Source organism: Dermacentor variabilis, chromosome 3 (genome assembly GCF_050947875.1).
Source record: "Dermacentor variabilis isolate Ectoservices chromosome 3, ASM5094787v1, whole genome shotgun sequence".
Lineage (NCBI taxonomy): Eukaryota > Metazoa > Arthropoda > Arachnida > Ixodida > Ixodidae > Dermacentor > Dermacentor variabilis.
Genome location: NC_134570.1, coordinates 111145004 through 111289182, shown reverse-complemented (window position 1 = coordinate 111289182; position 144179 = coordinate 111145004). Strand labels below are relative to the sequence as shown.

Genomic DNA, 144179 nt, shown 5'->3' with positions numbered 1-144179 from the left:
GCACTGACCCGCCTCCTGCTTGTCTACGGACCGATGGAGTCCTGTCATGTAAATCCAGCTTAAGAAAGACCTTCTGCATGCAAATTCAAAACTAATTTGCCTCTATGCCTTTAGAACGATGTATTTTCTTCACCCGCCGTGGTGGCTTAGCGGCTATGGTGTTGCGCTGCCAAGCACGAGGTCATGGGATCAAACTCAGGCTTCGTCTGCTTGTTCCCGCGGTCGTGCAGTCACGTGGACAGGTACCGAAACTGTGCCATTATCTAGCGTGTTAGAGCGCGTGATCATGCTCTGCGATCCGCTTGTGTCTACCTCAGTATTCGCTTAGCATTGAAGTATACCGCTGGTCATGTGTCCTTGTGCACAGCGCGCAAGATCGTGCTCTGCGCGAAACGCGACACTAGAGAGTTTTAGTTTAGGGGACGCAACGCGTTGGGGCCCCTAGCGCTTGGGTGCGTTTGCGCTTGCGTACGCAAGCGCAAACGCACCCAAGCAAGCGCAGCCACACGATTACGCCAGTGCCGAAAATTTACACCAGCAGCTAAGTAAATAGACTTGGTTACAGCAATATTAGCTGTTTTTGTCCGTTTGAGCTTTGCACCACCAGGTGGATGCAACATGCAGGACGCTCACGTTTACTTCCCCGCCCCAACCGCCTGCATTTACCCGAATACCGGACACGGTAAACCACTCTGATATATATATATAAACGGTGTCTGTCCACACTTGGCGAAAGATTAATCAGATTATCTACCCGCTAGCTACTCTTAAGTTCTCGTACACCGCGAAGGTCACGAAGGCAACGTGACCGCTTAGGGGCAGCGATGGTTTCGGCCGCACCAACAACCCAAGGATGCAAGTAGACGTATCGGTCTGCGCATGCGCAGTACTGTCGCCCCTAGTTTCGTACGCAAGCCACGTGCGTCCCCTAAACTAAAGCTCTCTAATCACAACAGCTCCCGCGCGACGCCGTCAACGGAAGTGCCCATCGCCAAAAAAAAAAAGAAAAAAAGAAAAAGCGAGGTAAAAAAATATGAAGGCGGGGCCCATGACGTATGCGTCACGCAATCCTCGAGCTCCGGTATGGGAGAGCGCAGGGAAGGAGTTTCACTTGCAGAGGCTAGACGGGGCGAGCGGAGAGAGTCTCGCTTGGCAGTGGAGCTCGCCTGCTGAAATCATGGGTTCACGGCACTGAAATATTTCTCTCTCTACTATTAATGAGCGATTTGAAAAACATTTGCGGCAGAACGCTCCCTAGGGGACACGTACCAACTTCCAGCGTATTCCAGCGTACCAAAATTTGCCAGAAGGCCTGGTGAGGGGCCTTTTAAAGCGACACTAATGAGAAAAGTTTCACCGATGCTTACAATATTGCCTAATGCGAGTCTAGAGCGCAGCTGTTTGGGTTCTTTGAATTCACACTATATTGTGGCAAAAATTTTGATTGTCAACGACAGGGTGCGTTCGGCGGCGGCGGCACTGAGCCTCTGCCCCGACAGCTCATTTAGCAGCAGCGGCAGACGGAGCATTTCCGCCGTTTGCCTCACTCATTGTTCAGAAAGTAAGCATGATGACGGGACCGCGTGGCTCGCTCGGAGCACATTCTCTAGCGGTGGTGGCGCCGCAGGCGAAGAAGTTCATGCACAGTGGGTCTGAAGCCCACGCCAGCGCTTTCTTTCCGCGCTGGCCACAAGCCTGGTCGCCGCCTCCGCTTCACTTTCCTCACCGCCCTTTCGCCATACCCTCCTCCGGTTTCTCCCTCGTGGTTGCGCTGCACGCTCCTCTCCACTTTTCTCCTCGCGGCTCTTGGCTCTCGCCACTTTTCAGAGCGAAGCTTTCTTTGACACTTCCTTTGACTTCCGCACTGCTGCTGCTGTAGCTGATGCTGCCTGGCACACCGCGTCGATGGGTGGTTCAGAGCGCGTGTATACATGACAGGAGCGAGTCAGAGAGGAACGACGACGTGAGAAACACGTTTGGACCTCACCGCATCGAATGTGCACAATGCCCTCTGGAGCTACATTGGCCTTTTGACAGCTGTAATTATCTGTGACCTTACTCAAAATCATTGCAGAAACTGCAGTGCTTCCTTTTCTACGAACGTACGAGTCCAGAGGAGATGTAGATTGAACTGTAGAGAGGAGGGACGAGTAGAGATACTTCTCATACCAGGGGGGTGGGGAGGTGACGTGAGAAGGCAAGGAAACCCTTGCGAAGAATCTGGATAAGTTAAAGGTACCATAGTTCGTTCCTGCTATTTCTGAAAAATAAACACCATGCAAATATGTCAAGAGGACAAATTACGCAGGGCGTGCAGAAGTAGAGCCGCATTAATTAAAGCTCACTGCAGGGTCTAGGCAGCACTAAAGAAGTGGTCGACCGTCACATCAACACTTCTGTGTCCGCCGCGGTACATTTGCGGCTATGGCATTGCTACAGGTCGCGCATTTGATCCCATCGCGGCAGCCGCATTTTAATGGGGGCGAAATAAAAAATGCACGTGCAATTAGGCTATGGGACACCTGAACAAGCATCCCTCTGTCAAAATTAATCCGGAGTCCACCAGTATGGCGTGCCTCGTAATCCTATTGTAGCTTTAGCAGGTACAGCCATATAATGCAATACAAGTTGAATACTTCTGCCGCGATGCGTACTGCCATGTGAGGCAATGACCATGCTCAACCTTCTCAGAGGTTATGAAATATGGTGCAGGAGAACGCCTCAAGCAAACACCCCTCCCTGTGTGTTCTGTGTACTACGCAGGCAAACAGCAGTGGTGAACGTTTAACATCCACTCACCACTCTTGTGTTAGCCTAAACGTTGAAGAAATTATACTTTCGCTGTGAACATCACCGCTAATTATCGCCAAACAAAGTAACCAGCACAGAACGCGTCGTTTACATCGATTCTCACAGTGCGTGAGATCTGCACAATTTTTTCATCCCCCGCTGCGCGCCGCGGTCGCTCTGATCTTTCGCTGTGCTCGTTCGCGCGGTTACAAGTGACGCCGACGCTCGTCGCGGGAAGAGGCGCCTAAGAGCTGCCCTTTAAAGATGATTTCATCTATATTAGCAAATTACAATCACGCAGCACTAGAACAGCCACTATTACCATGAGAAGAGGCTTGGCAAGTCATTAAACCGCGAGAATGACACGCGGGTGGCAACGCTGTCTTGAAACTCCCGCACCTGCTGATCGTGACGACATAGATGGTGACAGCGTCGGCGATCGCCTAGATAAATTATCGGTAAGAATCATACAATACAGTATTCTAAAGGAGAGAACAATTGAACTTGGCAATTTTCCAAGAACATGTACTCAGCCAAACGAGTCCCGCATACGAAACAAATATTTCGAAATTCTTGACGTCACACTTACATAACCGTCACTATAGCTCGGTAGCGAAACTAAAAAAAAAAATCGACGTTGAACTTCATCGTATATCGTTGTAATACATCTGTTATCATCAAATAACGAAAATATACTATTTAAATAATACTTTATTGAACTAAACTGACCTAATTCTTTTGCTATAGTACACCTCTAAAGATCTCTGGTCATCGACAACCCTGCAGAGTGATGAATAGGCAGCGCATGCGGATATAATAAAAGGCGTGTGCTCACCACGCCGCCGAAGGTGAGCAGCGGCGTCAGGTATAAGGGCGCCGCGACACCGATGACGGCTTTGATCTCGCCAGGAGACACGTAGGTCCGCTTTTGCACAATTCGCGAGGCCCCTTCTCTGCGATGTGAAACACCGGCACGAAAAGAAAGCATGACCATATATTTAAAACAAAAAAAAGAAGAAACAAAGTTCCTTTGCTAAAACTGTTATCGGGAGTACAGGTCAGCCACTCATAATGTACATTAGCGCAGGTGGCCGGCGATTGGAGCAAATGACACAAAAATATTTGTGAGTTGGGTTTAATAAGAGCTCTTTCATGGTGCGTCCACGCAGCGTAATCGTCATTCCTCGCCCAAGCACAAATTAAAACTTGCGCACATTGCAACACGACGTGGGTAGCTTTTAATCGATGCGCACTTGTTCGGGTGCTTTCCGAAGCGTTACGTGCACCACCACCAATTTCTCCCTATAGGCTTGAGCAACCACGGTGGCTTAATGCCACGCACACACCTCGTCTTTCTTTTTTCCTTGCAAGGCGGGCACGTCGCTGTCACACCCGTCGTTCTTTCGGAAGACCGCGCAGTGATAGCGGGGGGAGGGTATCCACAGGGGATGTGTTACCACCCTTTTTGGAGCTTTCCATTGCTTTAGCGCAACGACGACTACTCTGTTCAGAAAGTATACGCTTCTCCTCTGACATACAGGAGCACTCGAGAAGTGCATCGCATTCGCTGAGCGCATACGAAGGAACTTCACTTACATCCTCATCTCGACGAGGGAGTCCTTGCGCAGCAGAGTTCGGAAAAAAAGGACGTCGTCCGTGCGAGATTCGAACAGCCGAAGACCACGAGCAGCTTCTTTCCTCGTCCTCTTCTTGCTCTTCTCGATGAATGCGCGTACATTACGTACCTTAAGTTTCTTTTACCTCCGGGCAAGCGTTGAAAGGAGAAGGAAGGAAGGAATCCTACGCATCTAAAAAAAAAAAGAAAAATAATTTTAACTGATGGTTTTAGGCATATTCAGGCCGTGGATAAGGACTAAGGTCGGTGTAGGAATAACGTTGAATGAGCGAAAAAAAAAAAAACCCGATCCGAGGGATTCGATTTTTTCCCCTGCTAGAACCATACGCAGGAAAGAGATAACGATGGTAAAGAAAGTATAGCGTAAACAAGTGTTAGGTGTCTTTAATTGAAATATAGAAAATTTAAAATGAATCTGAACGAATCGACAAATTTGTGCAGGCGATAGCCAAAAACAAATCTTCAGCACTACACGTGAGGGGCTTTTGCAATTAAGCTATAAAGGCGGCTGTCCTACTTTCCAATTTCTTGGACGATAAAATGACCCACTTCTGAGCGTTTGTGGTGCTTACCAATGATATAGCGTGGCATATGGAGAGAGTGACGGAAAAGAAACCGAACACAGAAGAGCGCATACCGCAGTTCGCTAATTGTGAGTGCGATACGTACTTGTCTGCGTGTCAACGCAACCAGTGTCAACCTTTGATTGAAGCAGGGAATGCTTTTCAACAACGTCCTTCCACCATTCTTACGACAACGACTTCCTTGACGTTCTAAGTTAGCGAAGACACTAACGTCGTTAATGATAACACATTACGTTTTAGTAACTTAGTAACGTTCTCATTGCCCTTTCAAAGCTGCCGCGGATAACGCACTTACGCAAGCGCCTTGCAGTAAGGTTATTGGTCACGTTGTTAGTAACTTTTCACGCTTGTTAAGTTAACTTCCGTGGAGGGTTGTGTTGGCAGTGCACACACAGCCTGCAATTGGCCATCCTTACCTGAAGCTATTCTGGTTATTTGGTTATCTGGTAGTCGCTGCAGCGACCGCATTTCGATGGGGTACGAAATGCAGGAACACCCATGTACGGTGCATTGGGTGCGCGTTAAAGAACTCCAGGTGGTCAAAATTAATTCGTGATCCCTCCAATACGGTGTGCCTCATAAACAGATTGTAGTTCTCGCACGTAAAGCACTTGAATTTTACATTAATGTGGGGGCAATGGCGAAAAATGGCGAGAATCATGGGACGTTTCTTCCCTTATCCAACAACTTATTTAAAAACGTGCTCTTATAAGAATGTTCGTATGAACGCACATGGCAACATTTCTTGTTTTTACTACTAATTTCACCATCAGTGAATCCATTCTCTTATTTTTTACATTGTCTTGAAGGCGGACGCGCAGTAGTGATTGTCAAATTTGTTCTCAACAGGAGTGTCTAGGCGTTGTTCAGGCGTCGCTCTTCAAGACTTCATAAATCCAATGCATGACAGCGTTGATCACGTGATCGTCTTCGAATTCAAGTTCCTGGTTGTTGCACAAGTATGCTTGCGTAAAACAACAACTGTTCTTTTGCGATGAGAAATATGCGCAGTAAATACTTTGCCGTATCAGGGCACTCCTCCCTTGGCAATGCAAAAATACGTATTTTGTTCTTGTTCTTTTTTGAGTCCTTTGTTGCTTATGCTCGTGCACGAAATTAGAAGACATGAAACTGTTTTAGGACAATGTTATAAAAAAAATTCAACTCAGCACTAGCAGGTTGACGTTTCCTGCCTGTCTTGCTGTTCATTCCATTGGAATGCGCTGATTGTTTCCGAATTTTTTCTGCAGCGGACACATGCCTCATGCTGTTGCAGATATTTTCTCCAGTATGTTTTATAGCCATTAGCATTCTTAGTACACTTCACGCATTTCCCGGTGATTATATTTCTGCCTGTTGGACAAGATCTCTAATCTCTCGTTTATTTCGGTATCTGGGCATTACATAGTCTAACGGGTAGTGCTTTGGGATGCTGCGATGACAAAACAGGGTTTGACACCGACCGTCGCATCAACCTGGGTCACTGGGTATGTGCCATCGCCTATGTGCTGCTTTTAGATGAACCGATGCACCTTTGAGGCCAACTTGGATTAAAGGATATCTACCACCATGTACGTCCCTCTTTTCAATCACAAAAACAAAGAAATCTGAGGACACCTAAGCACTTTTTATGAGTTGTGAATGCTAAAGCAGTAATGTCCAATTGAACGCCGCTGAGCAGTCTTTCGAGTTATGAACTCCTCGCGGGTGAGCGTGCACGTTCAGACGCTTGAACAACGCTTCCTAGATAGTGCAAGGCCGGTGCACTTCGATCAGCGAGGTCATGCTGCCTTGCCCGACTACCATAGAGTCTAACGGGAACGCTTTCGTCGCATCGGGCTGTCGGTCCAAATAGCATGACATCATAAATCGCAGGACACAGGCCTTCTATCTTAGAGGCGTTTGCTTGGCGCGTGTTCATTTCGCTTTACCCAGGTGCAGTTAGCACCAAGGATAAAGTTATACCAAGGATAGAGGATAGCAGAGGCCTCCGAGAGCCGGAGCGAAGGAAACGTTGTGTCGCGGCAATGCTCTCTCCACACACGCCACACCTGGCGCGCTTTCGCGGCAGCATGTGTTCCCATTCGCCCGCTTTGCTCCATCGAGACGTGCTCTTGACGTGGCGTCGCAGCCAATGGGAACTGCTTCTTGCTTTTCCAGAGGACATATGTCGGCGTCTGGTGCTCCCGGATCAAAAATAATCTAAATTTCGCCTGTGCTGGCTGGAATCGAACCCGCGTCGTATATCTTGGGGCAATCTCGTGGTAAAATGCCTTGTATAAAGCGTTCAACCTGGGCCGCCCTGGGACGGACGGACGGACGTCCGTCCGTCCGTCCGTCTGTCCGTCCGTCTGTCTGTCTGTCTTGTTACGCCAACCCAGTGGCGTTTACCAACTTGGGCTCCTAGGTATGTGCTCCTAATCGAGATGCCGTCGTGGTCGTTCATCATCGTCATTTCAGCTTCGTGATCTGACTCTCGTTATGCTGTCGTCGCCATGCTTTCTGAACCGACCCAATGGTTGAAATAGCTTGGTCACTACGTTTGTATTCGGGATCATAATGCCGTCAAGGTAATCGCATCGTCATTTTAGCTTTGTCATCCGACTATGATCATGCCGTCGTCATCAAGCCATCGTCGTTTCACAGTCGCTGTCTTCGTCACGCTGTCATGTTATCATTATCATCACTTCAGTAGTGTCATCAAGTCATCCTCGACATACCTCCTTCGTGGTTCCGCCAAGTCAATTGGTGATTATGACATCGTCGTCCTGCAATCATCGTCCTTGACTCCCATGCCTCAATTATCCTCCTTTACGTCACGTTATGCCTCCATTATGTCGCGGGGCTTACATGTACGGCTTGGAATAAACGTGACTGGGCGTGATCAGCGTGTTCTTTCATCGCCGATAGCTTGGTGGTTGCAGCAAGCGGCGACACGTCATATTGTCAGGAAGTTAACCTATCCACACATCCGCGTACGGAAACGAGACGTCGCCAAGCAGCAAGTACCACGGTTTATACAGTGCGCAGCCTTCAAGCGCATGCAACACTTGAATAGTAGCAGATTTCAAAGCTAGTGACAAGATAAGTTGGCGCTCGGGGGAGGCTCCTGTCGGTCGTGCGGATGCTGCGAGCGTTCAGGCGTCATTACCTGAAGACCTTGCAAGCGAGATTACATATTTGATGAATAATTGGCAGAGATAACGAAAAATGAACAAATGTTTTGACCTTAGGCAACAAATTTTGAGAGCAGACAAAAATTGGTAAAACCTGTAAAAAGACGTTTATTTCCAACCGTGATAAAACCTCTTCCCGCGCCGGGTCTCAATGTCAACATGCTAAGGACGTTTTCTATTTTCACGCTGACTTGAAGATGGAGACGTCGGAGTCTGTGAAACTGGTTATCCGCTGGAAGCCCTAAACAATTTTCATGCGTCGCTCCTCAAAACTTCATAAATCCAATGCATGACAGCGTTGGTCACGCCAGCGTCTTCGAATTCCAGATCCTTGTCGTTGCAGAAGCATGCCTGCGAACGACAAAAAACGTTTTGACGCACCAAACATAAAAATAATAAAAAAAATAAATGTGCATAACAAGTCGCTTGCCCTATCTCAGCGTTATCAAAAGGAACGTGTGACTTGAGGGAACCTTCGGCTTGCCTGGTTCGGCCATTCGACAGGAAAGGTGAGTTCTCGTGATGGCCGAGTGGACCTGTGCCAACAGGTTCAAGACAGGGATAGCTTGCTCACGCGGACGGCCGCGCGGATATACGGTGGTTGAAATAAGGACGATTTACTGACCTCCCCATTTGAATCGTCGTGTGGCAACATGTAGTCCCCTAACCTGTGTTAGCGGCTCACGTGTTGTCATATCGTGAACCAGAAATTTTCTTTTCTCTGGCTAATCTCGCCCTAAGCTTTAGCACTTCAGAACCGAGTTTCTGATAAGCGGACGCTGCATAGCGCTAGTACTACTAGCGCTATTATGCGCCACATGGGTTTCCTCAGCCGAGTATTTGAGGATAAAAGAATATCACAATGATTTATTATTTCGGGCCGTATTATTGCTGTGCGCTGCCTGCGGCTGCGTCCCCACTCCATGGTGTCGCAAGACAACGCCTTACCAAGTAAGACAGCTGGGATGACGAGCACTTTTTAAAATAAAATTAATCTCCCACTATCTAGATAGCTTTATGCTAAACTGTAAGACAAACACACTTCCGTTTTGTATTTTAAAGATTCCAGACAATCACTTGGCGTAGCACCTCGGTGACTTGGAGACCTGGTGACCTGGTTATCGAGGGGACCTGCAGGTCACCTCGGTAAACTCGGTGACCTGCAGTCAGGGTCTAAATCGATTATGGAATGGGAAGCAAGATCAACAGTGGACCATCTATAGGTCAAATCAGACAAAAGGTATGCTGTCCGAACGTACCTGACCATTGTACTTAGATTAAACGCACTTATGTACATATTACGTGCGAGTTACAGAGCAATGTTCTGTATTCGATAGCGGAAACAAAAAGTAATAAAACAGATCTAAGGTGCAAAGGATATCACTATGCCTGATGCCAATGTATTGTCCTGACGCTGACAAATAACACTACACCCGATGATGATTCAAAACCTTTTGCATTCCAGGAAACTGCAGGATCTTAACTTGCCTCCCAGACATTATTTTAGACAATGTTAACGGGTAGCTACGCTGACCTTATCGCTCTGTCAGAAACTTCAATGTCTTGCCTGCTTGTGGAGCTTCCTCAGCGTACGAAATATGTCATTGCGAGCTTCATAACATAGCCGTATAGCTCCTAATCTTCAATTGCAACAAGGGCGTAAAGTGGAAGACAGACACATGTTAAAGTCGTTGAAACAAAATGAAGATAATATGGGGGTGGGCACACTACGTATATAAAAAAAGTTTTTTTACCCCTTGAATTCCTGGTCTAAATGCTGTGAACTGTGAAACAGTTTTGCTGGCCGGCCAATGAACCTATGCTCATGATGTCGGCTGCCCTAAAAAGAAAGTCAAACCTGCAGAACATCTAGAATACCTTTTAGGTGGCTAATTTCTGGAAAAAGTCGGGCCATGTTCCAATTCCGTGTAAACACGGGTGAAGCCAGAAGGTTGCTTTCTGATAGCGCGAGGCGTAAAAGTATACACTTCGGAAGTGCTTTATTCACATAATGAGCCCGATTTCGTATTGTGACCGTTAGAGTGGTTGTACACCTAGTGCAAGCGCTCCATCCTGGGTGTGATTGCTTGACTCTACAGCGGCTGGATGTTCCCAGTAGGGTGACGAGGGGCATAAACGTTTGTGAGCTTTGATTTGCGTCCGCAATAAAAGGCCTCCAGTAGTTGGGATTAATAAAATGCTCTCTCAACTCTGCGTTTCTCCAAGCCCACTATGATTGCTTTAAACATAAATCAAAATCAGCTAATATTTGGACAATTTATCAGTTAAACGGCCATGTGTGATGGCTTTGGAGTGCTACTGTGCTTTAGAGAATCAATGTACTTGAAAGCATTTCAGTGCACTTCAGATGGTAACTCATAGAATAGATCAAGAATCCCTTGGACAATTACAGGAAATCAGCCTCGACGGCTAGACTACAATTTCTTCCACAAGCATATAGGCCTGATTCACCAAGTACAAAATCGCACCAAATATTGTTATCGTATATGGAGCTGTGTTGCTATTAAGTTGCCCCCCCCCCCCCCCCTAGTATTGCTAATAATTTCTTCTTGTGTAAGTACTTGTTTACATGCGTGAACCAATAAGATAACCAATAATTAGGTGGGCTACCTTAAAAAGAACTTAGCTCTCTTACCATCATTTTCTTGAAGATCCATATTCCCTCCGTGTCTGTCAGAGAATAAAATCCAGGCTGTAAAAAAAGGAGGCAATTCTTTCTGCACTGAAAGAAGTAACAATTTTTTAGTAGTAGATCCAGTAGTGCACAACGTTGGACTAGTCAGTGATGCATGGCTTCAGAAGTGCGAGCCAGCTAAGCCTGAGAAGAGCACACAAGCGCGGTGTCGTCTCCCTGCCTGCCTTTCCTAATCTTGCAGCTCTGTCTCGAGATTCAGGAGCCTCGTTGGGCGATACTGGACTGAGATGACTTTCGTTACTGTGGCACTGTCAGCAAAAGTTGACAGTTGAATTGTTCTATAGTGCAAAACTGCTTCTTGGGTGGCCGAAATCTTAGAGCAGAACAGTCCCACGTTTGTCTAAGCCGTCGAGAAAAATTCTTCGAGGTCGTAAAGACATTTGTGCAGTTGTGACACGGGGACATATACCAGAATTGCAGCTCTATTGTCTTAAGTGTGTGAAAATGTGCTAAGCAGAAGCTTGTTCAACTCTTGTTTCAATGTGGTACTTCTGGTTGCTTTTGTCCTCCCGAATAAGTTTGGACAGTGGTTTGATATTCACAAACTTGGTGGTAGTTTAAAACAATGCCACCAGGTTCGCCACGAACGCAGCCCACCCCCCCCTCCTTATTTTAGGATCATCGTAATTCGGATACTTGGGTAACAGAAGCACGGCTGGTAGCGCTAAAGCGATCTGCTCCTGGAGGAACGCCAACCTAAGCAGGACGCGTTTTTTTTTTCCAGTAACGTAAGCTGAAATTCGCAACCACGCCCGGGCAACCGAATCGTTGAGTGACAGCCACATAGCGCCTTTTTTTTTTCTTCGACATTTTTTCGGCGCGATGCGACACCTGAAATTGGTGCGCCGATGCCACATCGATCGATAACGGGGATTTTATGCAAGTGGAATTCTATATACCACACTGCTGTAGGTTAGCGGCTAAGCAATGCGACCTGGTTATTGTTACAGCGTGGCTCGCTAGAAACTTCATAAAGCCGCACAGACACCAGGCTTCCGCACACTGGTACTACGTCGGAAACATGCTCATTGTAGGGGACAGCAAAGAGTTTTCATTTTCTAACCGTAGGCTGCACACTTCTCTTAGCCACCATCCGAGTTTCTCGTATCGGTGGGGTCAATTTGAAGAGAAAGGCGGTATGCCGTTATTTTTAATCCGGATATCCTACATCTCTCGTGATAAAATTAGTCCTTCCTAGCTTTATTTGGAAAACCAATGAGCGCTGACTTATAGTGGGGGATGAAAATATGAAGCACTCTCGTTTGGAAACAAATAGACCAGGCTTGTAAATTACATTGAAATTTTTAACTAACCAATACGCAAAAAAATATACGTTAAACTTACATAGTGCTGCAGGAAGTTCCTGAGCATGCATTCACCAGCAATACCTCTTCTCGTCTTTCTCTGCATTTTGAAAAGATGTCACAGCGATGATTCAATGACTGGTACTGTTAGCATGGCTACTGGGACAATATCGCCAATATAAGCAAATTAAGAGTAAGAGTTTGCTGAAATCACTGACAGAAGTTGGCAAACGAGTTCGGTAGAAACTCACAAATTGGAGGAACTTTCATGAAAGAATAATTGGTATCTACCCGATAGTAGCACCTTCTAGCTGCTATCGGGTAGATGATATCATATGGAATGATCGATCACATGTGGAAGGATGGAGCTCTACTATAGGAATGAAAGGAAGCATCCATCATCTTCTTACCTACACCATGCGAGGTGCCCGCAATAGCTAATCTCAAACCATTGTCCCTGACCTCGTGTTTGGGTAAAAATATAGAATATATAATCCTTAACAGGCTCGGACTGTGCGGGGAAAAAGTCCACCACCTACTGCACAATTGGCTAGGCTATTGAAGCGATCTATCCACTTAAGATGTGCTGCTACGACTACACGAGCACTATCATAAGAAGCCAACAAACACTGACGCCAAGGACAACATAGGGGAAATTACTTGTACCTAATAAATGAAATAATGAAACGATAAATTAATGTAAATGAAAGTGGAGGAAAAAAAACAACTGACCGCGGGTGGGGAATGATCCCACAACCTTCGCACTTCGCGTGCGATGCTCCACCAACTGAGCTACCGCGACGCCGTTCGTGGTTGCGGTTGTTTATTAATCCACCTTCATTTCCATTAATTTATCGTTTCTTTAGTTCATTTATTAAGTACAAGTAATTTCCCCTATGTTGTCCTTGGTGTCAGTGCTTGTTGGCTTCTTGTAATATGGCTAACAACGGCCCCTTGATTAACCGCCTTTCTTCTCGTAACTACACGAGGACATAACATAAGAGCGGAGCACATATAAAAACCATCCTGGCCATTGATCGCCGAGGGAGCCTTTGACTACGTGTCTCATGATGCCAAGCTGAAGATACTATCCACACGACACTTGCTGTGTGCACGACTACCTTCAAGAGTGTCCCTTGACATTCACAGTTAGAGAGCGAACCTGCCACAATGATCAGTATGCATAGCGGGCAAACCACAGAGCTCCGTGCTTTCACTCACATTATTCAGCCAAGAGATGTGACGCATGCTCAGAGCCCTGCAGCTAAGCCCAAATGTCAAGCATATAATAGACGCAGATGACGTTTACCATGCCAATTAAGAAAAAACAAAAACACCGCCCACGCACCCCGTAAAGATGGTAAACGAGCGAAGCTGAAATGGGCGGCCTCGGTGTTTATAGCTGGGTTAATTCCGATGGTCTATTAAACTCTTTCTACATTATTATTACGTATTTCTTTCTTAATGAGGCTACGCACACGTCTGGCATGGATTCATCACAGTGTTTATTTTGAATGCCGCACATTAGGCTTCGCATGACCACCATCATGGAGGGGTGCAATGAGCGGTTCATTGTGTTAATCCAGCGGGTTCATCAAAGTCTCTCTGAATTATTTTACGCATTGCGTTTCGTAATGCGTTGATCACAGTGTTTATGACTCAGTTATGCACTGTTGTTATCAACTGACACACGGGGGCCGTACATTTCACTTAATTAAAGAAAGTGCAAATTTTTGAACTCCGGTTCCTCGCCTGACGTCACCGCTGGCGTACTAGCTCAGCCGCTGCGTCGTTACGTTGCCGCTTTAGCTCCGCTTCGCGAACTAGCTCGGCCGCTCGAGCCACGGTATAGGCCGGACATTGCGGCATGCGCTCCGCATCGCGGACCCGATGTTCTGGCGAGGCGTTGGAGCGATGCCGACGAGACCTATCCTGTTCCTGGTCTCGGCGCTGTTGCTGGCTCGTAGGCCAGCTGCTTCTCGGTATAACGTACGAAGCGTGGCCGTCCTATTGCGAAGTCGAAGAGACTCCTGCGCGCGCACGCTGCTGCGAGAGACACGACGTCACTATCGGCGAAGCCAATGGCGCGCCGCACCTTCCGCTGGAGGGATTCCCTGGTCGGACCGTGAGCGTTTCGCCTTGGCATATACAGCTTCGCTGTAGAAGCTCTCCAGGGTAAATTCAGAACGCGGTACAACAGGACATAGGCGCACTGCACGCAGCGGCGCATTCCATGAGCATCCCGTCCTCTTCGAAAAGTCTCAATTACTTCTTGTACACAAAAGATGGTGGAAGCCACCCCTGTAACCCTCCATAATGAAAGAAGGTACATCTCTCAACCGCGTGACGTGGGTGCTAGGTCTTAGTGTTAAACCTGACGGTGAAGCAGCCACAACTCAACATTTCTGAAACAAACTACACAAATGCTTCACAATGAAGCGCTTGCCCAATGCATAAAAGAGGTTGTATAAGGCCTATAAGGGTCATTTAAGGGACATATAAAGGTCCCAGAACGCAGTTCTGATGTTCAGGATCAGATATCACGTTCCCTGCATCAACCTGAAACGATGCCAGAAATCAGCTGGGCCCTTACGCCCAAGGGCACCGGTTAACCCGGGGGTAGCTCTCAACGCAAGCACAGGAATGTTCACACAAAACAAGGCACCAAGTCGGCATTAGAGGAACTCGTCAGTGTACACCGAAGGCAACACGAGATCACACTCTTATGAGCGCACCTGGGCAGAGAAATCTTTGACTCACTGGGCTTGGTATTCACGGCAACACCGCCATCGGAACTATGCGCCAGAACACGAAAAACAACAGCACTTCTAAGCACTGCGTTGATTCCCAGTCGCGTGGACCCACAGAAACGTGCCGCATGTCTAGGCAAAGGGTGCAAAACTACCAGAAAACATTGAAAGAAACCGATTCATAGCGCACTTACACAACGGTGCCAGCGCCAATGATAGGGCCTCATCAGAAGTGGTTGTAGACAGCAATAACACCATTCTCTAAACAAAGTGCCATGCCACCGATGGAAACCTACTGGGCCGGCGTCACAAAAATTATTATAGCCATTGAACAGAAGCCTAAAGAAGTCACCGACGCAGTTGTATTTACGCACTTCAAACGCGCGTCCAAGATATTGCAAGCAGGGCAAATTCTGAATAATCTTTCTACGGGTGCCGCCCAATACCTTCAGACAACAACAGACATAATCTGAATGCCTGGCCACGGGGAAACGTAAGGGAATAAATCAGCTCACCAGCTCCCCTGCGATATACTTGCCGAAACGTGACAACTTTACAACTCAAGCGACACTTCTTACGCATTTACCAAGAGGACAGAAATATTTTTCACAATGTCAGCAGCAAATTAAACCGAAGACAGGGTTCAGTCATTCGACAAGAGTAGGCAAACTGCTAACCAACACCGGCTTGACTCCATGTACTATAGCGCCTTACAAGTGAACCCAAGCACAATGCGCATAGTGCGGAGAATATCCCAACATGCTGCACACACTTTGAGACTGCAGTACGTCACCTGAACCCCTCCCACCAAGCTGCCATGACGCTCTGCCCGCAAAATTCCAGGTGGCTCATTAAAGCCACCACACCGTTAGGTCAAGAGTACCTGCCGGTCTTCATTTGAGTCAGCTTTGACGAAATGCGCGAGCGAGGCTCAGGACTTAGTGCCATTGAAAGTCCAACCACTTTATTGAATAGTTTATTCTTTCTCCGTCCTGCGCGCCGAACCTGGCGTCTCGGGGCTATTGAACCACCGTTAAACACAAGACCCGTTCACAAACACACGAACACGTCAATATCATTATATACATCTTTCTCAACTCAACTATATATCTTTCTGGCGGTATTGCCACTGGCAGTCGACCGTGATCCCGTGGGGGCTAGAAACTTGCCGTACGTGTAAGTTCTGATTTCTTCTTTTGAAGCCACAAGTCGACAACGGATTTACTGAGGTTTCAATACAACACGCAAATTATCGTCCATGAGAAAGCGCTGAATGAAAGTCAAGAAAAAGAAAGAGAAAGCGATATCAAAGCCACAGAAAGCCAGGAGGGCTATCGAAGGTAAGTAGTTCCACAGAACGAGTTAACACTGTCACAGAAAGCGTCAGCTAAAGGGCTTACGAAGTGAGCATGGAGCGCTGTATCCGCACTAGTTGTGCAGGCTATATGACTGTCCGCTACTTACGCTCTACTTGCGAACCTGGTGATGTAATCGTCTTGTCCTTACAAGACTCATGGCCTCAGCGTCCACGATGAGCTAGTATGGTTTGGTGTGCAGCAAAAATGAATCACAGAACTGTACAACTGAAACATACATGTCTTGTGAGCCTCGGCGATTTCACCTTTGCTGCTGACTCGACGCGGTCGCGACCCCTTGTCTTCAGTTCAAGTAAACCGCCAAGGATGCAACTACTCAAGATGTCTCAGTACTTAAAATACATATGATTTGTTGAGGCTTCGCAGCTACCCTAATCTATGATGTGCCATCGTGCACACTGCATTGGCCAATGAGACACCCTCAAATACCTGCGATTTCTACGAAGTAGCGCGTCCCTTCAGCTGACCTCAAGCAACTCGCGTTGGTACGTTTGGCTTGCGCTACACTATTTGTCTGTGCAGATAGACAAAGACGGATCCGTGGCTTCGTGAGCATCGACTGCGGCTGTTGTCATCGCTCAGCTGGCCAACTGCTGCCGCTACAAATTGGATTGAAAGTCGTCCTCAACAAATGCAGAACTTCTTGCGATACGAACGGCTGTCTGCTTTGTTGCGTGCCTGACACCGCGAAAATGGGCAACAATTCCTTGTAAAAAATGTGCCCTTCAAACAATTGATTCTTTCTCCAGAAGAGGCTAGTATTATGTGCAAGCATTAAACGTCGTGCAGGTATCCGAACTTGCGCAGAGGCACGGTCATTCAGCTACATTCCAATGTGTGCCTTAACACTGTGTCTTGGCTAAAGAGGAGCTAGCTGATGCGGAAGCAAGAATTGCTTCCGCATCAGTCGACGTGAAGATACCATACTAGCGAAGTAGATTCTTTGTTGGCTTCGTTCATGCGATATTGCACAGCAGATTAATGGGCTCAGCCCACTCATCGGTACCTACAAGAGCTCTTTTGGACTATTTGAAAAGCACTGGACTAGACCTGAGGCTTTACTTAAAGAACTGTACGCTTGGACATTGTATAAATGCATCCCTTCTTGTTCTCATCATCATGTTTCTTTGCTATGTTTTGTTCCTTTTCCTTTTCCCCCTGTGCAAATTAGCCGGCATGAGAAAACTAGCCTCTAGCCCTATGGCCTAATAAATTCTCACTCTCTCTCTAGTTCAGAAATCGAAAGCACTGTCTGAAGAACACCACTGTGCCTAGTTATGTTACAACACAACGTTACCAAGTTTATTTTTTTCTTATGTTGTCCATTCGGCTATCTCGAATACTTTGTACAATTTTTGCTGACTCTTCACTACCCTGCAACGGCTGTGCCTGCTGCTGTTGAAATTAACGACACCAACTAATATCTGAAGTAAAAAATTCGGCGTTTAATGTAGAGTGCTTCATCCGATAAAACTTGTTAAGGGTCTAGAAATATTTTCACGGCAGTGAAGTGGACGCAAGTGGTTGACAGTCTCGGGCTGCGCCGATGCTTATGCGTGTCTTGTGCCTCTTTCAGCGTCTCGTGTGGCAGCGCATCTTGCTATGCAAGCCTTGACGCGAGCACTACGCCGACGACACAGTAATATGTAAAATAGTGCGCATTCTTACATCTTTTATGTCCAGTATTCCATCGTAGCACTGGTCGTGAAACTCGCAAACGGCTTGTACTACCTGTTCAGGAGAGAAATACAAGTGGTGGTAACTATTTTGCTTAATCGAAAGTTATTACAAGAAATGAAGGCTAAATAAAAGGTAGAGTGCTTAAGGCATCGCACGAAAAAGAAAGATGAAACACTTTGGACAGTCTTGGTCCTAGCGCAAGGTTTCTTTATGACTTGTACGTATGTGAAATGATCTACTAAACCATAATAGTTTCAATATTTTTCTGAGTATTTTGGCATTTAACAAATCTTTTACAAATCAGTAAACAGCATTGAACTTGGTTACTTTCTGGTGGCATTTCGAACTCTGTCTTAACGTACTTTAAAATGTTACTCTATCAGAGTGAACTGATTTCACGTGGAGAAATGCATTTCCTGTGTTAAACGCCTACTAAAACGAAATTTTCTACACCATAAAAATTGCGGTTTCCGATAACCTGGACGCACAGTAATCTTTGTGAAAAATTTGCATTTGAACTACAAGTGTATGCTTCACAACACGGTCGCAAAAATCGACGTATTTCATACCGAACATAAGAAGAAAGCTGCCAATACCACTCTCCGGAAGTCACGTATGGCTCAGACAGAATACATACATACATAAATACATATATATATATATATATATATATATATATATATTGCTACGGCATGAGCCGGGCGAGCAGAAGAGGAAGAAGACGTTAGCGTGTGCAGCCTCGGGACGCCATCTTGCCTTCACCATCAATCTCGTCCCTTAAATAAAGCCAGTTTCACATTAACCGTAACAGTTTTGTGGTGGAGGTGCGGGGTACTTCGACCAAGACGACGGAGCTGCTGCAGCAAGCACCACGCCGGAGCCGACGCCTCGCTCGACTGCCCCCAACACCACTTGAGATCCCGATGTCCCACAGCGGTGACCAACAGCCTTCTCTGGCAGCTCCAGTTCGAACAACCGGCGCCTGGATGCATCAGATGGAGCCCCGCCCTTTCTCAGGAAAATTCGGCGAGGACGTGGAGGAATGGCTCACCCACTACAAGCGTGTGAGCAAGTACAACGGCTGGAACGCCACGGCTCAGCTCGACAATGTGGTTCTGTTCCTCACGGACACTGCGCTTGTGTGGTTCGAGAACCATGAAGATATCTGCACAACGTGGGACAGCTTCGTTACTCACCTTACTGAGTGCTTCGGCGATTCCACCACGAAAAGGAAGCGGGCAGAGCAGACATTGCTTCAGCGCGCTCAAGTCCCAGGTGAGACCTGTACTACGTACATTGAGGCAATCCTGAAGCTTTGCAGAACGGTCAATCCTCGAATGTCCGAAGAGGACAAGGTTGGACACCTGCTTAAAGGCATAGCCGAGGATGTGTACAATTATTTAATCGGAAAGGAGAGTCTCGCCTCGGTCGCCGACCTCATCAAGCATTGCCGCACATTTGAGGCCTTGAAGCTGCGCCGTATCACGCCTAAGTTCGGCAGGTTAGCAAATGTGACAACGGTGGCAAGCGTTGAAGACAATGACAACTACAGTTTTCAACTAGACCTTGCGGTAACTATTAGGCAAATTGTTCGCGAAGAACTTGAAAGACACACCAAGGGGGCGGATGTCGACCAGCTTGGGTGGGCTCCCAACCAACCTCAAGAACATGCATCTGCTGTGTCCGCATTGTCTGCCATGCCAGGCGTTGCAGAGTGTCGAGTAGATCAGCTGCGACAGCACCGACGTACCTTTCCCGACGACGTGACGCACGATCAACGAACTCGTCGAGCTACCACCACGAATCGGAATTCGGAAGATCGCATTTATTATTCGCAGCGTCCCAGGATTGACCCCGAGGTTTACAACGTCGGTCGCGCATCGCCTGTGTGTTACTGCTGTGGCGCCTCGGGACACATTGCTCGTTTTTGTCGCCGACGCCGACAGACAAGATATGGCCCACCACCAACTTGGCCTACTTTTGAACGTGACAGTTATGACGACCGTTGGCTGACAGACCCTGATAGTGCAAACACCACAGGCGCGCCACCCCGGAATACCTTCCGTCAATATAGTAGAAGGAGTGGCTCGCCAGCTTCAGACCGTAGCCTGACGCCCCCAACCAGTCGCCAACGCCGTTCACCGTCACCACGGCGACGTGCTGCGTCACCACCACCGTCGGAAAACTAGCCGGCGCGACCGATGGAGGTAAGGTCGCCGGACAGTCTGCGTCTCTGCGAAATACTCCTCTGCCTATTATGATGGTGAAGAACAAAGTGCGTGTGTTAATTGATAGTATACCTGCAACAGCATTAGTGGATACTGGTGCTACCGTTTCCGTCATGAGTGTGACATTCAAAGAGAGGCTGGGTCGGAAAGTTATGTTCCCGTGGAATGGTGGTGTGACGTTTCGTGGTGTCAGTGGAGAGTGCCTAGTTCCCCTTGGTATTTGTGTTGCAAGTGTTTTGTTCGGAGGAGAAGATCTTATAACAGAATTTCTCGTACTACCGCGGTGCACTCACGACGTGATTCTCGGGATTGACTTTCTTCAGGATTGTGGTGCATCCGTTAACTGTGGCACAGGCGAAATTACTCTGAATAGCGCGCTTCTCGCCACCCTTGCCGACACATCCTTACCAGTGAAAAACTATTGTGTTGTTTCGAAAGATTTGCTGGTACCGCCTTGGTCGCTGTCACGTATCCCTGTCAACTTCACTGCTGCCGACCTTTCATCGTTTGACGCGCAAGTCCAGCCCCTTCCGTCGAGCTGCGCAAAGAAAGATGTACTCGTACCACGCTCTGTCGTGAGAGTAGTGAATGGCGTCTCAAATTTGTGGGCTTTCAATTGTTCTTGCGTCCCTGCTGTTCTTCCGCGTGATATGAAGCTCGCTGAATTTGACGAGATTACTTACAGCTCCATTACAGTTCTAAGCGAGGAGGAGCAGTCTCGTACTAGCGATCCTCACCAAAGCACTTCTGAAGAGCAGATCCTATGGATGATCAACAAGGCGCTGCCCTCACATGAGCGCCACGTTCTCGCAGAAGTTTTGTGGGCACATCTTTCTGTATTCGATTTCGCACAAGGCGACAAGCAGGCTTCACTCGCTCGTTCTCGTGCTCGCCACAGAATTGACACCGGATCTGCGCATCCCATTCGGCAAAAGCCTTACCGCGTTTCTGCAACAGAGAGGACAGTTATTGCTGAACAGGTGAAAGACATGCTGCGGAAAAGTGTTGTTCAAGAGTCCTCTAGTCCGTGGGCAGCACCAGTAATCTTAGTAAAGAAGAAGGATGGATCGTGGCGGTTTTGCGTTGATTACAGGAAACTGAATGCAGTCACCAAAAAGGATGTGTATCCACTTCCTAGAATTGATGATGTCATCGATTGTTTACATTCCGCTGCCTACTTTTCATCACTGGATTTGCGATCAGGGTATTGGCAGATACCCATGCACCCAGACGATAAGGAGAAAACGGCCTTCGTGACACCAGATGGTCTTTATGAATTTAACGTTATGCCGTTCGGCCTTTGTAACGCACCAGCAACATTCGAACGATTCATGGATACTATCCTCCGAGGACTTAAATGGGAAATTTGTTTGTGCTACCTCGATGATGTGGTGATTTTTGGCAGCACATTGAGTGAGCATAACAGCCGTCTCAGTCTTGTTCTGGATTGTGTCAAACAAGCCGGCTTGATCCTAAATTCCAAGAAATGTCGTTTCGGGGAAACGGAGACGTTAGTACTTGGGCATCTGGTCGACAAAAACGGTGTGAGGCCAGATCCACGGAAGATTGAGGCAGTCAGCTCCTTCGAAGCACCGAAGTCAGTGCGGGAGTTGAGGAGTTTCTTGGGCCTGTGCTCGTATTTTCGGCGCTTCATCCCAAGGTTCGCTGACGTGGTGTACCCCCTAACATGTCTTCTCCAAAAAGCCGTCCCCTTCAACTGGACATCGGCTTGCGACGACGCGTTCCGCCAGCTAAAATTTCTACTAACATCAGGGCCCGTATTGCGTCACTTCGATGCATCCGCACCTACGGAAGTGCACGCTGATGCCAGTGGCATCGGCATCGGTGCCGTACTAGTGCAACGTCATGACGGAGCTGAACACGTTGTGGCTTATGCTAGTCGCTCTTTGACTAAGGCGGAACGCAATTACACTGTGACCGAGCAAGAATGCTTGGCAGCTGTTTTCGCTGTCCACAAATTTCGGCCCTATATCTTCGGACGCCCGTTCACTATCGTTACTGACCACCACGCGTTATGCTGGTTGGTGAATCTCCGTGACCCGAGTGGACGACTGGCACGTTGGGCTCTTCGACTGCAGGAGTACGACTTCGTTATTTCCTACAAGTCCGGGCGTCGCCACGCAGATGCGGACTGTCTCTCCCGCCTTCCTCTGACGACGACGGAGTGTGATGCAGACAATTTTGATAACTGTTTTGCTCCCATTTCTTCTACATTCCCAGACTCGACGACTTTCAAAGCAGAGCAGGAAAATGATATTAGTTTGGAACCTCTATTTGTAGGCGCATCGCGTCCTGGAGCCACTGGCCGATTTTGTGTCCGCGACGGCCTGCTTTACAAGACCAATTATTCAGCTAAAGGCGCACGCTTCCTTCTGGTGGTGCCGCAGAGTCTGCGAACGGACATACTAAGAGCCATGCACGACGATGTGACCTCTGGCCATCTAGGATTCATCAGAACTTTGAACCGGACACAGGAGCGTTTTTACTGGCCCAAAATGCGGGACACAGTCAAGCACTACGTCGCCAGTTGCGACCAATGTCAACGCTACAAACGCCCTACGACCGCTCCGCCAGGTCTTCTCCAACCTCTGCCGCCGCCTCGCCTGCCATTTGAACAAGTGGGTATCGATCTTCTGGGCCCATTTCCGCGATCATCTAACGACAACCGATGGGTGATCGTATGTGTCGACCATCTGACCCGTTACGCGGAAACGGCGGCCGTACCATCTTCAACAGCTGTGTCCGTCGCAACGTTTTTGCTTCGATTCATTATTCTTCGACATGGTCCCCCCCGTGTAATTATTAGCGATCGCGGTCGTCAGTTTGTTGCGGACGCCGTAGAAGAACTGCTTCGTCTCTGCAGTTCACAGTTCCGTCATTCAACGCCTTATCACCCTCAGACAAATGGGCTTGTAGAACGTACGAACAGAACTCTAACTAACATGCTGGCCATGTACGTATCTTCCGATCACAAGGACTGGGATGACGTACTCCCCTTCATCACCTATGCTTATAATACTGCAAAGCATGAGACGACCGATTACAGTCCTTTTTATCTCCTTTACGCACGTTCACCGCTAAGCCGCATTGACACTATACTACCGTTTGACTTTCACAGCGAGTACTCTGTTGCCAAGACGCTTTGTCTTGCCGAAGAAGCCCGGCGTATCGCTCGCCTTCGTACTGTGGCATCGCAACACCGATCGAAAGAGCGCTATGACAGCCGACACCAGTCTGTCTCGTACGCTAAAGGAGACTTTGTGTGGTTGTGGACTCCGGAACGTAAACGTGGCTTATGCGAAAAGTTTTTACCCCAGTACACGGGCCCATTCGTCATTGTAGATCGCTTGAGTGACTTGACGTACGTGGTGGCACGCTTGACGTCCGCTGGTCGTCGGTCTAGCCGGACCCAGTTAGTACATGTTGCCCGTCTTAAGCGGTTTCACCCTGCGCTTTCCGAGTGATTTGGACTTGCCCAGCGGGCTTCGTCTGGCAACCGGGGACTGCTACGGCATGAGCCGGGCGAGCAGAAGAGGAAGAAGACGTTAGCGTGTGCAGCCTCGGGACGCCATCTTGACTTCACCATCAATCTCGTCCCTTAAATAAAGCCAGTTTCACATTAACCGTAACAATATATATATATATATATATATATATATATATATATATATATATATATATATATAACATTTCTTTCAACCATCGAGGTCGTTGCGCTTTAGGTCGAGTGGGTGGTGTCCTCGTTCTAGGACTCGACTGGCCTTGGCAGCTCGACCCACTTGCTGGACGAGCGCTTCTTTGCCCGCTAGGGTGTCGCCAGTGAGCTGTACCTCCCACCGCTCAAATGACGCGCTAGCCGTCTTGTTGATCTTGTTGATCTTTGCCTGAGCGCCCCCCCCCCCTCCCGAACAAAAAAGGCAGAAATGTGGAAGGGTGTAGGGCGTGTATCGCCGCACCAGGAGCAGATGCCGCGATATGTCAGTGGGTGTATTTCGCTTTATCTGTGTAGGTTTGGTAATGTGTTTGTTTGGATAAGCCTGAGAGCTAGTGCCTCTTCAGTGCTGAGCGTTTTGTGAGGGGGAGGATGAATGCTGTGGTTGAGCCGCTGGATCTCGAGGCGTTCGCCGTAATTGGATGGCAGGGGCACGAAGGTAAAGGGTGGGGATTGATGAGACGATTGGTTTTGCCCCGCTCGGTTGGTTAGCGCTCGAGCTAGGGCGTTCGCCCTTTGGTTTCCCTCCTGTCCCCACGTGGCCCATCGTCCAGAACCAGGGCGCGTGTTGATCTGCTTCCCTTCCTTGTACCGTTGACGTGCGTCAGCGAACGCTTGTCCCTTCGCCTTCTAATACGAAGCATTCTTCTCCTAGTCAAGCTCGTTTTCTATATCTGGCTGCCCGCGTCCAACGAGAAAAGCCTCGCGTGTTCCGTCACCGTTCAGAGACGAGGAGCGCATAGAAGTGGCTAAGCTAAGAGACCTCGGCTACCTTAGGCAAGGTGGAAACTACCACGTTCTGCAGCAAAGGATAGGAAATAGCTGGAGCTCATCGCAAAACGGGCGTAAACCTTTGCCTGTGTGGTGGCCATGCAATCCTGCATCGTTTATAGGGGCCGTGAACTACTTAATATTGAAGTGGAGACAAGCATCTGAAGTGAAAATCGACTATTTAAGAAAGGCTTTGCGGCACAAATTGCTTCAATGCGATCTGCAGAAGCGGGGTTATTGGCAATAAAACACGGCCTCCTGCTGTGCCCCCGTTCTTTCTCCGATGCCTTGTACTGCGATGGCTACGGCCGAGTGCGGAGTGCCCACAGCCTTCTAAATGCCACCGCGTCGTGCCGTTAAACTTTTATTTTGGATGGTAACGTAGACGACAGGACTTTCGATTTTGGTGCTTAGGAAGCGCTAAATGTAAGCCAACGCGGTTGTCCCTAGCGAGCCGCAGTGCGTTTATAGCCGGTGGACTCGTGGTGGCGCCCCGCGGCAACCGCAGTATCCACGACACGTAGCAGACCGCTGTTACCAACAGCAACCGCGTATGGGAATCCACTTTGTCATGAAATAAAGCGTGCAGCAGAGAATGAGGAGCACGCTCCTGTTGAAAAGAGAGCGCTTGAGGGAAAGGTGACTTCGCGCTCCGCTTGCGAGCTGCACTTACCGCTTCGACAGCAAAACTCGTCTGAGATGTTCACAACAGCGTATGCTACCCGCGGACTGTGTTATCTAACCCAGCCCTAGGGGTGCTTAAGGGCCCTTTTCACAAGCAGATCTTACACGGCTAAGGGATTGTGCTCGCGAAATGAGCCTGTGCGGCTTCATCAAGTACTGTTTACATAGTTTGTGCGCATTAGCTGGTCCGCGTTGCACCTTCAGAGGTGAACGCTTGCACCTTCAAAGCTGGGACTTCCGGAAAGCCATGTTCTGCCTTCCTCTGCGCAGTGTTCTGTATTGCACAGCCATCGCTCGTGTCCTAGCGCGTCTGCAAACACCTGCCTGCCACAGAACGAGTCAGCATTCTTGCAACAGCTTAAACCAAGTGGGGAACGAGAATGTACGCCGGGAGAGACGCCCATAGACCCACAAATGTTGAGCGAACGGGGCGCTTGACGTGGAAGCTTAGGCGCGATTGAGAGATGTGCATCTGCAGTCGAGTACGGTTCTGAGACTTTCCCAATATCGGCATCACTACCGCTCACGGTCGGGTGCTCACGTCGTCTGCTTGGGCACAATTTAAAGGCTGACAATAAGAAAATTAGACAAGAGCACTTCTTTGCCAAGATTACTGTGATTGAATATTCTATGCATGTATAACCAATTTAGCCCAAGTGAAATTTTGTTGCAGTTGGCCTTGAAGTAGTTCACTCATGACGTCTGCTGGCATTCTATCATTACCATGACATCAGAACGTGCCAATTTTGTGATATCTGCAAGAGAATTGGTACACAATAGCAGACGCTTTTCATCTTCACGGTGGCAGTGTGCTACCATATTGGCACGACCGCGTTGGAAGAGGCAATGAATCTGCCTCTGCAACCGAGTTGCTCTGCGCTGAATGAAACGGGGAAACGAGAGCAATAACATTCATTAGCCCTGTAATAAAGAGCGCACTGACACAGTCAGTCAGTTCGTCCCTTAGTGGGTACGAGCCATGACAGAGGTTTACCATCACTCAGCCAGCCGGATAACCAGTGCTTGGCGCGATTGTGAGCTGCTCGGGCTTGCAGCTGTTCCTCCTCTGTGTCGCTTGACTGACAGCTTACGCTTGACATTGCCTGCTGAAGTATTGAATACACCCCTCTACAGCTGGTGGAGGTATTGGGACTTTAGGAACATATCCACTTTGCAACTCCGGTGTCATACTCTGCTTCCTGCCATGCCTGGCTCTATTCAGCAGATGTCGTCGACACCGCCCGTGGCCTTCTCTGACGTTCTTCGCCACAGAGGTATCCCGGTGTTCAGTGATACGGATGAGCATAACGTCAACGACTGGCTGTATTCATAGGAACGGGTGACTATGAACAATCGATAGGACGATACCTTCAAGTTGAATAGCGTCATCTTCTACCTTCTGGGCGTGGCTCATCTGTGTTACATAAACATGAAGCCTGCTTTCAGTCTTGGTCGGTGTCAAGATCAGTTTCGTTGAAGTTTTTGGTCGCCCCGCCGTCAACAAGTTGGGCCTCATAATCACGATGTTCTAGCCCTTTGATACACGAAAAAACAGACACACACATGTACACTGTGGTTTCTTTTACATTTCTATGAATTCGCGTCGAGAGAAAGCCATGAAAATTATTTTCTGTGCTTTCAAGTGTTCGGTTCATATGATACAAAATGTCCACTACAGCGGACAACGTGCACACCAGCTTAGGTGAGTGTACGCAGCGACAGCTTTCTTTTTGTCCAACAGGCAAACTTTCTACCACGACATTAACAAATGTGGTTAAAGGAAAATGTCTAGACACGACGCACGTTACACTGCGTTATGGAATAGGAGAAAAAGAATTCAATTTCGCCGGTAATGTGCAACTATACCTTACAGTGACGCCGCCTGCAATTTGTATTTTGGGGCGAGGGGGTGACTGGACAGGCCAGTGTTGTCGCACGTTGCATTAGGTCACATAGCCTGATTCGCAGAAATTCCGGAGTGGGGAGGAGAGGGGCACACGAGCCCCCGCCGGCCCCCCTGGCTACGCATGTGATACTTTGCATCGCCACTATATGTCGCTTTGTACTTGTCGACCGAAAGTTTACATATTTGTGCAGTACCTTATTTTTGACAGGAGAAACGACTGGTGTTGCAATGACGCACGCGAAGGCAAATAAACTTTCTCGGGCAGGTGGCCTTCGTTTTGTTGCGAAAGGATCTGCGGGTAAGTAATTAAACTGTTTCTTCATATTAGCTCGCTAGATAATATGATGCACAAAGTGTTACTGCATGAAAATATGAGGCACCTAACAAAAGCGATTCAGTTGAAAGTGAAAAGAGCCAGGACTACATTGCGCAGAAAATGCTCCCACGCGAGTTTTGTTGTGCCGCTCATGCAAGCTGTCCAGTACAGTGTACATTTTAGAAAACGTCTTCCGCAGAAAGAACTTGGCTTCACTCTGCCATAATATTTACAGGTCTAGCCTCCGAAGTTCCCTTCTATCCCGTGTAGGGAATTATATATGCTAAAGCGCAATGTTGCAAGGGTTGCAAGTCAAAGTATGGTGACGTGCGTGGCTTACCCGCCGGAACAAACACGACACAATCTTTGAAGCAGAGTTGGGTAAAAACGGCGATTGGTGGCGCCTTTTAGGGCAGCTGTAGAAAACGTCTCTTCACTAAAGTTGGCACTATGCACAAGAGCCTCTCGGAAGCACTAAGCTGGCTCTAAAAATCGCTGAAATCTGTCCAGTGTAGTGGGCAGTATGCAACAAAGGGCTATACCTCTGCAAACGTGTGGGTGTCTGTATGCTCGAAAATGACAAGGTGAAACACATATCGAAGGACAGCGCCGATCACATTTTGCAAAGATTGGACGTCAAAAGTCCGCGTACCGTAGCAGAGCTCATAAACTTGTGCCGAAGGTGCGACGAGTTGAGGAGGAAGCGAGATTAGACCAGGCGCCCCTCAGTGGCTAACGAGGCCCCCTCCGCCATGACCGTCCTTTTTGCTCACTCCCCCTTGCTCACACAAATCCAAGCATTCGTTTGAGATGAAGTTGCACTTCAGGTTTCTCTATCTTTCACCGGACAGCCGTAACAACAGCCGCTACCGCCTCCTAGACACATCGCTATAGGACGCGCCGGCTAGTTCTTGAAGAGGTCCAGGCAGCACAACCAGGTTGTCTCCAGTTCAACCACGCAAGAACAAACACAGGCACAAACATAGGTCCGAAACCGGCAGCGCTACCCTAAAATGGAGCACGTGTTTATGCGACCTCGACGACATCGCTGTGTTCGCCACCGATTTTAACACGCACCTTCTCCGCCTTAGGCATGTGTTTACGTGCTTGACCAACGCAGGCCTGAAACTGAAGCTCAAAAAGTTTGCTGCCATACCACTCTGTGAAGGCGGATGACCAGCGATGGTCATCCGCCTTCACAGTCATCCGGCCTCTCAATGGCAAACAATTTATTGCCGTGCGTCCAACACCGTATGCGCATAAATGCAAGGCGAGGCGTGACTAGTCGCATCTCCGCGATGCCGAGCATAGGAGGAGGAGGAGGCATCGGGGATATACATGCCCATGTATTGTTGCAAAACGCGGCACACTTTTTACTAACGAATCCCCGCACGTAGAAAAGACACGCACTTTACCGCACTCCGAGGGCGCACACTCCTTCACCGTAGCCAAGGCGATCGTGCGTTGGTCGACGTCCCGCAGAGCAGTAATGGTAGTGAGGCCGCTCGAAAACCACAAGCGGTTACACACAACACAGGCCACATAAAAGTGATTCCCCAAAGATTTCCTCTGAAACCTGGCCGTTGCAGCGGTGAAACGTTCCAAGTTTGCGAGATCGGGGCCACAGGGAGGGTTCGCATTTCTTTCTGTCTCGCGGTCCTGGCGTGCACGCTTACTGGACCGCCACCACGGGAGAGCGGAAGGAAACGAAAGCAAGCGCTGGGAACACAAAGAGAGGGCGGTGCTAACGTACGCATGGGCGACGCGGCTCAAAGTGTACTATCTGTTCTCACCAGCTTAATATGTGACACGAGTTGTATTTGAGCCTAAGATATTAAATTTATTTTGGAAATGCCTAAAGCCTGCTTCACCTCCACGGCGGGTCGGCCCGGTATTGCAGTATGTTCGGGATCGGCCCACGATTTTTGGTCTACGGACATCGATTCACTGGAAACTAGCCATACACAGCTTCACTGTAAAAAAAAAAGAAAAAGAAGAAAAGAACGAGGACAGTGCTCATTCTTAAGCATAACGCGGTGTACAATACACAAAAGTGGAAATTTTCCTGTCGGATACCACACTAGAATTTGTGCTGTCTTGGGCTCGTGTTTCATTTGTTGGTGCCCGTAAAGGGACAACCGAGTGAAACTTGCACAGGAAGGCCGGTACTGCCCATAACTAGTGGAAATTTACCAAGAAAGAAGCAAAGATGCTCTCTCCCCAGTGTTGTTCGCAATTTGTGGGGAGGATATAGAAAAACGACAAGTGAACAGTAAATCACGTCATGATTTATCTTCCGTCAGTAGTGGGCAGAGGTGCAACAGAGGGCCTTTGAGTTAATGCATGCTGATGACATAGTGCTACTAGCGGACAATGCAATGCATTTACAGGGGCTTGCAAATACGTGTGGCAATGAAATGAAATATGCAGGCTTTTCTGGAACTGGAAAACTGGAATTATTATCTTTATTTCATACATGAGTAATGTCATGCTGTATATTCAACAGCAAGTAAAACTTGCATTCCAGCAATATAATTACCATGCCGTGTACATGAACGAAGGAAATACCTACGGAAACACCTACTAAGAAAACATAAGGTTTATCTGAAGCACAAGTAAGGCACACATAGGGAGGCGATTATAGCAGATTGAACAATAAAACTGACATTCTTATGACTTCACCGCTGACTCTGACACCGACACTGCACTACTTCCAGTTTTTCAGGCTTCTGTATGCTAAGTGATTGTTTCTTTCTATTTTGTTCTATCGAAAGAACGTCAATAAGCTCAGCCACTTATCTACTCTTGAATATCTGCTCATGCGGCTCGTTTATTACTGTGGAATGTCCGTCGCTGCCAAGAGGAAAGGCGCTTTGCCTATTAGGAAAGCGGATGTGGGTAATCAAGGGTTAGAGATAGGCACTCACCTTTGTGAGAAAGCTGGCGTTTACCCTGTTAGAGATGATGACATCTGCCGCGCACTCTACCAGAACTTTGGACGTCGGCCTTAGCACCTTCAGCATCATCGACATCGCTGCGCAAGAGTATGCCTCACATTGTTCATTTATAGCGTAAAGTTAAATAATATACCTTACGCAGCGCGAGACTAAAGCACCAATGTTGAAGCCACTTGCGAAATTAAAAACAAATCAGATCAATGAATATTGTAAGGCCATCTTCACTGTGTTATGGAAGCACCAGTGTGATGGTGGCGGTGGCGATGGTGTGGAATTTGTGTTATCAATTGAATGCGTGGTGGCTGAGATGGTGGTCATAATGTTAACATGTCTGTTCAAGGAGATTTCGCCTGGTAATTTTAGGCCGACAATTACTCCGCCTGAGCATTGTTTTTCTCTCATATACTGGTTCATGCCGCCGAACCTAGAAAAAACTGGTATCATGTTATAAAATAGTGAATATAGGTATCAGAGTTCCTCCTGAACGCCGATGAGCCACACTTGTGTTGCAGGCAGGTACGTAGCAGGCATGTTTTTTTCAGCATTTAAGCGTTGTCCATGTGCCTTACAATAATTTGCAATTTTGTTAACTAATTACCAACTACAGCTAGGGAAATGGTGCGCCAGCACATTTAAAAATATATTGTTGTGCAGTATAAGTGTAGCAGAATTGCGACGGTAGATTTGACAGAGTTGTGCACCAGATCAGATGTCTTCTCCGAACAGATCGGCAGTGAAAAGCCTGCTAACAATATAGCTGCGATTGTAATTGGACGCGTTTGGCATGTTGTTACTTCTTTTGATTTCCCTTCGGTCGTTGGCAAGAACATTGCCTTTGTCCAATAGATGTTCTGTTGGTTTCTTAGAAAATATTCGTTCTCTGCACATTTTCTAAGCGTGTGATATTTCCACTGGCACGGTGTTCGATAAGCTTTCCACATCCACACCAAGACATCCGCTAAACCCGGCTCTTGTGGTGGCGAACCCGTTTTCAAATTTTTTTGAATAGGTCTCCTAAGACGAGGCGAACAACGCTTTGGGAGCGCTGCAGCACGAAGTCCTGTCATTGTAAGGAGTACTCCGGACGTCTTGAACCATGCATTGATCACAGCCATTGTAGTTCAGCACCTTAAAAAGGAGTTGCATTGTGTTGTGACCATACATTTACTAAACTATGCCTCCCACTCTCATTCCTCATTTGGCAAGACGCCTACCAATTTTCTGAGAATTGTAGTCCAACACAAAGCAAAGCTCACGCTTCTGCAGATGAAGGAACATTTTAACGCGAGAACGTTAAGGGCTCCGTGTCGCAGAAAATCCGGTTTCGGTGGTGGCGTTGGCGGGGTTGTCCGTGGGCGAAAATTGCCGTATATATTTAACTATATATAAGCCACGCTTTGCTATATGGCAAGCATACGGTATATGCGGGTGATATTACCACACCATTTTATCACTAAAGTTGCTTCTAGCTTTTACTACATTCATGAAAAATTTATTCCTCCGAACTTTGAGAATGACAGCCTGCAAACGAACGTTATGAAACAAAACACCGACAGTGCACGCCTTTTATGTTAAATATTTCAGACTTAAATAAGTGCGAAACAGCAACAGTAGCCTGAAAATAATGTAATTCTTTTGGTGCGGCTGTGCTCTACCTCCATAATCGGCCCACGCAAGAGATGGTTTCCACCAGAAAGCTCGCCTTCGTAGATAGCGTTCGCCGCCAGCGTTTCCCGGTAAACATCATGCTTACATAAGCTGCAGTTGCCGGGAACCGTGAGAAGTAGTCAAGGATCTTTGAATGCTATCGCGTTCCACTCTTAAAGGCGAAGCTTAAGCGCCCTCCAATTTTCATCAAAGCCGATGTATCTGGATCACAAATAAGCTCATGTCCCCAATGTTTCTCAGTTTGTGCGTTCAGTGCTTCAAAGAGGGTCTGCGCCGAATTTATTTTCGGCCTGCTCGTTCAGCAGGAACGGCAGCGTCTGTGAGTTACTTTGCCTTCAAGATAATTCAGCAGTGATGGCGTTAGAAAAAAAGAACTTTACCTGGAGGCTTCGAGCAAACATTCCGAGAAGACGTAACGGGAAAGGTCAGCATCACGAAGACTGCGGGCAAACATAGCACCAACTTCATGATAGTGCACCGAGAAACACCCGTAACCTAGCTATCGGTCTGCTGCGCTCGGAGGATCGTCACGTGGTCGAGCGCTGACCTCCACGGCTGTTGACTCAACTGCCACCGAGTGCTCAGAATGAAATTCATGGGATGACATCCTTCTTGTCAGCTGCGAAGCGCAAAGATGAGGATTGAGGCATGGCGTTTGCTTGAAACAGTGTTGGTTTTCTCTGTCACTGCGTGCAGGGCGAAGTTCTCTCAAAATTGATGACCCTTTATTGGGGCTACGCCATTGTTAGCAGGCTTCTTTTTGAACTCATGCATCGCAGGAAATATTCTGGAATCACATACACGTACCGTACGTAGTACTGATTTATTAATGACGTCTGTTCTTTGCCAACTATGCCCTTTTCACTTCAGCTGCGTTGTTTTTAGAATGGTAAGCAGAGAAAGGAGCCTGATACGTAAATTACTGCCCAAAAATTATGCACGTGAGGGCCGGGAGCCCACACAGGCTATATAATGAATTCAGGAAGCAGCAGATAAAATAGTGTATAAATCTTTACCACACATAAAAGTGCTTTATGTACTTGAGAGCCTTTAACGATAAAATATTGCGGGATCACTTAAGATCTACCTTACGAGGTGAACAGCAAGAGCCTGGTCTTGCTCCTTTTATCATTCGCCTATTTCTCTTCGCCTCGTCTCTTTCTCTTCTTTCTTGTAGTAATTACCGCTCACTACTAGGCTTTCTTAGTCATTTGTCGCTAACTGTGGTCATAACAAGCCTTCGTTAGACATGTCGGTCATATTCTAGTCATTAGTAGTCATTAAAATTAAGTCCTTCCCGTCATTATTTGTCACTATGGGTATTACTAAGCATATTTAGTCATTTCTAATCAATTGTAGTCGTTACATTTAGTCCTTAGACAGATTGGTCATTTCGGAGTCATTAGAAGTCATCTCAGTCATTATTACTCATTACTGCTCATTACTAAGCATTTTTATTCCTTTCTAATCAATTCTAGCCGTTACAAGTTGTCGTTAGATATATCGGTCATTTCATAGTCATTACAAGTCCTTTCAGTCATTACTAGTCACTACTACTCAGCGTTTTGAGTCATTTGTAGTCAATTGTGGTCAGTACGAACCGTCGTTGGACATATTGACCATTCCGTAGTCATTTAGTTCGTTACTGCTTATTACTAGACATTTCTAGTCATTTCTAATCAATTGTGCTCAGTACAAGCCATCGTTAGACGTATTGGTCATTTCAGAGTCATCAGCAGTCATTTGACGTAGTAGTTCTGCGGAAACCCGCAAGGTGGTGAGAAATAATGAATAAAGAGAAAATCAGACATCCACCCGTTCGTAGCAATTGCTACAAAGGAAACCCGTACGGTTTCCTCGAAAGAAAAGCTTCATAGTTGAAGAAAAATTCGTCCTGGTCCGCGACTCGAACCCGGGACCACCGCCTTTCCGGGGCAGCCGCTCTACCATCTGAGCTAACCAGGCGGCTAGCAGATGGCAGGGGGAAGTCGAATTTGTTCACAACACGAAGCAAAGGCAAATGTTTGACGTAGTAGTTCTGCGGAAACCCGCAAGGTGTAGAGAAGTAATGAATAAAGAGAAATAAAAAGAAAATTTGTAGTCAAGACGCTTCGTGTTGTCGACAAATTCGACTTCGCCCTGCCATCTGCTAGCCGCCTGGTTAGCTCAGGTGGTAGAGCGGCTGCCACGGAAAGGGCGGGGGTCCCGGGTTCGAGTCCCGGACCAGGACGAATTTTTCTTCAACTATGAAGCTTTTCTTCCGAGGAACCCTTACGGGTTTCCTTTGTAACAATTGCTACGAACGGGTGGATGTCTGATTTTCTCTTTATTTATTACTTCTCTCCACCTTGCGGGTTTCCGCAGAACTACTACGTCAAACACTTGCCTTTGCTTCGTGCTGTGGACAAATTCGACTTCGCCCTGCCATCTGCTAGCCGCCTGGTTAGCGCTCAGATGGTAGAGCGGCTACGCCGGAAAGGCGGTGTTCCCGGGTCCGAGTACCGGACCAGGACGAATTTTTCTTCAACTATGAGACTTTTCTTTCGAGGAACCCGTATGGGTGTCCTTTGTAGCAATTGCTACGAACGGGTGGATGTCTGATTTTCTCTGTATTTATCGGTAGTCCTTACAAGCCATTAGTAGTCATTGTTAGTCATTATTAACCACTACAAACCTCCATTATAACGTTGCCATTCACTGTCACTATAAATAATTTTTATTTCTTAAATCTGTCTTTAATTTGTCTTTATATGTCGGGATAACGCTTCGGTGGATCTTCCGGCAGTCAGGTCTGCTGACACAAACTTCACCATGAGCATAGAAAGGCTTTCGCCTTAATATGTAAACGATTCTTATATTTGTAGAAACATTTGAAGGAGCTCGAACATTAGTCTCCTATTTGCGCTATTGAGTATGGAATATTGTGTCAGAATAAAAGAGTCATCACGATCTTTAAAACTATATTCTAATATATTCCGTACAAACACGTGTGTAAGGTGACTGATTAGTCCCTGTGCATGTATTTATTACAAGTTCGACGTGACCCCCAGTTTCAACAAACTTGACAAATATTGTCATCGCCGTATTAAACTTCATGCGGTGTACACAAACATTGCAAAACGTTTCCGTTGATTTCCGCCTAAGTTCTGAGAACGCAGAGCTGCGCAAGGCATACGCCATATTTTTGTGTCCACACCTGGTACGCATATGTCCCAGACCGCTCCTGCAGAGTGGACTGTAGTCACGTGGCGATTTGCGCCTAGAGCACCGGGTGTGTTCATCGCTACGCCCGTGCGTATTTCGCGCGATGAAGACATTGCTGGAGTTCTCCAGATCTGCACGTCTCGGGGAGATTTTGGGTTTAACATTGAGTATGTGCTTTTGTGCGTTTCTGGAGTTTCAGCAGCCACGGGCGGGTGTTCAAGGACTGGGTGTCGCTCTACCTTTCAGAGATTTGTCATCGGAAGCAGATCGTCGAAGGTGCGGTCAGATTTGACGTCTCCAGCCTTCACTTGAGCAATGATCACCATGGCCAGGTTTGTAGATGACAGTACGAGGAGTCGGCGGATAATTAAAGCATAAGCACCCCCTTTCTTGGTTTTACACGAGGCGATGACTCTTAGGGGACAAACACGCGTTGACTTAGCCCGCAAGTGTACCATGTTAGAGTGCAACATATGATGTTTTTAATAATTGCGATAGCAATTATGTGGACACTTCAAGTGTCGGCATCACCGTGAGGTTCCGTTTGAAGTCCAAGGGCGATAAAATTGTCACTGCTTGCCGCAAGCCTTATGTTCGACTGAAAGTCCGCTACGGACTGTTTCAGTATAGGGACTGAAAGTCCCTATACGGGGTGTTTTTATTGAGAGAACAATTACACGGGCACTGCAGGCACATTTCTGCCGTCGGGGTCCGCGTGAGGTTCCGTGTAAATACCAAGGGCGATAAAATCATTGCAGTCCGCCGTATGCTGTACGCACGGGTGAAAGCGTGCGAGGTTCAGCCGGCGATCGCGGCTCAATCTCGCGCACGAAAGGGGTGAGAGCGGGGAGGAAGCGTGCCGTCTTCCGTCGTGAGCAGGTCTCCAGGAGTGGAGCAAACAGGGGGGCGCGTTCTACGCCGGGCGGCCGCCCGGCCGCTCTATTTTGAAAGCCATCGGCAACGCGGACAACGTCCAGCGTGGGTAGGTAGGGGAAGTGGGGGAGGGGAGGGGGGTGTACCACCCCGGGTAGCGCGGGCGGGGCGGCTTAGTTCATGTTAATGCGAGACGCAGCACGAAGGTCAGTTTGCTCAAAACAACAGAAAGCTCAGCTAGTTGGTAAGCATTTTTTTATGCAAGAAAAGGTGTCCTGTCTGCACGCCTCACCTTTTCTTGCATAATGAATCAATCTGCTCGCTACTGCTGTCTTGCTTCCTTACTCCTGGGTTTGATGGCGAGTTTCCGTGGTCATCGAGGGAGATGCGTTCACCTGCGCATGTGCGCGCGTGACACCGTGTTTGTTATTTACTTAGCATTCCTATGTTTACAAGTTTATACGCCCGATAAAACTACTGTCCTTTCTTCATATAGCTGTACACTAATTTTCTATCACAATGGATGCTTCGCTTTTCGGACGAAACTGGATCTTTTTTCAAGCCATTATATTCTGGAGTGCTCAACAGGAACTCAACTCGCTGTGATATTGCTCGCAGCCAATGCATATTGCACTGACAAAGTAAAAAGAAAAAAAATTCAGAGCATTGCACTACGTGAAGACGGAAGAGCAACGAAGCTGCAGTGCTCAATAGCTATATTAAATGCTATATGATGGTTATACTATATTGTTTGAATAAAGGCGCAAACGCATAACTTCGTTGTTTGTTTCGTCTTCTGTTATTTTGTTTTGCATTTTATGTTTCTTTTTATATATCTTTATACTATTATTTTTCAATTTAGAAAATTTATTTTATGTTATTTTAAATTATTGTTACTTTTTACTTTTCTTTTTCCTTCACACATATGCACTGACGTTTCGACACGCATCATCATAGACTAGCGAGCCCACAGGGGTTGCGCCATTGAGCTTAGACCCTTTATGCAGAAGCCCATCTGCCTTTATTGAAGCTGTTTCAATCCTTGAGTGCTCACTTGAGTGCTCAGCGCTCAAGTGTTCGGTGGCAGCTTCAGTGCTCAGTGCTCAAGTGTTCGGTGGCCTCTGCCCTGTAAGACGCCGGGTCCTGTGGCTTCACAAGAGAGGAAGGCGGCCGGGCTGTTCTCTGCGGGGAATTGGTGAAGTATCGGGTGGTTTAATTTTCTTTAGTTTTGTTTTGTACTTTCCTCTTATTGTGTCGTCAATCTGATTGTGAGTTCCTAATGTCTCTTTCTTCATCCGGCCAGAGATCTTTCCTCTGGATGGCTTCGCTTCCCACTAATGACATGCCTATAGAGGCTTTCTTGCGCAGTGGCATTCACAGCGTTCCAGTGGCCCTAGTGCCGACCAATGAGGGATTCATCCGCGTGAAGAATCCCAAGGTGATTCAAGAAGAGCTGCGGAAAGCAACCCCGCATTTGCAAAGCATAACCGATATGCGACAATTTGGCAGAGGGGGCATTCTATGCTGTTCGCCAGACCAGACCTGTGTCTCCGACCTTCTGAAGAGCGAAATGTTCCCGAATCACCCGGCGAGGCCTTTTATTCCTGCTCATCTAGCTAGCGTTAAGGGGCTACTACGTGGAGTCGACGCGAGTCTGTGTGCTTCCGAGGTCCTGCAGATTCTCCCCGGCAGGTGCCGTCTCCGTCTACCGATGTTCGCGCGTTTGTAAGAATCAAAGAGCCCCCAAAGAGTCGGTTATTGTCACCTTTGCAGGCACAAATAGGCCATCAGATATCAAGGCGTGGCCATTAATATACAGGGTGGAAGAAATTTCTCCCCGCCCAGTACAATGCGTTCAGTGTTGGCGATATGGTCACAGTATTAAGGGATGTCGTTCAGAGCTTCGGTGCCGCAATAGCGGAGAAGGCCACGATGGAAAAACGTGTTGCCTTCAGAGCGAACGATGCTGTTTGTGTGAAGGTTCCCACTCTGCGGACTGTGTGCAATGCCCTGCGAGAGACGAAGAGCTCGAAATTCTACAAATTATAGAACGGAAACGGCGTTCGCGTCGTGAAGCTCGTGCACTCTCATTAGAGAAATGATGTGGCTATCCTGAAGCTGCTGCTCGTCACTCCAAAGCAATGAATGCATCTCTTGGTGAAGTTGTAGCTGCTGCCGTAGAGAAAGCCATGGCAAAAGCCCTTGACAGTTCATTTACGAACCTTTCAGAGACCGTTGGACAAGTTCTCACCTCTCAGTTGTCGCAACGTTTGTATCTTACTGCGCGTCCAAGTGTCGCTTCTGAAATCACAGTCTCTGATGAGAACATAGAGAAACACGTATCGACAGAGGCCTCGCCTCGCAGTACTGATGCCTCCGAAGCTCCCGCAACTCATGTAGAACATGATGGCTTTCACAGTCACGAATCCGGTTCAGATACCATGAAGAAGATGGATTTGGATGCTAGAACTTGTAAACGTCGTGCTTCTCCATACTCCCCGAGAGCTACTACCCTCCATAAACTAAAAGCTAAAAAGAGTGAAAATAAGAGCTTATTAAAGGATGACTTCCTAAAGGATAACACTCTGCAGACGGCAGTTAATACTGCCGGAATATCGTCAACATAGGAAGCTTGAAAGTGTTGCAGTGGAACTGTCGTTCCATTTTTGCTGCAGCCGCTGATCTCTTATATCTCTGTGAAGATCTTTCTCCTGATTTGATTATTCTGCAAGAAACTTGGTTATCCACAGAAAAGAGTTATCATTTAAAGAATTATCGCAGTTTTCGTCTACATCGTCCTTCTCGTAGAGGGGGATTAGCATTTTTCATCTCCACAAAAATTTGTCATACAGCTAAAATTTGTCACCAGTCATTCTCCACTGAAAGTGAGATTCTAGCATTGGATGTAACGCTTCCTGGATGCGCCCCATTTTCGATAATCAATGTTTATTTTCCTACAGGAGTCCGAAATACTGGTTCTCTTGATGCCGCGGCTGCAGCATGCAGAAAGGATATAATCATAGCTGGTGATTTTAATTCTCACCACGTATAATGGGGTTATCGGTCCGACTCTTGTGGTAAACGATTGTTAGATTGGGTTTCGTCAAATAACCTTAATCGTGTAAATTCGAGAACCCCAACTTATGTATCCGGCAAATCGCGTTCCGTGTTAGACCTAACTTTTTCCAGTTCGGGCTGTTTAATTTCCTCTTGGTCTGCTATTACCTCGGCCACAAATAGCGAACATCTTCCAATAACTTTTGAAATAACGCGCCCAATTAATTTGGTTGAAAAGCATGTCCGCACCTATGTTAACTATAGTAAATTTCAAGTTTCACTGCGATCAGCTTTATAGAAACAGGTTGGCCTAAATGATGAAGTTAAGGCAGTTAATTTGTGTCAAGTGCTAAGTGACAGTTATAAAAAATCCAAGTTCAGTATATGCAGTCAACTAAAGGTGGTACTTATTCACCATGGTGTAATCCGGACGGTGCACGCGAATATAGAAGGAGAAAGGCAGCCTGGAGAAAGTTACTGTATTATCAATGTGAACGTAATTAGATTGACTATAAGTTTGCTGCAGCTACATTCAGGCAAACAGTTGACAAAGTGAAATAAAATTATAGCATCAAACATTACAGTTACCTATCGCAGTCTAGTAATAAAAAAGCCCTATTTCGATTTCTTTGGTCTAAAAAGATTGTTTCAGCCCCAATAAAAGCAAAGTCTGTTAGCTTAACTTCTACTGAATTAGTGCAGTCTCTGGAGGATATTGCAAAAAGGCTTAGAGGGTCGATTCACATCACTTCGCCCCTATCATATACCGGTACCTGAACCAGCTAATGAGTACATAACAGTCACCTTAGAGGAATTAATGAGAGTGGTAAAGACGCTGCCAGCTTCAGCCCCAGGTCCTGATGGCATAACTACTGCAATGATAAAATTATTATTCGAATTATCTCCCCAGGATTTGCTTAATTTTATAAGTTACTAGATTAAAAATGCATGCATTCATCCAGATTGGAAGGTTGCCAAAATAATTCTACTGCTCAAAAAGCCAGGCGATGGATATACAATAAACAACAATAGGCCTACTTCGCTGACCTCAAATCTTGCAAAGGTAATCGAGAGAGTTCTGTATGGTCACCTCGATAGGTGTATTGGCGAGAACCAAATATTAAGTGATTCTCAAATAGGATTCAGGCCCGGCTGCTCAATTTGGTGTGCTCATGTTGACTTGGAGAGTAGAACTCTCTCGCCGCAACAACCAGTACGCGACCTTAGTGACATTAGACATTACGAAGGCGTATGACAGTGTCGACCACAATACTTTAATCAACAGACTCAATAGTGTGAATCTTCCACAGTATATCATTTCATGGATTCAAAATTTTCTAAGCGGACGAACATTTTATTGCTATCAAAACGGTGTTTCTTCTCAATGTTATAAACAGAGAAAGGGCGTTTCTCAAGGTGCAGTACTTTCCCCAGTATTATTTAATATTTTACTAAATCACATCCCGACACATGATGACGTACAGGTATACGTATACGCTGATGATATCGCATTTTTTACGGTATCGAATGATATACATTGCCTATATAAAACTTTGCAGTCGTATTTGAATCAGATTGAAGGTTGGCTAAAAGTAATACAAATGTCGTTAAATGTCAACAAAAGTGCGATCATTGTCTTTCCCTTAACTTTTCCTATCCGAATAACACTGTCGTATGGCGAGGAGATTATTCCGCAGGTACATTCTTTAAAATATCTGGGAATGATTCACACCGAAAAGCTTAATTGGCAGACACACATAGAATAAATCGCATCTAAAGGAGCACGCGCTGTTGGTTTATTACGAAGAGTCTGCAGCAGTCGTTTTTGAATGCGCAGGGAGACCTTGCTGATGATTTATTGTACGTATGTCCGCCCCATTCTAGAGTTTGGATGCGTGTTATATTCAGGAGGTCATACGTATAAGTTACGTGCTCAGGTTCTTTTAGAACGCGAATCACTACGTCTGTGTCTCGGCCTTTCAAAATTTGTAGCCAATAATATTTTATATCATGAAACTCCCCTGCCTTCTCTTCAAACTCGATTTCGTGTACTGACAGTCCAAACATATCTAAACGTCTATGCTTCTCCCCAGAGACGCTCCTACTATATTTTTATTCGAGAACCAACTGCATTCTTTGAGAATCGATGGTCTAGACTGCATTGTTCCCAGGTAGTTTTTGTGCAGGAGCTATTAGAGCCATTACAAATATCAATCCGTGGTGTGGCTTTTCAACATTTACCTACTTTGACAGCAAGTGTTGAATTTGGCTATTTATTTCCCAATAACGCTAAGCTCCTACCTATTCGATACCTAAAAGGTTTATTAGATTATCACCTTGAAAACCTCCAAATAAATGCAGTAATAGCCACAGATGATTCTGTCAGTGAAGAGAAGGCCGGAGTGGGCATTTTTTCGACATCATTAAATTGGTCTTTCTCTCTTCGACTACCCGACTTTACGCCAATATTTCAAGCAGAGTTATTGGCGATCATCCTAGCTCTACGGAAACTTCCCACATCTATTTTTCAACCGTAATCTTAACCAACTCCTTGTCTGTTTGCTCCGCTTTATCTGTGCACAATTCAAGTATCATTCTCCGAGAATTTCATTCATTCATTCCCCAACATTTACGCCTCATCCATCTGGTATGGTTGCCAGGGCACGTGGGGCTCACTTTAAACCAGTCAGCAGACGCACTAGCAGCGGGAGCTCTTAAAGGCCCGGTACTGAGGATCCTAAAACCTTCGGCATACGTCACTTCTGCAAGATTAAAAAAAAATTCCATTCAAGAAGAACATGCCAAATCATGTGTATTAGATAACGCCGATTTTCAGCACCTTAGATTCCCTTGGCACAGCGGATGGTGTGCAACAAGAAAATTTGAAGTTTCGTTTATGCTTATGCGTTGCCGAATACCAAGGCTTAATTTCTATTCCTATAGGTCTGGTTTGGCACCTTCTCCTAAATGTTTCTACTGCAATGAACCCAAAACTATGGATCATTTCTTTATAGAGTGTCGTAGGTTCAACATGCATAGAAAACAACTTCTAGAAGGTCCCTTCCGCCAACTTGGATTAGCGATTACGCTACCTATCATTCTGTCTCTGGGGGCGTCGGCACTAGGACAGGGTAATGGGAGCGTATGTGATGCCATATATAATTGTGTAATGGAAACAAGGAGACTTCCATGCTAATTTTACTGTTTTATTTTCCACAACAAGAAACCAAAAATATTAACTTCTAATTTTAAGAAACAATAGCATGAAAATTATTATTAACGATTAGAATTCATTTAATATCTCATTTTCAGTAGGCATTTATTCTTTTTCTACCCACTGCCGCCCGATTCATGGCCAATCCCCCGTAGTGGGTTGTGCTATATCTACAGGCACCAAACCAAACCAAACCAAACTGAGTTCTTGGCCAATCCTCCACTGTGGGTATGTGCCACGACCACTCAGGAGAACAACAACAACAACGACTGAGTAATGTCTCCATTGCTATCGTACTGAGTAATATGCACGATATAACATAATTGGCGACGATGATTTAACAACCCATGTGCTACTGGCTTGCCCTTCATCTGTGCCTTTGATTGCTGCGCATCATCCTCTAGCATGAGTATTTAGGGGGTACAACCACCACCCCGTTGCAGTCGTCACCTGGACACCCGGTCATCCCATGGGAGCAATGTATTCAAGCGTTCAAGAACTACATGGTGGCGTCGGGTGCCTCCGGCCTACCTGTAATGCGTCGGAAGGCGATTCTGCTCAACTGCTTGGGCTTGCAAGGAGAACGAATCTTCCAGGCTCTTACGTTGGGCGACGACCCGCACTTTCGGGCTTCGAGCGCCACAGGAGGGACGTTGACGACTCCTGCCCCAGATGAGTTCGACTGTGCTATTTCGACGTTTGAAGGTCACTACAAGAGCTCTGTCAATGTCACCGCACCGCGTCACCGTTTCCGTCGACGTGCACAAGCCCCAGGTGAGACGGCGGTCGATTACGTCACCGCGCTACTAGGTCTCGTAGGAACGTGCAACTTCGGTGACTTGGCGGACGACTGGATGCGCGACCAGCTTATAGCAAAAACTACTAGCGAATACTTGAGTGAACATATTTTACTGGAAGAGTCTCTTACACTTTCTCGGGCCCTTACCATTACGAGACAGCATGATCAGGTGACTAGATAAGCGAGAGCTTGCACGACACGAAACACAAGTGCATCACGTTAAAAACACAAACACTACAAATATGAGAGGAAAGCACTGTGGCCCGTGCGCATGCCATAAGACGCCAACTGAAAGTCGCCGAACTCTGAACGAGCAAGAATGTTATCGTTGCGGTTCTTTAGACCATCTGGCGAATAGCCCTCAATGCAAAGTTAAGACACATAAGTGTCGCACATGTTGAAAGACTGGCCATCTCGAGAAGGTGTGCAAGTACTTCCGTAAGTCTGAAAAAAAATTCAGCATGTCAAGGAAGACGACGCAGATACAGCTGACAAGCAATATCACATAAGTGTTTGTCACATCTCGAGCCGTAAGAAGGGAAATTATGCAGTGTTGGAAATTGAACGAATTTCCGTGTCGTTCCTGATTGATACAGGATCATCGGTTTCAATCCAAGCCGAAGAACTTTACCGACGTCATTTCGATACAGTATTTTCTCTGACGTCAACATCCGTCCAGCTCCTCGATTATTCTAAATCAGCAATTCCTATAAAAGGATGTTTCATTGATCCAGTTTCGTTTCATGGCCGATGCACTTCTGTCCTTCTGCATGTTGTGTCGACAGGAACAACCATTCTTGGTTTAGATGGTATCGCGGCTCTGGATATGAAGATTCAAGCGTCACCTCTCAGGTGTCTGCTAATGACGCAAGAAAATCCTGTACTAACTCCTGAATTACGTTCCGAGTTCGAGCACTTGTTTGAAAAGCAGCTAGGGACTGTGAAAGGTTTCACTCTCAAGGTTTGAGTTCGCGCATCTGTTCAACCAGTTGCCAGCAAACTGAGACGGCTACCACTTGTCATTCGCGAGCAAGACACGGCCGAAGTACAAAAATTAGAAGCTCAGGACATCATTGAGCGCGTCGGTTCTTCAGAGTGGGTCTCACGAATTGTCGTAGCCAGAAAAAAGGATGGCTCAATTCGCATGTGCGTAAACCGACGAGAGCCAAACAAAGCTATAGTAGTGGACAGTTTTCCCCTGCCAGAAACTCAGGAACTTTTGAACAGCTTGGCTGGTGCACAGCGATTCTCCAAGCTAGATTTAGCCTCTGCGTACCATCAGTTACAACTAAGTCCACAGAGTCGTGATCTTACGCCGTTTAAAACGCACGACGGACTATTTCGCTTGAACAGGGTTTGCTTCGGACTGGCATCGGCACCGTCAGCGTTTCAGAAGATGATGCATATGATCCTCAAAGGATGCAAATGCGTCTTGTTTACGTTGACGACATAATCGTGTATGGACGCTCCCGAGAGGATCACTTGGTCAATTTGCCCACTGTTTTGAAACGGCTCTCTGTTGCTCTCCTGAGGCTGAACCATAAATGTGTTTTTGACTTCGCAGAGTCACCTTTCCTAGGCCATGTTGTCAGCGCCGAAAGGTTATTCCCACTGATGTCATCTATCGAGGTGATAACCAAAGCACCATCACCTACAAATAGCAATGAACTTCGCTCGCTGCTGGGACTCGCAGGCTGGGACTCGCTGATCCCGCGTTTTAACGCGACAGCGTTAAGGAGCTCGTGTCGCAGAAAAGCCGGTGTCGTCGGCGTCGGCGGCGTTGGCCATGAGCGAAAAATCCCGGAAGGCAACTCATAAATAAAAACAACTTGCAAGATGGGCTGGGCGGGAATCGAACCAGGGTTTCCGGAGTATGAGACCGAGACGCTACCACTCAGCCATGAGTTCGATGGTTCAAAGCGCGACAAAAGCGCCTCTAGTGAATAGAGTGTTGCCTTAGAAACGAGCCGTAGAAAGTTATGCTGCGGTGTATATCGGTAATTATGAGCACGTAAATTACAGAAGTCGCAGTTAAACGAGTAGCGGAGTACGCTGCCGCTAGATTTCTCCTGCGCTTGGCGCACACGCACAGCCATCTTGCGGCAAACACAGAAGACCTCCTCCTCGCAATGTGCGGCGCTGCCCCGACAGGTGGTGCGTCACTCGCCGGCGTCTCCCTTTCGTCTCGTTTGAGCGCATTGGGGCCGTGCGGGGACTGTTGCGAGGATGCCACAATACCCTTGCGTTTAACAAGTTTTCTCGCTCTCTGCCCTGCCAACTTCCAGCGTGTGCCACTCTAACCCTCGTGTTTAGGCGACGCGGCTCCTCTTTCCGCTCACAGCGCGATTCCTAGGTGCAGCGTCCGATGCGGGACGCCTCTGACGTGATCGCTGCGCCGTAGCGCGTCTGGTGGGAAAGCGTCCCCTGCGATGTGTGCCATGCTGCTGTCGAGGAGTCATGCGTCTGCGTGGTGCTCCTGGAACAAATTATTAGAAAAAAGTGGTGCTGTGGACTTAGAATTGTTGTATATGAAAACTATGTCTTTGTGTGACTCAAGAGCATGCCGAGCGAATGAGGGGCGGTGCGAACGGGGTGCGATAACGCTATCGCGTTCCACTCTTGAAGGCGAAGCTTAAGCGTCCTTCAATTTTTTCTGGTGTTGTGGAGCGAATGCATGCTTTGCTTCGAGGAAACGCGCCTTTCGCTTGGACTGCGGAAGCCCGAAGCGACTTGTAGCAGCTGAAAACGTTGATAACATCTTGCGAAGTTCTTCACTTTTTTATCCTCAGTTACCTGTGTACGTTACAACTGATGCCTCGGGATATGGATTAGGTGCTGTGCTGCAACATGATAACGGAACATCATTGCGAACTGTCCCGTTCACCTTCACGTACTAACGGAAGTACTCCGTCGGAGAACGTGAGGCACTTGCCTGCGTGTGGGCCTGCGAGAACTGGCACGTTTACCTGTGGGGCCGACCTTTCATCTTGCCGACAGACCACGCTGCCTTGGTTACGCTTCTCTAAACGGAAGGCACAGGTAACCGTCCGTTAAGGATTGCGCGCTAGTCATCACGGTTGCTGTGCGACAACTACATCAAGGAATACAGGAAGGGTGATGCAACCGAAGAAGAAGAAGGGTGATACGTGATGCAACCGAAGAAGAATTTATATGCCTCTTGTCCCCAGTAGCTACCATGTAAGCTATCTGTCAAGTTAAGCAAGTTAACACTACTTTTTGGCCTGACAAGAAATCATTGTCAAATGAGCTGCTACCTTACTTTCCCGTCCGATCTGAACTCTCTGTCTGTTTTTAGCGACATATTTTGCCGGGGTGACAGGGTTGTCGTGCCTTCAACTTTGAACCACCGTCTTATGAATCTGGCTCTTGAGTTACACCCAGGAATTAGTCACCCCAAAGCTCGTCTTAGAGACTCACATTGGTGGCCATGCATGGATAATCACATTGAAGAACTTGTACGCACATGTGTAACCTGCCAGTCATGTGACAAATCAGCACGTACATCTGCAGCTCCAATGCAACCCGTCACTCTTCCCGAGAAAGCCTGGGAAAAAGTTGCTATCGACATTGTGGGACCTTTCACGCAAGCTTCAGCTGACTGCCGATTTGCAGTTACACTTATTGGTTATTACAGTAAGTGGCCAGAGGTGGCTTTCGAACGAGATGCGACCACGTCTACAGTGAGAAAATTCTTACTTGAACTTTTCGCCAGAGAAGGATATTCATGTGGTATCGTATCCGATCATGGACCACAATTTTCTTCAGGGAAATTTGAAGATTTTCTCACAGAGCGCGGAATCATGCATTACAACTCTTCTGTGTTTACCCGCAAGCTAATGATTCGGTTGAAAGGTTTAACAGGGTATTAAAGCCATATATTCAATTAGCCCTGTTAGAACGTCGTGATATAGGAACAGCGTTGTTTGATTACCTGCAAACATATTGCTGTACGCCTCGTGCTACTACTGGTGTTGCACACGCTGTTCTTCTTCATGGGCGTCAACTTCGGACCAGACTTGACATTGTGGAATTGCCTGACAAATGTTTCAGCACGGACCCTTCAAAGGTACTGCAACAGTTGAGAGAGCGCATTAAGAGCAAGCAAATAAAGTCGAAGAGCTACACCGATGAACAACGCGGTGCCAAGGAACCCAACTTTGTCATTGGTGACTACGTGCAGGTTAAATTACCTGCAGTTCACGGGAAGCTATCTTCACAGTCATCTGCACCCAAGAAAATTATTGGAAAGCTCGGACCCACCTCTTACCTCTTGGAAGATGGGCGTGTGTGAAATGCTTCCAAATTAGCGGCCGTTCACCGTGAAGCTATCAGCAGAATGAAATTCGGTACCACTGCTGTCATGAACACGTCACCGGCATCCGATCATTCAACTATTGCAGCTGTAAATCATCCATGACAACCTGACGCATTAAGCGCAGATAATGCACCCCTGAACCCGGAACCGCCTGCTGCAGGGCGCACGCAACAAGCTTTATTTAATTTGCCAGGATGCGAAGATCGCCTTGGAGAAGCGCCCGCAGCAAGAAGACACCGAAGAAGCTGCAGGACTTCGTTAGGAAGTAACGGACAGCCGTTCTTTTTTGCAAGAGGGGATATGTTATATAACGCGTCGCTGGCTACCGCAGCGCCACTAGAAGGCGCGTGCTTGGAGCCGCCTAAAAGGATGAGAAAGAGGATGAATAAACGGAGACTAAACAATGTCTTCATTGCTATCGTACTGAGTAATACGCACGATATAACAGAATTGGATTTGTGGTCAGGCCTTAGCGAACAGCTAGCACTCCAGGTGAAAGAATATATGACACGCGCGCGCTTCGCTCCGCAGAATTCGGAGCTTTCGATTTCAACTCCCTCACTAGGCTTCGCGTGAGAAAGATTAGGGGGTGATATTTATTTTATTAAGAAATGCCACTATCTCGTTGTGGCAGATTACCTGTTACGTTTTCCGGAGATCGCATAGCTTTCTTCAACCAAGACGGGTGCGTAATAGAAAGATTTAAAAGCATCTTTGCACGTCACAGCATCCTGGAAAAGGTAATCACATGTGATGGCCCGCAGCTTCAATGTCCGTAATCACCGTCAGGCTACGGCATCCGCAAGATAACGAACGGATTGAAAGAATGGTGCAGACAGTTAAGAGCCTTGCGCTCAAATCAAAGGACCAATACTTGGCTGTCCTCGCCTACAGAGCTACACTTGGCGTTGTTGGCATCAGCACTGTTGAAATTCTGATGGGCCGGCGTCTTCTAACCCGTGTTCCAATGGCAGCAGCGTTGTAGGGACAGGCCGCATTACGTCTCACGGACGTCATAGCTAAGGACTACACTGAAAGGCAGCGGCAAGCGCAGTATTTCAACAAACGCCACCATGTCAGGCCTCTAGAAAAACTAGGTCCTGGCGATACGGTTTAGGTAACGGGCATGTAAACGATAAAGCGCCACTGTCATTGCAGCAGCTGCTGAACCCAGGTCCTACATGGTGGAAACTGATGAGGGTATTACGCTGAGGCATAACAAAAGGATGCTGAACCACCTGGCAAAACTGGAGATGCCCGAAGGTAGCTACGAGTTCCCGAGCGACAATTATCTGTATGAATCGACAGGCGACAAATCCGCCGCCTCATTAACAGACAATCAGGTGCACACGGTAACGCGGTATGTGACCGGAGCAGACTGAGTAGTCAACCTTCTCATCCGGTGGGGTATTGAAGAATGAATTGTCAATTGCGCCGCACGTTTTTTCTCGTGTTCACACAGCATAATGCTGCATATGCCCCCTCAGACAAACACGAAATTGTGTGTTTGTAAAAGTGGGATATGCTGATAAGTATTTGCGCGCTGTTATCGCGCACGATATCGTGCAGGCATCTTCTGTATCTGTGCCCACGAAAGCCATGGGCTGGTGAAGCCACGGGGCTGACATGTACGGCTGGGAGTAAACTTCGAGGACCCTTTTGCGTTGCCTTCGGGAACTGAGCGTGACCTGCGCGTTCTTTTATCACACAGAGCTAGGCCGCTCCATCGCGGCAGCACGAGGCGACACACGTTCATTGTCATTATTCCTTCTCAATTGATCCGGTTGCCGAAAAAACCATCGTCGCGTCGTTTTTATACCATCGTTATAATTAAAGAATCGACATGTAATTATCGTCATGCCTTTGTCCTTATGCGCCTTTGTCGTTTCATCATTCCTTCATTCCAATCCCATCATCACTCTGTCAATGTCGCACATTGCTCGTAATACCTCAATGCTCGTGGGTGAACTTGGCAAGCGAGTTCCAAAGTAAAGTGGAACAATATTGGAGTATGTGGCATCTATCGGAATCAACGAAAGTCTCAGAATCACCAGTACACATGTTGAATAAACAGAACTTCAGGAATATGGCTTGCCAGTACATTGCTCGACTGCTATTCGCATTGCCGTCCACAATAATTATGATATAACTTCTGCGGTAATTATTTTCTTTATTTTTTATCACTTTTACAAATTTTTATTCTCTTTATCCCTTTCCCCAGTACAAGGTAGCCAGGCGGTACTTAGATCGTTAATCCTTTCTCTCCTTTTTTTCCTTCTACTTGAACAGGACGTTCGCCAATTAAGATTTACTGTGGAGTGACACCGAGTTTGATATTGTGGTACTAGGATTTCCAGACCAAGATGTACTCTGAGATCGACATCAGTTGTGACATTGGGATTTGCAGTGAGGTTGCGCCATACAGTGTTTGCTCGTATGCCCATAGCCTTTAGCGTGGTTTGCAGGATCATACGGTGATGGGCAGCAAGTTTGCACAAGAGTGCGAGTGCGCATCTTCTGTGATTGTCCTCGATTCAGTGCTCAAAGACAGGCGCTATGCACCACACACGACACTCGACAAGGGTGACTACCGCTGCCTTACAAAAAAGATAATCCTTATACCCTGGTTACAGGTGGCATGTCACGAGCCGGAGCTGTGCTGAAAGTACCATTTCTTTTTAAGCACCGCGACTGAATGGGAGTCAGAGGCAATATCAGTTCCTTTCCTGGTGCCTCTGCAGACAAATTCTCTTCCTATTCTTTCTCCTAAGCTTCTTTAGTGTTTCCTCTTCCCCAAGTGCAGTGTAAAACCTCGCAGCCTTTCATATTTTTTTCTCGCTCTCTCTATCGCTGATTTTGAGAACCATACAGGGGTTTCTACCACAACTTCTTTTTGGTTGCCGCAGACATTAGTTGCAAAACAAACGACCATGTCATGGCAGTTAGTGGGACTTGGAAACGATTGTGTACAAACTTTCTGAGTCGTTAGGGTAGGTCCTTCTGATCACTGCATGGCACATTTAAGCGCTCCGCGTAAATCGTATAATTTATTAGTTTCTAAACAATGTGCATCGCCACCGATCGCAGCTGTGCCGCGTCCTTGAGTTTTTAGATACAAAGTTACCATCTACCTAGCGGGCACGCGCGACCTAAATCGGATCAGCTGTTCGATTAGCTGCTCCGGTTGCGTGATCGCTCACTTTTACACCTTTATGGTGAGCAAATGTTGTTCGCAATAGCTGGAATGCTGGTTAATTTGTCTCGATTAAGCAAAATGTAAGAGCAAAAGACTACCGGACGAAAATTTAATCCCTACACTCCAGCATTTCCAGCAAACTGTATGCGTTGTCTGCTTGTGTTACAACAGGCTCCGTGGTGAAGCGAGCTGCGCAGTAAGCGTTGGTCACGAGCTTTCTTTTCGCAACGACCACGTATCGCCCTTGTTGCGCTGTGGGCTGCAAATCTAGCGATTGGCGGAATGTGAAGCTGCGACATCGTGTCCTTCTCCAAGGCAACTGGCGAGCGGAGTGGCTACAGCGAATCTGGCTGTCGGTATCCGGTCAGCGCCAGGATCTAGTTCTGCGGCCGTCAGTTCACGCCGGCGGAACACTACAGCGGCATATACTTTTAGTGTTCCCAATACACGCAGGTGTACTGGTCGTTTTGACAGATGGCCAGCCGCACAAACATGAGCGGCCTGCAAAGTGCAGCCACCTGTTGGCGCCGAACTCGAAACAAATGGAGATATAGCAGTAATCCAACATTGCTGCTGGCGGAACTCGAACTCACCGGATACAATTCTCAGATCGGAATATTTGCCGTAACATAATTGCATTAAAAAGCTGGTTAGCGTAAATACGCTAATTATTCCATTTAGCGTTTCGTTATCTCGTAGAAGCAATGACTGCCTCATTGAGTTATTTAGATCAAGGGTTAGAATTGCGCTAACTGCCAAAGGCTGCTTTTGAAAATTTGGCGCAGCTGCAAGAAAAACGCCCTGTATATTGAGTAGGGAACAAAAGCTTCTTTCAGTGCATGCAACTTTTGCATAGTAGCACATTTCAAAGCTAGTGACAACTTAAATTGGCTATCATAGGAGAATATATCATAGGAGACAAAAATGGGCAAACCCTGTAAGAATGTGTTTATTACCAATCGTGACAAAACCTTGTCCCGCTCCGGATCTTAATTTCGACATACCCAACGCGTTGTCTATAATTACACTAACTTGAAGACGGGGTCGCCGGGGCCTGTGAAACTTGTTATCCGCTGGAAGCCCTAAGCAATCTTCATGAGTCGCTCCTCAAAACTTCATAAATCCAATGCATGGCAGCGTTGGTCACGTCAGCGTCTTCGAATTCCAGCTCCTTGTTATTGCGGAAGCATGCCTGCGAACAGCCAAGAGCGCGTTCACGCACAAACATTAAAATAAAATGTGCATAATAAGACCTTTGCCATATCTCAGCAGCATTAAAAGGAACGTGTGACTTGCGGAAAACTTCGTATTTCATTGTTCGATCATTCGATCAGAAAGGTGAATCCTCGTGATTGGCGAGCGGGTTTGCGCCCACAGGTTCAAGACAGAAGGATGGCTTCCTCTCGTTTATGGCCACGTTCACACACGATGAGTGAAATAATTATGATTTGTACTGACCGCCTCTTTGAATCGAGGTGTGGGAACGTGTAGTCACCTAACCTGCCTGCCTGGGGTCCTACAGCGTAAAACTATTCCAACGTGTTTTTGTTCCAATTTCCTGACGTCAAATTTGCGTAACCACCGATGTAAGCATGGGGCGGTGACCCGCAGCGTTGCCTGAACAGCCACAGCAAACGCCCTCTTACTTTGTAGGAGTTCACTTTGCTTTCAAAACGAATAACATTGCCTAGATTGAGCAGTTTTTTGTTTGTAAATGGTTGCCATGAGGCGAGGAGTACGATCAAGCGGAAATGGTTTCGATGGGGCCGATCCAGCGCGCTCAAAATAGATAACCGGATGAAGAGGGTGGTGCCGCCGTGTACAATTGGTCCGCTTTCACTTACTCAGCTTGCCGTGGCTGGTCGAAAATCGCGGTGGCGTGCAATGGAAGGTTAAGAAAGCCGCCAAAACGGATCCTCAGAAGAGAAAAAATGGCAGAGCGAGGTCGTAAACGTGTCGGAAGTGCTCAAAACGTTACAGGTCCGCACATAAAGTTTTATTATACGCAAATAAGCCCGTGCTCTCCGGCAGGCGCGAGTAACCAGTGCCTGAGCGATCGGCGGCAGCCATTTCTCATTCCTTTCGGAACGAGGCAGACTTTGGCTATTCAGAAAAAAAAATCACTTTTGTTCGGCATATTAATGCATCTTTAACGCGTAGACGTCACTTTGACGCGGTGAGATTTCAAGGTTTTGTGACGTCGCGTGACATGCAGGTGAGTTTGGTTGGGGCCCGAAAGCTTTTGACGAATAGCCGAGGGCTAAGGGTGAAAAGGCGTCGAATGAGAAATAACTTTCTTTTGTTTGGTCCAGTCATGCATAATCCATGTGTACACGTCATATCAGATGGAGAGCTATCGTGGTTTTCGTGACGTGGCGTGATAGACAAGCGAAATAGGGATGGTCCAAAAACGTTTTTGACCAATCGTGGAGGGCTGATTGCAGAATTAGAATAGAAGAGTTTTGAATAGCTTTACATTATAGAGCCCCTGTGTTAGCTATTCATGCGTTCTCATATCGTGAGCTAGAAATTTGCCTTTCTCTGGCCAATCTCGCCACGTTGTGTGCGCCTGCGAGTATCCCGTACCAATCTGTTCCCTGTTTTTTTCCCACTATATCTCCATACGTCTTTTGCTTATTTTGACTGCTGACCAGTTAACAGTTGCATAACCTTTAGCACTTGAGAAGCGAGAGTTTCTGATAAGTGGAGGTTCCATAGCGCAAGTGCTGCTAGCGCTATTATGCTCCACGTGGGCGACCTCAGCCGGGTAATTTAGGATATGAGAATACCACAATGACTCAATATTTCAGGTCGTATTATTGCTGTGTACTTGCGGCGGCTGCTTCCCAACTCCATTGTACCGCATGACAACGGCTTACCCCCCATGACAGCTGGTATGAAAAGCAGACTATACAACAAAATTAATCTGCCCCTCACTGGATAGTTTTATGCTAAACTGTGGGATAAGCAGGCTTTCGTTCTTTATTTTAAGGATTCCTGAGATTCTGCTGGAGTAGGACTGTCTTCTCAGTGACCTGCCGTCATGGTCTAAATCGATTACGAAGTGAGAAGCAAGATCAGCAGTGGATGGTTTGAATCGTCAAATCATACTAAAGGTATCCTGTCTTAAAGCACCTGGCCACTGTACTTGGATTAAACGCACTCCTGTACATATTACGTCCGAGTTTCAGAGCAATGTTCTGTATCCAATAACAGAAACAGAAAGTAATAAAACAGATATTAGCTATAAAGGCTATCTCTCTATCTTTCGGCTATCTATAAAGGTCTATATATGTCTATAAAGGCTATCTCTCGGCATCAGGCATAGGCCTGATGCCGAGATCATGGCATAGGCCTGATGCCGAGAGATTGTCCTGACGCTGACCTACGCTTGATGATGATAAAAAATTTGTTACATTCTAGGAAGTCGGACAATTTTAGCATATCTGACGCAAATAATTTTCCTGTATTAAAGACAAAGTTGACAGGCGGCTACGCTGTTATGTCGGTCTGTAAGACATTGGAATGTTTTACGTGCCTGTGGAGCTTGCTCAGCGCCTAAATATGCCATAGCGAGCTTTATAACAGAACTGTATAAATCCTAATCTTCGCTTTCAACAAGAGCGGGAAGTGGAAGACAGAGACGTGGTAAAGTTGTTGAAACAAGGTAATATAATGCGGAGGTGCGCAGGCTACGTATTTTAAAGAAGTTTTTTTTTTTGCCTCATAAACCCAGGTGTCAGTGCTATGAACTGAGAAATCGTTTTGCTGGCCGTCCAATGAACCTATGCTCATGACGTCAGCTGTCATACAAAGTTCCGATCTACAGGACATGTGCAGGACCTTTATAGGCTATTCCTGTAAAAATTCCGGCCATGTTTCTGCTCCCTATTAATACACGGGTGCCGCAGGAAGGTTGTTTTTCGATAGCGCGGGGCCTCAGCAATACATACTTTGGGAGTGATTTACTCAAATAATGAGCCCGATAGCGTATTTTGACAGCTCGTAATAGTTATACACCTGCTGCAAGGGCTCGATAGGTGTTGGGTTCTTTGCCGCTGCAGCGACTACATGTTCCGATCGGGGGGAGGAGGGGCATAAACGTTTGTGAACTTTGTTGGGCGACCGCAATAAAACACCTCCAGTAGTTGAGATTAATAGAATGCTCTCCCCCTCTGCGTTTCTCCCAGCCAACTATGAAGACTTTAAACAACTATCATAATCAGTGGATAATTGGGCAATGTAGCAATTACCAGTCCTGTGTATTTATTTTGGTGTGCTGCTGTGCTTCAGGAAAGCAATGTATTTGAGAGAATCTCAGTGCACTTCAGATGGTAACTCATAGAATTGCCGAAGAATCACTTAGACAATGACTTGAAACCAGCGTGAACCACTGGACTACAATGGCTTCCGTAAGCATGTGGGCTTGATTCAAAAAGCACAAGATGGCATGAAATATTGTTATCCTGTGTTAAGCTGTTATTTGCTCTTAAGTTGGATTAGTAGTGCTTTTAGTTTTTTTTGGTGTGCGCAATCGTTTACGTACATGAAAAAATAGAAACAGAAGACAACCTATAGAGGTGGGCTATCTTAAAAGAAGAACTTCGCTTTCTTACCATCATTTGCGTGAAGATCCGCATTCCCTCAGTGCCCCCTACTGAATAAAATCCAGGCTGAAAAAAAGGAGGCAATCCTTCCTTCACTGACTGAAGTAACCTGTTTTTAAGGTGATGCAGTAGTGCGCAGGCTTTGACTAGTCAGTGATGCACGGCTTCAGAAGTGCGAGGCAGCTAAGCAAGATGAGAGCACACATGCGCGTTGTTGTCTGCCTGTCTGTCTGTCCCAATCTTGCAGCGCTGGCTCGAAATCCAGAAGCGTTGCTGGGGGATACTGGACAGAGGTGACTTTCGTTACAGTGGAACTGTCAGCAAAAGTTGATGGTTGAGTTGTTCTACAGAGCAAAACTGCTTCTTGGGTCACTGAGATCTTACAGCAGAACAGTGCGACATTTCTCTAACCCGTCGACAAAAATTTTTCGAAGTCGTAAAGGTTTCTATACTATCGTGATACGGCGACATTTACCAGAAATGTAGCGCTTTTGGCTAGACCGTGCGAAAATGTGCTAAGCAGAAGCTTGTGCAACTCTTGTTTCATTGTGTGACTGCGGGTTGCTTTTGTCCTGCCGGATAAGTTTGAGCAACAGTTTAATATTCACGAACTCGGTGGTAGTTGAAAACAACTAGGTTCACTGGGTCACTAGGTCTCTAAGTTCGCCACGAGCACTGCCCATTTTAGGATCATCATATTTCGGCTTTTCATTTGCTTTTATTTCCATAAACATAAATTTATGGGGGATTTAAGGAAAAGGTTGCTCGCAGCAACTTGACGGGCCTCAAACCCGGTCTGAGGGCCGCAGCCGCAGGCACAGGCACTGATTCAGGACCAAAACAATAGGTAAGCAACCTAATGACAAGTTGGCCTTGACATTATGCCAGCAAACATAAATGCAATGTAGAAAACATTACAAACCAAAAAGAAAAGAACTGCGCAATCCACAGTGTACACTAGAGCAACAAAAGCAGTGATAGAACCATTAACCAAGTAAACATTGTAAGGGAAGAATAAGAGATGATTCAGCCGTTGACAAAGGATAATATCAAACGGAGATGTGTAGCGACAGTCTACCTCAGAAACAGTCACAAACAACGAATTAAGTCGTGTTCAAAAATCATTGAAATACTCATATAAACGCGACATAGGACGACAAACTATGTTATTATGTTTAAGCGTGTTTAACAGGCATGGTAAGCGATGGTGTAACATTTGCAGAGCATAGTTAGTGCGAGGATGCGGCACATACCAGTGTTCAGATGGACATGTGCTGTATTCTGCTATGTTTTTAATTAATTGCGCCATAGACGTGATGTATGACTGCCTTTGTTTTGCTTCTTTGCGATAGGCTAGTAACAGCCTGAACTCTAACAAAGAATGCAGTGCAATTTCAGCTGTTTGAATAGAGGCGCAATGTGAGCGTCTACTGGAGCATTGCAGATGCTAGGTATTACCTTTCTTGAAGCAAGAATAACCGGTTTATGTTTGTAGGAGACGTCGTACTCCACACGAGACAGCAGTAGTGTACGTGACTCAGGAAGAGAGCGTTCTACAAAATAAGTTTGACCTTAAGTGGCAGCGGTCTTAAACTGAAGAGCGCACCAGCGACTTGCGCAATTTTGCTTCCAAGGAAGTCGAGGTGTTGAGTCCATAACATGTGGCTGTCAAAAAACACACCTAGCGTCTTTGCGGACCGAACAAGCTCAATTCTTGAAGAACTTATTATAATGTCGGTCTGTAAGTGCACACCTTTATTTTTTGGTGGAAATAAAATAGCTTTTGTTTTGTCAGTGTCAATTTTTAAGCTATTATCCTGTGACCATCTCTGTATTGTTGCAAGAACAGAGAATGCAGTTGAAACCGGGCTTGCAGTGTTGTTCGTTGCAAAAAGCACTGTAATGTTACCTGCATAGATTATGTATTTAGGTTCACTATCGACAAGAACAAGGTCATTTACGTGTATATGGAAAATAAGGGGGCCCAACATGCTCCCTTGGGGAACAACTGTTACTTGCTTGAAGTGGGAGCAGATGCCATTAATTTCAACGAGATGATCCCGCTGATTTATATAAGATTTCACTACATCCAAAGCAATACCAGGAATACTGTAGTACTGAAGCTTCTTTACCAAAAGTTCATGGTTAATAGAGTCAAGCGCCTTACTGAAGTCGATAAGAACCCCGAGCGTGAGCGGCTTGTTTTCAAAATTTCGCAATATTAGTTCCTTTTGTGCTAGTAACGTGAGCTGGGTTGACCGTCCATTTCGGAAAGCATATTGACAGTCAGTGAACAGGTTTTGTTTTTCAAGGAAATGTGAAATACGCCGAAATATTATTTTTTCAGGTCCTTTTGAATATACTGGAAGTATGGAAATGGGTCTGTAATTAGATATCACAGTTTTATTGTCTTTTTTATACAGTGCAAATACTTTACCTGTCTGCATATTGGCAGGAAATACCCAAGATGTCAGGTAGAGGTTGTAAATGTATGCTAAACCAGGCGACATAATATCTAAGACGTGCTTTACAGGTGTAATCTCTATACCATCAATGTCACACGACGTGGTACTACGTAACTCAGAAAATAAATGAACTAGTTCAGATTCAGTAGTAGGATATAAAAAAATGCTAACGGGGCACCTGACTTGAACATAGCGGACAGCATTTCTATTTACACGTAAACCAGCTACATTAACAAAAAAATATGAAAACAATGAGGAAGCACTTCATCCGGGATGCTAATGACATCTTTAAAAATCTCAATATTTGCATGCGACGGCGACGCTCGATTTAGTATAACTTAGAGCGGACATTTTCTGTTACAAATGTCGTCTGCTAGAATCGTCCGCTCGAGCGGGGGATTACCCGCGCCGCCCTCATTTCGGCTACACCCCTGTAACGTGATATTAACGTTACTACACACGGCGCTCCGCCATTGGTTGCCGCTCTCGCCGCTTGCGAATTTTTCCAAATGTCAGCTGAAGGAGCGGCTCCACGGGAGCTCCATTTTCGGCAGCATGCACCGCAAGGTCTACGCGGCAAAGTCTCTTCACGTCGTTTTCACGAGAACGATCTCAACTGTCTGTCCAGCGTCGACGGCGAGCTGCGGCTCGTCCTGGTCTCTGCACAGTGGTCTGCTGAGCCTGATGTTGCCTGGTTGCAGCCGCTCGCGGAGGTCTACGATTCGTTTCTTCAGCAGAGGTTCGTACTTTGCGAGGAGGCACCATAACGCGTGCCGAACAGTAGACACAGATATCCGGACGGCGTGGAGCACGTGTCACATACCTTGACCCGTGGCACAGTAGGTTGCTGTTGTTGATGATGACGAAAATGATGGTTTGTTGGCATCCGCTTCGAAACGGGATGATGACGGTTACCTAGTCTGCTTGAGTTTACCAGGTTCAGCTACATGCAGCATGCAAGTGCTATATGCAACTGCTCAGGCACGTAGCCAGGGGGGGGGGAGGTCCCGACCCCCTCCCCCCGAATTTAAGCGGCATAATTCACCCCCCTCCCCGCCCACACCACCACTCCTTACACACATTCCTAAAGAGCTGACAAGTCGATCTATTCGGCAGTAAACATTTTGCTGCCTTTCACAGCGAGGGCTGTATATGACTAACACATTTTTTTTCATCCGTCACCAGAAAAAATCGCATGGGCCGATCCTGGTGATAGTGCAAAAAGGGTCCAAGCTCAATGGCACATGCGCCTGTGGGCTCGGGAACCTGTAACGCGCCCTTCGAAATTTTCGGGACGGGCCTGTACGGCAAGTTCTTAACTCCTGCTTCACCTCCGCCGCGGCCCGGCCCGGCATTGCACTACCTTTGGATGGAGCCACGTAAGCGGAGCGCTCAACGCCTGCTTCACCTCCGCCGCGGGTGAGCCCGGTATTGTACTATTTTCGGGATCGGCCCACATATGGGGAGGGCTTGATGCATGCTTCATTTATGCCGGGCCGCGGGTCGGCCCGGCATTTACTACTGTCGGGCCGACCCACGGTGGAGGTGAAGCACTTTGCTCTTCGTTTGATAGCTTTGACTGTAGTCAGCTGTCGCTGCCATTCGATCTTCACAGAGTGGAACGGTTGTCAATTTTTTCACTCCTTTTGGATGGCGGTAGCTTTCGGCGTCTCCTGGGGTGTGAAGGCCAGTTTTCGCATCGATTCGGTGCGCACGCAATGAACTCTAGATGCGTTCAGTTGTCACCATCTATTCAACAATCGCGCGCATCGCTGTTGCTTGGTTAGTTCAACCTTCTTTGTTCAGGCTGATCCAGGGACCAGGGAAGGGATTCGGTTCGTAGTCAGCTGGTCTGTATGCTCGTCAAACGAGTTGCGGCCGGAGAAAATTCCAGTTGCGTTAAACTTGTCCTTTTGCTTCATTATTTCCTCGAGTGACGGCTCGTCGCGACGCTGGCAGATCTTCGGAAGCATATACCCGCGATATGGGTTAGATAAGCTGGAAAATAAGATAACGCGAAACAGCGTCCATCATCAGACCCTGCAATAACCGTCAAAACCATAAACAGTATAATTGTCATCCGTTGCCTCGCCTGGTTTTCCCTAATTGTACAGCACTTTTCGTGCAAAATTGGCAACTGGAAAGAAGTGTCGAAAGAGTTGAAAAATCAAGCGATCTACTAAGGGAGAGAGCCAAGGCAACAGTCAAACAGGAAGGGAACGCGAAAATTAATAAATCTAACCGTTGTTTGTGAAAATATTTATGGATCAATATCTCTTTATTTAAAAAGGAAGTTGAGAAAACGCCGCCGGAAGTGGAGAATGATTCCGTGTGTTTTGATTCACGCTTCTACAGTTATCAGTGGAGCCACCTCACGTAGCCACTTCTCTGCTGTACTAATGTGAGTACTTTTCTAACCTTCCGCGGTGGGCGCAGCACGCCTATAGCTATAGAACAGCAGCGTCTTGCACTCTACGCGGTTGTACGCGACTGGCGACCACGCATCGTTACGCAACTTCCCAAATAGCAACATGGGTTGGTTTTGGCACTTAAATTGGTAGAGCAGTAAACGAGGGACCCAAAAAACTGTGATTGTTCCGGAAACTTATATATTTCTGAATAATTCTTCCAGGGCTAAATCAAAAACGCTACTAGAAATCTTAATTTTTGCTTTCACTTGCTGACTTTTTCTTGACAGCGTTGTTCTTGCAGTTCTGTCATGCGCGAGTTCATTTGATGTGGTTACTTGTTTGCCAAGTAAAAGAGAGGCGTACCTCACAGGCGCACCTGTGGGGTACACCTTATTTAAATTCTCTTTTGCGGGTTTACGCGTCTTTAAGGCGAATGGGGCATTATTCGCATTTGTACTAGCAAAGCTACCTCCCCCCCTTTCATTTGCATAAAAATAGTTACCTTGGGTTGGGCCCTACCCGAAAGAAAATCATGGGTACGCGCCTGCAACTGCTACATGTCGGGACACTTGATGAAATATAACGGAACTGCAATGCAAAGTTTGTATGCATTGACGTTACGCAGCGCGCAAGTCAAACGGCATGATACGATGGTAATGATGATGATGATGCTGATGTGCTGATGCTGATGATTTAGTGACATTCCCTTTGAATCGGGACGGTGAAAAAGAGCCACCGAGCCATACACGTTTTTCATTAAATTAGGATTTATACATGTCTATAATCTCCTTTTTCGTCCTCAAACTTTATTTAACTGCCGTGTATCGCTACCTGTGCATTTGCTCCAGGGCGTTCTACTTGGTATAAGAATATGCAAGTGCAATGTGAAGCGTAAACGTATCGATGCTACGCGGCGCGCGTGTCAGTCCTTTGCGTGCCTTCTCGCGTGCTAGGGCGCGCTTATAGGGAATTTTCCCGCTGCATGCTAGCAAGCGCTATCATGGCTCAGCTTAAATAAAAAAAACTACACACTAATGCCTTATCAGGTAAAAAAACATGGATGCATGGCACAGGTATTTTAGTCCTGTGGTCAATTAACTGCTTCTTACGCAAGACACCCGAAACGAAGAACAATCGTTTCTAGACTGCTTGGATCCCACTTTTTTCTGGGATGTGCTACAAAGGACGTCTAAGAAAGAGTTACCTTTAGGTCCACATGGAACAAGATTCCTACCGGTAGAAACAGTGGGCTTTCCATGCGACGCTATAATGCTCCTGAGCCTCCACAGTTTGTGGAAAGCTAGAACGCAGTTCAACAATGCTGATGTCAATTTGCGGCCTACACGCGATCACTTCATTGGAGGTGTAGTACGGTTCAGGGATATCGATTGGGCCCTCCCTGAGCAGCCTCAGTGGACTGACATGCTAAATAAATTGGCAGCATTGAATAACTTTATATTAATGCGACGTTCTTCAGAGGGTGCTAAACCAATTAAATAACAGACCATCTTCAGAGACTAAGGTTCTCGGACCATGGCCCCATGCGTCGCAGCCTTACAAAGCGACGCTGACATTGCTACGTTTCATGAAAGCGACTGGCCGCAGTTACTGTTTATGGGCGTAAAATTATGGACATCCGCATGTACTCACACCGATAGTACCTTCTTCCCTCCCTCTCCTTTCTTTTATTCCCTTAAACCTCTTCCCCTGTGTAGGGTAGCAAACCAGACGTGCGTCTCGTTGACCTCCCTACCTTTCCTTCCTTCCTTTTTATCCTCCTCCCCTTAATATGTCGTTCCGGCAAAATCATTGCGGACACGTTTTATCTTTTGTGTATTGTTTGTGTATAATGTCAAAGTTGGCAATAAAGAAAGAAAAAGAAAAGCTGGCATGGCTGAGTGATAGCGTAGCTGATTCCCACCCAGCGGACCCAGGTTAGAGCGCAGCGGGAAGTATTTTTTCCCTCATTCCGCTGATAGCTGCTACGGACACCGGCGGCCGTGGCGATGGCGGAAACGGCTTTTGAATGAGTCCATAACAGCTTGCGCTCTAATATCAACGTGGACTAGGCTAGCCGCTAAACAATGCGACCTAGTTATTGTCACAGGATGATCCACTACAAACTTCATAAGGCCGCAATTCCACCTGGCAATCGCGCACCAGTACTACGTCGGAAACATGGTCATTGTAGGAGCAGCAAAAAGTTTTCATGTTGCAACTGCAGGCTACACACTTCTGTTGGCCACCATCCGAGTTTATCGTGTTATTGGTGGGACTAATGTGAACACTCAGGCTGTATGCCTTCATTATTTTAATCCACATCTAATACATCACTTGTGGTGGAGGTATTCCTTCCTAGCTTTATTTCAATAACAAATGAGTGCTGGCATAGAAAGGAGGATGAAAATATGAAGCACTCGTACTTTGAAACAAACAGGCCAGGCTGGTAAATGACATTGAAGGTTTTCTACTAACCAATACGCAAGAAAAAAAAAACAGTACACTTACATAGAGATGTAGGAAGTTCTTGAGCATGCAATCACCAGCAATACCTTTTCTCGTCTTTCTCTACATTTTGAAAAAAAGGAAGTCACGGTTATGATTCAAAGTCTCGTACTGTTAGCAGCGTATTCAGCGGTTCAGCTTGTTTAGCTCTTTGTGGCTGACAAAGTGACGACATCTAGCGAAACAGCGTGTACTTACTGGAACTGTGCAAAAAGATTAGAGCATCTCAACTAATTTTTCCCCTTGATTCTCTGAAATATAATCTTGTACTTTCGCAAATACTGCTGGGAGATATTGCAATTCCAAGTAGGTATCAGCACTGTGCATATATTCAAGAGTATGTATGGCACATTTCGTTAGTATAAGGCAATTCCAAATATACTAGGTTATTTTCAGTTGACTGCGAAACTGACTTTTGAAGTGTCCTAATGTTTTTTTCATAGTTGTAGTAGTTGTAGATGCTGTTTGAACAGATATCGGAACTTGGCTGTCTACAAAGAGGTAAGTAAGCTACCGAACAAAGATATTTAGGAAAATTTATTGCGTAATAAAATGCCCACAAAATCACTCTATTTTGTCATCGTATCGGACATAACTCAAGAATATAGTGGCTACACAGCAACTACTCAGATAGTTTAAATCTGCCTCTAATGCTCTATAAGTGGGCGGATTTTCAAATCTCTAGTAAAAATATTCAGAAAATGTTCTTTCGAAGAACGTCTTCCCTTAATCTAGAGTGCTTCCTCAAACGAAATTTGTAAATGGTCTACAAATATTTGCACTGTAGTAAAGTGAAAGCAAATGATTGGCAGTTTCGGGCTGCGCCAACGCGCATGGGTGTTGTGTGCCTCTCAAGCCTCTGGTTTAGTAGCGCATCTTCTTATACAAGCCCTGTAGTGAGCAGGGCGCCGGCCACAGAGTAATTTGTGAAATGGTCCGTGCTCTTACATCTTTTTTGTCCGCTATTCCATCGTAGCACTCGTCGTGAAACTCGCAAACGGCTTCTACTACCTGTCCAGGAGAGAAAAGCAAGCGGTAATAATTACTTTGTTTAATGGGAAGCTATTAAAAGAAATGAAGGCTCAATAAAAGGTACACTGCTTAAAGCATCCCGTGAAAGAAACGAGATGCATTATTTTAGACAGCCCGAGTCCTCACGCAAGCTTTCTGTCGGACTTGTACGTATATGAGATCTTCTACTAAAATACTATACTTTCAATACTCTCCTTAGTATTTTGGCATCTAACAATACTTTCACAAATCAGTATTCGCTATTGGATCTTGCGTACTTTCTGGTGGTTATTCGAGCTTTATCTTATGATGCTTTTCAGAATTCTACCATAGCAAAATGGTTTCGCGTGGACGAAAAGTACTGCAGGTGGTAAATGCCTACTAAAACGAAATTTTTGACGTAGTTTCAGACAATTACTAGATACGGCAATCTTTGAGCAATACTTTACGTTTGAAACACGAGTGGAGGCGAAACTGTAGGAGCAGTTCGGGCCGAGCTCCAGCTACTTGCTATCTTTTACTAAAGATGGTGGTAGTTGTCCCTTCGCTCTAAGGTAGTTGAGGAAGTTTGAATAGGTGTTCTGTAATTGAGGGTCTCTTAGCTTGGTGAAAGAACACCTATGCTTGGTCACCTCAATGCGCTTCTCGTCTCCGAGCGGAGACGGAACCCGCTGGGCTCTGCTTGTTGAACGCAGACAGCTAGATACAGAAAACCGGCTCTACTCGGAGAAGAATGCGTCACATTAAAAGACCAAGTGGCACCCGTTCGCTGATACACGGGAATGGTACGAGCAAGGCAGGCAGACCAACACGGTCGCTGGTTCTCTGCGGACATCAGCAATGGCTGTCCAGTAACCATAAGCAGACGTGAGTGAGAGATCTGCACCAGTAGTCGCGTACGGTTCGGTGACTTTCGCCATATCCGCATCACTACCGCTCAAGGCCATCGGTTCGCGTCGTCTGCTTGGGCACTATTTCAAGGCTGCTTGTATAAAAATTAGACATTTAACAGCACCACGGTTTTGCCAAGATTACTTTGATTGAATATGCTATGTATTTATATGCAATTTAGCCAAGTGAAATTCCATGGCAGTTGGCCATCAAGTAGGTTACTCATGATATCTACTGGTATTTTACCATCACCGTGACATCATCGCGTGCAAATTTTGTTACATCTGCCAGAAAATTGGTACAGAATAGCAAACGCCTTTTATTTTAATGATGTCTGTATACTACCTTATTGGAACGACCGCGTTGGGTGAGGCCAAGAGTATTGCTCTGCAACCGAGTTGCTCTGTGCTAAACGAAAAAGGGAAACAAGAGAGAGAGAAAGAGATAGAAAAATATTTTAAGGCGAAGGCCTTAGGTGTCTATGTGGCCGGTTGACCTTGGCGAAACGTCGCCGTGGCGAAAAATGCCCGACGCGGCCTCTAGGAGCAAAACACGTCAAAAAATGCTCGCATTCACGTCAGATTTCTCAGATATTCCTGTAAACAAAGTAAATTAGTGCCTTTGAGAAGAAACTCTAGTAAATTTCGGTCTCGGTGGGAATCAAACTCGGGCCCGTGGTGTGAGATGGGTACGCTTCCTTGAAGCCACAGCTGCTCCACGGCTAACTTAAGGTGTGTCTAAAGGTGTGTCTAGTGCGTGCATGATTGCACACGGCATATCGTAGCCATCTTGTTGACTAGTGCGTGCGTCACTGGGTGGCGCACGTGACGGTGCGGAGGTGGTGACACCACGTGATGAGCGTATAAAATGAGCGCGTTGATGACGTTCCGAGTTCTACAATGGTAGAATGCTTTCGCATTGCCTAACATAAGCAGCCTTAAGTGTCTGCCAAATTTTAAGTTTAGTAATTGCTGTTGCGCGAGGTGTTGTCGCGCAGAAAAGCGAGCGCGCGCACTCTGCCCGTTTACGTCTCAGCCGGAGCGGCGGCGGCCAGCGATGGAGGAGCGTGCACGCTCTTGCGGCTCGCGAGGAAGGCTGCGCAACTAGGCCACTGCGGCAGAAGCGCGTGCCGCTGCGTCTGCACGAGCACGATGCTGAAGACAGGGGGATCCCAAATTGCGGAAGCGAGAAGCGGAACAACGACGGGTACGACGAGTGGAAGCAGCGCACCAACTCAAATCGTCAGTTCGGTGCCAGCAGTGCAGCCACTGAGCCGGCTGGATCGCCAGTGCTTGGCGGGATTTGTGAGCCCCTCGGGCTTTCAGCTATTCCTGCTCTATGTCGTTTTATTGCCAGCTTCCTCTTGAAACTACCTACTGAAGTGATGAATACACCCCTTTACACTTGGTGGAAGTGCTCGGATGTCAAGAACCTCTTCACTCTGGAACTTCGGTCTCTGGTTCTGCCTCCAGTCATGCCTATCCAGAAGACGTCGCCGACATCTTCTGTGGGCGTCTCTGTCACGATTCTCCACAGAGATACCGCGATATTCAGCGGTAAGGATGAGCATGACGTCAACGACTGCCGGTATGCCGATGACTTGCGCAATCAATGGCACGAGAACTTCAAGTTAAATAAAGTCACCTTCTACCTTGCGGGCGTGGCTCACCTGTGGTATAAAAATCACGCAGCCGACTTTCAGTCCTGGTCAGCGTTCAAGACCAGTTTCGCTTGAGTTTTCAGTTGCCCCGTCATCGCAAGTTGCGCCTTATATTAACGAGGTGCTAAAACTGTGACAACGTGTGTTTGATAAGGTGAAACACATATTGAAGGACATCGCCGATATCATTTTCGAATGTTTATCGCCAAGAGTCCGCGCATCGTAGCAGAGCTCATAAACTTGTGCCAAAGCTACGACAAGTTGAGAAGGAGGGAGATTTGACCAGGCGCTTCTCAGTCGTTGACGAAGCCCTTTCTGCCATGACCATCTTCACTGCTTGCTCCCCTCTTTTCACACGAATTCAAGCATTCGTGCTGGAGGAAGTAGCACGTCAGCTTCCTCTACTACCCTACGCTGGGTTGACCCAACCGATTCCTACACAGCTCACCATGACACTCTGGTGAGTTATTGAAGAGTTCCAGGCAATACAGCCAGACCGACCCCAGCAAGATCATACCACGGCAAACACCGGTAAAAACATTGGCCCAAGACCGGCAGTGCTACCCCAAAATGGAATATTTTTTTATGCTACTCGAAGACATCGCGGTGTTCACCCTCTATTTCAACATGCATTTTCGCCGCGTGTGGCAAGTGTTGATGTGCTTGAACAACGCAGAACCGCAAGTGAACCTGAAAAAACTGCGAGTTCAGTGCGCGCAAGCTTATCATTCTAGGTCAAGTCGTATACCAAGATGGAATCTTCCCGACCCAGTGAAACTTGGCGCTGAGGCAGAGTTTGCAAAACCTACGATACTGAAATAACTCCGCACATTGATCGGCCTCTTCGCTTACTTCAGCCGCTTCGTTTGCAATTTTTCCTCGATTATATAACCTCTGACACAACTCTTAGATGTCGGCAACGACTTATCCTCATGGTGTTTTGAATTCCACACCAAGTTCGCGACTTTGTGCCGTCTCCTCACGTATCCGCCTGTACTGCGACATTAAGACTCCACAATGTTATCTGAAGTGCATACCATACCCGCCGTGGTTGCTCAGTGGCTATGGTGTTGGGCTGCTGAGCACGAGGTCGCGGGATCGAATCCCGGCCATGGTGGCCGCATTTCGATGGGGGCGAAATGCGAAAACACTCGTGTACTTAGATTTAGGTGCACGTTAAAGAACCCCAGGTGGTCGCAATTTCCGGAGTCCTCCACTACGGCGTGCCTCATAATCAGAAAGTTGTTTTGGCAGGTAAAACGCCATAATTTTTAAGTGCATACCGATGCCAGCGGTATTTGCTTTGGCGCCGTACTTGCGCAGCGCAAGCCTGGCTACTCCGAGTATGGCGTTGCTTACGTCAGTTGTGGACTGGCCAAAGTGGAGCGCAACTATAAAGTTTAAGAAAAAGGACACCTCTCCATCATTTGGGCACTCGGAATGTTTTGCACTTGCTAATACGGCCGGCCTTTCAACGTGGTAACTGACAATTATATACTAAATTAGTTATCCTCTACAAAAGATCTTCTGGACGCCTTGCCCGTTGGGTTTTTGGCATTCAAGACTGCGACACACACGTAGCCTCAGGCTGCAACACTCAGGCTGTAAGCACACTGACGCAGATGCTTTGTAACGCTCTCCACTTACAGCCGGCACTGTGTCCTTTCCACCTTTGTGGCGGTCTCTTCGGTAGACATCGACACTTTCGCGTCAGCACAGCACAGGGATCCTTGGGTCGCATGTCTTTTGTATAACCATTCTTGGCCGGCTGCATCCCCCATTTTCCATTCCCTAAGTCGCCAAGCTGCCAATTTCGCCGTCCGGGATAACCTCTTCTATCGACGCAACTACCAGCTCGATGGTCGCATGTGTCTCATTGTTATCCCGAGGACTTTGCGTTACTATATCTGCACGACTTTCCCCATCGACCCACAGAGTGCGCACACCGGCGCTTTACGTATGAATGCCTGCGGTGCTGTTACTACTTGCGAGCAATGTTTAGATTTGTCCAAAAGTTTGTTTGCTCTCACCAGCAATACGAACTCCACAAATCCCTGCCTCATCCGGCCCACGGTTTATTAAAGCCGCTTCTGTGACCTGTCCGTGCCTTCAACCGTATGAGAACTGACCCGTACAGGACCGACGCCGTCGCTACCACTTGCTTGCAAATTGTGGATCATTTTCGCATTTTGTCATCTTACACGGCATGCTGAGACGATCTCTCTATCTGCAGCCACCGACGATGACGTTACGTCCTTTCTGCTCCATCGTTTCATTCTTCGTCATGGTTCACCTCAGGAACTTCGTTCACCTCGTTCACCTCAGGAAGCCATCATCCTCGGCCCATTCTTGTACGCTTCATGCAGGTTCTAAAAAAAATTCACGGGCCTGTGCGATACATGCAGCACAGTCACAGCATATGGTGGAGGAGTGGTTCCATAGGATGTCCATTTTCGGCACCGCGCACTACAGGGTCTTCGAAACGATATCTCTTCGCGTTGTTTTCCCGAGTAGGATCTGAACTGTCCGCCCGGCGTCCTCAGAAAGCTGCGGCTTGCGCTGCGGCTTGTCCCCCTCTGTGCACAGTGGTTTGCGGAGCATGACGTCGCCTGGTTGCAGCCGCGCGCGTAGCTCTGCGATTCGCTCCTTTAGCTGAGGTTCGTACCTTGCTAGGAGGAGCCATAACGTGTACCGAAGACTAAACATAGCTATTCAGGCTCCGTGGCGCACATTTCACGTCCCTTAACCCGTGGCATGTTACGTTGCTGTTGATTGCGATGGTAATCATGGTTTATAGGCATCCCCTTCGAAACGGGGTGCTGACAAATAGCCACCTAGCCTACTTGAGTTAACCAGGCCCAGCTACGCGCCACTTGCAACTGCTAAATGCAACTGGCACATGTCGGGGTCTTGAACGAATATAACGGCACTGCAATACAAAGTTCGTACGTATCGACAATACGCGGCGCGCATCTCATATCCCGTATCAAGTGGCACGATACGGTGCTAATGATTATCATGATGACCTAACGGCATTCCCTTGGAAACGGGACGATGAAAAACGGTGATCTAGCCTGCTTGAATTAATCAAGTATGCCATACATGTTTTTCATTACATCAATATTTCCTCATATTTTTCTTCCTCAAGGCTTCCCTGTCTACCTTGTACCGCTACCTAGGCAACTGCTACATGAGGTCCCTCCTGGTGTAACAATTTGGAACTGCAATGCAAAGGGCGCACGTATAGACTCTACGCGGCGCGCATTTCACATCGCAAGGCAAATGACACAATAGGATGATAATGATGATGATTTATTGTCATCCCCTTTGAAACGCAGCGGTGACATAGTCACCTAGCCAGGTTGATTTATTTAGCTAAATAATATACAGGTATGTCCAAAAAGTAATGCCATTGAGTCGATTAGAAAAAAAGAAACATCATTGATCAAATGGGCACAACCACATTGAAATGTTTCAATATAAGCTCCTGCTGCGTCGATGCATCGCTTGCAGCGAGATTTCGAGGCATCGACGGCGTCACAGTAGGCCTCCTCCGGAATGTCCTTTAGAGCCTTGGCGTGAGGGATCCCGAAATGATGTTGAAGATGATCCCGAAACAAAAAGAAGACTGTGGTGCCACGTCAGGGCTGTATGGTGGCTGGGGAACCGTTGACACCTTTGAATCGGTCAGGAAGCGGGTCACAAGGCTGGCGGTGTGAGCTTGCGCGCTGTTAGGGTGAAGTTTAATATCGCCCCCAATGTCAGACAGGGCGCGATGAACCCTTTATTTGAATCTCTTGAGAACTTCCACGTGGAATTTAGCGCTCACGGTTGTACCATCCGATACAAAATCGTGGTGCACGAGCCCACTGATATTGAAGAACAGAATTAGCATGGTCTTGACCTTTGACTTGCTCATTCGGACCTTCTGGAAGCGAGGGGACACCGAGCTGTGCCACCCGGTACCTTACCTTTTTGTTTCGGGGTCATATCCAAACACCCAAGACTCGTCACCTGTGATGACATTGTCTAAATACTGGAGGGTACGTTTTACACAAGTCCCAAAGTTCCTGGCACGTTTTCACTCTGCGCGATTTTTGGTCATACGTAAACATTTTGGGCACAATCTTCGCGCACACTTTTCGAATCTACAAGTTATTTGTCATAATCTCCTAAACGGTACTTTTTGAAATGTTTGCTGCTGTGCCACTAAACAAACACTCAAACGACGGTCTGAGTTCAAAGGATCTCTCACACCGTCGCATTTTTGTCCGTGGTCGTCGTTAATAGCTGTCCAGCGAAGGCTTCATCGCTGACCTCTTCACGGCCTTCTAAAAAAGCTTTGTGCCCGCAAGCGGACTTATGGCGAACAATTATCACCAAAGGCCGTCTTTATCACAAGAAAAGGTTCCACTGCGGACTAGCCGAGTTTTATGCCAAACTTGATGGCGGTCGTTTGTTCCAACGAACGCTGCATTACGGCTTGCAAGGGAAATGAAAACAAATTTCACGGAAAAGTCTGTCCTTATTTTCCAGATGGTCGCAGACGACTGAGCGTCCGCGCGTGCGCAAGCTAACTTCTACCTCCACCAATCCCAACCGGTCCTAGCTCGCTGCGATGTAGAGTCGCTTCGCAGTATATATACTGACATTATTTTTCGGACAAACCCTGTACTTTGTAGCACTCCTGTATACATCTCCTTAAATTCTTTTTCTTCCCGAACTGCCTTGTACCGCTACCTGTGCATTTGCTACATGGCATCATATCTGGTGTAATAATATGCAACTGCAATGAAAAATGTGCACGCATTTACACTACGGGGCGCGCATGTGACATCGCATGTCTCCTCGCGCGCTAGGATGCGTTTATAGGGCATTTTTGCACGGAATGCTAGCAAGCGCTGGCAGGGCTCCGTTTTCTCGTAGCTGACGAACGCAGCAGGCCCGGGTTGAATCCCAGCGGGACTTGTTTTTTTTTAATTCCCAGCGGTAACGGTGACGGACACCGGACACCGGCGGCGGAGCCGGCGGTAGACATAATCGCCGACCGAAACGGCTCTTAGAATGAGCCCATGACAGCTTGCACTGGAAAACAGAAATTTTAAACCACCTTAGCACGCGTTCACTCGCAGCCACAGCATACGGCGCGCGTCCACGATTTATCGCACTTGGACTGTATAAGGAACGTGTCAGCGATGACGGTGACGAGGGTGTCGGAAATGGGCCTCGAGTGTCCACTTAACTGCTATCGCAACAATATATTTACATCATTTCGTATACTCTGGCTCAGGAACTTGCACGGTGTATCTTAGGTATACCTCGAAGCTGTACTAATCTGACTTCAAAAATCTCACTTCAAAGCGGTGAGATTTTAAGGACTTACTTTTATGAGATCAGTGACATAACGAGTAAAAGCAAACTAAAACAACCATACGGTACGAAAATTGTATGAAATAAACATTCATAGCTGTCATGCTCAAGATATTGTGTCCGGTATTTCGGTGTGCACAAAGGTGACAAAATTAGTTAACAGTTTCCAACTATAGTTTCTTTCGTTGGAGCTGTTGTGCTAGCTTTGTTTTGCACAGCAAACGATTTTTACAGCCTTAAGGGGCCACTGAAGAGAAACGCGAAATCAATTTAGACTGACAACATATTATTGCAGAGGTTCCTTTTATTTAGTTTCAAGGTAATAGATTGTTTAAAAATAGAACGAAATCACGGTCAAATTTTTACTTCTTGAATTTTGCACCGAAACCTCAATTTAAAAACACCAATCTGACTTCACGGATTTCAAACAACTTTCTTTTGTATTTTTTCCATTGTGGGGCCGTAAAAGCTATTGAATCTTGCCAAGTACAGCTTATAGCTGTTTTATAACAAAACGGTGCCCACCGGCCCCTTGTTCAGAAAAATGAAACTAAAATAAAGGAATAAAATAAAATTAAACCAAGCTGGGTGCCAGTGCGCTTTTCACAGCAGTTCTCAGGTCGATACTGCGTTCTGCAGTGGCTTTGTTGGTTGAATGGTCCACTTTATGCGACTAGCTTGTTTTTTTTTTTTTGCAAAAGACATTAATCATCATGCAGTGCGAATGGGCACTTGCACGGGAAATTAGAAGGGCGATAGTTGTTCTTGACATTGCCACGTTACCACTGTCCGGTTCTCGTCCTCTGAACGTATTTTTGCTGTTGCTTAGTAAACGAAGAACATAGGTAGGCAACTATACAACCATCTCTTTCTGCAAAGTACTATGTTGGGCTAGTCGATGCGCCGCTGTCATTGTTCGAGGGACAAAGGGTAACTGGGAGAAAAAGAGACCGATAGAACGAGGGCTCTTTCTCTCCGTCTCTACATGCAAGCGACATGCAAGCGCTATTTTAGGGTGGTGACAGCCTCTGTAGGGGTGCTTGCCACCAGCAGCTAAATTGGTGGACTAAACATTCCGACAAATTATAACGCGTAGGACACAAATGGCGAAAGACCAGCCGACAAAACCCGGTTCCCCACAACCATTGGGGACGTGGAACTAAATTTTTTATGAACTTTGGCCTCCACAGCCACAGACATTAAGCATGTCTTAGTGCAGTACATGATACGTCTACGTTTTGGTTAAACGGGTTGGCCAGCACAGTCTCTATTACAACACACTTCAAAGATATCCTTTATATATTACGTACAAGTGGGAGGCGATGGCAATGCTTAATGTAGTTCAGAGTCTTTGCGTAACACTCCCATGAGCACGCCACCCTGCCTTACAACTTGTTGCTTTGTGCGTGTCGCACAACATGCAATAGAAGAAAAAAATGTTTGATCTGTTAAAATAAAAGGAAGATGCAGCTAGTATATTAAAAATGCGTGAGGTTTCATGTTCGTCTTGTTATAAAACTAAACTAAGAAATTTCATATATCGCGTCTGAACATGGCTACATCAAAGCATCACAAAAAAAGCAGGAATGCGCCGCGACTTCTAGCTAGATTGGGGACAAAAATGCCTACTCACCAAATTTGGCGGTAAATAGCGGTGAAAAGTTTGTTGTTGTCACCACCCTAGAACAACGCTTGAATGTAGGTTTCCTACGATGCGGTGGAGGCGAGCACCATCTGAACGTGTTGCAAGGAGCCGGGCGCACCGTTTCGTAGCCTCCGAGATTCGAGCGTGCTAGCGTGTCCACATCTCTGACGCTGTGGCCGGTCTATGTTGGTGGAAACGCTGGAAAAGGGGTTTCTGTTTTTGTTTCCGCGTAGCAGCGTTATGTTTTCTCGTATACTGGAATTACAATCTGACGCCATCATGTCTGTAGGTTGTGTGTAACGGCTGTTTCACATGATGCGATTTTCATCGAACCGGAAGTGCGATTTCCGTCGCATGCAACGAAAATCGGAGTCGCCGTGGCGACCCGTCCCCCCTTCTTTTTCCGGCTGCGACCAACCGGTTCGTCGCACGGTCACAGCGATCACTGCGATTTTGCGTCGAAATTGCGCCGACAGCCATTTCGCGGTTTGTTTCGGGAAATGGCGTCTCGCTCAGCAAGTGCAATGCGCGGAGACGTGGATTGCCGAATTCTGTTGGTACGCCAAGGGAGAATAAAAACTTGTACCGCAGATTGCGTTCTTCCATTTCGAGGCGTTCGTCGACATTCTACGCACCAATTGAAGTGCATTTTCACGTTTGCTTCGTACACCTTTGCGAGCTGTGAATACTGCGAGGTGTTCGATCCCAACGTGACGACATAGCCCTTTGGGATCGTCACAAATTTCTTTCGTTAAGTAGTATACAAAAGTCGCGCGTGCGGAGCTCTTTAAATAATTTCAACCTCGGCAAGAGCAAATGAGAAGACAGCAAAGTACCCGAAGCTCCAACTCTGTGCTGAACGCGGTGCCGTTTAGATGCATTCTTGTCGGTTTTCAAGCGTGAATTTCCCTATGTATCTTGAAAGGTTATCTTACCTCACTTACTTATCAAATTTGATATGGCAAACGTGCAGGCTATCGTAATGAATTTTCTACGATAGCATTAACTCCGTGGCTTGAAGAAACACGTCGTGAATTTGTTTTCGATTATTTCTTGCACGTTATGTTCCATTTCGTCGCTGATGGAGAATTTTTTTCCTGCACAGAAACCAATAAACCATAAATATGTAGTGGACTTTGTATCCTTAAGCACTTGTATTATTTGCTTCGAATGGTTATTAACTCTACAGTTAGTAAATCATTGGCTTGCTATAGTGGCACCGCGAGAACGCACCCTCCTGCACCGTCATGTAAAACTCGTGCAACATTGCGAAAAGAAGGCAAACAGCCTGTTAATGTGTAGACGAAACGGTTGAAGACGCGTTTTTAAGGAAAAGTAAATCAACACTTTGCAGTTAAGTCAGCCAGTTGCGTCCTGTCCTATGAATTTCTAATGTTTAAGTATAAACGGTTCTTGCACGTACACAGCTAATCAACTGTGCAGCAACATTGATTCCTTACATGTTTCTAATAACAATTTCTAATAAGTTTGTGATGACATTTATTAGTGTGAAAACCCTGATAACGGTATCCTGTGATTACTACCTTTATAAGTAATAACGTACCATACTACTTGAAAAATCATATCACCCTTGGACTTTAAAAGAATTTCTGCATTTCAACTATACGCAATATGCAGTTTATTCAATGAACGACGACAAACTGCCTTTTTTGCAATGATACACTTATTGCAAGTTTTACCTACATACAGACAAGAAAAAGAATCTGCAGACAACGAAACTGTTGAATTTATTCACCTGCCACTGTGGCTATAGCATTCTGCTGATAACACAAGGCGAGGGGTTGAGTTTCCAGCCATGGAAGTCGCATTTCGATGGGAATTATAGGTAAGAAAAGCTCTTGCACTTAGAGTTAGTTCATCATAATTTATTGAACACTTAAACTTTCAAATACTATTGCATAGGGGGGCATGCTTATGCTGCAAGGCTTGCATGTGCAAACCACGGTTTTCTGAGATTAGGATTCTTGGCAGAAGTAGATTTCAAACAGCACGTGAGCTGATGGAAGCCTACTATATAAAAAAGAAAGGTAGAAATTGCATTAGTGATACATCTGTCGTGCTCTATGAATTGTAAACTAGATTGTTTGACCGCTGGGTTACGTAGATCTGTGAACAGCCAGTGCATGCGTGTATGCATGTATATATATATATATATATATATATATATATATATATATATATATATATATATATATATATATATATATATATATATATATATATATATCTTCTTGGGTCACAGCCCGAAATAAATCAGTTGGAAGTGCCGCCCGTGTTGTCTTTATGTGTCTTCCTTTTGTGAGTGTTCAATTGCGGCAAAAAACATGTCTTTTTGCAAGGACCAACTAGGCCGACACGCAGTTCTGTTGCAACATATTTCTAGTACAGCGGGCCTGTCTTGTTGTGCGCGTTATACGAACTCGTTTCCTAGCGTCGACACAATCGCCAGTTATATCGTCGCAACGACATTCCATGCAAGATACATCGGATTCTGTGTGAAGAAAGGACTGACGCCCTTTGAAGTGAGCGCCCTTTTTGGTCATGTTGCATCGCCCAGAGGACACAGTAACCGCCTGTGCAAAATACTACGTTCTGAACTTTGGAGACAAGTATGTTTGCTTAATGACTGGCTCCGTATAGTTCATTTTAACAAAGATGCGGCTTGGCTAGCAGAGAGGAAGCTGAAGACAACTAGACGCGTCATCCATCATATGACGGAGTACTGGTGGAACCAAGCCTTAGGATAGCTCCGCAAAGCCTATGGTGGAACGTAGACAACAGTAGCAACGGACAACCTGGTGCTGCTGGGAAATGCCAGCATTCCTGAGGATGCCACAAATCTTCTTACGAAAGGACCTAAGTACAGCATTGAGCCCGGCGTTCATGTGCATGAACTTGCAGCGTTTAACAGAAATGTGGCTAAGAAAGCTCCCCAGGAGGAGAAAGAAAGATGTTTGCTTGATGGTGTGGACTGTCTAGAAAAAAGCGTTTCAGGGTGTAGGTCAAGTCGTGATGCTGCTGTTATGCGGAAGACTGTTACGTTTTGCAGAGATCATAACCTAGTTATTTCGGAAGGAGACAAAGAAGGGTGTTTTGTGGTACTTCCTAGAGGAATGTACAATGAGAAAGCCGCAGAGGCGGTACACAAATCTTTGTACAAATTAGGAAATCAGAATAAAACGTAAAGAGCAAAGTTGTCAGGCTATGTAAGGAGTTCAACCTGGACAAGTTGGCCAAAGATATTATCAATCTGAGAGCTCCAGCGCTAAACATATTTTTCAGTGCAAAGACGCACAAGCTCAATGTGCAGTTCAGGAGCATTGTGAGCGAACGTGGCACTTGGCAGTTGTTACTTAGTAGGCACATTCTAAAGGTGCTAAAAACTGTTAAAGTAAAAGATCCTTTGTCGACAGGCAATTCACAAGACATAGTGCAGTTTATACGAAACAAACAATCCATAGGCAATGGGTTTTCTGTGGATGTTGAGGATCTGTTTTATTCAATTCCACATGATGCACTTTTTGTTGCGGGAGAGATGTGCATAGAAGAAAGCGGCATCATAGTCTTTCAAAATGCAGCTGGTGTTGCGCTTGAGGACTTCTTAAGATTATTGGAAGCCTATCTTAATAGTACCTTTATTTTTTTTTTGACAAACAGCTTTTCTTTCAAAAACGCGGCATTTGCATTGGTTCGTGAATTGCGCCGCTGCTGTGCAACGTATTCTTATCTAGTGTTGACCGCCTGTTCGAAGAGGCTCTTAAACGGGACAGCACTTCAAACATTTTAAATGTTTTTAGATACATGGACGACGTTTTAATCCTTTTTAACAGACAAGGCTCATTGAAGCGCTGCGATGATATTTTAAACATATTTAGCGACAATAGTAAAGGGCTTTCGTTTACGCATGAAGTGCCACAGCGTAACGCCTGCAATATTTAGATTTAAAATTAACCTTTCATGCCAAGAAAGGGCCAAGAAAGGGTTGCTGCCGCATAATTCATGCCATTCTGAAATTGTCAAGCGTGGAATTGCTATGCTCTGCCTGGAGTCTGCCCTCGAAAAACCGTGTACACACACGATGTAGACCTCGTTCAATAATCAGATTAAGCTACTGAAAGAAGCGCGGTTTCCTGACCCGTTGGTGACCTCAGTCACCGAAAGCCTTTTACGGAAGGTTAAAGCTACCAGTGCTAGAAGGGAGGAAGATAGAGCCAGAACCCTAAGACCTGCAGTGATTCCTTATGCTCATAAGGTTTCCCATAACCTCAAGAAGGTGGCAGGCCGGCATGGTGTACCCATTGCCTTTTCTGCCCCCATCAAACTGGGTCGACTCTGTTCGAAAACCACACGCGAGGAGACCGGTTCGCGAGGCTGTGGCAAGAAGCATAGCACGTCCTACGGGAGATGCGCTACAGGTGTGGTGTATGAAATTCCCCTTGCGTGCGGCAAGTCCTATATAGGACAGACTGGACGCTGCATAAATGAACGAGCCAGGGAACACGAACTAAATATAATCAAAGATGGCGTGGCACATTTGCCTGCGCACTGCAAGGCCTGCATGTGCAAACCACGGTTTTCTGATATTAGGATTCTTGGCAGAAGTAGATTTCAAATAGCACGTGAGCTGATGGAAGCCTACTTTATAAAAAAGAAAGGTACAAATTGCATTAGTGATACGTCTATCGTGCTCTATAAATCGGAAACTAGATTGTTTGACCGCTGGGTTACGTAGATCCGTGAACAGCCAGCGCATGCGTGAATGCATATATATATATATATATATATATATATATTGTAAGCATTTATGCGGACTTCATCTTCATCTGTACAAAGTCATCATCAATCATCGGCTCGTGTTCGTTTTTGCGTCGGCGCCATTTTTCCTTCTTGGAATAAAGCGTCGTCTCAACCGTGGTATTTCAAGTGGTGGAGGCGCTTTAAGATCCCTTCGACCTCAATACACTTCGAGATCTCTCCTGGAGCTACGTTCGGGACGCCGCTTACGCCAAGAGGCCGCCATGTCGCAAGACCAGACCGCAGCATCCACCATCTCGGTTCAAGTGCCAGCCACCCCCAATCCCAGCCCTGCCAACAACCGGTATCGCGACCCTGAAATCTTCTCTGGCTTGCCTGGTGAGGACGTTGAAGACTGGCTCGACAACTACGATCGTGTCAGTGAATACAACAACTGGAACGAGACGTCGAGGTTAAACAACGTGCCATTTTACGTCTCTCAAGTAGCCAAGACATGGTTCCTGAATCATGAGAGAGACTTCCGTGATTGGTCATCTTTCAGGGAGCAGCTACGGCGGATTTTCGGCACACCCACGGTTCGTTCGGAAGTTGCGAAAAAGAGGCTGTCTGAGCGCGTCCAGCATTATGGCGAATCGTATACCTCGTACATTGAGGACATCCTCGCGCTTTGCCGCCGTGTCGACAGTGCCATGCCAGAACCTGATCGCGTGCGACACCTTCTTAAGGGTATCGGATCTACTGCCTTCAACGCACTCGCCGCTCAAAACCCTTCGACGGTGTCGGACGTCGTCTCCGTCTGTCAGCGCCTCGACGCCCTGCAGTCAATCCGCTTGCAACCGGACTTTTCCGACAACCCCCTGGCAAACAGTATTGAGCTCCGGTCTATCATTCGAGCCATAATTCGTGAGGAATTGCAAGCGCATGGCTCACCCCCTTGCAGCAGCGCTCACGTCCAACCTGCTTCTACTGACCTGCGCGGTATTATTAAGGAGGAATTGGCGTCCCTGCAGAACGCCTAGCATACCAACGCTTCTCCTTGCCCACAACCGGCTTCTTACGCCCAGATTGCTGCAATGCCAGCCGCGCCGTCTCCAATAACACCACCTGCGCCTGTTCACGATCACCTGGCACCTTTAGTCACCCGAGCTCCAAACCCACCTTACTACTCTGCCTGGCGTTCGTCGAGACCTATCTGCTACTACTGCGGCTTTCGAGGACATATCTCCCGGTTTTGCCGACGCCGCCAGCAAGACGAACGTCGGTGTTACGCGGCCTTTGAACGCGATGAGCCACCTCCTCGCGTTTGCCGCACTTATGACGATAATCCTCCCGTTCGCCGATCTCCATCTCCGGCCGACTTCTCCAACACCGCACTCAACACACGTGCCTCGAGACGCCGCTCCCCATCGCCGCTCCGACGGTCTGTTTCGCCACTTCGACCTGTCTCCCAACTTCATGTCCAGCGACCGGAAAACTAACCAGTGCAGTTTTTGGAGGGAAAACTGCATCGCCGCGAAGTGCTCCAAGTCCTCCTGAACGTCCTTCGAACATGTTATTGGTGTCTGTGGAGGGTGTGCCTTTGTTAGCTCTGATTGACACGGGAGCTACTATATCAGTTATGCGCGCGGACCTGTGCTCTCGTCTGCGGAAAGTGAAGACGCCTTATATTGGATCATCCTTGATTGGGGCTAATGGAGCAATCATTCGACCATCAGCCCAATGTACAGCACGCGTCTTCATTGATGGTATCTGTCATCACATTAAGTTCGCGATTTTATTCCCGTGCGCTCTTGAACTAATTTTAGGTTGGGACTTTCTCTCATCAGCGTCCGCTTTAATCTCTTGCCGTCAACGTGTAGTCCATATGAGCGAGACAGTTCATTGCAGCGGGAGTACCGATGAGCCACGACTGCGTTTTCTCACTGCTGCCGATTCTGTACTGCCTCCCGGCCACGAGCAAGTCATAAGTCTCTCTTCTACGGACATCACCAATGGCGACGTGTTCATCACTCCTTACGGTCGCTGTCTTGCCCGTGGGATTGTCTTCGCTTCCTGCCTGGTGCGGTTCAAAGAAAGCTCTGCGTTAATCATCGCTTTAAATGCGACCACTGAGACAATCCTCCTACCTCAAGGCTCCGCAGTGACCTGTTATGTGGATACCCAACCAGTCTCCCTGCTTCCTCTTGCCGCCTCGCAAGCTCTTCCTCAACAAGACAATTCTGCTTCATCTGCCCTTACTTCCGTGATAAGCCCTGACCTTACTGCTGCTCAACATGAAGCGTTGCTAAAATTGCTCACGAAGCACCAGGCCTCCTTCGATATGGATACTTCGTCACTCGGACAGACTTCCGTTGCCTTCCATCGTATCGACACCGATGGCCAGACTATTGTACGCCGTCGTCCCTACCGAGTCTCTTTGGCCGAACGCAAAATCATCGAGGAGAACGTCGCCGATATGCTGAAAAGAAACGTCATACGCCCCTCCGCCAGTGCTTGGTCATCACCCGTCGTTTTGGTGCAGAAGAAGGATGGACCGGTACGATTTTGTGTTGACTACCGTGCGCTAAACAAGATCACCCGTAAGGATGTATATCCGATGCCCCGTATCGATGACGCCCTTGATTCGTTGCAAGGCGCGCAATATTTCTCCAGCCTTGATCTTCGCTCCGGATATTGGCAAATCCCAATGCACGAAGCGGACAAAGAAAAGACCGCCTTTTCTACTCCGGATGGTCTTTATGAATTTAATGTAATGCCTTTCGGTCTATGCAATGCTCCCGCCACATTTGAAAGAATGTTCGACACGGTTCTTCGCGGCCTCAAGTGGAAAACTTGTCTATGTTACCTCGACGACATCGTCGTGTTTTCCTCGACTTTCACGGACCATCTCCAACGCTTAGATGAAGTACTCACATGCCTTTCTAATGCCGGACGTCAACTAAACACGAGGAAGTGCCGTTTCGCTAGCACAACGATTAAAGTCCTGGGTCATCTCGTTAGCAAAGACGGCATCCAGCCCGATCCGGATAAAATTTCCGCGGTGCTCAACTTTCCACGTCCACTTCGTGCAAAAGAACTGCGCAGCTTCATTGGGCTCGCCTCATACTTTCGACATTTTATCCGGAACTTTGCCAGCATTGCCTCGCCCCTCCACAAGCTCCTTGTTAGTTCCAGTTCCTTCGATTGGAACGATCAGTGTGAAGCCGCGTTCCAAGAACTCAAGCGCGCACTAACATCCCCACCTGTTCTTTGTCATTTTGATGACAAGGCGCCCACATTAGTGCATACTGATGCCAGCGGTCACGGAATTGGTGCCGTACTGCTGCAGCGCGACCACGAATTTTGCGAAAAGGTTGTTGCATATGCAAGCCGCACTCTCACTTCCGCGGAAAAGAAGTACTCGATAACCGAACAAGAGGGTTTGGCTGTTGTCTGGTCCATTCAGAAATTTCGTCCATACCTCCACGGTCGACATTTCACGGTTGTGACAGACCACCATGCCCTATGTTGGTTGTCGACGATCAAAAACTTGTCCGGGCGCCTTGGCCGCTGGATACTCCGATTACAAGCATATGATTTCAATGTCATATATAAGTCCGGACGGAAGCACCAAGATGCCGATGCTCTTTCACGATGCCCATTACCACCATCATCGGAGCACATCACATCACCTTGTCAAATTGGCCGCACGGAGGACGCTTCGTCTATTACACCGATTTCTTCCTTGACTTCATCAAACCGCCTTTCAGTGCTTTCCACTCACCAGCGCGCCGATCCCTATTGCCATAGTATCATCAATCGCCTTAGCGGTGTTTCATCTCCACCCAATGCCAGGCTACGGAAGCAACTCAAACTGTTCAAGTTTGAAGACGACCTGCTCTACCAGTACATTTTTCACCCGGAAGGCCATCGATGGGTTCCCGTTCTACCGCGCTCTCTTCGAACTGCAGTTCTGCAGGCCTCACACGATGACCCTACGTCAGGCCACTTGGGTTACAACAAAACACACGAGCGCATACGCAGCCGATTCTATTGGCCAGGCCTTTCCACGAGCATAGCTAGATATGTTGCCTCGTGCACGCTTTGCCAACACCGTAAGCGACCTACTACTGCTCCGGTCGGGACCCTACAACCACTTCCCTGTCCAGCACAACCCTTCTCTGTCGTCGGCATTGACCTTTTCGGGCCACTCCCACCTACTCCAGAGGGCAACCGATGGATCGTCACTGCTGTTGACCATTTGACCCGGTACGCTGAAACAGCCTCAATACGCTCAGGAGCTGCCGCAGAAGTAGCGGCCTTCTTCTTGCAGGCTGTCTACTTACGTCATGGGGCGCCTCACGTTCTTTTGAGCGACCGAGGCAAGACATTTCTTTCAAGCACTCTTAATCAAGTTCTGCAAGCTTCCAACACCGTGCACAAGACAACGTCTAGCTACCACCCTCAAACCAACGGCCTAACAGAGCGATTTCATCGCACGCTGTGTGACATGCTATCCATGTATATTCAACCTGATCATCGTAACTGGGATGCGATTCTCCCATTTGTAACATTTGCGTATAACACGTCTGTTCAACGGACCACCGGATACTCTCCGTTTTTCTTAGTATACGGCCGCCACCCAACCTCATCACTCGACGTTTCTTTCTTCTCTGGCCCCGTCAACGCTTCACCATTCATTTGCGACCAGTTTGTGTCTCGTCTTGCCCAATGTCGTCGTCGCGCCCGTATGAACACTGAAGCCAGCCAAGACGATCGCAAACATCGGTACGATGCATTTCATCGCGTCGTTTCCTACCGCTCTGGTGACGATGTGCTGCTATGGACCCCTGCGCGAACACCCGGTTTATGTGAGAAGCTTGAGTCTCGATATCTTGGCCCCTACAAAGTCATCGAGCAGACCTCGCCGGTGAACTGTCGAGTTACACCTGTTGAGACCCCAACCGACCGACGCTGCCGCGGAACAGAGATCGTGCACGTTTCTCGCCTGAAACCCTTTCATCTCCGTTCCACTGTCTAATGTGCGGCCAGGCTGGCCGCTTCCGTCCACGGGGGAAATTAGTGTAAGCATTTATGCGGACTTCATCTTCATCTGTACAAAGTCATCATCAATCATCGGCTCGTGTTCGTTTTTGTGTCGGCGCCATTTTTCCTTCTTGCAATAAAGCGTCGTCTCAACCGTGGTATTTCAATATATATATATATATATATATATAGATATCCTCGGGTCACAGCCCAAAATAAATCAGTTGGAAGTGCCGCCCGTGTTGTGAGTGTTCAATTGCGGCAAAAAAAAACATGTCTTTGAATGTATGCGCACCATAAACGTTCAATAAATGATGGATTCCACCGATAGCACATGAATGGTCGAAGCTGAATGTTTCCTTACGGTCCACAAGAGTAAGCGAGTTGCTAGCGATGATACAACTTTGCTAAACGGTATTACAATGTACAAAACGGCTACGTTTCAAGCCTTGCACGCAGCAAGAACAAATCTATCGGAAATGTGCACACCCGCGAGCGATTAAGCAGAAATAATCAGACAGTGACAGCACCAAGGATATTTACTGAGTCAGTAAAGTAAGCGACAAGCCGCTGCTTCAAAATTTTTGCCGATTAAGGAAGAAAAAGTAAAACACACTAAACCTGATTGAATTCATGAGTAGAAAGTTTGGAAATACCTCCACCTCCACCTCCACCAGATATGTTACGTAAGAAGACGCAGATGAAAAGCTATGTACAAGTATATTTACAACGTAATACGCCGCACTTGGCCAATAAGCAACAGCCTGCGCTAGCCTCCAATCGTCGTCGTTGTGTTCTCACTGCTCGTCTCTTCGTCATTGGAAATGCTATTCCGTAGCAGTATTTAGCCTCGCTTCTAATACAAGCACCCTATACGCTGCTCAAGCCGTTTCGACATAACTTATTCAGTTTCCAAAGCTGTTTTGAATGTTGTCTGAAGCTGTGGCCAAAGGTTCGTGTCATCCACTCCGTCACCCTATATGATATCTCTCGAAACAGAGGTTTGCTAAGTCGCATTGGCGTCATACACGCCTATTGTTAAAGCGGAGGCAAACGGAGGCGGTTACGGCAAAGAATGTATGCGTCACCACGGGATTAAACGTGGCAGCAACAGCGGTATCGCCATGAAACGGGTCAATAGGGACAACTGAATAAAACTTGCATGGGAAGGCCGGAACTGCCCAGAGATATGGGAAATTTACTGAGGAAGAAAGCAAATATTCCCTCTGTCTCCTGTGTTATTCAATATTTATGGGAAGGACATAGAATGACGAGTGGAAAACAGTGAATAAGGTCATGATTTATCTTGCTTCTGTAATGGGAAAGGGTGCAACAGAGGGCCCATACGCTAATGCATACGGATGACATAATGCTACTAGCAGACAATGCAACGCGATTGTAGAGAATTGCGAATGCATGTGGCAATGAAGTGACATATCTAGGTTTTAATTTAAGCTCAGGAAAAGGGGGAATTCTCATCTTTACTGTAGACACTAGTAATGTCGCGCTATCAATTCAACAACAAGTCAAACTCGCAGTCAAGCAATATAATTACCAGTGTGTATACATGAGCGAAGAAAATACCTACGCAAGCATATACTAAATAACACGACGTTTATTTGACGCACCAGTAAGGCACACATAGTGAGGCGATTATAACAGATATTTACCGATAAAACTGACATTCTTATGCTTTCCCCACGGACTCTGAAACCGACGCTGCAGGACATGCAGTTTTTGAACCTTGTATGCATGTGCCAGGGTATTGTTTCTTTTTGTTTTATTCCTTTGGAAGAACGTCCATAAGCTCGGCCCCTTATCTCCACTTGGACATCGGCTCGTGCGGGTCGTTTAGTACTGTGGAATGTGCATCGCTACCAAAAGGAAAAGCGCTGTGCCCATTAGGAAAGCGGGTGTGGGTAATCATGGGTTATAGAGATGGTCACTCACCTTTGTGAGAAAGCTGGCGTTTAGCCTGTAAGATATGATGATATCTGTGGCGCACTCTACCAGAACTTTGGACGTCGGCCTCAGCACCTTCAGCATCATCGACATCGCTGCAAAAGAGCGTGCCTCACATTGTTCATTCATTGTGGACCGAATAAGTTTGTCTCTCAGTCGCACTCACAGCGGAAAGTTAAATTATATATACCCTACGCAGCGCAAGACCAAAGCACCAATGTTGAAGGCATTCTAGAAATAAAATAAAATAAGATCAATGAATATCGTGAGGAGTTTGCAAGGTTTAGCGATGTGACCAACGCGATAGAGGCGCTTTGTATATATTTGAAAATGAGCGTAAGCTCATGTTTATGGTGTCACGGAAATCCCAGTGTGGTGGAGGCTGCGACGATGTTGTGGAATTTGTGTTATGAATGAAATGAATGGGGGCCGCATTGTTGGGCATGATGTCTTTTCAAGGAGATTTTGACTGGTAATTATAAGCCGACAATTACTCCGCCTGAGCATTGTTTTGCTCTCATATACAGATGCATGCCATCAAACATCGCAAAAAACCGCATCTTGTTATAAAACAGCGAATATAGGTATAAGGCTTCCTACGAAATGCCGATGAACCAAACCTGTGTTGCCGGCACGCATCTAGCAGGCATCTACCTGGTAAGCTCTTAAGACTCTAAACTTTTCAGCATGTACACACTGTCTTTGACGTAATACTTCTGCGGAAACCCGCAAGATTTAGAAAGTAATTAATAAAGCTAAAATGAGACACCTACCCAAAGGTAACAATTTGTAGCAATTTGCTACGCTTGGGTGGATGTCTCATTTCACTTCATTAGAAAACATTGGCTGTGTGCCTTACAATAATTTTCAACTACCAGACGCATTTAGTTAACTGCAAACTACAGCTAGGGAAATAGCGCACGAACACATAAAAACTATTGTTGTGCAGTATAAGTATCGTAGAATTTGGGCGCTAGATTTGACGGCGTTGCGCACCATATCAGATGCCTCCTCCGAACAGTTCTTCAGTGAAAAACGTGCTGGTAATGCAGCTGTGGTTGGAATCGGACACGCTTGGTTGTTGTAAGTTATTTTGATTGCCCTTTGGCCGTTGGAAAAACATCGCCTTTATCAAATAGATATCCCGCTGGCTTATTGCAAAATATTCGTGATCTGCACCTCTTCTACGCATGGGATATTTCCACTAGCATGGTGTTCCATAAGCTTTCCGCATCCAAATCAAAACACCCTCTTAACATTGCTCCTGTCATGGCGAACACGCTTGCAGTTTTTCTTCAAGATGTCACCTCAGACGAGGCAAAGAAATCTTTTCGAGCGCTGTGGGACGAAGTGCTGTCATCGTAAATAGTACTCCGGATGTCATGAAGCAAGCAACCAGCCAATGTATTCTAGCACTTTAAAAAGGACTGGTATTGTATTATGTCAACTAATTTGCTGAACTCTGCCGCTCATTCTCATTCCTCCTCGGGCAAGTCCTCTACGAATCTTGCGACAGTTGTGCCTCAACACAAAGCAAGCCTCACGCTTCTGCAGATGTGGGAACATTTAATGCGATAGGTTTAGGGGACCGTATCGAAGAAACTCAGGTGTCGGCGTCGGCGGAGTGCTCCGTGAGCAAAAAGTACCGCATATATTTAACTATATGTATATGCCACGTATTCTTATATGACAGGTGATATATGCGGGGTATATTGCCACTCCATTATATCAATAAAGCTGCGCATACCTTGTCTTACATCCTTGAGAAAGTTATTCCTCAGGATTTTGAAAATGATAACCCAAAAACAAATGTCATGAAACAAAACACCGACAGCGCATACTTTTAATAGTAAATATTTCAGACATAAGTGCGAAACAACTGAAACATGAAAACGACGCTATTGTTTTGGCGCGGTTGTGCCCTCCTTCCGCAAGTAGCCCACGCAAGGGGACTCTTTTCTACCAGAAAGCCCACCTTCGTGCATAGTGTTCGCCGCGAGCGTTTCGCGGTAAACATTGTGGTTACATAAGCTGCAGTTGCCGGGAAGCAGTCAGGGATCATTAAATGCTATCACGTTCTTGCCTTCAAGGTGAACCTTAAGCGTCCTGCTATTTTGATCAAAGTAAATATATTTAGAGCACAAATAAACATATGTGCACAATGTTTCTGAGTTTGTATGTTCAATGCTTCAAAGAGGGTCGGAGCTGAATTCATCTTTGCCCTGCTCGTTCAGAAGGAACGGCAGCGTCTGTAGGTTCCTTTGCCTTCAAGATAACTCTGCAGTGTTGGTGCTAAGAAAAGAAAACTTTACCTGGCGGCTTCGAGCACACGTTCCCAGAAGTCGTAACAGGAAAATTCTGTATCACGAAGATTGCAGGCAAACATAGCACTAACTTCATTATAGTGCACTGAGAAACAACCGTAACGTTGCTATCGGTCTGTTCTGCTCGGAGGATGGTAGCGTGCTTGAGCGCATACAATCATGGCTGTTGACTCAACTGCCACGGGTGCTCCGAACGACATCCGTAGAATGACATCCTTCTTGTCGGTTGTGTAGCGCAAAGATGAGGACTGAGGCATGGCATTTGCTTGAAGCAGTGTTCATTGTCTCTGTCAATACGTCCGGGGCTAAGTTCCTTAGAAATTGATCAGCTTTAATTGATCGGCTTCGCCATTGTTCGCAGGCTTGATCGCAGAAAATTTCCTGTAATCGCATACACGTGTCGTAGTACTGATTTATTAACGACGCCTGTTCTTCGTCAGCTATGAACTTTCCACTACAACTGCGCTGTTCTTCGGATGGCAAATAGACTGAAGCGTCTATACTTAAGTTACCGCCCCCTCCCAAATTATGCACGTGAAGGCCGGCATCCCACAGAGACAACAAAATTAATTTGCTGAAAAAGTAGATAAAATAGTGCATAAATCATGGACACGCATGGAAAAATCTGCTTTATGGACGTTGAGACCCTTTAACCATAAATATGTAAACGATTTCCATATTTCTAGAAACATTCGAACGAATTCGGATATTAGTCTCCTATTGGCTAGATTCAGTATGGAGCATCGAGTTAGAATATAGGGCCATCGTGGTGTTTAAACGTGTATTCTGATATATCACGCACAAACACGCGTGTAAGGAGACTGGTTAGTCCCCGTGCATGTATTTATTACAAATTCGTCGTGACCCCTAGTATCGACAAACCTGACAAATATTGTCATCGACCTAATGCGGTGTACACCAACATGTTGAAAAACGTTTTAATCCGATTTCCGCCTAAGTTCTCGGAACTCAGAGCTGCGAAAGACATGCACCATGTTTCTGTTCCCGCAGCTGGTACACATGTGTGCCAGGTCGCTCCTGCAGAGTGGAATGTAGTCACGTCGTGATTCGCGCCCAGAGCACAGAACGTGTTCAGCGCTGTGTCCGCGCGTATTTGGCGCGATGAAGACATCGCTGGAGTACTCCAGGGGAGTCATTCTGTAAGAGTCCACCTAGTGGACATGTCCATTTCATCTGCTGTTGAAGTTCTGATTGGCTGGTCTGGGTTGCGCGTCCGCGCGAGTGAGGCGCCACAGCCAATCAGCACTTCAGCTGCAGACCAAATGATCATGTCCACTGGGTGGACTCTTACAGAATACATCCCCTGTTCTGCACGTCTCGCGGAGATTTTGGGTTTACCAGTGATCATGTGTTTTGTACTTTTCAGGAGTTTCAGCAGTTGTGGGCGGGTGTTCAAGAACTGGGTGTCGTTCTACCTTTCAGAGATTTGTCATCGGTAGTAGATCATCAACCGTGCGGTCAGATTTGACGACTCCAGCCTTCATTTGAGCCAAGATCGTCCTGGGAATCCTCCGCTGCGCCCAACAGGGCAACCATGGGCCCTATAACGTAAAGCTATTCCAAAATGTTTCTATTCCACTCTCCTGACGTCAAATTTGCGTAACCACCAACGCAAGCACCAAGCGGTCACCCGCAGGGTTGTCTGAACAGACCAATCAAACGCTCTCCTCGTTCATAGGAGGTCACGTTTGTTTGCTTGAAAAACGAATAACATTGCCTACACTGAGCGGCTTCTCATATCTAATTGGCTGATAAGAGGCGAGGAGAACGCTCAAGTGGAGAGGGATTCGATGGGGCCGAGCCACTGCACTGAAAGTCGATAACCGGATGAAGAGGTTGGTGCCGGCGTCTGCGATTGGTCGGCTTCCCTTACTTAGTTTGGGGTGGCTGGTCGAAAATCACGGCGGCATGCAGCGGAAGCTCAGGAATGACGCTAAAACGGACCATCAGCAAAGAAGAGTTGGCAGAATGAGGGAGTAAACGCGCCGAAAGTGCTCGAAAACGTTACACGGCCACGCAAGAAGCTTTATTATACCCAAATACGCCCATGCTCTACGGCAGGTGCGAGTAGCCAGCGTCTGAGCGATCGGCGGCAGCCATCTTCTATTCCTTTCGGAACGGGGCAGCCTGAGGCTATTCCGAAGAAAATTGAGCTTTGTTCGGCATATTAATGCATCTTTATCGCGTACATGTCAATCTGACGCGGTGAGTTCTTGCGGTTTTGTGACGTCGCGTGACAGGCAGGTGAAGTGGGTGCAGCCCGAAAACTTTTTACCGATAGCCGAGGGCTAATGGCGAAAAGGGGTCGAATCAGAAATAACTGTTTTTCTTTTTTCTGTCAAATCATGCATAAACAGTGTGTACACATCATATCAGATGGGGAGGTATCGCGGTTTTCGTGACGTCGCGTGATAGACAGGTGAAGTGGGGGTGGTCGAAAAAAGTTTTTGACCAATCGTGGAGGGCTGATAGCAGAATTGGAATAGTAAAGTTTGGAATAGTATTACGTTATAGCGCCCCATCACGCTGCTGCGCACGAAACTTGCCAGATTTGTAGATGACAATCCGGGGAGCCGGTGGATAACTAAGGCATAAATGCCCCCTTCCTTGATTTTAAACTAGGTGATCACTCTTATGAGACAAACACGTGCTGACTTATACCACAAGTCTACCATGTTAGAGGGCAGGAGATGATGGTTCTTTTACTGCGATAGCATTTATATATTGGTTCATGGATACTTCAGGCGCATTTTTTTGCCTTCGCCGTCATCGTCACCATCGCCATCGCCGTGAGGTTCCTCATGAGTGAAAGCGTGTGAGCGTGAGCCGGCAAACACGGTTCAATCTTGCATACGCTAGCGAGGAACGCCGCCCAGATGCGTGGCATCCCCTGCGGCGCGCGAGGTAGGGATGTGAGGCGAGGAAGGAGGAGTGTTCTTCAATGGCAGTTGATAAAATTCCTCGATGTCCTCCTCACTCTCATGCCTCAATCTCCTGCTCGCTCTCGTCCGTACAGAGTGGAGACAACCACCGTGTCTACTACGGCATTGGCCTCCCGAATCGCGGATGCCGTAGTAGATGCCTTTGGGCTGTTTAACATGGAACGATTGGGGCGAAAAAAATCGTTCGGTCGCGCACGTCACAGAGCAATTTTCGCGGACAGCTTTCACATGCGTTTGCGGCGGCGCGATTTCCGTCGGAGCGATGCGCAAGGTTGCCTCCTGTTCACGAAGTATCCATGCCTGCATCGCTAAATAAAAACAGCATGAAAACTAGTCAACTAATAAAATTTTTCTTTTATTATTCGATAACAGAATAGGTATACCATTTTTTCACCTTTAATAGCGTTGAGACTTTACGACAGCTTGCAGATATGGTGAATGAAGCGCTGCACAATACCGCAAGTATGAGCATGCGGCTTGTGCGGCGTCAGTGAGGTGGTTCCGTTTAGTATACTCTAGCTTTGTTGTTACTATGGCAGCCACAAAATTTTTTTCCTGAATGAGTATTTGCTTCTGCAGAAGAAAAATCTACTATTCAGTGTGCATGTATAAGCAGCTGGTGTAATTTGTAGTGATGAAGCGGTTGACGACGGGGGCGATCAAGTGGGTGCGTGGCTTATGTTGAAGCGGCGTCCTTCTCCCGACTTGGATAGCGTGCAGCTTCTTTTAAAGGAATTGTATAAGCGGAAGAAAAGAAAAAAAATGTTTATGAAGATCCTAAGCCGCAAACGCTGGTGGGTACGTCCTATTAAAACACAGCTAAAACTGGCGGGCGACATTGTTCCACAGAGTTGCCAACGCGCGGTAAAATCTGAAAGCGCCTATTTTAACAGCGCTTCGTTTCGTCCCACACTGCCCGTCCCACATCGCGCCGATCGCTGCGACTCAGCGACGGTGTGACCAACTTGTTGAAATCCAGTGGCGAAGAGCTCATGAGGTCGCGGCGGTCGCTGAGCGACGGAATTCGCTATGTCGCTGGCTGAAAATCGCGCCATGTGAAACAGTCTTTTCGCGGACTCCGTAGGGACGTGTTGCCGACGCTCGTATGTCTCGGAAGCGATCTGCGACGTGGCCAAAGTGCGCGCCCACGCAGGCCTCATCGTGAAAGCGGTATGCGACCTCTGCAGAGTTCCCGTAGTGTCGGTAGCTTCGTATGCGTTGTGCTTTCGGCATTTCGTTGGCGTTGAAGTGAGAGATGCACGGATGTCAATTGGCTTTCGTGTGCTGCCGCACTTCCTATCTCCGGTGTTTTCTCAGACAGTTTCCGCTGTCATCAAGCCAGATGTGTTCGTGTATACCTGCGCGCACGTGACATCGTGCTGGTTAATTTAGTTAAAACACGTTCACGGGCTAGTTTTTTTGAGTCCATGATAGAATGTGTAAGTGCGGCTGAGCAAGGACGCAGAAAGAAACAGACACAAAGGCAGCGCTGTCCCTGTGTGCCTGTTTCTTTCTACGTCCTCGTTGAGTCAGGCATACACATTCTATTATTGTTAATTTAGTTAGTAAACGAATGTGTACAAATTTATACGGCCGATAAAACTACTATCTTTGCTTCCTGCAGCTATCTACTAATTTGGTATCGTAATCTATCGCAATCGGAGCTTCGCATTCCGCGCGGCAATGCGAATTTTTATTGCGAGGGCAATTATATGGATACTTAAAGTGCATTTCTGTTGTCAATGTCAATGTCGGCGTTGTCGCGATGTTCCGTATAAACTCTAAGGGCCTAGTAACCTAATAAAAACTTTCTCTGGGTGTCGTATGCTGTATGTGCGACTGAAAGCGTGCGAGGGGGAACCAACGATCGCGGCCCAATCTCGCGCACGAAAGGGAGGAAAGCGGCGAGGCAGCGCGCCGTCTTCCGTCGCCTGGAAGGCTCCGAGGCAGGGTAGAGACGGGAGTGCGTTCTACTCTGGGCGCCGCGGGCGTCCGCGCTGGCCCTCGCCACTGTATCTTGAAAGCCATCTGCGACGGAGACACTGTCCACCGCACGCTTTATTTTCGCGACTTAGTTCGCGTTGATGCGAGACGCCGCACGAAGTTCTCTCGCTGCTGCTGCCGCGCTTCCTCACTCCTGCGTTCCTACAGTGAATTTCCGCGGTCATAGAGTGAGATGTGTTCATGTGTGTTAGAGCGGGCGTGAAACAATGCTTATTAATTTAGTTGGTATAGCTATGTTTATAACTTTACACGGCCGATAGAGGGCCTTGTAAATTTCATGTAAATTTTGTGTAAATTTCGTATAAAAGATAGGGCCGTGTAAATTTTCGGGAGAGTCACTTCACGAAAGATGAGCAAGAAGATGTTCCCACGACCACCTGAATAAGGTCAGTTGTCTGCTTCATCGCTCACTTTTGGGAGATGTGCCTTTGGAAGCTCGGACCAGCTCGATTCCTGGGAGAGCTCAACGCCAGAAGCCGTGGACTCTGACGGCGAGTACACCGTAGTCATGGGCCGTCATATGAAGAAGCTGCGCCGTATATCGACTGAGTCTACTTCATCGATTCAGAGAGAGCAGGAATCCTTCATGGTTTTTTACGTGCCCCTCTCGACGTCACACAGCATGAACTGCCTCAGCAGGCAGTTTACAACCGAATATATTTAAAGTGTGGCCCATGGGCAAATCAACGAGATCAGGATCAACGTTCGCAAGGACATCCTGACAATAGAGGTAAAAAATTCCGCAATACTGGAGAAGGTAAAGATAATTCCACAGTTAAGCGCAATCCCTATCCGCTCCTTTATTGCTGACGGGAAGGAGACAACGACTGGTGTGATTTCCTACGTGGAGCTTGACATCAAGCATGCGGACCTCAAGAGTCTTTTGAAGTCATCAGTGCGCATTCTTGAGATACACCGCTTGGGGAACTCCCGATGTATCAAGTTAATATTTGCTTTTTCGGCATTACCAGCGTCTGTCAAAGTGGGCTACGTGATACACCGTGTACGACCATTCGTTCCGAGGCCTGTTCAGTGCCGGAAATGTCTAAAGATAGGACACGTGAGCGTCGTTTGTAGAAGGGAAGCCAACTGCTCGCGTTGCGGTGGGGAGCATAATACCAACGACTGTGATACGTCTTCATTTATATGTCCCAACTGTACTGGCTCTCACGAAGCGACACCGAAGGAATGCCCGAAGATGAAACAAGAAGTTCGTATTCTTCGAAAAATGGCAAGAGACCAATCTTCACGTAAAGAGGCTGCTCAATCTCATCGCCAAAGTGACCAACGCTCGCGAAAGAAGCGCCACAAAGCCATTTCAAGAGAACTACATAGCGAGGCACAGGCGCCACGACCACCTCTGCCTGTGCGTGCATCGACGACGGTAACGGCGCCTACTGCTAATTCATGATCGATGGCAGCGCGCGGCAAACATTAACCTCCACCGGCTGATACGTACACGGAATGGCCTTTGCTGCCCTCTAGGCCCACGGCCATGCCAGCGGGCCCTAGTGGTCCTCTGCGCCATGAAGCCAAGAATGATAGGGCCAATGAAACCGGTGGCAGTACGGGCAAGCAAGCAGATGGACACAATGAGTAGGAGAGCGTACAGGAAATTTTGTAGTACATGGTGGAGTCAATGCACGTGATTCTCGGTGGTCTCCAGAATCCGGCCGCTAAAAGTGCCCTGCAGGTGCTCGCTCTGCTGGAGCCGCTTATCGCAGTTCTTTACTTGCTATAAAGCTTTTGTTTGGCACTTGTCCTGCTCACGTAGGGGAGGCCCACACACCAGCTTCTTTCTAGCGCCTTCAGGCTCACTTGAGTTGGTGGCTACTGACCAGATACCGAACCAGATAGTGGCTTCATGAATGAGCTTTCTCAATGTTTATTATCAGAATGTTGAACTTGCTTTCACCGTTGCGCATCCCTCTTTCTATGCCATCATCCTCCCTCATCACACCTGTATGTCCGTGTTCCCCCTCCCCCTCTGCAGAGTAGCAGGCTAGAGCGCGTTAGCTCAGGCCGACCTCTCTGCTTTCATTCAAATAAATTTTTTCTCTCTCCACAGAGCCGATAAAATTACTATCCTTACTTCGTATAGCTGTCGACTACATTGCTGTGGCAATCGATACTTCGCCTTTCTTGCTAAACTGCACCTCTTTTCAAGCCATTTTATTCTAGAGTGCTCAACAGGAAATCAGCACCTGGCTGCGGTAATGCTCAAAGCCAATGAATATTTCCCTGGAAAAAAAAAGAAAGACATCAGAATAATTGGGGACAAATATTGCGACAGGCAAGCTCGGCAGGGAACTTCTCATCGGTCATATTCTTTTCGATCAAAGAACTTTTTTCGATGTTTGCCAGTACTTGTCGACAGTTGAGTCAACATTCGTGCAAGTCGGGGCTTGAGCGCGCTGCCGGCGTCACTGCGAGGCTGATCGGTCAAGTCTGTTTAGCGAGTTTATTAGGACGCGCCATCACGTGTACGCTTAGTCATCGCGTCGCCAGCTGCACCCCGTACGTTTGCCGTGAATGTGTGTGCGACGGCACCAGGTAATGTTCAGCTAGCACGATGGCGAAAGTTGGCGATCAGGTTCGCGATGTCAGTAGCATGACATAAGGCTATAACTTTGTAGAAATTGTACGAATGGGTGGATGTCTGATTTTCCCTTTATTAAGACTATAGCTAGAGCTCGACGTTTCCCGTTTTAAAGCAAAACTTTGCCGCTTATTCCACGTTTTCTGCCGTAGAGCTGTCTCGCCGAGTTGAGCTCAGAGAAAGGTCTAAGCGGAAACACTTAGTGAACAAAAACTGAAATAAATAAGCAAAAAACAGCTACCTTCTCCAGTTGCAGAAGAGTTCCAAAGTGTTTCGAAGCGTTGGGGAATGCGTGTATTACGTCGTCAATTCGCGGCAGCGGGTACACATCCTCCTTGGTAATCGCATTTAGTCACCTATAATCCACACAAAATCTTCACGAGCCATCTTCTTTCTTCCCTAGGATGATAGGGGCTGCACACGCGCTTGATAATTCTTGAATTGCATGTTTCCTCAGCATCTCTTGAACCTGGTCCGCAGTATTCTTGCGCTGTGATGAAGACGTTTATCAAGGCTTCTGCCGTAGAGGATGTGCCGATGCTTTGTCAATGCGATGGCGAGGACGCGAGGATGGAATAGTTGTACGTTGCTCATCTTGAGAGTAGTCGAACACAGAAGCACACTGGGAAAGCAGTTGCACTAAGGTGTCCCGTTCACGTGTAAATAAAGACTTGCTGACCATGGGCCCTATAACGTAAAACTATTTGAATATGCTTTTATTCCAATCTCCTGGCGTCAAACTTGCGTAACCGCCGACGCAAGCATCGGGCGGTCACCCACAGGGTTGTCTCAATAGACCAATCAAATGCTCTCCTCGTTCATACGAGGTCATATTTGTTTGCTTGAAAAACAAATAACATTGTCTACACTGAGCGGCTTGTCTTATCTAATTGGCTCACAAGAGGCGAGGAGTACGCTCAAGTGGAGAGGGATTCCATGGGGTCGAGCCACTGCACTGAAAATCGATAACCGGCTGAAGAGGGTGGTGCCGGCGTCTGTGATTGGTCTGCTTTCGCCTTACTTAGTTTACGGTGGCTCATCGACAATCGGGGCGGCATGCAACGGAAGCTTAAAAATGACGCTCAAACAGATCCTCAGCAAAGAAGAGTTGGCTGAGCGAGGTCGTAAACGTGCCCATAGCGCTCGACAACGTTACACGGCCACGCAAAAAGTTTTATTACACGCAAATAAACCCATGCTCTCCGGCAGGTGCGAGTAGCCAGCGCCTGAGTGATCGGTGGCAGCCATCTTTTATTCCTTTCGGAAAGGGGCCGCCTGCGGCTATTCAGAAGAAAATTCAGTTTTGTTCCGGATATTAATGCATCTTTAGCGAGCACACGCCACTTTGACGCTGTGAGTTTTTGCGGTTTTTTGAAGTCGCGTGAGAGGCAGGTGAAGTGGGTGCAGCCGGAAAACTTTTGACAAATAGCCGAGGGATAATGGCAAAAAGGCGTCGAATAAGAAATAACTATTTTCGTTTTGTTTGGTGAAATCATGCATAATCAGTGTGCACGTCATATCTGATAGAAAGCTATCGCGGTTTGCTTGACGTCGCGTGAGAGACAGATGGAGTGGGAGCGGTCCAGAAATACTTTTCACCAATCGCGGAGGGCTGATCGCAGAATTGGAATAGAAAAGTTTAGAAGTTTTACGTTGTAGCGCCCCAGGTGTACAATTTTCTGCTCGTAAGGGCAGGCGGCTCGTCCTTCAGTGGAATCCTCGTCCCTGACGACCATCGATCGACGGCATGTGACGTCGTCGAAGACAGCAATCTTCATGTGTTCGGAAACACGCACCGGGATGGCAGAAGAATTTAACGCCCACAAAAACGTGCTAGCATAGTTCACAGCTACGGTACTATTACGTACGAGTAGGTTTCTCTTCCCACAAGTATCGCCAAAGGGTTGCACCACGGTGTCAAATGAAGCGTCTGTACAAGATGCGATGACGAATTCCGGTGCTAAAGATCACGGAGGCAGCGTCACTCTCTCAGCAACGGCAAATGATTTTTGTCCAGTGGGTCGTTGATCGACGAGTTCAGATAAGAGATTATGACAGGCATCGACTCCAAATTTTCGGCTATTTATCTAAAACTCGCCGGCGCCACCATTGACTGAAACCCCGCAGTTATGCAGAAAGTATATTTCTAGTACAACATCGTGAGTGCGGAGTTATAAAATCACAAACTCGGTCAAATCACACTTGTCCATCAATAACACACTCACAACGCAAACACCAAGGGGACGCAATATTTTGTTGCTTACTCAACGGAATTTAGCATGAGTGTCGAGGGAAAACATCACTTTGCATCGAAAACAGTTCTTGAAAGAAAGGCTCATAGCTGTTCTCATAGCCCCGGCGTCCACCAGGCCATTGTGCACATACCAACAATTATGACTTCCACTTTGTTTCTCAGCATTGTAACCGGTATAAGTATCTGTGTTGTGTCGAGTCTCGCGAATTCACCTCCATCGGCCGCGCAGTCTAGTTTCCCGACGGTGGTGGTGAGAAAGAACGTCACCTCGGTAAAGGAGAACGACATTCATGAGAAGGCGGTGGATTGAGATTGCAGTTGCAGAGATTGCATCTGAAACGGGTAAGTCGATGCGGTGATTCCGTCGTGGACTGTTGATGGGGAAGGTCATCGATGAAGGAAAGGAGCGTGGGGGCCAGGAATGGTTGAAGTCGCGACGTTCGGCGCCATAGGGCGTTGGCTGTGCGCTCTGACAACCCAGCTGTGACATATGTGCTGTGGCACCCCAGCTATAACACACGGGAGGCTGACGGCTAACGTTCGGGTAGGATGGGTATGTTCGTGGCTCCGGGTACGCCATTGCTGAACAACGGGCATATCTCTCAACATGCTCGTTGCCGGTTTCCCAGTGGTAGTCCTGTTGCGTTCTCATTGGCCTTCTCGAGCGGTACTCCTCGACAGTCACGCCGCGATGGAAAGGAGAGCTGGTGGAAGATTGTACGGATGTTGACCATCGCGGAACTCGGTGTTCAATTCCGCGTAACGACATAGCTCCTCTCTAACAATATGTCTGATGGTCGTCGCGAGATCGACTGATGGGATGTCGTCTTCAATGCTTGTAACAGTCGTTACCTTCGCTAGCCAGCCAAACTTCGGGGCTATGCGGCGCAGTATGAGAGCCTCAAAAGTACGGCAATGACCTATTACGTCGGCGACTGAGCTAAGGTGTTCTTTAGCAATGAGGAAGTTGTAAACATCCTCTGCAATTCCCTTCAACAAATAACCGACTTTGTCCTGCTGTGGCATACGAGGATTAGCCGTACTGCATAGCTTAGGTGCGTTTTCGGTGTAGGCCGTGCACGTCTCGCCCGGAACTTGAGCTCTGGAGCACCGTTTGCTTTGCCTGCTTCTTCGCTGCGACAGAATCGCCGAAAGGCTCCTTGATTTCGTACGTGAAACGATCCTATGTTGTCAGAGATTCCTCGTGGTTATCGAACCACACGAGCGCCGTGTCCACCAGAAAGAAGACTACGTTTGAAAGTTGCCTTACGCTGTTCCAACAGTAGTGCTTGCTCATTCGTTTGTAGTGGCTAAGCCATTCTTCAATGTCCTCGCCGGGCTTCCCCCAGAATGTGCGAGGCTCTACCAAGTGTTGGCGCTGCTAAGGCCCAGCCATCGTTTGGTTCGAAGATGCTGCTGGTGCGGTGTGAGCGTTGCCTTCAGTGTGGGACATCTCAAACACCGGAAGTAATGGGGGCAATCCAGCGACCCGGCAGCTTCGACGCACATCAGGTGCTTGGGGAACCGTGTCGTCCGTGTCGCATGGGGGTCGGCGGTACCCCTCACCTCCACCGAAAACTGTTACGGATGGTGAATGTTTATGTAGAGATGAAGACCGGGATGGATGAGAGGTCGCCATGATGTCGTCACCGAAATGTTGCCTTGTCTGCTACTCAGCTCGTCGCTAACACTCTTCGCCACGTTACAATATTAAACTTATTTTTTCAAGTTGGCGGAGTGCTTGAAATCTACTTCATTGCCGCCACCGCGGGCGGCCCGGTATTGCACTATTTCCGAGATCGGCCTGCGGCTTTTGCACATGCAGGAAAAAAATTCACGGAAGCCTTGCCATAAACGGCTTCTTTGTAAAAAGAAAAGAAAAGGATGACACATCATAGACAACAACAGTACATCATGGACAGTAAACTGCAAGCTTTTGCAAGACGTCTCAGGTCGGTTATGTAGTCCCGTACCTTTTCGCCTTCTGTTTGGTTCCGCATGAAAAAAAACGTAGCTGGCTGCTATGTCATTGACTTGGGAATCGAAGTGGTTGTCCAGGTGCTGTACGACGGCCTCATAGCTCAGGTGGTTGACCGACTCTGACTGGCACTGGCCTTAAAGTGCGCGAACTACGTTGTCACTTAGTGCTGACACAAGAAACTCACGCTGTTTCCCTGGATCTGCGATGCTGCGGCCCTCAAAGAAGGCCCCCAAACGAATCTGGTGTGTTCCAATTACTGGTCGTGTCGTCGATCTCAGGTGGCCTGGCTGTCATGGTGCAGCCGGTCCCATCCCACCCTCGCCACCACTGAAATAACGGAACGTAGCCGGCGGGTAGTGGCAGACCAAATAATTCTTTATTGTTTGGTGTTACTAGCTTTATAACGAAATAGAAACTGGTCATATGACTGGACATGATAAACAAGAGTGTGACACGTGTAATCCGTCTTGCTTATGCTATACATCAGCATGCGGGCTTGATAACACTGCAGCACACGTAATAAAAACAACTACAATACGAAAATAAATATGCAATAAAACACTACGCTGATAGCAAACAACATAAGCGCTCAAACAAGCTTGTATGAAACTCCGTGGGCATCTACATCGGAGGCATGGTGCAGTACCCAGATAATGACACCCCCCCCCCCCCCCAGATGGAAAACAGCACCAACTTATTACGACAAGCTAGAACAAGGCATTCTGTATACATGTAAATGAAAAAACGTGGCACTTAAAAAACAAAAACCATGCATCCCAGTAGCTTGCGGAAGAATGCATTGTTACAAATGAAGATCTGTAGAGGAAACGAAATATCGCACAGAGGTAGTGCATGAGGCACCTCTGAACAAGAAAATACCACAGGGCATTGATAGTACCATTCTCTACCCTGTTGTAGGATTCCATATCCTGGTCATTCCGTGAGCAACTTGGTGACGTTAGTGCAGCGCTCAAGGCATGTAGTGTGGTGAGGAATATGTTCATAAACTTGTCATGAATTAGCAAATTTATTTTCATCAACTTCTTCAAAAAGTGCATTAAGAACACCGTGTATTAATTTCTGCCCAGTGAAGCAGACCTCACTGGATATCGATCGCTTCTCGCGCGCTTACATAGAAGGAGTAACCTTACAGAGCAGGAGTGACCCAGAGATTAAGAGGTGATTAGAGCAGAGCGCAGATTAACGATGATATCCTTTTAAAGCGAAGCTTACATTGCCCTTTCCTTCGACGTTTCCACTGCTGCTGTCGCTGTCTTGCATGGCCCGTCGGGAGATGGTTCAGAGCGTGCATATGCATTATGGAGGATGGCAGAGAAGAAATGCGACGCGAGAAACTCTTTTGTATCTTTGCATCGCATCCCAAAAATGCGCTTTGTAGCTTCCTGTGCGTAAACGTAATACCATTTTGACAGCTGTAGTTACCCGTGGCCCCTCACAAAAGCATTGCAGGAACTTCAGAGCTTACCTTTGTATTGACCAGTGACAGTCCAGAGCGGAAGTAGATAGAATAACAGAGATAACATAGGCAGATGAGGCACAGAATTGGCACAACCGAACAGCCACAAAACAAGTGAATAACAGCTTTGCGACTCTTTTCTCGCCGCTCCCATAATTGGGGGAGACGGCGGGAGATGGAAAAGGTGGTGTAAGAAGTCAAGGAAACACTACTACTAGACACCACCGCGGCTGCGGAGAAACAGGATAAATTTAGGTTCTAGGTACCGCACGCTATATTTTGCTATTTCTGAATACAAACACCGTAGAAATTTGTCAAGCGGATAACTGGTGCAGTGCCTGCAGAATCAAAGCCGCATTAAAGCACCGTAGCGTCTAGGTGATATTGCGGAGTCGGCCGCACGTCAAATCAACACTTCGGTGCCCGCCGCGGTAGCTTCGGGGCTATGGCACTGCTCGAAGTGACGGGTTTGATCATAGCTGCGGCAGCCGTATATCTACGGGGGCGATATACAAAAACGCTCGTGCACCTTGACTTAAGTGCACTTTAAAGAACCCATGAGATCAAAATTATTCCGGAGTCCGCCACTATGGCGTGCCTACCGAGTGATTGTGGGTTTGGCATGCACAGTCCCATAATTCAAACAAATTTTGACATATCTGTCACGATGCACTGGGCCGTGTGAGGCAATCACAATGCTTACCATCTCGGAGATTATGAACAATGGTGCGAAACAACGCCTCAAGCAAACACGTCTATTTGTTCTGTCTGCTACGCGGACAATCAGCAGTAGTGTACACTAGATAATCTGTACCATCAACCGACCACTCGCGTATTGTACTAAACACTTAATGAATTAAACATTCGCCGTCAACATCACCAATATTTATCGTCAATCAAAGTAAATAGCTTAGAAAGCCTCGCTTGCATTGTTTCCCACAGTGCGTGGGAACTACATGTTTTTTTCACTTAGTCCATCTAAAGAATGATCACATGCTCGGCCACTTTTCTCTTACTTGTTATAACATGCTTGCGCGAATCCGAACGCGCTATCGAATGATTCTTCGATGCCCAAGAAAAAATCATTGTGCTTCTTCTGAAAGGGAAGTTAGGGCTTCAAATGGTTTTAGACGGTCACTAAACTTTGTGAAAAAGATGGAGCTTAACCTGTACGATCACCTTAGCCACGCAGTTCATCATAACTTTGGCCTCAGCACCTTCAGCATCAACGAAATTGCTGCAAAAGAGCACGCCTCACGTTCACTGTTCATAGTGGAAAGCTAAGTGATATTTAGTTGACAGTGCTTCAGCAAAACGCCATGTACCGAAGCCATTTACCTAATAAAGAAATTACGAGCTCAGTGGTTCTTGTGACAGACTTGCAATTTTCAGGATAGTCTAACGCTGAAGTAGCCCTTATGGAATCTAATAACCTAAGTGCGTCACCCAGGTGTCAGCGTGGTGATCGTTTTGCTAGTAGGAAGTGTGGCCGCAATGGTGATATGGTCTTATCTATTCAATCAAATTTGGCCAAATAATAATAACCGGCCATCGCTCCAGTTGGAAACGTCCAACAAAGCGATATCATAGTGAAAACGCAGCGAGTAGTCGTGATACTTCCTGGTGAACGACGATGAGCCATTCTTCAGATCTGTTATAAAGTAGCACGGACACATAAGGATTCTCTCCGGTAAGCTCACAAGAGTTTCAGTCGTTCAGAACGGTATAATTGGACGTATACCTGGAATTAATCTTGAAGTACAGATAATTTCGCTAATGCCGTACTTCGACTAAATATATGGCGTGTGAGCACATTTTTATGTATTTTAAGTAAACTCATCGGTGGGTTACAGTAGTACATTTCACAGCGCTATGAAGCATCAGCAATCTGAAGCTGGCTCCGAATGACAACAATAATGCAGCTTAAAATGAGGTTGCGATGTGCGTTGCTCATGCTAGTCCGTCGTTATTTCGTTCAATTTTCTTAAGGTCTCTGGCCAGAACATCGCCCTCGTCTAATAGGTATAGCGGTATGTTTTTTTGAGATATCTGTTCTGTGCGACTTGTTCACCCTTGGGATATTTCCAACAGTAGTGAGTTCGAGACCGCTTCCGCAGGCACACCAGAGCATAAGCTCAAAATGTTGTCTAACCTGGTAAACGCGTTTTCGAGTTGCCATCAGGACATCTAGTAAGGCTAGACAAAGGTTTTCCCAGAGCTACGTGATGCAATACTGTTTTTGCTTTGTAAGCTGTACTCCAGACATCATATATGCATGAAAAGTTGTTTCATGCGACAAGGCCTCTCATCCTTTTTTGCCCTCTAACTAGCATGTATGGGTATTAAGACAAATGTATATAGCCCAACAGACCGCGCAGAATATAGAAACATGCAACCGCTACAGATGAATCAATATTTTATAAAAGTAAAGTACATAAATCTGGACGCGAAATACACATATCGACACATTGTTGTTTAGTTTGCGTTTGCTTATACATAAGTTTCCATATAACTTCTTCAACTACTCTTTGCACCAAATACCGTATTCCCTCTATGCTTTTTCTTCAAGGACGGCACCATCTGAACATTCACTTACCTTTGCGCTAATCTCGCAGTGACAACGTTGCCGAAAAACTTTATTTACCTGGAGCCTTCATGCACACATTACGAGTAGACTTAATGTGAAAAACCAACGGGAGCAGAACTTCATGGCGATTTTCTGAAAGACTCGTGGTAACAGAGCTGTCTGTCGGCACCACTCGAAGGTTGGTACTTGTGCTCGAGCGCGGACTGCCATAACTGTTTACCCAACTGCAGCTGAGCTGAGGTTGATATCCATAGCAGCCTATTCTGGTAGGCCGGGCATCCCACGGATAGAGTTTGAGGAATAACTTCTTTTGAAGCAATGCTAACTTTTTTCTTTAATGACGCCCATAGCCTACTTCGTCCAAAGTTGATTACTGCTAATGAAGGCTTTGCCAACGCTTGCCGGCTTCTTTGTGAACTTTTGTCCACAGAAATTTTTTAGCATCGCATACCCCTGTCATGGTATAAACCTTTTAATGACATCTATTTTTATTCCAGCACCCTTAAAATCATGTGCATGAGGGCCAAGACCACAAAGAGCTAAGCGATTAGGTCTACTAAAATTGTGTTGAGACATAAATTCTGATCTCACTTAAAAATATTTTTACGCATCTTCAGATACTCAAATCGGAAATTTGGTAGTCGAAATGCAATGCTTTGGTAGAGAAAAAATGCAGTGCTGGGTAAACTTACTGTGTTATTCAGGTCTTGAAAGGTTCGATTAGCACACTAACGTGCTCACAAGAATGAAAATTTCCTTCGCGGTACTGTAGTGCCTGCGGTGTTGAACAACACCCACAAAGTTCTGCAGTTAGTGTTGTCTATGCTCTCAGAACATGGACGCCGCAGGACAACCAATATTTTCTGTAGTGTAGAAACCTAGTACACACATCCCAAACTCTTCCCGAAGGCTGTCATAAATCTGTCATGGTTTGCAATTTCACCTGACTGATACACCCGGCCCCAATGCGCGTGTGCATTTTGCGCGATGAAGACACTTATGCTCTTCTTTGGATCAGGAGTGCTCATGTGGACTCTGTGAATGCAGTTGAGTATGTGTTTCGTAGCTTCAGTTTGGCAGTTTCATGTATTGCGGACTTGGGTTCAACAAGTGTTGCAGTGTCACCTTTCAGACATTTTTATCAAAATCCGTATCTAGCTTCACTGAGGTGCTAACGTGCAATACACAAAATAATGTAATGAAGATTGTACGTATCCCACTAAGGGAGCAGGCAAGATCGGGCTTCTCCAGCTTTAACTCAAGTTATCATTTCTTGAGTGGTTCTCCTTTTCCAGCAACAGGGCGACCTCCAGTCCACTGCGTAGGTAGTGTCAAGTTGGTAGGTGATAGTTCGAAGAGGATACGGATAACTAAGGCAGGACTCCCCCCTTCCTTGATTCTGCTTAAAGCGACAACTGCTAGCTCACGAGCATAGGCTGTTCAAGACCGCGAGAGTTCAACGTTGCCCCGTCCGGCACTGTGCTGCACGGGCAATACTGCACTGGCAAGCCCGCTGTGGAAAAGCAGCCAGCCGTTGATTATTCACTTGAAAGAAAAATAGTAGGGGGAAAATCAAGATAAATCTACCGAATGCCTTGCTGCTCAGGGAGCTTCGTGCATCTGTCATTGTTGCACGTGAGAAGGCGCTCCTCGATTTCGCTCAGAACTTGTCGGCAGATGAATAAACAGTCGTAGCAATCCGCGCTTGAGTGGGCTGCTGGTCTCGCAGTGGCGCTGATCGGCAACATTCTCTTAACGGGTTTGTTAAGGCACATTGTCATGAAGTCCGTGCCGTGCTTGCTCGTAGTGATCGCGTTATCAGCGGCACCCCCTACGTCTGGTGTGAATGTGTGTGCGAGGCCACCAGGTAAGCTCTGCTTATAAGACGACGTCGACAGTCGGCGTTTGGCGTCACGGTGTGAGCTGCATAACATTTGTTGATGGATTTAATGAAGTTCGTTGTTCTCTCTTGTAATACATGGAGGCAAGAAGTAAAGCCACTGATAGGCTCAGCCCGGAAGTCCGTGCCCTCTATTAAGAATTTATGATTGGTTGCATTGTAAATCAACTCTTGAAACAACTACGGGCTCGGATATTAGTCATGTGTTTCTAATGAAATTCTCCTACTTTGGAAAGAGAACGAGAGCTGTTTATTTTGCACGCTTTGCACGACGCAGTATCCCACACCATCTTAACGCTAACCTACAAAAGAAAAGAAATTTAACTACTATAAATGTTATATATAGAGTTTTTCAAGTCTGAGCCAACCCATGTCGGAGACATTCCGCGCAATCTTCGTCGTCGTCATGACCGCATCCACAATTCTCCACTTGAATTCAACACAGACATCTATATATAAATATATGCGATGTTATATTCTGTATTTAATAGATTGTGCAGATGGTCTCCTACACATGCTGGCTCAGACATTAATACCTTCTGTACAGGAACGTCTCTTGTGGAAGGAACATCTCATGTCTATAAAAACCCAATAATTATCCGGCAGTTTAGTTGAGATCAAGAGCACAAAATTGAGCAGGGCAGGTCACAAGCTTCGTAGGTTGGAATGCAGGTTATCTATAAGAATTTCAGAACGGGTGCCAAGAGAAGAGAAACACCAAGGAAAGGATTAGGATGCGCCAGCGGAAGAAAGTCAGCCGAGACCGGCAGAGAATAAGGTGCTGTGAAGAAATTCACAGATTTGTGGGCATATGGCGGGGTCCAATATTGTACAATCTAGACAATATCTAGCGCACCGGAACCGGCTGTCTTGGCTTACAATTTTATAGTGATTATACTGTAAATTATATACCGTTGTTAGAATACGGCTGTAGACCGACATGGAAGTGCTCATATTCATGGTCACGTCATGAAATATCGCATCGTGCCTACCCCCCCCCTTTTTTTTTGTTAATAATGACAGTTGAGAAAAACCAGCGAAAAAATGTGACGCAAACATGATGGAAAGAAGAGACACCACTACGGTGGACTAGAAAGTGACATGTATTACAACGAAGCTATATATGGCTCATTTCCAGCGGATCGATTTCTGTAGACCAAAAACCGTGGGCAGATTCTGAATATAGTACAATACCGGCGGAGTAAAATTGGCTGAGGTGAAGCAGGGTTCAAGCACTCCACCAACTTGCCAAAATAAGTTTATAATCTTGGGTTCAAAGAGAATGCGTATCAGATATTAAGTTGTTAAGAACAGGTACTACACTTTGACCCGCGTCGGCCATGGCTACGTTCGCACCACCTTCTCTTTGTCGGTGTAGCAAGCGCTTGCGGACCTCCTTTCCGTTCTTTCCGGTCCCGTGGTGGCGTTCCCGACGGAACGTCACGTGTGTATAGTTTCCTCTGGTTCCTTGGCGCGGTGGTCCCGTCGTCCACGCAAATGTATATAAATATCACGGTAAAGTAGTCCCTACCTATGTTGAAAATTCTGTGTCACCTCTGAGTCGTATGCTAAACAGCTTGGCTGGTCCTCCACCTTCATAGAGAGGAATGACTCACGACTCTAAAAAAAAGCATCATCCCTCTACCACAGAACCATCTAGACATGTGCAATTCTATTAGCTATGTTCAATAGTCATTAATTTATAACCACACGTTTTACCACACCTCTTTCTGCTTCCTTTTGATTAAAGCTCAGCCTTTGAAAAAAAAAAACTATCCCTTTATCGCTCAGAGAGATAGGAGGAACACTAGTGCATTTTCTTTCCTCTTGTTCCTTGAAACGAAGAGTCTCAGGTATTTTTATTTCGGTTTTCGTTCTGCCTCTGCCAAGAATTGTTGCATTTTCATAAAGTGGTGCATAGTCACACTGACGACAGTGGAAAGCCAGGTGGCCAGCTCGTTGAGGTTAAGTCAACGAACAATGCTCGTGGGTGTGGTGAAACGGGTGTGTTCAAATTTCATAACCAATATGTTATCAGCGCCGAAGCATTTCTTGAGCTGCTGACTATGCATTTATCGTCTACTATAGTTCTATTTCGAGACCCCCAGTTTATTCAGAAACAAGACGTCTGTATTGGTTCCACTGTGGCCCCTAAGTTATGCAAGATATGTTTGTATAAGTTTGTGCAAAGGTGTTAGGAAGTTATAGCCAACGACAATAGAGTGTTTTGCGCGTTCTGCTACGTGGATGCCTTTTTGATTATGTTACGGTTGTTGCCCTCTCACTGTTGGGAAATTGTGGCCGAAGTCATATTAATGTATCTAAAAACGTGTTCTGACGCCATGAATTTTACGTATACCTTTGAACTTCCTAAAGAAAAGCATTACGTTTTTACACCTAACACTAACTTTTCGAGACGACAGCCACATTTGCTGGATTTTCTCCTCTAGAATGGATAGCACTTCGCTATCGTTCAGACACGTCCTGGGGGAGGCGGCTTCCCCCCCCCCCCCCGAAATTAAGCAGCATAACCTCCCCCCTCCCCCCGGACGCCACCACTCCTCATACACATTCCTAAACGCCCGCCAAATCAAGTTTGACACTGTACAGCTAATCCGCGGTCCACATTTTTCCGCATTTCTCACTCCTTTTGAATGGCGGTAGTTATCGGCACGTCCTGGGGTGTGAAAGCTAGTTTTCTTATCGATTCAGTGCCCACGCGATCAATTCTAGAAGCGTTCAGTTGCCAGCATCTATTGCAACGGTCAGGCGCATTGCTGTTGCCTCGTTAGTTCAGCCTTTTTTGTTTAGTCTGATCCAGGAACAAATAACGGGATTCAGTTCGTAGTCAACTGGTCTGTAGGCTAGTGAAACGAGTTGCAGCCGGAGCAAATGCCAGTTGTGTTTAAATTTTCCTTTAGCCTAATTATTTCCTCCAGCGACGGCTCGCCGCGACGCTTGTAGACCCTCGGAACCATCTACACGTGATATGAGTTACATAAGGTGGAAAATAAGATCATGCGAAACAGCGTCCTTCATCAAACCCTGCAATAACAGTTAAACCCATAAGCAATATGAATGTCACCCGTTACCTGGTCTGGTTTTACCATAATTGTACGGCAACGTTTCGTGTAAAATTGCCATGAAGAAACAAGAGCAGCAAGAAGTTGTGAAATTAAGCTATCTACAAAGGGAGAGAGCCCAGGCAACAGCGAATTAGAAAGGAAAAACGGAAATCAACAAATTTACCCGCGTTTTACGAAAATGTCTATGGATCAACATCTTTTTATTCGAAAAGGAATTAGAGAAAACGCCGCCGGACGTGGATAATGATTTCGTCTGTTTAAATGGCGCTTCTACTGTTATCAGTCGAGCCGCCTGACGTAGCCACTTCTCTGCTGTGTTTATGTGGGTGTTTTTCTAACCTTCCACGCTGGGCGCAGTACCTCTAGAACTGCAGCGTCCTGCGCCCTACGTGTTTGTGCAGGACTGACGGCCACGCACCGTCACGCAACTTCCCAAATAAGGATTCGAGTCGTTTTTGGCACTTAACTTGGTAGAGCCGTATACGAGAGATCGAAAACAACTGTGATTGTTCCGCGAATACCTATTTCTCTATATTTCTTCCGAATCAATTCAAGAAACGCTACTAGAAATCTGCATTTTACACTTTGGTTTGTTTACTTGTTATTGGCAGTGTTCTTCCTGCGCGAGTCCATTTGATGTGGTTCCTTGTTTATCAAGAAAAGAAAAGGTCTGCCTCACAGGCGTACCTTTGAGATACATCGTATTTCATTTCTCTTTTGCGGCTTTGCGTGTCTTCATTGCGAACGGTTGCCGTTATTCACAATTGTACTAGTAAAGGTAGCCCCTCCCCCTCTATTGCATAGAAAAGTTACCTTGAGTTGGCCTCCCTTCCTCAGAAAAAAAAACATCCTGGGTACGTGTCAGCTACTGTTTGAATAAGCCATTGTATGCTGATAAAAAGAACTATAGCGACATTATATTTTAGGTATGTACTACGAAAAAGTCTTGTCACATCATCCAGGAAAGCCTGGACCGTCAAGTTCAGAGGCTAGCAGCAGCGGGTTTTTCGGTACAAGTACCTAAGGCAGTAGTTGAATGCCTATGTGTAAAGCTTAAAAGACAAGATGAATTAAGCCACAAAATCTGAAAAAACATAGAGAAAAGTTCATGCGATGCCATATATTCATAGTGTCGCACAATATAAAAAAATTACTGGCGGCATGGTGTACAAGTAGTGTTTTCCGTTGCGTGTGAGAAATGTGCACGCGTATTGAAAAGGCAGCACGATGAAAGAGGCCTACAAAACCAAGCATCTGATCAAATATGTTGAGTGTGCAAGCTATGTTATCTAAAGATCCCGTTGACGGATGGTAAGGTCGATATCGGATAAACCGGCCGATGTGTCAATGACCGTATGCGCGAGCATTGTGCGTTGACAAATTTTCAAGGAGGCGGTCACCGGGCTGTTCACTGCCGTGAGTGTGACTGTGCCCCACTTGCTAAAAATGTAACGATTCTTCGCAGCGGCAGGACGAAAACCAAGACAAATACTTGAGGCGTTTCATATTCGTGAACAAAAGGGAGAGCAATAAATCAGCGCTTCTTTTAACTCTCTTAGCGAAAATAATATAGATTTCCTTAAAGGCTTAACATTCAGCAAAAGGAAGTAAAAAGGGATAGGACAAATTGTGTGTCCATCAATCTAAAGCTAGTGACACATAGCTAACAGCATTGCACATGCGTCGGGGGTTGGTTGTTCGAGGGATGGTTCGCTTTACAGCGAAGCTGATTATGCGGTTCCTGTGCCATCGCTGCCGGACTTTGTTAAGGTCCACGTGACCTAGCGGGAGTGGAAAATAAGAGCTGAATAGGGGAAAGGGTTGGAGTGACCCCTTCCTTCTTGTGGGAATGCTATCTCATACACTAATCGTAAACGGTTGTCCCACGGTGCTTTTTCGGCGATCGAGCCAGATCATCATCGTGTTTATCGACGATTGATTCCGGTCTGCTGCGAAAGAAACAAATGTTATGCTGGCGGTATGCGGCCAACGAAGAGTGCCCAGCAGTTGAAACGCGATACTAGGAGCGTGTGGCTGCCGGCAGTTCTTTTTGGCGCAAGAAGTGCCGGCAGCCACGTCAATCGTCAAGTCAATCGAACCAATCTTCAAAACGATTGCAGCGCCAGCAACTCCAGTGGTGGGCCTTGCACCCAATATACGGAGCTTTGGATTAGTGCTTCCGCAAAATCGATTCCAGCTACAATTATGGGACGGCCACGAGTAGTGCGTACTCCTGAGGAAGAAGCTGTCTACCACGGGCGTCAGTGATAGTTAGCTGTTAAAGGGGCTCGTCGTCGTATGGCCGACTCCAAGCTGCACGCCAGAGGTGCTGAATTTAAATGGTATCGCCGGGAGGCCAATCCCATAGTGCGCGCCCGAGACGCGGAAACCGACCTCGTCTTGGTTGTAACACTCGGTGTAACAACACAGCTTCGCTATGCGACTATCTTCGCGGACTGGAAGGGGCGGTGATATTTTTCAAATATATGTCAGTTGCTAGTCCAGTGTTGTGGTTCCGCTTCATTCCTTCGTGTTTTCGTTTGATCCTTCCGCTGGTTTTTCTCAAGCGCCAGGTTCACCGAATTAACGTGCAAGGTCATTTGCGGTGCAAATGTGTATATAGGGCAAACGGGACACTGTTTCATTGAGTGAGCACGTCACCACAACAATACGTGAAGGAATAGGCATTGAGGCCATTTACCGAGTCTTTGTATTAAGTGCGCATGCACTCACCTGTTTGAGAAGACGGAGTTCTTAGAGAAAGGACAATCAGGAGAGAGAGAGAACTAAACTTTTATTTTCCGAAACGGTAAACCGAGCCAGAACCTGGTTCACCCTAGGTGGGAGGGTTCCTCATTCCAAGAACCCTCTGGCTTGGGCTGCCTCTTTGGCCCGGGCGACGAGACTGCGTTGGTCGTCCAGGTCATCGGAGGAAAGCTTGGCCTCCCACGTTTCGGTTACCATATGGATCTGAGGCGAGTTGGGGCGCTCATTTTGTGCTTCTATGGGGCGGCTTTCTTTGGAGTCGTCTTGTGAAGCTTGTGAGGTAAGGTCTGTGGGTGTGTCACGCAGTGGGCAATCCTGGACCATGTGTTGCAGGGTGTCTGGAACGTCGCAATGGGGGCATATGTACGAGTACTGCGTAGGATACAGTCTGTGCATCATTATTCTGTGCACGTAGGTGTTGGTCTGTAGGCGGCGCAGGATGACTTCTTCCTCTTTGCTCAGATTCTTGTTTGGTAAAGCGTTCGTTCTTCTGCTGAGTCGGTGGTGTTGCAGAAGCACCGAGTACTTTAGGGCGATGTCATCAACGTTGGTGGCCGGCCTAGTGTGGGATGGCAGGAAAGCCCGGCTGGTATGCTCGCGGGCAGCGGCGTGTGCCGCCTCATTTCCTGTCATGCCCTGATGGCTTGGGACCCAGTTGATGTAAGTGTCAGGGAGCGGGGCGCGTGCGATGTGATTTCTTAGTATTTTGAGTGCTGTTTCTGATACGCGGCCTTTTTGATAGTTGCGAGCTGCTGCTTGGGAGTCTGTTAGTATTACTGCTACTTCAGGGCAAGTTGTTATTGCCAGAGCAATTGCCGTTTCTTCTGCAGTCTCAGGGGCTCTTGCTCGGATGGTGACAGCTGCAAGTTCTTTGCCTTGGTGATCCGTAACGCTTAGGGCAAAGGCGTTTCGTTTAATATACCGGGCAGCATCGGTGTACCTCGTATCAGGGTTGCTCCCGTATTTCTTGCTCAGTGCGCGGATTCTGCTTTGCCGACGCTCCTTATGATAAGTTGGATGCATATTGCGCGGTGTACTTGCAACGCTGATGCAGTCTCGGACTGCAGGTGGGATTCTTGCTTTCTGGTCTGTGTCTGCAATGAAGCTTTCACTGTATTTGAGGTAGCGCAAAACTGCACGTGCGGTGGGTGTGAGCTTGAGCCGCTCTAGTTGGCTGATCTTATGAGCCTCGACAAGCTCTTCCCACGTATTGTGGACGCCGAGCTTGAGCAGTTTCTCCGTTGATGCCATCAGGAGGGAAGAAGAAATTACGAGGGCGCTCTATTTTTGAAAAGATAAGGAAAACTGTGCAAGCATGCCATCTATTTTTATCTATCAGAAAAAGAAAGGTCATCTTTGCGTGATACAGTAATAATGTTTCATAATGTTTCATAATGTGTACCAATGCCTCTTCTGGGTAGGATACAAGAAAAGTACGTGTTAGTCGAGTTACAATACAGTTTTCAGTCAGGGCCTGTTCTGCGATGTTTATTTCTTTGCGTGGCTAGTTGGGCTTTTGGCCAGCAACATCTGGAATGCACTCTCGTCGATGCCCTTGAGGGTATGCTCGATCTTGTTATCCTCTGACATGCTGGGATTTACCCGCTTGCACAAATCGAGAACATCCTCGATGTAGCTGGAGAATGTCTCTCCACGTTGCTTCGTGCGCTGGTGTAGACCCTGTTCAGGGCGTAGCTTACGCACAGCCGGGCGATCAAACACTTCGGCAAAACGAGTCTTAATCGTGGACCAGCTTGTAAAGTCCCATTCGTGGTCAAAGAACCAAAGCTTGGCTACGTCGACGAGGTAGAAAGGCACGTGGGTTAGCTTAGACTGTTCATCCCATTTGATATGGGCACTTACACGTTCGTACCATGACAGCCAGTCCTCCACGTCGTGTTCGGTAGTCCCACTGAAAATGGGTGGGTTGCGTTGACGCGGGACGCCGGCGCAGATGACAGTGGCAGCCGGTGATGTAGGCAACGAGGTCGCGGGATCAGGCATAGTGCAGGGCGATCTTGTTGGCAGGGTTCGAGTGTGGAGATCCAGGACGAGGCGAAGGATCCCAGCAACCGCCACCAAATGCGACGAAGTTTATTGTCGTTTACAACATTGCGAAACGCTACGTATATAAAGGCACTGCAAGTGCTGTCCGTAGCACGGGGCTCGCTTGTTGTTGTTGTTGTTGTTGTTGTTGTAGCCTGTGGCACGTGTGGCGCTGCACTCATGGCATGGTCCTTCGTCTTCCTCTTCAGTCGGCACACACACAGGAGCGCGTCTGCTTCACTACAAAACAAACGAAATCGCCTTTAACTCCCCACTTCTCTACGACGTTGCGAGCACTACAACCGCTTAGGTCATGGAGGTCAGTTTCTTTCGCTAAAGTACTTCGAAAGCTGAGCTCAGTCGTCAACCCACATCATCTACATGCCATGCGCTTCTTCACAGTATTGTACTCGTTGTCTCTGTGTGAGAGCCATAATTTTCGCCGGCAGTTGCTGGTGAGTGCATGGTCGCATGAATATAGGGGAAAGGGGTTACATGCCGCTGGCTGTAAACTGCCCCATTCTGTTCTTACCATTGCGTCTCAGCTGCACGGGTATGTATGTCCGTATAGTCGTAAAGGTGATGACAATGCGAAGATAGATGGATTCCCAATCCAGAAAAGGAAAACTTATCGCCATCCCAGATGCGTAAAGAACTGCGCTTGAAAAAAATATTGTGGGGACAAAACTGCATTTGACAAAACGGCACGCGATCGAGTGATGGAGGCTTTCCTCTGACCTTAACAGTCTGAGGCGAGCCGAAGATGCCAAAGACCATCGGTGCGTTGAGAGCTATTGAGAAAGAATGCAAAAAGCATTAACGCGATGCCGAGTGTGTCGGCACGCACTTGTATCAAGCAAGCAAAGCCATGGTCAGAGCCACAAAGAATCGTGAAGCCATGTGTCAGCAAGACAAAATGGATCACGAGAGTCATCGACAGCTTGACATCAACAGTCATCAGCTGCAAAATGGGTCAAAAATCAAGGAATTGATTTAGATTGAGTAGTTAGTGTGCTCATAGAACCAGACATAAAATTATTCAGTGAATGAATTGGCGCACTTTGTGTACAACTGTCGGTGTACAGAGAAGCAACTCGCACGGTGCACTCCAAACGGTGACACCTCTTCGCTGGGAAGGTCTCAGCCCGCAGAGGACGCGCGAACTTTACAAGCAGACACGTTCCCCGATAGCAACCGACGCTCCTAAATTTAGAGTTAAAACTTGATTCTCATGATTTTTTTGCTATGGGCCGCAATTTTGTGATCATAACTATGCATAAAATTATTGCGTGCATTCGATGACAGTGTGTCAAGTTCTTTTTTTTAGCCAAACATTTGTGCTTGGCCAACAGTTACACAGACTAACAGTTATGTTTTCACTCCTTTTGCAGTTGCGTCATTGATGTTAAAAGTGCTGAAGCCGACAGCTAAAGTTCTGCTGGACTGCGTGGCGGATGTGCTCATATTTCACAGGGTCAACTCGAGCTTTCTCTCTAAGGTAAGTCGCTGCCTGTACACGAGTCCTCAAAGGTAACTTGCAGCTCTTTAAATGCGCACGAAGCATATCGCTTGTGCAATAATGCATCTTTATTGTTGGCGTACAATAATGAACAATATTCCTAATGCAATGACTCTCTTGACCATTAGGTTATTTACTCCGAAACCAAGAGGCAGTCACAAAAGAATACGCTATTTTCTCAAGTACAACTGCCTAATTACATAGCATACATATTCTTCGTTACCTGTAGTATCCGAAATTCATCCATAGACCCTACTAAGCTGCGTGCCAAAACAGTAGCTAGTGCGTTTAATTTTCATGCAACAATGCGCCCCAACTGCTTGGAATGCACCAATGCACCTCTTAACACATTATTATCTCAGCACTTAATTCACAGAGGCAAACATATAAAGAGCAGAGCCAAAAACGCTCTTTTTGTTTATTGAAAATACTATAGGCACCTTTCACGTATTTCCTCGGAAGCCATCATTTTGAAATTTTGCTGCTTTGATGCGTACCAAAAGTTGAGGCCTTGTTTCACTACGTAGATGCCCAGTTTCTACTTCCCATATTATGAAGTTTAATTTTTATTGGTTCCCGTAACAATAGAGGCAAGGCAGACTTCAGGAGGCAAAGTCGAAAGAGGTGGCTTGTAATTTTTCGCGGCCAGCCCACAAAGACGGCAAACAGCTTTGCGCAAGTGTGCCAGCACTGATGTTAATGATTAAAATATACATTTACAATTCTTGTCGCTATGCGACTTCAGTAGCATAAAGTTGGAAAACAGAAAAAAAAGGAACCTTGTACGGCATCGATGAGTGTTTCCAGCGCTGCTAGACCCAAAATAGAACCTACGATGGCGTTTTACATATGTAACTGACCATGCTGTTAAGCAAGTCGGATTCAGGTTCAGAAACATATTTTATTCGACCCGCCCATCCATCCCACATGTCGCAATATTCGGCATAGGAGCAAAACGCTTGCAAAATTTGCACACAAACGGAAGCTATATAGATATAACATTTTATGGATAAGACATGCTGCACGATTTCAAATTTATATGTGACTAAAATTGAGTGAGGATAGAGCTTTTGTTGTACTGAAGAAGCGCTGCTAAAAAGTGGACGGAAACTCATAATCACCGCTTTCAAGGCTAGAAGTGACATTTAATCGTTGTGTTGTGCTGTCGAAACCACGTGAACTCGCTCCTTTTCAAACTCTTAATTTCACTAATGGTAAAAATATTTGTGAAAAGAAAATATAAACTGGCCGAATGACTATATATAACGCATCTGGATGTAAGAACCGAGTAATTTTGCGGTAGCAGACGCAGAATTTTCCGCATGGAGGTTGCGGTGCCAGGAGGCGCAGTGGCTAACTGGGAACTAAATGTGCAGAGTTTTCAGAATTGCAGCGTACGTCAAGCTTTATAACGAACGTATTTATCGGTGAAGTATGTTACAAAGCTGTTCAATTGAAGTTTTTATTTGATATCAAAGCTGCCTGAAGTATCACAAGTTTTCGCACAGAGCGAAGCGGGACCTTCTCTATTGTTTCATATTGGGGGTTTGCTAGATTTATGATGCACTTCTGGAGGTACTATAGCCTATTTCTCTGCAGGGGTTTGTACATGGAAGCCTTTAAGCAAGAACCATTTTTCAAATTCCTGCTTTGTTTCTGTCTTCCCTTTGGTGGAAAAGTAGTAATGCGTTATCCCGTGTTTTGCTCTCGACTAGGTGGTGGCTGCAGCTTGCGAGTACCATGTCGAATGCTACCACGGACTGCGGGACATAAAAGATGTGAATATAGACGTTTTTTTCATTATCGCGAATCGGCTTTGCAACAAGAGCGAGTTGGAAACTCATACAAATAATAATCTCGTTGATGGACTTGGGAAACCTCAGCAGCACCGATACATTGGAATTAAGTAGCACTGAATTTTATTGGGCACAGTAAGTTCTTGTGACAATTCAAGGTGACAGTGCGACAGCACTTCTTTTGAGGAGAAGTACGAACGCTTTCAACTTCACAGGTACAGATTAGAACTCCAATGCTTAATAAAGCTCCATGCATGGCATACCTTGGCTACCCTACTGAGCGTTGTAAAATAAAACATAACAGCAACTAAAATGTATACAGAAGTAAACAAAGCCGGAGATAGAACCATGAATTTTTGCTAGGTACAGAAAGTAAAAAAAAAGAAACGAAGAATACCATAATTTTGCCAAATTCAATTTACTGATGGAGCGTCTGCAAATTGAAGCTCTTCACAATTAAAGAAAAAAAACTTTTTTTTTGTTATCCATCCAGTACTGCTCTCGCCGCCTCTTGAGTACACAATGGTCTAAGAATAGTTCCTGAGCTACTGACCGCGCTGGTTCAGTGAGGATCAGCGCGGTCAATTGAATACTTATAAATTCGAATACTTAGCAATACTACTATCATCCGTGGGTCGTCCGGATGGCCGCGGACGCCGCTGGACTACAAGGATTGGCCGCCGTCCAAGGGAGAGTGGGAGAGGGGCTGTCTTCCGCTCCTCTGGCCGCTTTCACCCCATCAAGGGCTCAGTAAAAACTGTTTCTTTGTCTCTTCATTGAACCGACAAGGCACTAAAGTTATATCTGACACTTTACGCTGGTTGAGCCGCAATCAGGGTGACACTGGATTTTTCTGCTGACTCGAGATTGCCCGACCGGTTGGCAGAAATATTGCGCATGCAACGGAAGGCGCATAGGAACAAGATGCAAGAATCTACACATTTATTTGTTAATGGCAATGCTAATTTAGTATCGGAAGCACCTTGTCTTGGACATAAATTGATAGGTTGCTTGTGCTCCAACCTAGAACTTGCCGCAAAACATGATGCGGTTGAGTTGGGGCGACATAAGGCTAGAACAACTTCAGAGTGCTACGAAAAACAGGAAAGTGATAAACAGAAAAAGCAGCGATGTTAACCAGTAGTCCTGGACTGGGGAAGGGAAGAAGGAAAAGGGTATAAATGATGAGTATAATGAGAGAAGAAACAGTTGCTGAACACATGCGTTCATACGCTGGAGCTTACATCCCTCAGTCTGCCACACGCTGTCGTTCGGCTGTTGAATCTCTAGAATCACAGCAACGAGGACCAGCGTCGTCAGTTGAATACTTAGCATGCCATGTTTCTTTAAGGAGATTAGCATTCTGTGGGCACCCACCTAGTTTTCGGTATGTATTCTGGTATGTTTGTCCCTACGCCGCACTTGTCTAATTTTGTCTAACTCATGAACTAACTTGTGATTGTTAAGTTTTGCACGCATGAAAGTGATTTTATATAGTTGTGCAATTTTTATCCCCAACGCATTTTTAATCATGTAGTCTATGCTTGTCTGCTTTCTTATGCTTGCCATATGATTTTGTGTAACGTGTTCAGTTTCGTTCACTATTTTTATTTTTCGCCCAAGCCTGCTTTCTCTTCCGATCGCAATATGTATTAAAAAGTAAATAAAAGAAATCTATTTAATGTGAAAGCCCCCCCCCCCATTTTACAGGCACATCAAATAAAAACCTTCAAACCGACGTTCATCTACATAACATGTTCCATATTTCATTCTTCAAATGCGTAAGCTTTTTGGATCAGGATTTTGCTTTAGTGAATGATTCTGTTAAATATGTCATCGCATTTTTTCCTACGCTGCAGATGCACAAGAGAAGGGACATTGCTGGTGAATGCATGCTTAGGAATTTCCTGAAACTCTATGTAAGTTTGTGGTGCACCTAAAGTATGTAACCTTTTCGGCATGGTTCCCTGTTTGAACAGCAGCTCGTTCTTGCTTTCCTTATATCTCTTCCTCTAAGGAAGGGATTCCCAAACTTGTTTCCTCGTAATCCAGGGGTTTGGCGAAAGGCCACAAGGAATTCTATCCCATTCGTTCTTGCGCGGGCATCTAAACGAGAGTTTGACAACTAAACCTAAGCACATCCACATTTCAGTAGTCTTAAGAGAAATACCATTATGGCCGCGATGTTGAAGGCATCTTGCTGTGTTAAATACGACGGTTGCACAGCAACTCACTTTCTACATAAGTTGGCCTGAGCCACGCCCCAATTACTCTATTTAAATGATTCTTTAATATGTGCACTTACTTTCTTCTCATCTTAAAACGTTCAGTTGATTCATCGCCACAATGTTGGAGAGCCGTTGAAAGCACATCTGCGGAAAGAAATGTAGGGGGAGACAGTTGCACGGCATTCTGGGAAGGCAGGTAGGAGTCCCCAATGCCAGAAAGTAGGGGAGCCCCTCCTCTAAAATATCTGGATATGTTCAGTAATACTTTTCCGTAACAAAATATTTTGACAGGTGCGTTAAGAATACGATTACTTTCCGTAGGTAGTCCTGTACTAATACAGTTGTAGTGGGGAAGAAAGCCAGAAACCATTGAGTGAAGATAATGAAGTCTGGCGGCACGGAAATAGCAAGCTAGCAACCGACGCTTTTGGCTCACGGCTGTTGTTGGGTAGGCCTGCTTGTTAATAAACCCCTTTGAAATTTGGTGGAGGTGCGCGGTGATCTTCCAGTGCCCCAACCATGAACTACACAGTCGTACCTTACCTCCAACCTCAGCGATGCTGGAAGAAATTACTACAGAAGGCTCCCAGACTCAATCCACCGTCTGTCCCGGCGTGCTGCATCAGCGCCCCCCACAGATATTCAGCGGAACTCATGGCCAACACGTCGAGGACTGGTTGGCGACTTTCCAGAGGGTGAGCGCAGTCAACACATGCTACGATGAGACTAGGCTGACCAATGTAATCTTATCCTTGACCGGAATCGCCAGTCTGTGGTTCCTGAATCACGAAGTGGAAATTAATAACTGGGCGTCGTTCCAGAAAATTTTCAGAAATCATCGGCCGCCCGTCCGTACGCGAGCTCCGTGCGGAACTGCGACTCCGTGACCGCGCTCAACAACCCGGTGAGAACTTCAACAGATATACTGAAGTCTTCGTCGACTTGTGTCAGCGTGTAAACCCTTCGATGCACGAGTCAGATAAGATCAAGCACATCCTCCAAGGAATAGCCGATGACGAATTTTAAATGTTATTAGCCAAACACCCGCAAACCGTCACCGATGTTGTCAGCTTGTGCCAGAGTTTAGAGGAATTGCGCAAGCAACGCGCGAAACTTAATGCCCTCTGGAACAGAACGATTCAATCACGGCCTTGACTGTTTGCGAACAGACTGCGCTGCTGGTTCAGATCAAGGAATTCGTGCGTGAGGAGGTGGGCCGTCAGCTCTCCATTTTACCGAGCACGCTCGAGCCATTACAGGCACAACATCTGGCCCCAGTCATGCTACAAGTGATACAGGAGGAGGTCACTGTCACTTTGCCTTTCGCTCGTCCGCCAACTCTGGAGTCTGCGCCCTTGTCGTACGCGCAAGTCGTGGCTGCCGGGTCGCCCCATCAACCAACCTATTGTTCCGCGCCAGCACCCGTTCGACCACCACCAGTTCCGTTAAGTCGACCAGTCAACAGGTTTTCAAACCCTTGGCGCACTGCAGACAATAACCCTAAATGATATTCTTGCGGTTATGCAGGACATGTGGCAGGCTTCTGTCGCCGTCACCTGATGTCATGCGCCCGTCTGCCTACCATCCTAGTCGCTTTAACGGTACCGCACGGCTACAACAGTCCTCTTCGCCCGAACCCCAGCCCCCACCTAGCCGCCGATTGCCATCACTCTGGCGTTGCTCTATGTCACCTATACACCATCGAGACCCTGCCCTTCTGACGCGGAAAACTTAATGCCGTAGTACCAGAGGCACGAACTGCGTCGTCGTCGAAAAATTCAAGTCCTAGAATCTCTCGAGCAATCCTCATCGAAATTTTTCTGCATGGCTTTCGTACCCTTGCGCTTGTGGACACTGGTGCTGCCGTTCAGTGATAGATGTAAAACTTTGCCGCTTGCTTAGGAAGGTTACCACGACATTCAAGAGATTGTCACTCTATACCGCCAGCGCGCACAATATTCAGCCGTCAGCCGCCTGCACAGCCCGCGTCGTAGTTCGAGATGATGGGTATCACATCGAGTTTACTGTGCTGCCGGCCTCTTCGCATGATGTCATCCTCGGTTGGAATTTCCCCTCGCGACATCAAGCAGCCAATGACTGTGGTCGTGCCGAGGTGGCGTTCTCTGCGGCGTGTTCTGCTGGATCTGAACCCTACGCTGTTAACGTTGTTTGTAGCCGACGATACGAACATACCACCCAGCAGTACAACACTTTCCTTCGTGTCCTGTGCTGGTGTGGTGATTCTATAGTTCTGTTTACACCCCCAGAGGCTGTTCCACATCGTAGGAGTCTGCCGTTGGCAATTGCTGTTTGCGACATGCCCAAAAGCGCTACATCCTTGTTTGTTACGAATCCGTTGCCAGTTCCCTCAACTTTACTCCGAGAAGAGCGTGAAGAGCGTGTATTGACACAGTTCAGGCATTCGAGGTATCCTCATCTTCTGCCTTAACGACGCAGACAACGTGCAACTTATTACCCTTACACCTTCTACTGGTACGCCTTGACGCCAACCTTTAGGTACGTTTGGTTCCGTCCGCCATCGACGACGATCTTGCCGAGGTGCACAGTGAGAAACTTCTTAAACTTCTACGCCAATTTCGTCGCTCGTTTGATTGGCAGAAGATGTCGTTAGGCAGAAGGCACACTATTCTTTATCTGATTGACACCGGCACCCAAGCGCCTCTGCGACAGCGCCCTTAGGGCACATTCCCTCAGAGCACCGTGTGATCTCCGAAGAACTCGACGACATGCCTTAGCGAGGTGTCATTCAGCCGTCCTGCAGTCCGTGGTCATCGCCTGTTCTTGTCAAGAAAAAAGAGTGCTCGATCCGCGTCTACGTCGATTACCGCCGATTAACCAAAGTGGTGTCCCTCCCCGTGGCAGTTGCCAACCTGCTCCTCACTTTCCCTCTCCTGCCAAATGTATATATGTGTTCAAACCAAATAGTAATAAGCAAAGTAAGATGCAAAGATGTGTATCTTCTGCCACGCATCAATAATGCCCTGGACTGCTTGCAGGGAGCCGTATTCTTTTCGTCACTTGACTTAAAGTCCGGTTATTGCCAGGTTATTTCCTTCGTAACTCCTTAAGGGCTGTACGAATTTAATGTTATTCCCTTCAGCGTATGCTATTTCCCAGAAACATTCCAAAGCATTATGAACAGTCTCTTGCGTGCGTTAAAATGGAAGACATGCCTGTGCTACCTAGATGACGTCTTCGTTTTCTCCCTTTATTCCGGTTCCGGAAGTTTCGGTTCGGAGCTCGCCTACTCACAACACTGGGCCACGCAGTCTTGAATGACGGCGTCCTTCCCTATCCGTAAGAACTGTGTGCTGTTGCTGAATTCCAAAACCTATCACCGTGAAAGCGCTTCGCAGCTTCCTTGGTCTGGGCTCATACTTTCGCCGCTTTGTGAAGTATTTCGCGTCCGTAACAGCACCACTGACGAAGGTGTTCACCGGTGGTGGCTATCTGTCTGGTTAGTCGGAGGCGTATGATGAGGCTTTCGCAACATTACGTCGTCTCCTGGCTTCACCGCTCATTATACGTCACTTCAACCCTACTGCTCCAACCTATAGGTACACACGGATCACAGTGGGATCGGACTTGGCGCTGCACTTGCCTAACGAAAGCCGGGCTTCTCTGTGTACGTAGGTGCACATGCGAGTCACGTCCTCACTACGGCGGAGTGCACGCACTCGGTTTCCGAAAAGGAATGTTTGGCAATCCTCTGGGCGTTGTAGAAATTTCGTTATTATTTGTGCGGTAATTAGTTTGATGTTGTAACAGATCACAATTCACTCAGTTGGCTGGCTTCGTTGAAGGATCCATGGGGTCAAATTGGACGCTGGGCGCTACTTTTACAAGAATTCGACATTCGCGTCATTTACTGCTTAGGGCGCAAGCACAACGACGCCGGCGCACTTTCCCTTCACCTGTGCCTTCTGACGTTGAACCTCTTTCCCTTTCCGCAACTTCATTTACTAACATCAATATCACTTACATGCCTCCAGAACAGCGCAAGGATACTTCGATAACCTCGTTGATCAACGTTCTCTCTACGCCTTCGGTGACATTATTGCCACGGCTGTCTCGCGCTATTCGTCGCCAAGTACCTTATTATGCGCTGTTACGTTTCGCCTACAACGCGCGGTATAGCCGACGCGGATGCAACGGACGCCGGGGCTTCATTCAAAGCGGCAGACATTTTTGGCCAGTTCAGCGCTGCCGTAACGCTTCCTGCCAAGCGCGTCCAGGCATGTTTCAATGCCACGTGTCTTCGTGTGTGTGTGTGTGTGTGTGTGAGTGTGTGTGCATGTTGGTGCCCACGCTTGTCAAAGCGCGGCAGCCGGGGAGAGGAGATCCCCAACTTTGAAGCGAGGAGGTCTGACCGGCGTCGGCCCGGCGGATGCGTCACTTCTTGTCTCAACGTGTCTCTCAGCGTGTCCGTGCCCCGCCGTCACTGGCACCTCTCGCAAGCAGTTCCTTCTTGCCCTCGACTCCGAGAGTATAAAAGCAGGTGCCCCGGACGCCGAGACAGGCTCCGTTTTCTTCCGTCGAGTAACGTGGTCTCCCGTCTCTCCACTTCGGTCGACCTGACCGGCCGCTCTTTTGCGATGCTAGAATAAACAAGCTGTTCTGTTAGCAGTCAACTCATGCTTTGCCAGGACCTTCGGATGCTTCCAGTTGTGCCCCAGGCCGCCAGGCCAACGCTACCCTTGGGGCTTGCAACCCAGATGCAACAACGCTCCGGGACGCCATGTTGTACCACCGCAACTATCATCCAGATGGTCGCAAATTGTTCCTTCTTATACCTCGCCATTTGCGCTCCGACTTCTGCATGCACTTCCACGTAGACCCGCAATACGCGCACGCTGGCTCTTTGAAAACTTATGATAGACTTCGCCAGCGATTCTACTGGCGTGGAATGTACACAGAGGTCCGCAAGTACATTCGTTCCTGCATTGAGTGTCAACGACAGAAAAGAACTTCTCACAAGCCTGGCCTATTACAACCTTTGTCTTGTACAGCTCCCCTGTTTGACAGAATTGGCATAGACGTGCATGGGCCTCTTGTTTCCACCCCTGCGTGCAATCGGCGGATTACTGTGGCCGTCAACCACCTTACTCGCTATGTCGAAATCGCCTCTCTACCAGCAGCTTCAGCTCGTGAATTTGCCTTGTTCATGTTGCGCAGCTTCATTCTTCGCCCGCGGAGCATCCCGCGAGCTGCTTAGCGACCGAGGCCACGTGTTTCTTTCGCCAGTGATCCAAGAGCTTCTGAGCTAGTGCAATACTATTGATCGCATAACTGTAAGGTATCACCCAATCACTAAAGGCTTGACGGAGCGCTTTAACAGAACACTCGGTGATAGGCTCTTCATGTACATAGCCTCCGATCATTCCAATTGGGACTTGATGCTTCCTTTCGTGATATATCCCTATAAGACAGCCACGCAAGCCACCACCGAATTTTCCCCTTTCTTTCTACTATACAGACGTGAGCCGTCTCTCACGCCGGACACTACTTCCATACCGCGTGGATGCATCCGAATACCGCCCAGCACCTGAACTCCGTGACACAAGGTCTTCAAAACGAACGCCTTGACGTCACTCAACCTGCCCCTACCTTCAGTGTTGGCTCGTTCGTGTGGCTTTCAGTTCAATGCCAGGCTCCCGGTCTCTCCCGCAAGTTTGTAGCGAAACATCACGGTCCCTACCACATTGTTTAGTGCACGTCACCGGTGTACTGCGTAGTCGAGCTTGTGACACCTCCCACAGACAAATGCAGCCGCGGTCGTGAAACAGTCCACCTGAGCCACTTAAAGCCCTACTATGGCCCTCTTGTGCTCGCATCGCCTTGATCGCCAGGATGGCGATCAAGACGAGAACCAGGTACCATCGAGAGGAGACGATTAAGTCTGGCAGCCCGGAGAGCGCGAGTTACTGACCGACACTCTTGCTCCAAGGCTGCTGTTGCGTAGCCGTGTTTGTAATTAAACCCTGTTTCACAGTAATGCATTAATAGGACAGGAATTGCGAATATACAAACGTTTTCTTTCCTGCAGCAATCTACCCACATAAGAAAACATTGTACAAATTATGACACATGTAGCACACATAAACATGGAAAGTTAGAACATATGAAACAAATTACAGTTTACAAACATTGCAGAATTAACTACATACACATATCAATAGCTTAAATGATAAAAATATACAAGCCCGAAACACCAAGTGCAAGGAATTTCCCCCTTGGCAACGGGATATAACTGTCAGAATTGTTCTTGTCTTGTTATCGTTAATTTTAATGCCAGCTGCAGTACGCCCTTTTTAACTATCATGATAACACTTTGGGAACTCTTTCTTTTTGCGTAATGAAATTACGTATCACATGATCATATATCATGCATCTTACGTGTCATAAGAAGAAAATACTCACTGCTTTTTGTTGCATATTACTTTCTCTTCGAAGATGCGTGCGTCTCCCTCTTCTGTTACTTTCTTCACCATGCTTTTCCCTTATCTATTGAACAAATACATATTGTTCTGTTCTCAAGGCGCTGAAGTCAATGTACGGGGTCATGCAGCCCTATCAAGGTGTCATTTCTCACAGCTTTTATTGCTTGTGCCCAGAGTCACATATCTGGTACACAGTATGATGCAACAAGTATTATTATTATGATGGTAATTAGCGATATAACTCTTTATTTTGTTGGGCCTACTGCAATGCTGAATATTGGTAGCAAAGCCCTGATGTGAAATGTGCCTCAGGACAAGGTTTTCAGTCAGCCTATTAACAGTATTCTCTTTTTCAAAGAAGCGTTACAAGTTTTAACATGCGCATCTTTCATTGACCATTGAAAGAAGAAAATGTGGCATGACTATAATGTCAGCAAGTCGGTGATTCGTAGCTCATATTTCTTGAGATTCAATTGCCATGTGTATCCTATAAGAAGGTGCTAGTGTGTGCCTGCCTGGTTGTCTGAAACCTTGGCCGTTAGCGCTTTCGCTGAAAGCCGTATGTAAAATTACGGTGCACTTGTGACACGTTGCAATTGCCTTCGCAATGAAGAAAGGCTGGACTCAAAATGCTCCATTAACAATAATCACAGACTCACACACAGAAAGCTTGCAGAAACTATCTAAGGGAGGAAATTGGAGCACAGGCCCTCGGAATATTTCTCGGTACTGGATGGCAGCTCACGGTTGAATAAATCCAAACTATGACCTGGTATTCTTACTTGGGTACAGGACGAGCGACGGACTCTTGGAGCAGACAAAGAGGAGACAAAAAGCTTTATGGAATATGTACAGATATAGCTGGTAATAGGATACAAGACGCAGTAAGAGCGCACCAGACGGACAGGGTGGCTGGTGGCGACTCTTTCTCTTCTCACCATGGGCCCGTACTGCCTTAAGTCCCTTTGGCGACCTGTCGCCAATAGGAATGAGGCAGAGCGGGTGCTGCCGTCGCCAGCGTCACATTCTGCTTTTGTCGCGGCAGCAGTCTTGGTGCGCCGCGCCACCGGATTCCTCCGTTTGACCCACGGGAAGGGTTCAGCAGTTACGTGGCACTTTGGAGGTTTGTACACATAGTTGGGCGAGTTGAACTGACATGAGGATGTCAAGGTTGTCAGCGGATGTTTAAAGCTTAGCACAACGGCAACCGCTTCAGAAGAACGAGCGGGGAGGGGCGAGCTGCAGTTGCCTCGATGATAGGCACGCAGTGTGGCGCAACACCTGGGCACAGGGACACGAGGGTGTGACCGGGCAGCTGCATGCGAAGGAGGCGGATCGAGGCTTTACAAATCACCGAGCCACCCCGCACTCTGCAATAGAGAACCCTACACCCCTAGACTATAGCTACGCAACAATTCTTGCATACTATAGAGACAACAGAAAATATATCCATCCCCACACGACAAACTCAGCGCTGCGCACGCAACCATGTTGCGAAGATTCCAGACGAACACGTACATAAATCTGTACACTCTCCACGGGATCCAGCCCGCGGCATATAGAGACAGGTGCCCAAGGTGTTGGAGACAACAACACTCTTTTACCTCAAGTGGGAGTGTGCGACGGGGAGAAGAACACGAAAGAAACCGCACATGGAACGAATTGGACGCGTTGCTGTCTAGCCTGGCCCATGAAGATCAGCTACGACTGATCCGACGAGCTAAGCTGATGGCCTGTGCCTGTACAGCCTTGGAACAGGGGCAGCACCCTGCCGGACAAGCACCGTATGTTCCGTCTCTGCCCCCTCTAGGGGACTGGGGTAAAAGCCCACCGGTTTCTGTATATCATGCAGTTTTCCTGCTACTACTATTGCTTTAGATACGACCAAGTTATTTCATAAATAATGTGACAAACGATAACGATACCTATGGCTTATATAGTTCAGCTGCTTTAAGAGTAGCAAAGTGTATATTTTACTTCAACATCCTAGTACACAAACACACACACACACACACACACACACACACAGACACACACACACACACACACACACACACACACACACACACACACACACACACACACACACACACACACACACACACACACACACACACACACACACACACACACACACACACACATATATATATATATATATATATATATATATATATATATATATATATATATATATGTTATGGCCATACTTACCCATGCTGCATTCTTATAACCTTCTATTGTGTAAATATTCTTACTAATCAAATTTAATAAGTATTTTTAACAATCTTAAGAAGTTGCACTTTATGTCCTTAGTTCATGATCAAGTACAAACCTACGCTGAATCGCTTTTCAGTAGATCTAAGTATATTCAAAATGTAAGCGCAACGTATACCACACGCACTCACAATCATGTCTGCAAGTATCACAGCGCTACCCGCCGCGAGAACAGTTGAAATTTCAAAGACAACGCCACGCGCCCTCCTTCTCGACGAATCTTCACTCCAAGCCAGAGTCAAAATCACCAGCACAAATGCCTTTACGTAAAATGCATTGCTACCAGTGTCACTCACGATGACACATGGCTTCGGTTATTGGCCCAGTGCGGAAAGCGCACACCGCCACGGGAAATGCGCCGCTCAGTAAAAAAAAAAAGAGAGAGAGAGACAGAAAAAGAAGGGAGGCAGGGCTTGTCACGCAAAGGTGATGTGTTCCTCGGCTCTCGTATGGGAGAAGGCAGGGAAGGAGCACCGCTTACGGAGACTAGCCGACGCAATGAGGGCAGAGTGTCTCTGGTGTCACTTGCGCCCACTTCCTGGTGTTATGCTAACAGTGCATTCTATGTCCTTTATTTCGTGCAATAATAAACCGATTTTAAAAATTATTTCGGTTAAACGATCCCTAGATGGTGTTTTACAACTTACAATGCACAAACATAATTTGCAATGGCGTAAGGGGCCCTTTAAGGCTAAGCAGGTGCTTAACGGATCATCGTACTTTATTGCCGTTGTACAGCATGACGTTCCTGTTAAAGCGAACGTATAAAGAAGTATATAGCATGTGTGAATGATTTCTGGTGGCAAGTGAGGGAATGCTCGGCTTTCATCAGTTGTCCTTGAGCAGGTAGCGCTGGCACCATTTCTACCCCGCTGGGAAATGCATCGATATGCCATCAAAGCGATCACCACACATCGGCATGTTCTCTTGAACAGGGGAAGCACCTTAGATATTGCTCTCAATTGGCGCTGGGCATATTTTTGCAGTTTTGGGCAAATCATAAGATCATGGTTCCCAATTAAACTGCTTGTCTTAGCTTATAGCAGTACGAATAGCTTATGTTGAATCTTATGATAGCAAAGCCAAGTTGAAGAATGTTCTGAGAGTGGATCCATTTCATTATTGGCTCCGACACGTTCGCTGTAGTAAGGAAGGAAGCTTCTCGTAAAAAATAAACAATATATGTTGTAATAAAATAAATCTCACAGGAGAAAAGAACGATACATTCCTGACGCCATGGAAATGCTAAAGCTCACTGAAGACATCATCCAATCAGCCTGCCGGCCCCTTCACGTCCTTGGCAGATTTTCTGAAACGTGGTAGTAGGAGACTCATGGGGCCATTTGTGCTGATACAGTTCCTTCCGCCCTCGTTTGACACGTGCGAACGCTGTGATATATTCCGCAAAGTGTCAGCAGTTGAATTAATTTCGTGTTAGGGACTCAATACCGACTGCATTCTTTTTTTTTCAGCCTACTTTTGAATCCGTCAACGGCGCTGAAGGAATTGAGGTGATTAAAAAACTGACGGTAAGAACTTGGCTTTGCAGAAACGTCTTTTTGTAATAGCAAAATGGATCGGAAGTTATTTTTAATAGGAGTGGTAGATTGCATTGCGCTATTTTTGAAATTTTGTCACGAAAACATTCCACAATGAGTCCGCATCCTTTGACCCAACCACATCTGATAGCACTTTCGATGCAGTGTGCCTGTCCTTTGTGATTCAATGGACATGGCTCTATTCATGCTGATAACAAAGTCATTGATTCGTTTCCAGACCATGGCGAAAGACAGAAATGCTCGTGTGCCGTGCAGTGAGTAGACGCTAAGGAACCTCGGGTGATCAAAATAAATTCTGTTCTCTCATGTAGGGACGGAAGAAGAAGAAGAAGCCACTGAGTGCGGATGCACATCGCGTCAGCTCCGCAATTTCTTATGATTCTCGGCGGAAAATCGCATTTTGTGCACAAATCCATTGATCATCAAAAGAACAGGTGCCGAGGACCCCAAGGATATTATTCTCTACCAGGCGGGCCCGTTTTTCGGCCGTCAATCGGTCATTCCTCTCGCTATGCGTGGTGGGAAATCTACGCCTAACGCGAACGCCTCGATACCTCGAATGCCTCCGCCGCAGCGGTAGCTGAGAGAGCTCGGCCTACCGCGCCGACGAAGATACCCAGGCCCTGCTCCATGATGGAAGTCGTGAGCGTAGAAGGCGAAGAAATGCGACCGGTGGAGTTTGGAAAAGAATCAGGTAGGTGAGAAGTTAGAAGAGGCACAAAGAAGCGATGCATCGGTGGGGCCGGATTGGCGGGACACGAGCAGCAGGGAAGAACCTCCGTCGGGGAGGCAACAAATAGAAACAAATGGAAGAGCGAACGCAAGGGGCGACAAATCATGAAAGCAAGTAGGCCGCCTAACCTACCAAATGAAGACTACAGAGTTATCGTGCGTCCATGTGGCGGACTGAACGTATCAGACAAGTTGGATCACATTTACTGTTGCCTGCGCAACGCTGCCGGGGTCGGCCGAGAGACAGCGGAGGAAGACAGCATATGCATAAACAGCAAGCAAAATATAGAGGTGCTAAGCACGCCTTCCGAGGACCGGGCCAGGAAATACGGGGCTGTCAATAAGCTCCGCCCTAATAAAAAGAATTCAAATGAAGTGCTTACGGAGCAGCTCCTGATAACACATCCAAGAATCTCATGAGAGGAATATCCCAGGAGGAGAGTCCGGAGGACATAGTGAACAGTCTGGTGACGCCACACAATCCTGGAGTCTTGTACGCCAAGAGAATGGGTAACGCAGGCAACGTGATCATTTTATTTGAAGGTTTTCACGTCTCAAGATATGCGAGGTATGGAGCAATGCTTATCCAATGCTCCTTGTATAAAAAGCACATCGACATATGCTATGGATGCGCAAGAGTAGGGAACAGGGCTAACGTTTGCCCTGAAGACAAGATTTGACGGGGGTGTGGGTGCAAGAATTCACAGCAGGATCACAACTGCGACGCGGAGTGCCAACTGTGCGGCAAAGACCACCTCACTGGAGACAAGAAGTGCCAGGCAAGATACAACATACTGTACCTGGTCACGAGACGCCGCTAGGAGCGACGGAGGAGGGAAGAAGAAGAGGCCGAAGAGGAAGAGTACTACAATCACAACTACAAAGAAACCAGAGGGAACGACAACAATAACCATAAGACTGTAGCGAGCAAGCAGCCCTCAACCGACAGAGAAGAAACTATGGAAGAGACTGCTGCGGTTCTTTGCAGAAACTGCCAGGGGAAGCGGGTCGCGAACGCTCCAGGTCCAGGTCCAGGACCATATCGTGGACGAGATCAAGGTCGAGATCCGGTTCGAGAGCTAACCGAGGGGGAGACGGGAGCAAAGTACAGGTGGGCTGGGCCAGCGCAGTCTCCGGCACCGCTACTCAATCGCCTAAAGTGAAAGCGTCTGCCCTAGAACAGGAAATGACACAGATTAGAAACATGTTAGAACAAATTACCCGAGCGGATGCAGCGCCTAAAGATGAGATCAAGCAGCTTAGGGCAGAAAACGCGAAGCTTCAGCCACCAAAAAAGAATGGCAACGCACCCTCCGCCAGTACGACGTCGACGCCTTGTCGAGCTCCAACGCCCGTTCCCACGCAAGCGAACGGAGAAGCACCACCACACAAAAGGAGGGCGCAAGAAACGGTTGAAGAAAAGAGTGTCTTTGCAATCAGCGAGGTTATGGGAACGTTTAAAGGAATGTTCGATGGGTTATAGCAACAACTCACAAACATGTATGTAGAGATTAAATAATGATTCGATGGATTAGAGAATAGAGTAGTGGCACTATAGAGCACACCAAAGGATATCAGGCCGGCAGGCGCAGGACCGGTGAAAAGCGAACCGTATAGCAGACCGAACGCGTTAGAAAATAGCAAAGCCACCGGGGAAGAACAGATAAAGGAACATGGCGCCGCGTAACCAATACGCGATTTGGCAATGAAACTGTCGCGGGTAGCGTCGCAAGCGAGGAAACCTGCAGCAATTCGTAACAGGTAAGGAGACGCCAGATGTCATCGCCCTGCAGGAGACCGGGGGCATGGCAAAATTATCGGGCTATAAATCTTACAGTGCTTCCGGTGAGAAGACAACCGTCACGGCGCTGATATACAGAAAGCTCTCGACTGTCGAGCACGATACTGGTGTACGCGGCATAGACCACGTCCTCGTTGAAATAATCCCCTCCCGTAAAGAAGAGGGATGTCTATTTATTCTTGACATATACAGTCCATCCCGACACAAGCCCGAATTCGGCCCACACTTCCGAAAAGTGTTGAACGTAGAGCAAAAGCAGGCGCTAATCGTGGTCGGTGATTTTAACGCGCCAGACGTGGCTTTGGGATACAACTCTGATAACATTAAGGGCCGAAGCCTATGGGTAGTCGCTCAGCACGAAGGACTAACGGTCATAACTAACCCTCAGGCACCAACCAGAATAGGAAACAGCGCAACCAACGACACGACACCAGATCTCACATTTGCGAACAATGCAGCAGATTCTCTACGGACAAACATGCAGGAAAGCTTAGGTAGTGACCACTACATCGTCGTCACAACGCTACAAGCAGGCCCAAGGAACAAAGGATAGAGAACTGAAACTAGTAGAATGGGACTATTTCCGCAAAATCCGACAAGAAGATGCGGAAAACAACATAACGGACATTGAGAAATGGGCAGAGAAACTGCAAGAAAACATTAAACGAGCTACCAAAACTGTTCCAGTGGAGGCAGGCATAAAGGAGATGGATAGCAGATTATTCCACATGTGCGAAGCGAAAAGTAGTGTCCTGAAAAGATGGAAAAGGCAAAAACATAATCGTAAATTAAGGAATAAAATTGTGGAATTAAGCAAGGAAACCTAGATATATGCAAATAGGTTAACCCAACAAAAGTGGGAAGCCACGTGCGACTTGATGAAAAGGCAGATAGGAGTGTCCAAGCTCTGGAACATTCTTCGATGCCTCTTCGACCCCGGCAGTACAAAAACCACACAAAGACACAATCTACAGAAGGTTATACACAGCTACAACGGTACAGAAGAAGAGCTCTTTCGCGAGCTCCAAAATATGTACGTTGGAGACGCGGATAGTGAAATACTTCCGGATTTCATAGGTAACGAGAATCCTGATCTTGATACCCCCATTACGGAGGCAGAAGTCAGCTATGAACTCACCAGGCTCAACTCGAAATCTGTACCAGGACGTGATGGGATAAGCAACAAAACACTCAGGAACCTCGACGATGTATCCATCCGAGCTCTCACGGACTACATGAATAACTGCTGGGAGCAAGGAAGCGTTCCAAGACAATGGAAATCAACCCAAATAATTCCTGTACCAAAGCCTGGAAAGAAACCACAACTGACGAACTAAGGCCCATATCGCTGACATCCTGCGTCGGCAAACTCATGGAACATGTGGTTCTCACAGGTCTCACGAGATACATGGATGGTGGAGAACTTTACCCAGATACCATGGTTGGATTTCGACCAAAGTTATCGATGCAGGATATCATGCTCAAACTAAAACATCAGATCATAGATGCGGGTGAGAAAAGTCTGGACACCAAGGCAATGCTAGGTCTTGATTTAACTAAGGCCTTTGACACCGTCACGCACAAGGCCATACTACAATATCTCCAAAAGCTGAATGTAGGACGCAAAACATACGCGTACATGAAAGACTTCTTGACGGATCATACCGCAAAGATTTCAATTGGAGAATCCAAATCGGACGCGCTCAAAATAGGTAATAGGGGAACCTCGCAAGGTTCACTCCTATCTCCCTTTCTATTCAACGTGGCAATGATCGGTCTTCCTGCGAGACTCGAAAAGATAGAACTCGGACACGGCCTCTACGCGGACGACATCATCCTTGGGGTGGCGGGTAGAAGCGATGGGCATGTGGAAGAGATCCTTCAAACAGCAGTAAACACGGTGGAAGACTGCATCAGACACAAGGGACTGAGATGCTCCTCACAAAAATTAGAACTTCTGCTCTATAGACGCACATGCCTGGGCCAAAAAGCAGTATGGAAAGGACGGGCATTGTGGTCATAGTATAAGACACCACGATACCGATAGTGGAGCGCCTGAGAATACTGGGACTCCGCATATCCGAAAACGGCCATAAGGGTGAAACCATTAGACTACTTGACAATAGTGTTCATCAAGCAATCAGGCTAATAAAGCGGATATCCAACAGGCACTATGGCATGAAAGAGCACAATCTCATCCGATTAATAGAAACATTCGTAATCAGTCGTATTGTATATGTGGTTCCTTACCTGAAGCTCTGCTCTGCGGAGAAAGTCAAGATAGACTGCATTATTGGAAGGGCGTCTAAGCAAGCTTTGGGACTTCCGGCAAATACGTCAAACGAGAAATTCTTGGCGCTCGGCGTGCACAATACATTAGAGGAACTTATTGAGGCCAGAGAGTAGCGCAGTATGAAAGACTTACACGGAGTTTGACGGGGAGACACATCTTAGATGACATCGGAATAACCTACGAAGCACAGCAAGGAGTGCGGAGAGACATACCAAGGAAAATAAGGGAACATCTATCAATAACCCCAATCCCCAGAAGCATGCACCCGGAGTTTCACCAAGATCGAATAAACGCAAGGGCGAGAGCTCTCCACAAAAGATTCCGTAGTGACAGGGACATGGTCTGTGTGAACGCGGTGGAGTACGCAAATGGACAGAGTATGTCGATAGTTGCTACGGGTCTAGAAGGTGACTGCAAAGTTAGCGGCACGGTAAAAACATGGAAAGCGGAGGTGGCGGAGGAGGCTGATTTAGCACTGGCATTAGCCTCCACTGAAGCTAACATCGTAGTAAGCGACTGCAAGACAGCCGTCAAGAACTATGCAAAAGGAAGAATCTCGCCGGAAGCACTGAGAATTTTAAACAACTTTCGTGAAGACTGCGACATTCACACTATATGGGCACCCGCACACTCCTCCCTTCCAGGGAATGAAATAGCGCACAACCTGGCTCGAGAACTGACAGGCAGAGTAGGTCACACGCAACAAATACTGGGAATGGACAGAGACCGGATGACCAGCTTTAACGAGATCACCAAACACTATAAATTGGGAAGGGCCCACTTCCCCCCGGCACACTCCTCGCTAAGTCGACGGCAAGCGACGGCATGGCGCCTCTTAGAAACAGATACATATCCGAACCCGCTGGCTTACCACCACTACTTTCCGGACCTTTACACGGATAGATGTAGATTCTGTCAAGAAAGAGCGGACCTACAACATATGGTTTGGGCTTGTCTTCGGACACCCGCACAGAATAAAATAAATAAGACCAGAGAGCAGTGGGAGACCGCGTTGCTCAGCTGTGCATCGGAAGACCAACTCAAGCTAATCCAGCAGGCCAAAGATGCCGCCAGGGCCCAAGGGCTCGAGGCCGTCATTTAGGTAGAAAGGCCTAGGCCTCAAATCTGCCGTACACAAATAAAGTTTATTCCTCCTCCTCCTTCTCTCATCTACGGTGTTCCTCGCAATCGTCTGTGCATTTTCAGGATGTTGAACAATACTGCTCTTTATTCTGATCAATATAATATTCTCTGAAAGCATCGAGTCCTTCGATATATATATATATATATATATATATATATATATATATATATATATATATATACATCTGATTTGGAGCTTTTATTTCTGATTCAATTCTTAATTTCTGAGCTATACAGTCTTACATGCAATGCGCCAGCTGTTATTAAAAGGAGTTATTCAGTGTGGTTCTTTGATACGAAGTAAACAAAAATTATCTTGAACATTTTGTTTTCACTTCCTTTAATTGGCGACATTTGAGCTTTCTATTTGTGATGTTATGGGGTGCAGGATTACTCGAGAAAGAGGTAGAAGCAGCGCGCAGAAGCACAAACACACATCATGCAGACATGTATTGACGCACATAGCATATAGAAAACGGCACACACACGCGACAGTTCCCCAAAATACCTCAGACGACATGCAGCTATATACATGTATCAGTCAATTATAATCGATCTACAGTTCAGGCGGAAGCGCGTGTCGCCGTGTCGGAGACCTCGTGAAACCGATGTCGGCCAGCGGGGTCGGACAGCAGTGTAGGCCGGCCGGGTCGGACAGCCGGCTCCGACGGCCGGGTCGGACAGCAGGGCCAGACAGCAGGGTCGGACCGCCTTGAGGGGCTCAGGTGGCCCTGCGCAACAGTAGATATACGGGAGCCTCCGCGTGCCCGGTTTCGCTCCGGCGGGGTTTGCGCTCGGGAGGCCACGGTCGCAGTCACCGGGTCGCGTCCACAGCTGGCGGGGTAGCCCTGTGGCCGCTCACCCGAACCCTCGATCGCCACGGTTCAGGACCGCCAGCCCTCCTGGACCAGTTGCCCAGCGGAAGAGCGGGGCGAGGTAACCTCTCAGCGAGCGACAGCGTTGACTCGGGTGTGGCGTAGTGGAGCGGGCGGCGATAGCTCCTATGGGCTAGACGCCCAGCGAGGAAGCTCTTTTCCGTCGAACGCCGAACCTCGCGCACTGCTCACTCCACGGGGCCACGGGCCACACTCTCTCGCGCCACGCTTTTTGAGGGGCCACTGTCGACGCCCTAAATCGGTGTGGATCATGATGATGGCTCTCTCAAGGGTACTTACAAAAGGTCGCTGTCCTCTTCGCCACCGCACGGCGCACTGTCTTCATATGTTTACGCTTCGCACTCCCACGTACCACATATTATCACAATACCCCCCTTTTCGAGAAAGTTGTTCACAACTATTCTAACACAAAGATGCGGGAGGAGAAAAATAAAAAGGAAAATTGTCATGTACATTTGTCCGATTGTTCATATGAGCACACGACACATTGCTCACAGGACATTGCGTCCAGTTAAAGCACGAACGCACAAATCTGTTCGCTTTCAAGTAAGACTAAGCACTTGAGTGGTCGCATCGTCCAATCGCATTTTGTTAGATGAACATGTGATTATGCGCGACTCAAGTAGTCAGCTGCGACATTGTCACAACCTTTTATGTAGTGAACAGTAAAGAATACTCCTGCAAAAGCAGACTCAACGCAACACTCTGTTGCTGACATGCTTGGCGTGCTCCTCTGTGGGCGTGGTTTCGCTGGCCTGGTCCCCGGTGCTTTTACGACTTCAATGGGCTTTGTTTCGGCGCTTCTAAACCTTCAGGACCGAACAAACACACACTGACGAGGAAGTGGAGCGGCCTGTACTTTCCCTTTAGTGGTTGTCTTTTGGCACTTGTCGCACGATTTCACGAAGCGTTTTACGTCTCCGTGTACACCTGGCTAACAAAATTCTTGTAGGACACGATCGGTTGTTCTCCTGATACCTTTATGTCCCGACATGATGTTCTCATGTGTCACTTCTAATACTCCATGTCTGAATGTTTTTGGTATGACCACCTGCTTAAAGGTTCTGCTAGTGGCCCGGTGGTAAAGGCGATACAACAATCCTTTTTCTTTGACGAATTCGTAGCTGTGACCCTTTCCAGAGTTAAACGATTTGCTCACTTTGGCAAAACTATGTCTCAGCGTCGGGTCTTTGCGCTGTGCTTCAATGAGTTGTCCTTTTGTTACGTCACGTAAGGCAATTGTCGGAACGCACAAGGGACGAATCTTTCCTTGTTCTTGTCCTTCAGTTTTTGCTTCAGCCACGCTCGATAAATGCTGAGGCTTCCTCAGCGCCTTATTAAGCTTCATTTCTATCGACGACGACTCCTCGTTGGGAGCAGCGGGGTGTTTCCAGTCAGAGTCCGCATCATATGGTCCTCTGACGCCTGGAAGATTTCCCAGAATTACGTCATAGAGGGGCTCGTCCATACATGCCACTGTTAAATTGCCTGTAAAGTACGGCGCGTTCACTTGTACGACCGCTTCAGGTACGTATCTTGTTGAGCCGTCCAGAAGAACAACGTTGCTCGTTCTTCCCGTCATATACACCTCTCGAACGAATTTTCTTCTCACAATTGCGGTATTACAACCGGCATCTCGTAATACACGAACACTTCTTCCTAGCAGCCGGCCTTCAACCACTGTCATCCCGTCGATGAGGAAAGTTACAGCATTCCCAGGATTCTTGTCGTCGCTTGCACTTGATCGGCGAGTCTTCTTTCCTAGACGCTTTGATTCTTTCACTGGACGAGTCCGAACTGGTTGAGATTCGGTGAGTGCACACGAAGAACTCGGTTTGTTGTCCCCGTACTGAGTTCGGCAATTTTCAGCTGTATGCCCTATTCTGTCGCACAACTCACACTTCAGCATACCCTTAGGTGGGGTACGGCAGTCAGGAGCCAAATGTCCAAACGGATGACAGAGGGTGTACATAACTTGCCGTTTCCTGGGAGCTTCAATGTTTTTCCCACCGAAATCCTTTGTGTTATCGGGACCTTTTCCGAGATTTTTTCAGTTCTGCGCTTGAAGAAAGCGATCCGTCAAGCTGGCAAGTTCGTCAAGGGATTTGCACTCTCGCTCTCTAAAGAAAATGACTAGATTTGGCTCACGACAGCGCAGAAACTGTTCAGAGATCATGTGATCTCGTAGACCTTCATTCCGCTGACGAGCAACGCCGTGACGCCTACATCAGAACACTCATCGACCGTTTTGAGCACTCTCCGGCCGATGCTACTCTACGCCTCTTCGTCCTCCACGATGGTACTCTGTACCGTCGTAACCTTCATCCGGACGGCTCTGAGTTCCTACTTGTAATACCTAAACACCTCCGCTCCACCGTTATAGAAGAGCTCCACCACGAACTAACGGCAGGACATCTCGGTGTATCTCGAACCTATGACCGTGTACGTCGCCGTTTTTTCTGGCCGGGTCTTGCCCGTTCCGTACGACGTTACGTCGCCGCTTGTGAAGTTTGCCAACGACGCAAGAAGCCTTCCCAGCTGCCCGCTGGTTACCTGGAGCCGCTCGACATTCCTGCTGAGCCCTTTCATCGTGTCGGCTTAGACCTTCTCGGCCCATTTCCGGAATCTACATCAGGGAACAAGTGGGTTGCAGTCGCGGTGGACTACGCGACCCGCTACGCCGTAACCCATGCTCTTCCGACCAGTTGCGCAACTGATGTTGCGGACTTCCTCTTACATGATATTTTTGACGTTTTTGGCCAAAGTCATCGACGACATCATGCGTGCCTGCTCAATACGGCACAATTTTACCGCCTCCTACCATCCCCAAACGAACGGCCTCACTGCGCGCTTGAACCGCACCCTTACAGACATGCTATCCAAATACGTTTCCGACGACCACCGTGACTGGGACCTGGCTCTACCTTAAATTACCTTTGCATACAGCTCTTCCCGTCTCGAAACTGCTGGCTTTTCCCCGTTTTACCTCTTGTATGGCCGTGAACCGACGCTGCCACTGGACACTGTGCTTCCGTCAGCCACAGCTTCAACTAGCGATTATGCCCGTGATGCAATCGCCCATGCTGACCACACTCGCCAACTTGCGCGCGCTCGTCTACAAGTGTCTCAAGACAAGCAGAAGCAACGCTACGACCTCCGTCCCCGTGGTGTCCATTTTGTGCCCGGCAGCCTCGTGTTGCTTTGGTCACCTTCGCGGAAAGTTGGCCTATGTGAAAAAACTCCTTTCTTGTTACACAGGTCCATATCGCGCGCTCCGCAAAGTGACCGATCTCACCTATGAAATCGTTCTAGCCTCGCCCACTACGTCCTCCGCTGTGACAACCAGCGACATTGTCCACGTCGCCCGACTCAAGCCCTATAACTCTCCACGCACCTTGGATATTTAACAACACCGTGACGGTGCTTTTGCCGCCGGGGGGGGTAGTATTACGATATCATCGAGCGATGCTCAGGAAACGACCCGCCGCGAGAACGACGATGAAGTTGGTCGGTGCGCTTGGCGCGAAAGAGTGTCGGCCTCGCTGCCTGGCTGCCTGGCTCCAGTGTAAATAGCCTGTAAATAGCCACTTCTGACTGTCTTTCCAGACGCAACAATATGTTTTAGGCACATTAGCCAATGATCCAATGATCCAATGATCCAATGATCCAATGATCAAAACAGGCAGAAATTCTTGCTGCTGTCTTCCAGCTTCGCCCTCTACGTACTGCTCGTGTTTCCGAAACTTCTCTTGGTAGCCTTGAGCCGTGAATTGAAACCCTGTAGCAAAGCTTTCTTTACCTTCGGGTAATCTAATGAATCGGCGGCAGTCATCGGAACGATCACAGTCAACGCTTCCCCAGTTAGACACATGCTCACAGCAAGAGCCCATTTTTCTTGTGGCCAGTCCTGCCCTGTAGCTACGCGCGCAAATCACTGTAAATACGCGTGTAAGTCATCGCCTTTCTCGTCGAATTATGCTAAACAGCGCATTCTAAATCTATCACTGGTTTCATACCCCACACTTAAATACAATCATAGATGCATTAAATGCGCATATTAAGCAGGCGATGACCTAATCAAATGCATAATATTCAACTTCTCAATTAGTGAAATTAAAGGTGTATACAGGTTTAGAACTGCGTGCGATTCACTGTAATCGAACATGGAATGTCGCCGGAGCCAGCGTTTCGACAAGAGAACGTGTCTACGTTGGGGCAGCAACTGCTTCCTTCAGCAGCGTTTATGTATGCGTAGGTCCCTGTCGCCTAACCGCAATGGGTGAGGTGGTGTAGAATGCATTGGTGTACAAATTGACGTCAGGGAAGTCAGCGTGTTAGAATAAAAGGGGGGAAAAGAGAGGGTTGTGTGCTGCCGTACAGAGGAAATGGGTCGGTGTTCTTCAGATGGTTCTTCGAAGATACCGAGGTGAAGGAAAAAATACTCAGCGCCCTTCCACTCTGCGGAAAAGCATGACCAGCAAAACTGTGTATGTGGGCGACTGCATGGCCCCCTGCACCTCCGCCGCGGGTCGGACAGGTATTGCACTATCTTCGTGATCGGCCCAAGCTTGGCGCGTGCTTAAGAGGAAGATTTAGCTCGGGTGCTCCTATCTAAATGCATATAAAAGGATAATTAGTTTTTCTCCGCAACCACTGCACCGCATTTGACGAGGTTTGTTGCATTTTACAAGAATAACTTAAAATCTGGTACAGTTTGTTTCGAATTCTGGTTTGATGATGTCGATTTTTATAAAAACTTAGCAAAAGCTTCTAATTTTCAGAAAACAAAACAGTCGAGTTTACAACTCTAACTCAGCAACAGAAAATGATATGACAATTCTGTGCACTTCTAAAGCACTGCTAAAGCGGACGAAATTGATGTGTTAGAGATTAATACCTAAAAATTATGTAACGTGGAAATAAAGATTTCGCGGAACCCTTGCACACAACGTAACGAATTTACGCAACATACAAATTGACATATCGAATTTGTCCGCTATGAATTACCTAATGGACGCCGTTTACACAACCGCGATATCTGTTCTTGATGGAGAGCTATTACTTTGTAAACTTCGTGGTTCTATTTGTTTCGTACTTTCAAATTTCTGAAAATTCTTTTTCAAACAAAATTGAGGCCTAAATGAAAATTCCGCTTGAATCATTGGAGTGTTACTTTGTCTCTGAAATGCAACAAAGTTCATTGAAATCGGTCCAGGGGTTATTTCACAAAAGCGTTCCTGAGCCTCATATGTATTTGAATAGGCGGCATCGGAGTTGGGCTGTAGCTAAAGCTACCTTTTAACGCCTGCGTCACCTCCGCCGCGGTTCAGCCCTGCATTGCACTATCTTCGGGATTTTTTTTGTACACGCGGACATGATAGCTGGGAAAGTAGCCCTTAACAGCGTCGCTGTAAAAACTGGAAACGGGGCCAACATGCTAGCAGGCGTCTTCAGTACGGCAGGGTTAGTCTTCCAGAAAAAAACACACTAAGAAGATATAGTATTTGAACGCTGCCTTAACGAGTAATGAAAAAAAGAAAAAAAAAACGCACCTGGAAGAGCTGTATGAAAACGTGCTGGCTTACGAGTAAAAGTACGAATGATATGTTGTCAAAAGCTGAGCGTGAGACAAGAGAGATTTACCAAGTAATAAAAGAAGAAGCCAAAGTAATAAAGTTAAAATAGGGTAAGATAATATAGTAGTAAAGCAAGGCTCGTGGGCGAAAAAAAAGTTGTTCTGCAAGCACCCGCTCTAAAATTTGCCGGTTACGCTGCTGTAATGAAAAGGATGAACTTTGTTTCCAATATAGCAAAGCAAAAATATATTTCCGGCCCAGTGCTCGGCGCACTCTAAATGAGAGGTCGTGGGAAATTATGCGACAAGTTGAGTTGTAGCAGACTTCAGTGCAGGAGTAAACCGAGGCAACCCGCACAATGGTCACACTAGGAAAACTTTTTCCACACAGTGTTACGCTCTGATGCAACCAATCGTTTGAATATCCCATTTATCGCTTTGATAGCGGGAAGCTGGGTCCCAAGTAGAGATATGGTAATGTTTTCGCACTTCGCAGGACGGACTTCCGCACTTCAGAAAGTTAGTGGCAACAAAGACGAAGGATGTTGCATATAGTTGTTCTGTGTGCAGTTAAGCGAAGTTAAGTGAAGGTATTTTAGAAATGCAGCTATCGCTGGATAGATGATCTGTCATGCGCTTGTTGCATCAGTTGAGTAAGAGAGAGAGAGAGAAAGAGAGACAACCTTAATAAATGTCCTTGCTGGTGTCAAAGGGGGCAGGAGACTAGCCCCACCGGAGCTCCTGAGTAAGCTCACTATATTTTGCAGGTTTGCCTTCACAACAGCGAAGAGTTGCAGTTGGAAGACAGTGATGTGACCAACGCCGTGATGCACTGGATATTTGAAGTTCTGAGGACGGACGCTTGAATAAACAACGTTCAGAGCTTTCAGCAGGAAACGAGTACGACTTATTCGAACGTCTCTATGTGTGGGCCATTCAACATATAACAAAGTAAAACGAGACTAAAATAAAGGGAAACGTTATAATGAAATGCGATTCATTAGGATCACTACTGGGGGTCATACCATGTTAGCCATAGACTTTATTACTGGGTCCTTATTTACTATGAGAATTCCTGAGTGAAAAGATCTTAAGGTGACGTCCTCTCAGTGGTTCAGGTCCAGTTACAAAGAGATACGCCATCTGTTCCGCAAACTGCCCTCCATGCATTCGAAAGTTCTAACAAACGTTCGCGGCAACCCGGTTGCAAGAGCAAACTTAAGGTTCAAGTCATTCAAACTCAACTGAATTTTATAAGTTGCATGTAGTGCAAGTTTATTTTGTGACGGATCATATACAGGTATCAAAGCGAAAAACTGCAGGAGCAGGACATCCTGTTAACATTTACAAGCAGAAAAAGAAACATTGTTGCTGAAGAGGGCAAATTCTTGGTACATGATAGAATTATGAGCGTAAATACCTAATTAACACAAATAATGAGTTTCCCTGATCAAATTATTGTGTGAAGCAATCAATCACCCAGGATATTGGACACGCGAAAAATGCACATGTGAAGGCTCTGACGACTTGAAGTGGTTGGTCGGGTTGTCGGTACCTATTTTAACGACAAATATTGTTCAGTCATTGATATACTGTATCGCGAATCTGAATTTCCTGAGTTGAGCTAAAGCACAAGAGAGCACGTAGAACAACAGAAGTGGTGTTCTACATGCTCTCTTGCGCTTTACCTCAGGTCATGCAGTACCAAATAGCTCAACCGTCTGTTCTGCTGAATTTCTAGTTGAGAATTTTTTTAATGATGCAAGTTAGCAGCTATAACTGCAATCGCAACTCGTCTGCAAATATTAGAGCCCTGCATGTTTCTCGTGTAGAAATAGTGGCGTTTTTCCACGCCGACAAACGAGAGACACATAAACAGGGATCGAATGCAGTAATTCAAATTATCTTCGATGAGCGCTGGACAATCTTCTGGCGCCAGAAAAGCAGCAGCAGGAACATCACAGTCAGGTTGAGCACTGTGATGAGCAGCAGCGTCGGCGAGTACCGTGAGAGGGAGAAGATGTGCGAAATTGGCCTACGAAGGTGTTGTAGACGGCCCCTCGGAGATGCTCGGTCACCTGAGTTTACGGCGGAGGAAGTGAAGTGTTTTTCTTTACTCTGGCGTTTTGTCTCTGTCGGCTATACGTACAAGCCGTACTGTAATAAATTTATGCTCTTCCCTTCACAAGCTCATGAACAAACTAAAGTTACCACATAAGCACGCGCCGACCCTCCTATGGCCAATTATTGTTCCACATCACGGAAAATTAAAACCACTTGCTCACCCTAATCTATGTCAATGAAGAACATATTTTACAAAAACACTGAAATATTATTTGCTTTGTAATCTAATTATTACAATACTTATTTAAGTTGTAATTGATTTGCTGAAAAACTCATAACTATTATACCGCTCTCCTGAATATCAAAATAACTACAGACTATCGTAAAAATTGCTGTCTTTAAATAAGATTTTTGAGGCAACAAACACTTAGCATGCATTATACGATGGTCATTGCATACTTAACACAGCTAAAATTGATAGCTGGCGGCTACAACAATCAGTGTAGCCGAGAGGTTCACACTTATTTTTGCTGAACAGACCAAAGGATGTTCCGAGTTTCTCTCTT

At 46.9% G+C, this 144179-nt stretch overlaps 2 protein-coding genes and 2 pseudogenes across 4 annotated transcripts; 2 read left to right on the top strand and 2 right to left on the bottom strand.

Moving 5' to 3' along the window:
- Positions 1-8288: 8288 nt before the first annotated feature.
- LOC142574093 (uncharacterized) lies at positions 8289-32775 on the bottom strand. 2 transcript variants are annotated; one of them, XM_075683262.1, is made up of 6 exons: positions 32656-32775; positions 30578-30684; positions 18001-18063; positions 12247-12306; positions 10843-10899; positions 8289-8537 (listed from the first exon to the last, which is right to left on the bottom strand). In XM_075683262.1, the coding sequence occupies exons 1-6, from the start codon at positions 32741-32743 to the stop codon at positions 8439-8441; spliced, it is 474 nt and encodes a 157-aa protein (XP_075539377.1). In that variant the 5' UTR covers positions 32744-32775; the 3' UTR covers positions 8289-8438. The 2 variants fall into 2 exon arrangements, with proteins under 2 accessions (XP_075539377.1, XP_075539378.1); XM_075683263.1 differs by lacking the exon at positions 12247-12306.
- On the top strand, positions 29397-29575 carry LOC142576832 (U2 spliceosomal RNA; annotated as a pseudogene).
- A 72419-nt stretch (positions 32776-105194) lies between the features above and the next one.
- On the top strand, positions 105195-142449 carry LOC142574092 (uncharacterized). 2 transcript variants are annotated; one of them, XM_075683260.1, is made up of 6 exons: positions 105195-105338; positions 114661-114767; positions 116504-116566; positions 118444-118503; positions 129023-129079; positions 142317-142449. In XM_075683260.1, the coding sequence occupies exons 1-6, from the start codon at positions 105251-105253 to the stop codon at positions 142413-142415; spliced, it is 474 nt and encodes a 157-aa protein (XP_075539375.1). In that variant the 5' UTR covers positions 105195-105250; the 3' UTR covers positions 142416-142449. The 2 variants fall into 2 exon arrangements, with proteins under 2 accessions (XP_075539375.1, XP_075539376.1); XM_075683261.1 differs by lacking the exon at positions 129023-129079.
- On the bottom strand, positions 106532-106713 carry LOC142576844 (U2 spliceosomal RNA; annotated as a pseudogene).
- Positions 142450-144179: the final 1730 nt, after the last annotated feature.

Bases quoted from the DNA above. Each gene is read 5' to 3' on its own strand.
- LOC142574093 (XM_075683262.1), bottom strand. From the start codon at position 32,743: ATGAAGTTGGTGCTATGTTTGCCCGCAGTCTTCGTGATGCTGACCTTT. The intron at 10,900-12,246 runs GTAAGTTTAACG...CTTTTTTTACAG, and splicing joins GGAACTTCCTGCAGCACTAT to CCTGGATTTTATTCTCTGAC. The intron at 8,538-10,842 runs GTAAGAGAGCTA...TGTCGTTCGCAG, and splicing joins GGATCTTCAAGAAAATGATG to GCATGCTTCTGCAACGACAA.
- LOC142574092 (XM_075683260.1), top strand. From the start codon at position 105,251: ATGAAGTCCGTGCCGTGCTTGCTCGTAGTGATCGCGTTATCAGCGGCA. The intron at 114,768-116,503 runs GTAAGTCGCTGC...GCTCTCGACTAG, and splicing joins ACTCGAGCTTTCTCTCTAAG to GTGGTGGCTGCAGCTTGCGA. The intron at 129,080-142,316 runs GTAAGAACTTGG...TATATTTTGCAG, and splicing joins AGGTGATTAAAAAACTGACG to GTTTGCCTTCACAACAGCGA.